The sequence below is a fragment of the Ambystoma mexicanum genome, chromosome 14 (assembly GCF_040938575.1).
Source record: "Ambystoma mexicanum isolate Mex_15411 chromosome 14, UKY_AmexF1_1, whole genome shotgun sequence".
NCBI lineage: Eukaryota > Metazoa > Chordata > Amphibia > Caudata > Ambystomatidae > Ambystoma > Ambystoma mexicanum.
The window spans coordinates 482,028,762-482,172,940 of NC_090940.1; positions in this window are offsets into that span (position 1 = coordinate 482,028,762).

Genomic DNA, 144,179 nt, shown 5'->3' on the forward strand with positions numbered 1-144,179 from the left:
TAGTATGGATACAAATCGTGAGAAAGAACAAAACTCCTGTTCATAAGGCACGAACAAACAAGGAAGACATCAGAGGTCTATTAAAAAATAGTACTTTAAAGACAGTGAAAGCTCAAAATCATGGTCTTCAGTCACATGGGAGGATGAAGTTGGATGAGCAAGATGCTCACACCTACGCATGAGGGCAGAGCGTACCTTCACTCCCCTGAATTCTCCAGAGGACAAGTTCAAAGTCTTAATTTCCAGCAGACCACTGAGGTGATGATGGATTGATATGCTAATTGGTGGGAAGCTCTGTTTTAGACAAGCTCACCAGCACCTGGAGGTCCAATCTGCGTGTTGCTAGACGTAGGTGGAAAAGTACTGACAGAGGTTAGAGTGCTAATCAATAGTAGGGGGCCACGTGATTAAGGGTCCTATAGTTTGTGTAGCCAATAGGACATTGTGTATTTAGTGACGTGCATAGTGACCTGTTTAAGGGTAGGGCTTAGTTGCCTCACCTGATTTTAAGAAACCTATCACTTTCCCTCACTATCCCATACTAGTTTAGAACATATACTTAGATGTTCACTAAGAGCCTATCACATTTGCTATTAGGTTTTGTAGTTTGCCACGTAGGATGACGATGCTAGTGATATAGGTCAACGTCAATGATGAAAAGTTTTGGATATAAAAGCTCTGTTTTTCATGAAACTCGTTGAGTAAGAGGAGCGAGTGAAGTCGTTGATGTTCGTTGTACTCCTGTTTTAGATAATTGACAATAAAACAGTTATCCTTTTACCAACTACCTGAGTTGTTTCGATTATTGATGTTTGAGTAACTTCTGCACCCCCATCCATCTCCAAGGTAATTACTACTCATCTTAAAGGGCTGAGGTTATTCAGTTCACTTGGTAGCAGAGAGGATGGTTTAGAAAATCCATCGACATAAGTAAACTTTGGAGTCCCGGCAACATCGCACGACCTCTGCCATTCGGCTAACAGGACTTGAAGCTCCCCGTAGATAGTGTTTCAGTTTAAATCGCTAAAATCTTGCAAGCATGGTGTGATGGGTCCCTCTGGTTTCAGACAGAATCCCCTCTCACTGTCTACGAGAAGTTGAACGAACAGGAGGTTGGAGAGGCGGTAAAAGAGGCGTACAATCCCGAGAGTCGGAAGACAAACATGCGAATGGTGAATAAAAACTGAGCAAGGTGGCAAAACGGTGTATGGGTTATGAGTGACAAGAAGTAATAAGGGAAAGAAGTGTAACAGAGGGGTGTGGGGTAAACGTAACTTGAGAATAAGAGTGTTAAATATTGAAGAGAAATTGACTTGTATGAGGACAAGCAATTAAGAGGTATTTTGAGGAGAGTGCCACGATAATAGAATACTGCATGTGCATGCATTTTAAAGAACGTAACAGAAGAAATCTTAACCTAAATTCCCATAGCGGAAGCATTAGACGACGAGTTTGGTTAAAGATGTAACCTAAAGAGGTTGATTTAAACGCTGTGGAAGTATTGATTTAGCGGGCAAGACGAGTCTTAGAGAAAAGATTGTAAGAGATAAGAGATATGTGTGACCAGTTGAGTATGTCTGTTTGTCTGTTTGTTTTATGTATTCATGTGTTGGTGATGGCGTAATAGTTAAAAGTGATTGTTGAAAAAAAGGAGTAACACAAGGTTTTGAGAATTTAAGTGATTGTTTGAATTTAAGTTGATGGTGTTTTTAGCAAGATTAAAGTAAAAAACGTGATTTAAAGGGATTGGAGCCTGCAATGATTGGTTCACACATATATTATATTATTTTCCTGAAATGTATTGTTTTTTAAACCTGTGACAAAAGCAAACGAGTATTGATAGTCAAGAGTGACAAGTCAAACATGGAGGATGTTACTCTACTTGTGCACCTCTGGAAGCAATTGCCGAAACATGCACCTAAGCTTACACAATATTGTGCGGAATGGGTTAAGGGACCCGCAGATAAAATGTTTATGCCGTGGCTGCAAGGAGGGTCACTATCGAAGGTAGTCCTGCAGCATATGACGACATATTTGCATGCAGCATATATGGGAAAAAAGCTAAACAAACGACTATCAAGCTTAGAACTTTGGAAAATGTACCAGGCGGAGAGAGAAGAGCCACCTCCTATAGATTGGATCCTTAATATATGCAAAAAGGGGGGTGAGGAGCCTTCTGCTACCCCCACCCCACCAGAAATAGATGTCAAAAACAAGAAAGACGAGGAGTTGTACCCATTGAGGGAGCTTAAGGCAGTAACAGGGTATAGTAACCCGGCATATGAGTTGCCTGCGCAAAGCAGTGATGAGGGCTCGGAGAGAAATACAGAGAAAGATGTAATTCCTAAGGTCCTGAGGGACAAGGAGATACGCGACAAGGAGAGAAGTGATCGAGTAAGCACATCTTTAGATATAGGAAGAGAAATAAAGCTGATGAGTTAGCACTTCTACAGAATGAATGGATGGGTGGGCAGATTTTGCTCAAACTCAATGGTAAAGGCATCGAGGATGTAAGACAAAGAGAAGTTCAAGATGGGCAAGATAAATAGGATAAAGAAAGGGGAGAACGATCGAAGGAAGATGAGGCGAAAAGAAAAGAGACAAAGACGGGAGCAGTTATATCAAGATGAACAATTGAAGAAGCAGGAAAAAGCAGAGGAGCAGAGAAAACGAGATAATAGACAAAGGGCAATCGATGAGCGGGAAAGTTTAGAAATAAAAAAGAATAGAAGAGGAGGAACAAAAGTTAAGGGATAAGAGCATGCAAAGACAAAAGGATGAGGCGATACGGAGGGCAAATGAAAGAAGGGATATGAAGAAAAAAGAAGAAGACAGGGTGAGGGAGGAAGCAAGAAAGCGCAGAGAGCTTGATGATGACATAAAACGAAAAAGAAGGCAGAGAGCACGTGATCTTGATCGCCTGGAGAAGGAAGTAGGAATCCCGATCCAGAAGTAACATGGGAGGACATAGAGTTTGTCCCGGAATACGCATCATTACCAGGCCCATCTAAAGTAAATCTAGAGGATGAGTTTTACTCTAGAAGCTTTGGGGAAGCAATTGATCAAGTTTATCCTGACATGAGAGCCCAGAAAGAATTAAAAGGGAAGGAAAAAAATTATCGACTTGAAAGTACCCAGATGTATGATACAGAGGGAACCTCATGTGGTACGAGGTCCAAGAAGTTGTCTTTAGATAGACTGACTCTACACAGAGATGAGGAGGAGAGAAGTTATACGAGTTGGACACAGGAAATGTCAGACAAAGACAGAGGCACCTTCTGTGGAAAAGAGAGGGGTGACATATGTGGTCCTGAGGGTTGTTGTACAATGGATAAGGAAGTGAGATGGTCAGATTTAGGCACACCTATACCTCAGGTGTCAAAATCATTGTTGCAGTCAGATCAACCTAAAGGACAACCCCATGGTGAGAGGGGGCAGTCACCACCTTATGTGAGCAGATTGAGTTTGCTGCCAGGAAGAAGGCAGTGCCGAAATATTGTCCCTGCCGTGAATAGACAGATGATGGGAGATGAGAGTGAGTTTTGGGTTTCACAGTTTCCCTTGTTAGAGAAAGGGGGAGCTAGACCACAGTATATACCTCGGCCCTAGATGGACAAGGATAATTTAAGGTGTCAACTTATGAGTTTAACTTCTGGCACTGGGAAATGGATACATGAATTAGAAAAGATTACAGGAGAAAATACGTTGGCTATGGGGGACATAAAGGGTCACCTGATTGCCATACTTGGAGAGAGAGCTGATGACGTTTGGTCCAGAGCAGGGTATGCTGGTGTTACTACTGTTAACACTGTTCATGACGATGCACATTCAATAACTGCAGAGCGGCAGTCTGGAAAGTGCATATAGAGTACTGTATCCAGACACGTCCAATATGGGAGCTATAATGATGAAAAAGATGCAGGAAGGGGAAGACCCGCTTGTCTAAATTCAGAATTTCCAAGAGCAGTGGAGCTTGGAGACACGTGAAGCTTGGGGGGAAATCTATACCTGTGTTCTATCATACTAGTGTCATATTGGGCTGAAAAAATTAGCATCACACCTAGAAGTAAAGAGGGTGAAAAAATCATCTTGCCAAACATATATAAAGACGATGGGCTCAGAGATTGCCAAAACATATATCACATTTTATTTTTTAACACATGATAAAAAATGGGCATTGGAAGATGTGCCCATACAGATCAAAAGACATATAAACCGATGTTTTTTGTCCAAGCAGAGACACTTATTCTGTATCTACAGAGTGATGTTAGTAAGTAGTGAGTGAGTTTTTGCTCATTTCTTAACATCAAGTACAAGTCCCCATTCAAAAAGTGTTGACAGTCACAAAATCTGTTTCCAGCCTCAAACAGATAACTACTTGTTCCCCGCACTTCAGGGTTGATAGTAGGTATGTTTTTTTCCCGTTAAGGCTTTCATCAGGGCACTTGTGATCCAAATAGAGCAGTTTTAAGGATGTCGTGTTGATGGTCTTTATTTATTTCTACCCAGCAATTCTAAAAAAACATAAAAACATATTTTCACCGACCATTTATCAAAAATAAAAGAAGTTTATACCCTTTTCTAGATAGGTGACAATCTATATTCTAAACAGCCAACAAATGAAATCTTAATACGCATCAGCCTACTCATTTATGTATAAACAAGTTAAAAAGAGACCTACAATTGGTACATGTGACATCAATCATAAGTCAGCTTATTTCATTAAGTTTCTCAATGGCAAAAGGCATGAAAAGATTGTGCCCATGCCAAGTGGGGGAAAAAGGGAAGGGGAGGGGGAAAGGGGGGGAGAGGGAAAGAAAGAAAGGGACGATTCAGTGAGTTACATCTCTTCTACACTTAACAATTCTGTATGAAAACATTACAGAATAAAACTGTACCTTTACAAGCTGGCTACAGTCATAAATCACAATTCCTTTATTTCAAAAGAAAGGCCATGAATCACGCCACGGCCGTAGAGCATGGATCTTCTATGCGTTTAACTAGGAAAAATAAATAAATAAACCTGGAGTGTGCACTTTAGGTGTTTTAGACCTGCATTAAATGTTCTTGTATTTTCTTCATGACTCTTTTTATATATTGATTTGAGACACCTACCTAAAACACAGGCGGATGGATTGAAGCTTTGTGTCAAATAAGACAGAGCAGCATTATCAAAGCTCGAGTCTTTAATAGTTGAGGCCAAGGATGTGGTGTAGGCACTCCGCGGCAAATCAGAAGCTGTGTCTCTTGCGAGAGCGTTTTACGGTCTCTCAGTTGACCTGGAGGGGCAGGATAAAGATGCGGTTGGTGGATGCGGCCCGTAGATGAAAACCACAAATAGGTTAGGATTTACCATATGTAAGAGAGCACACAGATTGTTAAATTACTTGGGTTCGGGAGGATGGCAGACACAGCCGTTTGTGGTTTACGGTCCGCGTCTTCCTAACGAAGAGTCAGCGTACGTCGGCTGAACGATCACACGTGACCTCATATTTAAATCACAGTCACGTGAGCGCATGCAACGCGGCTTGGGCACGTCGCTTCCTAGCGCGTGTTTATGCAAAAACTATTTTGGGGCACATTGCTGGAGGAGCCCATATATGGGGGCATAGAGTATCCAATGTTATCTCCTTTAGATCACCCAGCAAGACCTGTTTGGAGGCAAAAATACAAAAATGCAGAAATGCCTGAAGGATGATAAGCAAGCCTAATGTCACATGCACATGAAGAGGGATGGATCAATGATGAGGAAAAAAACTCTTTTTGATTAATACACAACCAGTAACACCAGCATTTTATTGCCTCCCAAAGATCCATAAAAATTCTACTACACCTCCAGGACGTCCTATTGTGTCGGCAATAGGGTCATTACTTGAACCCTTATCAATATATGCGGCTGTCTTCCTAAGACCATTTGTCAACAAAATGAAGTCTTTTGTACAAGACTCCACATCTATGATAAAAATCTTAGATACATTGACCATTGATACTCAAGACATTTTTGTCACTCTCGATGTAGTATCTTTGTACACCAACATCCCTCAGACGAAATGCATCAAAGTTATGCTTGAATTGTTGGAGACCAGGGAGCAAAAAAATCCTCCCTCTGCATTTATTGCCAAATGTATCCACCTGGCTCTTACAAAAAACTTTTTCATGTACAATAACATCTACTTTCAGCAAATGTATGGCACAAGTATGGGGGCGACTTTCGCCCCGGACCTAGCCAATTTAAACATGGACTCTTTTGAGAACCATCATGAATACGCTAGTATGAACCCATATCTAGCAAACATCCGAGCCTGGTATAGCTGTATAGACGATATTTTTATGATCTGGCGAGGCACTAATGAAGATCTAAAAGCTTTCAACATGTGGCTAAATAACCAGGAGCCAACCATTAATTTCACTTGTGAGTCACATAAGGAAAATATTGCTTTCTTAGACCTTCTAATCTATCGGATGCCGAACAAATCTATTGGCACCAGCCTTTTCAAAAAACCCACCCAAAAAAATACTCTCCTGCAATATAACAGCTGGCATCCCCAAGCGTTAAGAGAAAATTTGCCCTTTGGGCAGTTCCTACGTATTATGCGCAACTGCACCGATATACAGGACTACAAACTGCACAGCGAGTCACTAAAACAGGACTTGAAAGACAGAGGCTATCCATCACACATTGTAAGAAGAGCTTATAGAAAAGCAAAGAATATACAAAGAGGAGAATGTCTTCAAAAACAGACGAAAATCGCTCGTGACAAAATTACATGTGTCTCGTCTTTCACTCCCATCAATAATGATCTGAGGAAGTCGATTCTAAAAAATTGGAAGATGATTAACACCAAATCTTTCAATATACTTCCCCCCCGTTTTGCTTTCAAAAGATTGCAAAACTTCAGTGACAAATTGGTTCACACATACCCGCAACAACGGGATGTGACGACCACACAATCCACATTATGGGATCTCCCACCGGTCACAGGTCATTTTAGATGTGGCAAATGTCAGATGTGTAAATTCACAAAAAATCTCAAATCAATTGATGTCAAGAGCAAAATTTAGAAGTTAAAATCTTTTACCAGCTGTGCCACTAAATGGGTGATTTACTGCATTATTTGCCCATGCGGCCTCTGGTATATTGGAAAAACAAAAAGAGCCATTCGCATTAGAATAGGAGAACATCGGTCATGCATCAGAAATGGCACAACAGACAAACCTCTGGGGGAACACTATAAAAAAATGAAAGACAGTCATGACAATCTTATCTGGTGTGTTTTACAAACTCTGGGCCCAAACCCTCGTGGAGGTGGCAGAGATTTGAAGCTCCGTAGATTAGAACAAAAATGGATCTACAATCTGGACTATATCAATCAGGGGCTTAATCTATACATTGAATGTAACTTGTTCCTGCGCAAATAATGTCACCTCCTTCATGTATAGTCAAGTGCACGCATACAAACAATGTATCCACTACACTAACATACATTGCTGTGTGGAGAAATTACTCTTTTTCTCTCCTTGTTCACTTATGTCATCCTACAGGCATTTCTACATTTTTGTATTTTTGCCTCCAAACAGGTCTTGCTGGGTGATGTATAGTAGATAACATTGGATACTCTATGACTCCATATATGGGCTCCTCCAGCAATGTGCCCCAAAATTGTGTGTGCACCACTCTGTTTGGCCAATAGGCAGCGGCTCCGCTCTCACGCATTCCGACGGTCATTCAGTACCAAAATAATATGTACCCATATATCTAAAAATGTTTCCTTTTTCTTTCACCTGGACCTATTCTTGGGCTCAGATCCCCCCTACTTTGGGGCCCATTGTGGCTGGTAGATCCCTATCCAGCCGTACCAAATTAATGTGTACCCATATATTCATATTTTTTGCACCTGGACCTATGATTGGGTTCAGGCCTTCCCCATTTTGGGGTTCATAGTGGCTGGTACATTCCAGCAGGATGACTCAGGGGCGCCCCCCCTTTTTCAACTACTGCCATGTTTCCACACGTAAATCACAGCTACACGTAAGCCGCGCTATAGTTTTTGCATAAACACGTGCTAGGAAGCGACGTGCCCAAGCTGCGTCGCATGCGCTCACATGACTGTGATTTAAATATGAGGTCACGTGTGATCGTTCAGCCGACGTACGCTGACTCTTCGTTAGAAAGACGCGGACCGTAAACCACAAACGGCTGTGTCTGCCATCCTCCCGAACCCAAGTAAGTTCACAATCTGTGTGCTCTCTTACATATGGTAAATCATAACCTATTGGTGGTTTTTACGTACGGGCCGTGTCCACCAACCGCATCTTTATCCTGCTCCTCCAGGTCAACTGAGAGACCGTAAAACGCTATCGCAAGAGACACGGCTTCTGATTTGCCGCGGAGTGCCAACACCACATCCTTGGCCTCAACTATTAAAGACTCGAGTTTTGATAATGCTGCTCTGTCTTTTTTGACACACAGCTTCCATCCATCCGCCTGTGTTTTAGGTAGGTGTCTCAAATCAATATATAAAGAGAGTCATGAAGAAAATACAAGAACATTTAATGTAGGTCTAAAACACCTAAAGTGCACACACCAGGTTTACTTATTTATTTTTCCTAGTTAAACGCATAGAAGATCCATGCTCTACGCCGGGGCGTGATACATGGCCTTTCTTTTGAAATAAAGGAATTGTGATTGATGACTGTAGCCAGCTTGTAAAGGTACAGTTTTATTCTGTAATGTTTTCATACAGAATTATTAAGTTTAGAAGAGATGTAACTCACTGAATCGTCCCTTTCTTTCTTTCTCTCTCCCCCCCTTTCCCCTTCCCCTTCCCTTTTTTCCCCCACTTGGCATGGGCACAATCTTTTCATGCCTTTTGCCATTGAGAAACTTAACGAAATAAGCTGACATATGATTGATGTCACATGTACCAATTGTAGTTCTCTTTTTAACTTGTTTATACATAAATGAGTAGGCTGATGCGTATTAAGATTTCATTTGTTGGCTGTTTAGAATATAGATTGTCACCTATCTAGAAAAGGGTATAAACTTCTTTTATTTTTGATAAATGGTCGGTGAAAATATGTTTTTATGTTTTTTTATTTGTATTTGTATTTGTATTTATTTATTTATAACGCGCAAACCAGCAGGCCCGGAGGCATCAGGGCGCAATTTGTAAAAGGTTACAGATATGCAGGTATAACAGAGAATCATAAACATTTACACATGGGATCCGATATGCAGGTATAACAAAGAATCATTATATACATTTACAAGAGGATCTTATATACATATGTACAGTAGTTTCAGTGCCGATAGGTGATAGTAGCGGTCGGCAAGTCAGGGTAGGTCAGGAAGAAACGCGAAGCCGGCCTTAAAGCTGGTTGAAAAGCCAAGATCTAGTATTGGCTTTGAAGGTATTGAAAGAGTCTTCCGCTCTAATTGAAACAGGGAGGGAGTTCCATAACTTGGAAGCTAAGACGGGGAAACTTGAGCCCCCTGCTTTTTGCAATTTAAATCTGGGGATCGCTAGACAGTGGGATTGGGCTGTTCTTAGAGGTCGGGAGGTAGAGTGGCGCGACAGTCGACTACCAAGGTAGATCGGGGCTTTGTTGGCTAGGCATTTGTGCGTAAGGGCGAGTGTTTTGAGTGAAATTCTCTGTTTGACAGGTAGCCAATTTAACTTACTTCTGGTTTCTGTGATGTGGTGGTGTCGGGGAATGTTTAAAGCGGCACAAATGGCGTTGTTTTGTGTCGTTTGAAGTCTGTTCAGGTTCTCTTGGCTGGTGCCAAGATAAAGAGCACTGCAATAATCAATTTTAGCCATAATAAGGGTTCTCGCTAGCGTAACGCTGTTAGACGTAGTGAGGAATGGTCTGCAAGCTGCGATAAGTTTGCATGTGTATGCAGACGCAGATCTGACAGCATTAGTTTGTCGGGTTAATGAGAGTGTGGCATCAAGGAAGAAACCTAACGTTTTGGTATCTTTTGAGACACGAATGATATTACCATCTATGTTGAATGACTGATAGGACGGCTCTAGTCTGCTCAGGCGTTGTGCAGTGCCCAAGATCAGGAGCTCCGTCTTGTCATCATTCAAGCACAACTGATGTTGGGCCATCCAGGCTTGGATGACCAAGTAGACGTCGTTAAGGGCCTTGGTGTCACCTAGATAATCACCAGAGATGGGGATGAGTATCTGGGTGTCGTCCGCATAGTTAGTATAGGAGACACCCAGATAGTCAAGCACATCAAAGAGTGGTTTCGTGAAAATGTTATAGAGTGTAGGTGACACACAAGATCCCTGAGGAACGCCACAGTGAATCGGGGAAGGGTCCGCGGCTGCGGATGGGGCAAAGACTCTCATGGATCTGTTGCTCAGGAAAGATTTGATCCAAGCCGCAGCCGAGGAAGAGAAGTTGGCAGCTGAATGGAGGTGCTCGCACAGGATCTGATGGTTGACCAGATCGAATGCGGCTGAAAGGTCGAGAAGTAGTAGCATTGCTAGTTTGCCTTGATCCTTTAGATCCTCGATTTGAGTTTTAAGGTCTAATAATGCGGTCTCTGTCCCGTGTCTGGGGCGGAAACCAGATTGTCGTAGACCTAGCAAGTTATTAGTTTCCAAGTAATTTTGGATCTGAAAGTATGCGGCACGGTCTAGGATCTTGAGCAGAAATGGTACAGTGGTGATAGGTCGGAAGTTAGTGGGAATGTTAGGGTCTAGGGAAGGTTTTTTAAGCAGTGGGATAACCCAAGCGTCCTTCAGATTGTCCGGGACGATACCTGTTTGAAAGGAAGAGTTGATGAAGGCCGTGATGAATGGGGCCAACTCATGCGCTGAGTCCTTGATAGTAGGGGCTGGGCACGGGTCACCTTGGCAGTTAGTTGGCTTAATTCTAAGAATTATATTTTCTACCTCTGCCACGGTAAGCGGAGAGAATGCGAATGGTGTGATGTTGGTAGAGTCTGGCAAGGGGGCCTTAGTGAGGGAAGGAGCGTGGTTGTCGCGCTTCAGGCTGTCCTGTTTATCTTTGATTTTGTCTTGTAGTGTGGAGATTTTATTTAGTAAGGCTGCTTGGATGTTGGCACACCATTTACTATCTTTCACGCATGTGTCAGGGGGGGCGACTGGAGTTTCAAGCTCTCTTAGGATTTTAAAGAGTTCCTTGGTGTTCGAGTCGGCTTGAATAATGCGGTTGTTGAAAGATTCCTTTTTTGCCGTGATGATGGCATCTTTGTAGGAGAGTGAGGCTAGAAGGAAACTGTCTTTATGCTCGTCTGAGGGGTGGCTTTTCCATCGATTTTCGGCACAGCGTTTAGCTTTGCGGAGCAATCTTAACTGTGGTGTGAACCATGAATTAAGATAAGCTTGAGGTTTAGCCTTTCTAAGTTTGAGAGGTGCTATACAATCAATGGCAGTTCGCATTGTTTGGTTGTAGGTGTGTGCTAGTGAGGTTGGATCAGAGTAAGAGTTGGTGGCTGTGTTAAGGGACGGGAGTAACAATGGGAGGAGTTTCTCCTTGGTTATATCTTTTTTGCTTCTAGCTGGGAGTGCTGGGGCTAATGGTGACGGGATTTGTGGTGTGGCTTCAATGTTGAAAGTTATAATGTGATGGTCGGACCATAGACAGGGGGTATTGTTAAGGACCTTGATATTGCAATTGGAGCCAGCTACCCAATCAAGTGTCCTACCTTTAATATGGGTAGGCTCTTGGATGTATAAGGTAAGGCCGAGGTCAGATAGTGCGATCTCCAGGTCAGAGGCCACAGGGTCTTTTAAGTCACCAAGACCTAAGTTAAGGTCGCCTAGGATGATTGTTTGCGAATTGTTCTTTGTATTGTTGAGGAGGAGAGTGGAGATTTCACTGACAAAGGTAGGTGCGGGTCCTGGAGGTCTATAGATTAGGTGCATGGTGGCTGTTTGGTTAGGTGTGAGTGCTAGTTTGACAGACAGCAATTCGGCTGATGTGAGTTTGGAATCAGGTAACACTCTTGGGTCAAGAGTATTTTTATGGATGAAGGCCACACCGCTGCCTTTGGAAGAGGCGGTGGAGCGGTCACATCGTGTGATGCCGTAGTTCGGCGGTAGGGCTAACGCTAGTAAGGGGCCAGATGCGGCATGAAGCCATGTTTCGGAGATAGCTATGAAGTCAAGGTCAGACGTGGTGATGAGGTCAGCTATGTCAAGTGCGTGTGCAGTGAGGGATCTAGCATTAATAAGGGCACCTTTGAACATGGGCAGTTTAACCTCGGTGGTGGTGGGTTTGCATGTGGTGGCAGTTGACAGAGATCCAGGAGAGAGGGGGGTTTGTTTCCTGGTGATGTGACGGATGTGGCGCAGGCGTAGGCGGAATCTGGTGCCTAGTCTCTTATTTCTAAGAGAGAGGGGGCAGGGTTGGTTAGGTGTAGGTTTCCTAGCAAAGTGATCCAGCCATAAAGCTGGGTCGTTGAGGTATTGGTTGGTATGGCCTACAGCGGGTGCTGCCGGGCTCATTCTAGGTGACACGAGAGGTCGTGGGGTTGCCATGCTGGTAGAAGGCTGGTCCATTTTAACCCAGAGTGTGGAGGTTGCTACCGTAGGAAGCTGGAGAACTTGGGCAAGTCGAAGGGATAGTGTGTAGAGTAATGGAAGGAGTACACTGACGTGCATGATGACAGTCCTGGTCACCTAGGTGAGAGAGGAGAGCTAGGTGGCACAACAACCATGTACATAGACAGGGGCCACCTAAGATCAAATTGGCAGTGAAAGGCAAGGGCCATAAGACTAAAGGCACAACATAAATCAGGGCAAAACACAATCAGTTGTGGTCTATTGGCGACCATAAGGCACAACACAATGTAAGCAAGCAATGTAAGTGGCAGCTTCAGGAGACATCTTCATATTCTAATCCCTAAATTCGTATATATCTACAGTCCATAAATACTAATTTGAGCTGCCATTACCTTCTAATAATGAAGAATCTGGAGCGGAAAGGGCAAAGTTTTAGAATTGCTGGATAGAAATAAATAAAGACCATCAACACGACATCCTTAAAACTGCTCTATTTGGATCACAAGTGCCCTGATGAAAGCCTTAACGGGAAAAAAACATACCTACTATCAACCCTGAATTGCGGGGAACAAGTGGTTACCTGTTTGAGGCTGGAAACAGATTTTGTGACTGTCGACACTTTTTGAATGGGGGCTTGTACTTGATGTTAAGAAATGTGCAAAAACTCACTCACTCACTACTTACTAACATCACTCTGTAGATGCAGAATAAGTGTCTCTGTTTGGACAAAAAACATCGGTTTATATGTCTTTTTATCTGTATGGGCACATCTCCCAATGCCCATTTTTTATCATGTGTTAAAAAATAAAATTAGATATATGTTTTGGCAATCTCCGACCCCATCGTCTTTATATATGTTTGGCAAGACAATTTTTTCAATCTCTTTACTTCTAGGTGTGATGCTAATCTTTTCAGCCCAATACGACACTAGCAGTTAGTTTGTTGTGGACCCTGGTTGTTTATACATGTCACTAAGTCCTCCCCCAACAAGCCCCTAAAAAAAGAGGACACCCTATTGCTCGTTGCACTATTGCACTGTGTTCTATCATATACTATGCCAATGGCTGCCGGACTCGGTACAGAAGCAGCTAGTGGGTATGAAGGCAAAACCAGGGTTAGAAATTCAGCTGACCATCGTACATTATTGCAGACTCTTGCAGGAAAAGAATCGCAAAAAAAGATGATATCAGGAAAGGTGAAGAGGCAAAGTTAGTGCAAAAAAAGTTATCTAAGTACGCCATTAAAGGGGCAATGATAACTAGTGGAGATGGAGCGAATTCACCGCAGGTAACAAACATGCCTCATGTGAATAATCAAAGGCAGTTTGATCAGGGCAATAATGAATTTGCTCCACGAGGAAGGGGAGGATTTCGAGGTAGAAATTTTCCATATAATCAAGGGAATTGGCAGAACAATCCGGGAAACTTTCAGAGTAATCAAGGAAGGTTTTGAAATATGCAGAATGCCAATGAAGATATGCAGGATGGGCAGAATAGGAGATTTCCGCCTCCTATATGTTGGACATGTGGAATGACAGGGCATTTGGCTCGTATGTGTTGGAGTCCAGGGTTTGTGTGGAATGGTCAATTTTCAAGAGGGGGGACTTCAAACCCACCTGCATATTCACAGCAGAGTGGAGATGGGTTTGCTCAGATTCAAACAGTGCAACAGGCACAAGCACTGAGAATGCAGCAAGGTATGCAAACGCAGCAAGCAGCAGTGAATCCGCCGAAAGGGCAGTCGCAGCATTCACCTATGCAGATACAGCAAAGCACAAGCACAGGACAGTTAATGACTCATAGGATAGGGGGTGTCACTGTAGAGGGAGGGAATCCTTTTACAGGTACAGGAATGAGGCTTTATCCACAATAGGACAGCTCACTGGGAGACTTGATGTGTTCAATACTATCCGTGACGCCAAATTCTCACAAGGAACCGATGGTAGACGTCTGTATAGGAGGCAAACATTTTTTGTTTTCAGTAGACACGGTTGCAACACACTTCTGTATAAAAGAGGGAACATTTTCAATGTCTGGCAATGCCATGCATACTCAAGGTTTCACAGGAGCTACAAGCAGAGTTCCTTTTACTGAAGACTTACCAGTCTCTATAGGAGAATGTGACATGTTGGTGCCATTGCTGTACTCAAGGCAGACAGCTGTCAATATATTAGGTCGAGATCTAATGAACAAGTTGAATATGACAATCTCGTTCACTGATGAAGGCATAGTGTGTTCAACACCAGGAATGCATTATTTAAACGTGAGCTAATTTATTATGGCGTTTGCAGGACAAGTGACCATGAGAGCAGTCCCATTAGAAACTGAAGTTTTTCATTATGGGGTACGCATTTTGTTGACATGGCTACCAGACCTAGTAGGCAGAACTGTGAGAATACCTGATGAGTTTCTATTCAGGCCAAAGATACCTATGGATGAAGAGGAAGGGCAAAGCTTTCCTTTAGAATTACAAACAGCCATAGTGCGAGGGGAAATGGCTTTGCTTGATGGGAATTATCATGATGGCAGACGATGGAGCACAGTGATTACCATTGGGGAGGGTTACAGATTGACTGTCACTGATGAGGACATGTTTGGAGATCATCCATCAGATGATGAAGTAATATTTGAGATGAGCATTACTTATTGGGTACGAGCCATCAAACGAGAGGTTCTTCAGAAAATTATGATAGCACAAAAGCGTCCCGATTATTTTGAGGAAGACATGGGAAAAGTACCAGTCTCATTATGGATGACAGGCCCCTATGACGTAGGCCTATTGAAGGGGGTTGGAGAAGTAAAGATTAAATTGAAGCCAGGAGCAATTTTTCCTTGAGCACGGCAGTATCCTATGTCTCAAGAGGCAGATGAAGGTATTTTTAAGACAATTTCCGTCATGATGGATCAAGGCATCTTGGTGACATCAGAGTCACTGTGTAATACATCAGTGTACCTTATCAAGAAATCGAACGGGGGGTCATGGAGGCTAATTCAAGATTTGAGACCGATTAACCAGATTGTAGAGGCCGAGTTCCCTCTAATTCCTAATCCTGCTACAATCGTATGTAACATTACTGTTGAAGCACAATATTTTACCATGATTGATTTGAAAAATGCATTTTTATCAATCTCCTTAAACAAAGACTTGCAGGATCTGACGTCATTTACGTTCAGACAGACGAAGTTAAAAAGCACGAGATTACCTCAAGGGTATTGTGAGTCCCCATCGATTTTCAATAGAGTTCTCCAGATGGATTTAAGCAATATTAATCTGGAAAGTGTTGTGTTGCAATACCTAGATGACATTTTAGTTTGCAGCACTTCAGAGGAAGAGTGCAGACGTGATTCTATTCAGTTGATGATTACGCTTGATGATAAAGGATATCAAGTTGACAAGGAGAAGTTATAGTATTGTCAACAGGAAGTGTTGTACATAGGTGAGTTGATTTCGCATGAAGGAAAAAAGGTTACACCTGAGAGAGCTGAGGCTATCTTGGAAACCTCGAAGCCACACACGATAAAGCACATGCAAAGACTTCTGGGATTATGTAACTATGTTAGAGCATGGGTGTTTGACCACAGTTCATATACAAGGCCTTTATTACAAACTCTAAATGCTTTGGCAGGGGGAGAAATTGTTTTTATTGACGGTTCTTCAAGGATCGATCAAAATGATGGACAGAGATATACAGGTGCCACTGTGGTTAAATACACAGCCAGTGGGGAGGTTCAAACATTGGTAAGTGCAAAACTCCCGTCTCACTATTCAGCATAGGCTGTAGAGTTAGTGGCACTGATAGTCGTGCCCGAGAATCGTGCAGGCCAGGAACAAATGGTGTATAGTGACTCCGCCTATGTGACATTGACAGTACACACGGGGGATAGCACGTTGGAAAAGGAGGGGCTACCTCTGAGCGGCACTCTAGTGCAGCATTCTACTTTATTAGACAGGCTTATCAAGGCACTACAACTCCCAGTAGTCTTTGCGGTCGTTAAATGTGCAGCTCACATTAAAAAGACAGACTTTGGGCCTCATTACACGGAAGGCGGAAAACCATGGTGCTATTAGCACCATGGTTGCTGCCGGTACCATACCAGTACCACCATGGAGTAAAGGGGAATTACCACCCCATTCCAAGGTTGGCGGGGCGGTAATTCCCCCTTTCTCCATGGCCCTTCCCCATTCTCATTTTTGCCCCATAGGGCATAATGGGAATCGGGAAGGAGCTAATTACGGTAACGCAAATTGCGGTACCGTAATTAGCACCAAGGCCCCTTTACGGGTCCCAACTTTAACGGCTGGTCTACACCAGGTTGGGTCCCGCAAAGGGACCTCGTAGTAAGGCGGTAAGGGTTAACAGTCACCGATACCCTTACCGGTGACCATTAACCCATACCGCCTTCCGTGTAATGAGGCCCTATATCTCTAAAGAAAGCACAAGCAACGCAAATGAAAATTGTTTAGACTGAGGAGATGGAAGAAGGGTTTGAGGAAATGAAAAAGGCAAATTGTACAGCTCCAGTTTTAGGGATTCCTAATTATGCTGAGGAATTATTTTTATTCTTGCATACAGATGGTACCGTTATGACGGCAGTCCTCACACAGAGAACTACATTGGGGTACAAGCCCCTTGCGTATTACAGTGGGATTTAAGACCTAGTGATGAGGGGTCATTTTCTGTGCAAGGAAGAAGGACGCAGAAGTTGTTGAGTAAAGACAAAGGCCCTCATTCCGAATTTGGAGGTAAGTTCCGTTCATTACCGGCATGGCGCAAATAGCAAGTCCGAGCTGGCAATAGACCACTAAAAGCGCACTATTACGAGTTCGCAGGCACAAGCTTTGCGCCATGCCGGTAATGGACGTAGCGGCATTCCGCAAAAGGGCCCTAAAAACCCCCGACCGGCATGAACCGCACCGTAGACAACACTACCATCATAGGGCAACGCAGCATTAGCGGTGACTGTAAATAATGGTCACCGTTATTTACGGTCACCGGTAAATTGCGGAACCGGAAATAGCGTCATCGCCCAGGAACGGGAAGGAGCACAGCGGCCATCTTTAAAAGCACAATCCATTGCCATCCTCACCAGGCAGGACCCCTGGCACACTGTTGACCTACCGGAAAGTAAATACCACTACCGAGGAATGCCCAAAGCGCCAAAGAAGGGAGCAGCCTGCCTCCCAAAGGAGCGGTTCAGCCCAGATGAGCTGCAAATGCTTGTGGATACCCTCCACGAGCATGCTGGGACTTTTTTCAGCAGCAACATGCAGAGGGAGGCGGTGGTGAAAAAAAAAAAATATGGGCACTAGTGGCCCAGAAGGTGAGCGCTGTGGGCAACACCCCCCGCACCATAAAGGATTGCCGCAAAAGGTTGGACGACCTGTGGCTGAGGGTGCGGAGAATCCTCTCTGCGAACAGAAACCAGGCCTTGGAGAATGGAGGAGGCCCAAGTTCGCCAATGAAACTCATGCAGTGGAAGGAGATATGTGCGGCCATGATAGGGTCCGAATCCATCAAAGGGGTCAAAGAAATGGAGTGTGGTGCAAAGTCATCCGCTGATGGAGGTGAGTGTCCAAAGTCAATACTGCCAACGCTAATGTCATTAAAGTCACTGCTAAGGTCTGGCCAAGGAGTCACAGCATGGACGGCCACACCCCCCCTGTAAATCATGCTGAAGCAAGTGAGACCCAAGCTAGTGCCAGGTGCAAGGTCGTAACGTATATGACACATACCACACAAAGTTGCCCATTACATGAGGCACACAGGGGAGTTGATGTAAACAGTGTGCATGTTAGACAGCACAGTACCTGGCCAACATGAGTGACACCGACATATGCATGCATTTACCACCCAAGTATTGAATGAAGTGCCATTCCCTGCACAAATGCCGATTACCCACAATTGTTTGAATGTGCTATCGTAGCCATGTATGAATGCTGGCTCTCCAAACATCACTCATGCCGTCCCACTCTTCCACCCCCACAGGCAGTAAGCATTTCCAGGGGCCAAGGCAGGGGCCGCTGTCTCCCAGCGACAAAGCCAACACCTGGACGTACACCACCAGCTCCAGCAAGGCCCGTGGAAGGTGCACCACCCCCAACCCCACCCCCACCCCTCCCTGCACTAGCTGCAGACACCTGCCCAACACCACGCTCCGAGGAGTCCAGTGTGGCTGGGGAGGTGGCAGCCACGGCCTCCCTCGAAATTGAGGACAGCCCCAATGCCATCTGGGGAGCGACTGAGGATGACTCAATGGAAGTCGTGCACACCCCTGAGGCCTATTCAAACCCCAAGGTATCCTTTAGTGACTCGGGTGAGACCGACACACAGGAGCAGTCGGACCAAGGACCAACACAGGGACATGGCAGTCCTGTGTGCAGTTCCCTTGAGGAAGTGCCGGCCAGACATGTCAGCCCGATCCCCAGCAGGGCCACTACTTCATGCGCTGATGCACAGCGGGCTGACCAGCTCACAGCCCTCATAACAGAATTTGTGCAGGACAATCGTCAGGCCAGGGAGGAGTGGCGTGATGAATTGAGGGCACTGGGCCAGTCCATAACAGAAAGCACCAACTGCCTCTGCGAGGTGCTCAGCCGCATAGCCAATGCTCTGGAGGCTGCTCATCCTGGCCAACAGCCTCAGCAGGAGGACACTACTTCAACAAGCAACTCCACCCAGACCAGCCCACTCCGTCGGTCGCTTCACGCGCCGACGGGACATGCCTCCTCCTGGCTCCGGGAGCACAGAGTGACCTTATTGCCAGCCACATGTGGCCTATGTGGACCCTATGGGCCTAGTGTTGGGGAGTTGTGGGGTGAGGGTGTGTGATATGATATGATATGATAAGGCATTTGTAACGCGCCTATACACAAGTGTTTCAAGGCGCGACGAGGCAGGGGGGGAACAAGGGGAGACAGACAATGATCTTACTAGGCCAGGTGTCATTCAGATCGCGCAAGTGCAAGGGTAGAGGGGAAGGGAAAAGTGCATGGGGGAAAGGGAGAGGGGAAAGTGCAGTACAGGGTTAATAGCATACAGCATACAGGATAAATAACAAGGGCCAGCTGGTGGCAAGTGCGAGGTAAGTGCAGACAAGTGCTGGGAAGGGGGGCTGTATGGATACAGACACAGTCCCGTAGTGCAGGGGTTGCCGTGGAGGCAGTGCAGGAGAGAGTGGCTGGGCCGAGAACGGTGAATGGCCCATTTGCAGATTCAGTGCAGTTTCAGTAATATTAGTAGGGGAGAGGGGGAGAGAAAGCGGAGGCAAAGAGGAAGGTTTTGAGGTGCTTCCGGAACCGGAGGTGGTTCTCTTCAAGTTTCAGGGAGGTAGGAAGGCTGTTCCAGAGGGAGGCCCCTGCAGTGGAAAGAGATCTGCCCCCAAATCGTTGTTTGGAGAAGCGGCTGACCCTGAGGGAGTTGGAGGCGGATGAGCGAAGAGCTCGAGAAGGAAGATATTTAGGAAGAGAGAGTTGAAGGTATTTTGGCCCAAGGCCCCAGACGGCCTTGTGGACAATACAGAGGTTTTTGAACTTGATCCTCGCAGTCACTGGGAGCCAGTGTAGTGATTTCAGTCCTGGAAAGATACGGTCCCTGGGCTTGAGGCCAAGGACAAGTCTTGCAGTCCTGTTGTGGATGAGTTGCAAAGGGCGGAGAGTAGAGGCGGGCAGATTAAGATAGAGGCTGTTACAGTAGTCCAGCTTAGAGAGAACCAGGGCTCTAGAGACAGTGAGCTTCTGGGGGAAGGAGAGGAAAGGAAGGATACCTCTGAGGAGGTGTAGCTGGTAGTGTGACTTCTTAGATACGTCGGATATGTGAGGAGAGGAGGAGAGTGTGGAGTCGAAGATGACCCCAAGGTTTTTTGCCTTGCATGTAGGAGCAGGAAGAGGGCCCAGAGAGGCCGGCCAGAGAGCAGCAGGGAAGGAGGGAGTGGGAGTGCCGATGAGTAGTATCTCAGTCTTACTGGCATTAAGGCAGAGGTCGTTGGCGGCACACCATTCCTGGATAGCAGAAAGACAGTCAGAGATGAGGGAAGGAGAAGAGGAGGCCAAGGGTAGCCTGAAAATGAGTTGGGTATCATTCGCATAGCACTGAAAGTAGGGGCAGAGAGCGGCGATGTGGTGGGCGAGAGGTGCCAGATACTGGTTGAACAGCCAGGGAGAGAGGTTAGATCCCTGGGGGACACCACAGGTAGAGAAGAAGATGTCAGAGAGGAAAGACCCCAGTTGGACCTGGGATGGTCGATTTGAGAGGAAAGAGGTCAGCCACGTCAGAGCCTGACCAGTGATACCGAGGTTATCACGGAGACGGTTGAGCAGGATGGTATGGTTGACAGTATCAAAGGCAGAAGAGAGATCAAGCAAAATGAGAACACATGGAATGTTAGAGTCAAGGTTCGAGAGCAGGTCCTCACGGATGTTCAGGAGAGCAGTTTCCGTGCTTCTGGCAGCTCTGAAGCCAGACTGATGGTCATGAAGACAACCAACACATTCAGCATGGAGATTAAGCTGGGAGATGGCCAGTTTCTCCAGGAGCTTGCCCAGGAAGGGAGTGATAGAGATTGGGTGATAGTTAGCTGGGCAGGAAGGGTCGGAAGAGGGTTTCTTAAGAAGGGGGTGCACAAGGGAGTGCTTGAGAGGGGATGGGAAGACTCCAGAGGCGAAGGAGTGATTGCAGAAGTCAGCAAGGGCAGGAGCCAAGGAGTCAATGTGGTCCTTGATAGTTTTGGAGGAACAGGGGTGGACCTGTTTTGACGAGACTTTCATAGATCGGACTTGTCTTGAAACCTCGTCAGCAGAAAAAAGGGGAAAGGAAGAGAAGGAGAGAGGAGGGGTGGCTGCAGAAGAGCCAGTGGAAGGGCAGGGAATAGAGGGGGGGAGGTTATAGGAGGAGAGTGAGGACAGGATATCCTGAGTTTTTGAAATGAAGTGAGAGGCCAGTGCCGTGCAGAGGGCCTGGGAGGGGACAGGAGAGGTAGAGACTGCAGCAGGGTTGGCCAGCTCCTTGCAGATTTTAAAGAGTTTGGCCGAATTGTTAGATGCCGCAGAGATGCGGGCTTGGATAAGGGCTCTCTTCTTGGTGAGAACGGAGAGCCGGTATTGCCTTTGGAGCAGGCGACAGGCCAGTTTGTCAGAGGATGAACATGAAGCACGCCATTTCCTCTCTGCCACCCTGCACTTGCGTTTAAGGGTGACGAGATCCGAGTCATACCAGGAGTTACATTTGGCTTTGGGCTTCAGGCGGATTCTCATGTGGGGGAGCTGTGGGGGAAGGAGGAGGGGGGTGAGGGTGTGTGGGGGAGTTGTGGGTGGAGGGGGAGGGGGGCGAGGGTGGTGGAGGTTTTATTTTTCACTTAGATGTTTTCACTTATAATACACGGGTTATGTTGCAAAAAAAGAAACAGAGTGGACATTCATCATTGAGCATGTGTCATTTAATATTGCACAGTGCATAGTGTACATGTATCCCCACACCCAGTGCCCAATGTCCTCACATCATGACACCCTCTGCTGACATGTGTGTCAGAAATATTGTCCAATCAATGATTGGCGCACGGCACGCCCCTCCTGTGCATCAGCACCGTGATGATGACCTGCCACATCTTCCTCTTCCCCTTCATCATCATCATCAGGTGGTAGCAGTTCCATGTCAGGGGGCAGGAGCACATTCCGACGGATGCACATATTGTGCAGCATTACACATGCCATGTGATCTTGGACACCTTCTCATGGCTGTAGATGAGTGCCTCACCCGACTGGCTGAGGCAACAAAATCGTGCCTTCAACAGGCCAAAGGTCTGCTCAATCACCACACATGTACGGGTATGGGAACGATTGTAGTCCTCCTCGTGCCTGTTCTGTGGGTTTCGGAAAGGGGTCTTGAGCCACGGCTTCAAGGGATAGCCACCATCACCTGCATGAGAGGGGAATGAAGGTAAGTGATTGTACATTAATGGCAGACAACTGTACTAGTCTCACATGGCAGCAGGTCATTTCTGCCCATTACGCACATGTCCCTGGATGCATTGATCCCATTTCTGGCCCCGCTATGTGTCCTGTGCAATGGACTGATGGAGCGGGTTGCATCTTCAAGATGGGTAATGGTGTGCACTCACATCTTGTTGCACGCGCATCGTATATGCATGCAGCAGTGTTGGAGTAAAATCATTGATGTGTTGTCTTCTGTGAGATTTGGTAGTAGGGAGTGTTGGCTGTAGTCAGTACCATATTCGTCATTCTGCACTGATCAGCACCATGGTGACTTGCAGCACTCCTATGGGTGTGCCGTACCAGTGACACACTGTGGTATCCCTGTTAGGCTCATTCCAATGCACTCCCAGGGATGACTGTCCTGTGTGGTGATATACTGGAGACAGCATCATAGTGCATATGCAGTGCATAGTGCTGAATGGCCTTACGGTGTGTGAGGGCCGCCGATGAGTGGTGCATGTGTTGTGGGATGTGGGCTGGTTACCTTTTAGTCATGTAGTGATAGGTGTCGGCCTTACTTCATCACTATGGGATTTGGTAGACATGTGCCATTTCAGTTGCTTTGGGGCACAGTGTTCGGTGATGTGCACATCATGCACTGGCATCAACATTTCAACCCAGGTGGAGTATGCATCCCCCCCCCCTTCCCACCCAGGTGGAGTATGCATCTCCCCCCCTTCCCACCCAGGTGGAGTATGCATCTCCCCCCCCCTTCCCGCCCATGTGGAGTATGCAGCCACCCACCTCACAACCCCGATGCACTGCCATGGCCCAGTCAGGCAACTTACCAAGCAGCCAGGCACGTCGTCCAGCATGTTGCTCCATGTAGTGTGGTAGCGTGGAGTTCCGCAGGACCAAAGAGTCATGAGTTGATCCTGGATATCGGGCACAGCAATGTGTGATGATCTTGCTGGCGTTGCATACCACCTGCACGTTAATGGAGTGGTATTGCTTGCGAGACCACCAACTCCACGTGGGTGCAGTCGAGGGCACCTACACAATTTGGCATTCCTGCCAGTACATGGAAGGCAACTTTTGTATCGAATATCTCCTGGGGAGTCCGTGGAAGGGATATGCAGTCCCTTGTGTGCTTGAGCAAGGCATCCAGCACTTGGTTCAGTATCCAGGAAAATAAGGGTTGTGATATGCCATGCATGTGCCCCACTGTATTCTGGTAGGTGCCTGTGGGAAGGAAGTGGAGCACAGACACTACCTTCAGTAGAGGGGGGATGGCAGTGTGTATTTCTATGAGGCTCACTATGTCGTTGTGTATCAGGTCCACTATGGTGGTGATGGTGTCACGGTCAAGCCGGTACATGGGGTGGATCTGCTCAGGTGTTAGGTTGAAGGGGGTGGCTCTGATGCGAGGGATTGGGGGCTGCTGGCATGGTGGGGCATTCTGGGCCTGTCTCACCCTCCTTCTCCTCCTGTGTCTCCTCTGTGGTGGGGGCTGTTGTTGTTGCTGTTGTTGTTGCCTTGCAAGCAGGGCCTCCAGCTCCAGTAATGCTACTACTATTGGTATCATCTTGGTGTGGGAGGGGGTGTGGTGTGTGGGTGTGCTCCTTTTGTACTGTGCCAGACTCCATCTGTGCTGATTGTGTGCACCTGCGGCTCTTGGAAACACTGCTTAGGGTTTTTAACGCCTGGTCGGCGATGCCGGTATTTACATCAAGCCGGTAAGCACATTTTCGGCCTTCAGGGGGCTGTTATTTGCATGTCCGCATTACTTGTGATCTTCTCCAATTTACGGCATGCCGCTAATGCCGGCATGGTGTGTCGCGTGCGCGCGCCCTGACCGTTATTTATGGTATCGTACTTTACGGTGCCGTAAATAGCCGTCTGGTTGCTCAGAATAGCCTGTAGCGGTAAGCGATGCCGGTAAACCTTTACCGGCATCGTTTTTCCCTTACCTCCAACAATCTCGGAATGACCCCCAAAGAGTTCATTGGACTTTGGCTTATTTTGAACACTCTTTCAAGTCATTTGGGAAAGAGTCAAGGGAAGATATACATTCTTGAGCCACAGGGTGTTGACATTGGATTTAGGCATGCTTACGCCTTGATAAGAAGAAAAGTATGCCAGATATTGGTTTAGTTTTCAAGAACTGAAAGAGGGTACAGTACCCTGATTCATTTCTCACTGAGTTCCTGTTTGGATTTGCTCATGGTGGTACCCAATGGCAACATTTAATGGATCATATTTTTGTGTTGCGCACATATCCTGCAATTGTGGGGAGAACTACTAGCGTTCACGTTTTCCTTCAAGATCCTAAGAATGGTCCGATTGTAAGGAGATTGCTCACAGCAATTATTGAGCAAGTTCTGTAGCTTGCTAAATACAGTGGGGATAGTACAAATGCCCCTATCAGCTGAAAACACGCATGGACTGGTCAGTTTGGTCTTTTACTACCGATTGAAGAGTGTCCAAAGCTTGTTGGGAGACACACAGATGTCTGTACCTTTTTAAGGGACCCGAGAAATAATTCAGCATTGAATGAGATTTTGAGAGACATTATAATGCAAGTAAATGCTTATTCCGAGAGAACTCTAAGATCAGAGTGAGGCTTTTCTTCGAGGGACAGATCGAGAGATTGTTGGCTAAAAATAACTCTTGTTTCATGCTGAAAATAAGTCTCTTCATGTCATCTGGTGAAAGGATGATTCGAGGGGTCAACTGGGAATTTGTGTATCGTCCAGTAAGCAGTCAGAAACACTACATAATGTTGCTATATTAAAGGTTTATTTTTCTCTTCCTCAGGCAAAAAAATGAGCAGCATTAGTAGCAATATCATCATGCCAGATTCAGAGAGAAGTCCACCTTGTGTAAAAATAATCGATGCTGCACGTTCTCATATCTCTGTGTTATTTATGCTTGCATCCTGTTCACAATAGTATTGCTTTCACTCACTGTGCGCACATCCTATTACATAGATGTGCAAGGAGCAAAAACTCATGAGAATCTTCCTAAGCAGAAGGAAGGCATAAACGTGGCAACTACTAGGCAAACAAGACCCTATGTAGTTACCCCTGTTGCCGGAATGATAAGAAATCACTTAAGGCTTAGGTAAATGTTACTGATAGTCAGTCACATACGAAAAGTGTCTTAGAGATTATTTTTGGACACCAGAGACAGACTTTACAGGGGAGACAAAAGAAATGGGTGTTGAAAGATGAACCTACTAAATGAATGCATGCAAACACACCTAGCCCACTGACGAGTGTTCCTGTGATTGGTCCAGTTAGCACGAGTTATGCTGACATGCTGTATGAGATAATCATAGCAGATCATAAGAGAAGAATAAGACCTAAGAGAGACATTACCTGGATAGTACAGCACATTTGGGAAACAACATATGATATCAACATATGAGGGAAGTGGGAAGAAGAACCTCCAAGGAGGAATGCTTTTTATGTGCTCTCCTGCCTTATAGTATGGGGAAGTCCAAGATCTTCATAGCTATTGAACTAGACATCCGGACAGCACATTGTCTTTCCCACATAGCACTTTGCCGTACAAGAGGCCAGTTTATGGGCTGAGATGCCTGTCTCAAATGGGCAACTGAGTGGCCAGATGAAGATGATTATGTCCAAGACATAAAGACAAGAAACAGAGCTCACACCAAGAATCATGTGATCAGATACGAGAAGCCTGCCGTGAAAGGAGCTGGAATCCGGGGGTATCCAGTCATTTATTAGAAAACATAGTTTTGAATGAGAAAAGTTTCGAAAAAAATGCATGGTAAGTGTCCAGGTTGGAGAAAATACCAAATGCCTGCAGATTACCAGATGGGAATTGCTACAGACAATCAACACTACCATCAAGGGATTCAATGCTATCAGGGAAGAGTTGAGAGCCGTAAGACTGATGACTCTCCAGAACAGATATGTCTTAGACATGATCGCAGCTATGGGTGGAGGTGTTTGTGCAGAAATCAGAGAATCATGTTGCACATTCATACCTTCTTATGGTGACGAGAATGGAACCTTGACAGAGGCCATAAGTATGCTGACAAAACTCCACGGCCAAATGATTGATGAAGTAGAAGAGATTACTGATGATAGCTAGTTTGGATCCCTCTTCTTTTGAGTTCCACAATGGATGGCAGAAAGATATTTTTAAGTTCCTTGGAGCACTGATATTAATGATATTGCTTGGATTTTGTGTGATCAAGACAATAATTTCCCAATGCAAGAAAACAGCTAAGAAAGCCAAAGGGATGAAGATTATGACCGATGTTGAACCAGGATGGAGGGCCAAAGACTTGACAGATGAATAAATTAGAGACTTTGTGAAGGCCAGTATCCATGCACCTGAAGGAACAAAGTTCTTGTATCCAAAGAATCATAAGAAGTACGTGGGAAGGTGGATCTACTGTAGTCCAAATGGATAATGAAGCCTCATGACATGGAACAAAGATGAGCATGTGAGATCAGCAGGATGCCTGAAGGGAGTTATAAAGATATGGATTCCACAGTAGTTCTTCCTCAGACCAAGATGTCTGGATGTGAAGAATGATGAGAGAGTGGTCGATAAATTGCCAAGAGGGGGGAGTGTAGAGGAGGAGTCAAGTACCCCCACCTCAACCGCCTCACCCATATTGCCTATATGTTGGGAGCCCAGATGCGAAATCCATGCAGTACCAGTGAAAATACTGATACCTAGGAGAATCCTGGAGGCAAGGTTCCCATTGAAAAAACCGTACCTGCATACAAGAAAATATGATGGCTGTTTGAATGAAATCCCAGAAGAAGCACGATGCCTGCCCCCAGACATCTGGAACAGATCCATCTATCCAGGGAACAGGCATCCACGAAGACCCAGGAATTCCCAAAACCCCATCTAGGGGCTATATGGTTTCAGTCCTGGCGCTGTAGGCGTCAGGCTTATATTGCCATCTTTAAACTTTGCAGGTCATCCTGCAAAGAACTCACGTACAGGCCATCATGAGGCCATGAAGGGACTACTTTCCTTTAGGAACTATTTTACTACTTGGGTGTGGTACTGGAACTCTTTACCTGGGAACTACTTTTTTGATGCTATTTAAACCACGCCCGAAGAGCAGCACACGCTTCGCGTTATTCTGCATCTCAGCGGCGTAACGCTCACCATGTCTGCAGTCCAGTATTCAGTCTACAGCTACACCCATTTGTGTCCGGAGCCGATCCTAGAGAAAAGGAAAGAAGAAGAGAAGGTAAGAACAGGAAGATTCCCATTTGGTCATCATCTTCTCCTGCAGAAGCCGCACCTGTAAGAAAGGGAAAAGACATTTAAAACAACCGCGTCACATTGCCAGCTGCAGTGCCGCGCCATACTCACCTATCATTAGAGCATCTTCACGACCCAGCGCGGTGCCCGTTGAATCGCCGCTCGCAACATCAGCATCTGGAAAAACAAGAACAAACAAAAGGTGAGCGGGGTTCCGCCAAAGGCATTCACTTCCTTACAGCAAGATACTTACTTGGCATATTACCGCTCGAGGCAGCGCTGGTCACCATTCTACGCTCAACATTTTCGCAAAAGCACCGCACCTGCAACAAAGATAAAGAACTATTGGTTAATCACACTTGGATCAATATTACTTGCTAAACAGTGCTTGGTGCACTGACTCTTACCAAGGCACTACCTTCATCCATCGAGGCGATCTCGCTCCTCGGACCACGCTGCATGGGGAAAGGTATGAAAGGAGCATGAGTGAATAGACAGACATTTGAACTCTAAAAGAACTATACATTTGGTTTACACACAACTTACCTCGCAGTCATTATTTGTCTGGAACTCTGCCAAATGCCTTCGGATCAGTGTAGTAACTGAAGTTCTACGTGCCCCTGCACTCCAAATGCAGGATGGAGAGTTCATCCTTCCTAACTATAAGGTGAGACTTTACGAAGGCGAATACTAGAAGTTTTCGGGAAGATAGTGTTAGTGTTAACCCCTCTACCACGGGTGGCTAATTCCCTTACTGCTTCTAGGAAAATCCTCTTGGAAGCCAGGCAGACGAAACTGAGTGGGCAAGTGCAGTCAATCATCACTTTGCTACGAGTCACACTGGTGGAGACCGCAGCAGTCCAGCTTCGTTTGGCGCCCCCGTGGAATCCAGGTGAGCGTGACAGAAGCAGCGCAAATGAATGGTCAAGACGAATGGTGATGTCATCCAGAGTTGAGCTGACGTGCCTAGAAACGATGCAGAGACCAGACAATGCAGAAATTCTATAAGGCATCAACAAAGTATCAAAGATAAGTGACATCTTGGGATCAAAGCGAAGAAGATTATGCCATAAAATGGATGAAGAATTGAAGTCAGTTTACACGTGTACAGATGCAAAAGAAACACAAGCAGACAAAGTATTCTTGAGGCTAGTTTATAGTGAATAGATTGCGGCATGAACCAATATATACCTATATGCATAAGGAGTAAAAGATGGATGTTTCCACTACGTGTCATAGCAGAGTTGGACTAAAAAAGAAAGGCCTCTTCTCAGTGTGTCGCAGTAAGAAAGCACATGAATTAAAAGTGAATCTCGAAAAGGTGAGGCTGGATGAGCCATGAAGCCAAGCCAAGAAGCCATGGTTTTATCAGGCTGAAGTCAACTAGCATTGGATACAAATCGTGAGAATGAACAAAACTCTTGTTCACAAGACACAAACAAACAAGGAAGACGTCAGAGGTCTATTAAAAAATATTATTTTGAAGACAGTGAAAGCTCAAAATCATGGTCTTCTGTCACATGGAAGGATGAAGTTGTACAAGCAAGATGCTCACACCTATGCATGAGGGCAGAGCGTGCCTTCACTCCCCTGAAATCTCCAGAGCTAAGAACACTCCCAAGGACGAGTTCAAAGTCTTAATTGACAGCAGACCACTGAGGTGATGATGGACTGATATGCTTATTGGTGCGAAGCTCTGATTTAGACGAGCTCACCAGCACCTTGAGGTCCAATCTGCATGCTGCTAGACGTAGGTGGAAAAGTACTGACGGAGGTTAGAGTCCCAACCAATTGTGGGGGCCACGTGATTAAGGGTCCTATAGTTGGTGTAGCCAATGGGACGCCGTGTATTTAGTGACGTTCATAGTGACCTGTTTAAGAGGAGGGCTTAGTTGCTTCACCTGATGTTTCACTCACTATCTCATACTAATATAGAACATATGCTTAGATGTTCACTAAGAGCTTATCACAGCTGCTATTAGGTTTTGTAGTTTGACACGTAGGATGACGTTGGTAGTGACGTAGGTCAACGTCAATGATGACAAGTTTTAGATATAAAAGCTCTGTTTTTTATGAAACTCATTGAGTAAGAGGATTGAGCGAAGTCGTTGATGTTCGTTATACTCCCTGTTTTAGATAATTGACAATCAAACAGTTATCCTTTTGCCAACTACCTGAGTTGTTTTGATTAATGATGTTTGAGTAACTTCTGCATACCCATCCATCTCCAGGGTAATTGCTACTCATCTTAAAGGGCTGAGGTTTCAGTTCAAAGCAACATTCAGAAAGGGCAGCCTTTCAAAAATGGTTTTAGAAATGTGAGGATAAATTTTATTGTACAGACCAGAGGCTTGTTTTTCATCCCTCTTTACTTCAGTCTGCAGCGAAGAAATGGAATGATTTACAAACTTTTGAGAACAAGGAAATAAACTCTGTATTACACAGGAAAAAATGTTCATTAGCCCAACCCATAATAAAAGTCCAGTTAATTGCATTGCACCCGCCAATTTGCCACAGTATCATGTTATAAAGTTACAATAAGGTAGTCCTTCATCCTCTCCAGTAGCTGCAAGGACAAACGGGTTAACCACAGTCTCCAAACCCAAAAAATGATCCATCCTATTGAGTAATGCAGGGAAACTATCTGGAAATCATCCTTCAACTCTTTGGATTTCCAATATTACCCACGTTTGCTGAATGACAGTTTCCCAAATTGTTTTGCTGCATTTTCTACCACTTTTTTGCTGCATAATTATAGATGGTAGGCTTGGGTAAGGTATATAAAGGTGTGCATGGAGAGTGAAGAGGGAGGTGCCAGGGGTCTACCACTTCTTTTTGCTGTAGCCAAAAATAATTTTGCGAAATGTCATTCAGCAAAAAAAAATCTGTACACTTTCATAGATCTGGATTTACTCATCGTGTTATCTTTTTCAGATAAACTCTGCAAAAAGGATTGAAAAAACTGGTTGGGAGGAAGGGATAATACCGCCTCTGTGTCTCTTAACAAAATGTAAACCCCCACTCACATTAGTTTGGGGGGCCACTCCTTCTGTATCAAGACTGGGAGCTTCTTATTATGCAAGATCAAAGCCCTTGCAACACCAAATTGGCTACATGTTGAACAGTTCTATGGTAAAAAGTCTTAAATGTTGACTCTTTTGGCCAGTAAGCTGCACAGATTATTTCATTCAACCACCCCCCCTAAAAGTACTTTTTTAAAAAAAATGTTATTATTTGTTTTTGGTAACAAAATATTAGTTTGCACCTTTACAAATTGATGTCACTGTGTACATTACATAGTTTCTTAAAATACATTTGTCAAAGTACAAGACATTTTTCCAAGTTTCAATTTACAATATAAAAAATGTACTGGTTTACAACCTAGGTATTAAATACAATACAATTCAACATGTGGCTCCATCCAAGCCTGAAAGGAAACAGAAAACACCAATGTAAGCACCAATATAGAATTTAAGAAGAATATAAAATGTTCAGACAGTCACTCTAGTACTGCCAGTTATGAGGTAGATCATAAAATAACAACCTTCTGTGAATCGACTAGTGCATCTGTGGTGACTTTCCTCATATACATTGATTTGTTTAAAGGCAGCAGGACTTTCTCAATCTTGTTGACAAGTCTCACTGTTGCAAGTATAATAGCATTTGACTGACCCCACATACAACGTAACCAAACCAGCTGACGCTCGTTGATCGAATGTGAAACCAAATAAGGTCCCAAGCAGCAAGACCTATCGAAGTCGAATTTTGGGCAATACATAAACAGATGTTACAAGGATTCACGTTCTTCACTCTTGGAGCAAAACCGACAGCAATCCCACAGCCCTGATTCCCTGTAACCTGACCAGCTACCAATGTGAGAGCCAGTATGGACAAGGTCCAACCGAAACCTCATATATGTCCTTCTTGCAAGGAGATCGGGAAAACACAGGAGATAGGGCAGGCGGGGCAGAACAGCCTGTCGAAATTTCGCATAAGAGAGAAACGATGAGTAGCCTGCGATTAGATCCGCATTACGTGCCCATGCATTCCCAAGGAAGCGAATTTTAACCTTGCGTGGACAATCAATGAGATCCTGTTGCATCATGTTCAAAGATTTTAAGATTGTCAACATGCGCAATTTGAATTCACGAATAGAGTTTGGATGTTCCTTGATAAGCAATAATCCAAAGTCTTCATACAGAGAGTTGGCAGGAGGAGAGATCATTTTGTAGAAGGAATTTAACAACCGCCAATTATGTTTCTCTGCCAGAGAATAGAGACCCAATTCATGGATGAGAATTGGATTAGGCAGGTAGCCCGGAAGGCCAAGTACCCTTTTCCAAATCCTACCTTGGAGGGAGTTAAGTAGCGGCCCCAGATTCACTAGGCAAATATCCAAGGCATAGAGTACAATGGGCTCTACTTTCATAGTATAGTAGTCAAGAAGAGGGAGAAGCGAAAATCTTCAGTACCTCACAAAAATGATCCTCATTTGAACAGTTAGTTGGTCTAACTTAGAGGTCAACACAAGGCGCCACCTGCTGATAGACATGCCATTTGACATTGAGTACCCCAAATAGGTAATTTCTTCCTTCCTCATAATTTGATGTGAGTTCACGACATACTTGAATGTCATGTTTTTCTTTTTAGGTCCGAAAACTATGATGTGTGATTTAGCTGAGTTGATGGTTAAGTTATTCAGGGTACAGTATTCGTTAAAGATTTTAAGTTTGTTTTGTAACCCAAATGGGACCTTGTCAAATGGTATGACATCGTCAGCAAATTCCAACCAGTGGAGACGTAGCTTGCCTAAATTTACCGCAAAGGTATTTGTTCCCTCCCATATCTGCTCTATGTTGGCGAGATACAGATTAAAAAGTATCGCAGCGAGGTTGCATCCTTGCTTGCCGCCAATTCTTGTCGGAATGCTGTCAGACAGCAAACCCGCTGAGTTGATACGCACCCTATAAGAGGTGTTCTGATGGAGCGCTGCTATAATCACAACCAACTCGTGGGGGATGCCATATGACAGCATCTTCTGCCAGAGTCTATTTCTCAATACACTATCAAATGCCGCTGATAGGTCTAAGGATGCCATATAGATCGTCTCATTGGAGGAAGCGTGTGATGTTGCCAATTTATGGGCAAGAATTGATGCATTTAGCTGTGTACCCATAGCTCTACGAAAACCGACCTGCATTTTGGAGAGGATCTTGGCGGTGTTAACATACGATTCTAATTCACACAAAATGAGCCGTGCAAAGATTTTTGCAGATATGTCAATTAAGGCTATTGGCCTGAAGTTTGCCGGTTCGGATAGGGCTCCCTTTTTGTGAATTGGGATTACAATTGCCGAGAGCCAGGAGGGAGGAATTTTCCCAGATTGGTAAATAGAGTGGTACCAGGGAAGCAAGTAACTGGCCCGAAAGTGCGGATCGTCCTTGTAGACACAGGGCGGAAGCCCGTCAGGACCCACAGCCTTATTAGAAAACTTCAGGGCTGCAATTGCCCATATGATGTCTTTGTTTACCCAAGGGCAAACAGACGGAAGTTCCAAGTGCAGAGACACAGACTCCATCCTTTTGTGTATTTCTGGCAATTTGTATTTCGTGAGGAAGAAGGACTTCCATTCCATACCCGAAATGGATGCCATCATACGATTGCCGACTTTGCCCAAGGGATTTCTTAAAATTGCCCATTGATCCCTTGTGTTTCTTTTGCATAATAGTTCAACCATATGTTGATTTGCCAGGTTGTAAGCAGCAAATCGCAAAAGCTTCATCTTGCGCTTGAAACAGGCAGTAATGACGTTTTTTTCCCTTTGTAGGTTTGCCACGCTCAACAGAGATCCTCTTAAGGACCGCATATCGATGTTTTTTGTCTTTTTAAGTTCGCAACCTCTGTCCAATGTAGACAAACCGATTTTAGAGGCTTGATTGCACTGCCTTCTTTACAAAGGCACAAAAAGTGCATCCGAATCATCTTCAGATTTAAATTGATGATTCTCTCCCTGTACCATGGCGCCAGGGACTTATCACAAGGTACAACCAGGTCGCGATTAACACGAAATGCCATTTTAAGACAGATTGTGGGGTTCCATCTGACCGACAAGGTGTGTCTGTCACAATCGAGCAGGGCTAAAGATTCCAGATTTTCATATGCTTCAGGCCTCAGGTGTAGGTAGGTGGTCAACATCCGATGGTCACTCAATCCCACATTAACAATTCGAATGGGATCGAGTAGACCTGAACATGTGGTTGAGGCAAACACATAGTCAATAAGGGATGACAAAGTGCCACGGTGCCAGGATGTAGTGGGTGACTCAGAGGAAAGTTGGATTGGATAGATGCCCCATGCTTCGAGGAAAGAGGCCCATCGCTCATCTCTGGCCTGGGCTTGGCGAGCATATGAAGAGGCTTGGTTAGCAGATCGATCAATGCCCTCCATTTCCAGGCATGAGTTTAAATCACCCCCAATTATAATTTCATGGTTAGGACTATGGAGGGCCACATAGCCCAAAATTTGATTGAGCTCTTCCAGGGTCGAGTCCAATGAGACTGGACTCGGGTTCCAGTATATCGACATCAAAAGTAGGGTGGAAATTTTGATGCTGTCAAAGGTTAGCTCGACCAGAATATAAGATTCCGATCTTTCCAGAGTGCGTGAGGCCACCTTAAGAGTGTTGCTAATAAGTATGGCAGTACCTCCGGACGGGCGTCCCACACAAGAGCGTCGTGCAGGGGCGTTTAAACAAGTGTACCCATCTAACCCAAAGGCGGCTGACGCCATAGTTTCTTGTAATATTAAAATCTCGGCCCTATAGTTGGGGTCTGCCTGATGGTGCCATGACTTAAGATTAGACACACCACAGCAGTTCCAAGAAGCAATTGCAATCCTCTGGTGTTATAATTCCGTTGGAGGAGCTTTCAGAGATGCTGCCACTTTAATCAGAGGCTCGAGCCATGACAGACCACTCAACGCTTGCGCGAGCGATGCGAGTTGTACTGTCAGTTGTTTCGCATGTGACTCGAAAGTCGCCGCTACTGGACCCTCTGTTCTCACAACTGGGGCTGGAATGACAAAATCCAAAAATGCCCACGCACACTCCATATCCGTAAAGAGGCAAGGAGCGAGGCCCAACAATTCAAAATCGTCGGTGAATTCAAGGATCAGTTTTGTTATAATCTGGGATTGTACTCTGGACAAGTTATGCGAGGGAAGCTTTACCCAATCAAGGTCCTTTGTCGACAGATTTCTTAGTGATGGAATCTGAAAAAAAGATTCATCAAAAAGGACCTATTGATCCTAGCATCACCATTTATGACTGGATTGCTAATCCAGCCCAATATGACCCTCATGTCCTTTGGAGTTTCCAAAAAGGACAAAGGTACAGAAGATGGCTCACCCTGATGGGTCTCTTGTGCTGAATCTGATTTTCCTGGCATGGGTTGGGGCCAGGGCGAGGGAACCTGCCCTTCCTCACAAGGAGGCACGATGTCCACCTCCTCTTGCCACTCCTCTAGAGCCCGATCTGGGGCCACCAATCCAGCGGGCTGCTCTGCCACGTGTGGAATCACAGGCGGCAACGCAGACGCCAAATGTGGATCATTTGCAAGCTTGGTTTTGCCCACTTACCGCGTTACAACTTTCTTCCTTTCAATCGTAGGAAAGAAGCAATGGAGTTGCGCTTGGGACTTAGCAGGTAGGTTCCGCAATGGAATAGAAACGGGCACCTGCACATTGCCACCTTTTATGGCATTAATCTGAAGGTGTTTCTTACACTCCTCGCTTAATTCACGAAGATCTAGGGCCTGATCGTCCTGGCAATTTAAAGGGCAAAGGTCGACAGTAGTGGCTATATCAGATTGCTTGTTCAAAACTTTGGGCCTTTTTTTTGCAAGTTTTTTCTGGGAGGCCTTTGCGATGTTAAGGTGTTTCTGGGCTCTCAGGAATGACTTCTTGGCCTTCCGAGAGGGGAAGTACATTCCTTCCTGTTTGTCCTGTGTTGCTATTGTCTCACCTGATACAGGGAGACCGCCCAGCTCGAGGGTGTTTTGGCTATCGATGATAGCTGTCAGAGCAGAGGGACTGTCAGGAGTGGGCTCTACACTATTAACCGGGACGGGAGCTCCGCCAGAGTGTTGGGAATCATCCATGGGATGGGACTTCGCGACCAGTTGGTACAAGGTATGTTCCATCTGGAGCATCCGGTCGTGTTGTAGTTTCATTACGTCCAATAGATCAACAGCCTCAACTCCAGGCTGGTTTGACCCAACCGAGGAAGCTCCTGTCAGCACTTGGGAGTAGGATCTTTGTGGCGGGACAGTATTCCAATATATGGTGTCTGTCTGTGAGCCTTGTGACCGTACTGGAGGCAAGATGGAAGCAGGCGATATTAATACTGCTGCGCCAGCCAGCATTTTTTCAAATTGTGTGAAGTAAAATGCTTTAGATTGTTCCTCCGCAAGTAAGAACCCTTCCAGTTTGGCCAACTTTTCTTTCATGAAGGCTAAAGAGCCTTGCATTTCCCTCATTGAACAATGTGTAAGCTCGTGGCCCTTGCCCAAGAGGTTAAGTATTTGTGTTATAACCGGGAAGTTAGAGGGGTCATTTGGTGGTGTGGCAGCAGGTACGTTTTCTAGGGATGAAGCGAAACGTGCCTCCTCATTTAATGGAGTGGGGGCAGCCTCGTCATTTCCCAAATTCAGCTTAAAGTCATGGGTCAGCAGATTCCCTGATGAATCCATAACCGCCCCATAACTTTTTGGATTTGGAGGCTGTATCACCGCTAGCCAAATGAGCACCTAGCTAAGAAGTGTCAACCCTACCTTCTTTCATTACTCATCATACCAAGTGAGCTAGGGTAGCAGAGGAAACTGCCCTGTAAGGCTAGCAAAAATAACTAAACTGCTGAGAGGTGGATGGACCCCTCTAGTCATCGGCTCATAACACTGCAAACACTGTACCACACACACTTTCCGATCTTCCTGAAAGAAAGCATAAGAAACCGAGATGGTCATACATTTAGTTCTATGGGAGTTAAATAAAATAACCTCTTCAGGGGAGTATACTCTATTGTACACATCCAATACCTTCACATTGGACGCCCTCTTAGTAGAGATCAGGCATAACAACAATGTTAATTTAGCAAACATCTGTCAGATCATTGTTCTCTGATCATGAATAAAGCAAGCGGATCCCTCCCGCTGTAAATGAGACACTTGCCCTGCACCCCTCATCAAGGAATGCACTGACCTCTTACTACTGCAAATCACAGCCATCATCAATGCTTCCTTCATCTTTTGTTCAGTCCCTCGTAGCTCAAAGAAACCTGGATAGCTCCTCTCCTTAAGAAGCCCTCACTTGACCCAGCCATGCCAACCAATTACTGGCCCATCGCCACAGTCCCCTTCCTACTAAAAATCATCGACCACACCGCTTACCTCCTAATTCAGCAACACCTCGAGCAAAACCATTTTCTGAGCCGCAGCCAATTCGGTTTCTGCCCTATGCATGGTATAGTAATAGCACTACTCGACTACAAGAACCATCTCAATGACACCAGAGACTCTGGAAACCTCTCCCTGCTTATGCTCCTTGATCTATCTGCAGCATACGATCTTGTCGACTACACCAACCTCTGTCACCACCTTGCCACCTACGCCGCCTTCTCGACAGCTGCCACGGACTGGATCGCATCCTTCCTTGCTGACCGCACCTTTGGAGTCTATTCTGACAATCTCTCCTCAATCCCCACAGCCTCTACATGCAGAGTTCCCCAAGGATCTTGTGTCTCACCCACCCTCTACAATGTTTATACCAAGCCTTTCTTCGACCACTTCGACTCACTTGGTATCAATGCACAAACGAAGCGGATGGCACTCAGATCCTCATCACACTCACCGGCAACCACCACCTGGACTACTATAAAATCAATTCCATCTATGAAACCCTCCAAACCTGAATGACCACCCACCTTTTGTGCCTTAAAGATGAGAAAACAGAGCATCTCCTCATAGGCAACCCAGCCCACCTCGCCAACTTGAGCCCAGTCTACCATTCATTCACCTTCGACAACCACACTATCCACATCTCTCCTCTCGTGACAATTCTTGGCTTCTACCTTGATGCCATGCGGAGCACATTGTGCCACGTCGACAATATTGCCTCGTCTTCCGCGCATGCCACTATTTATTTATTTATTTATTTATTTATTTATTTATTTATTTATTCATTGATTCACATTTTTAAAGCGCACATCAGGCCAAGGGCATCGTGGCGTTGTTACATATATAAGACATTGCTGGTTACAAAGGAAAGCTTAGTAATTACATAGACATTTGTATTTACGGTTCATCTTGGAGTTACAGGGTACGAGGGTAGTGTATATTTACATTTAAGGTTCATCATGGGGTTACAGACAGGGGGCCTCATTACGACCTTGGCGGAGGACCATGGCGCTATTAGCACCATGGTCCATGTCGCTAAGTTCCCAACTCCGCCATGGTGGATGGCGGACTTACCGCCCCATTCCGACCTTGGCGGGGCGGTAAGTCCCCAATCCCCATTTACCCTTCCCCATTCCCATTTTTGCCCCATAGGGCATAATGGGAGTGGGGAAGGCATTAATTACGCCACCGTAAACTACGGTGGCGTAATTAACTCCATGGTCCCTTAGCGCCATGGATTTTAACACCTGCTAAAAGCAGGTGTTAAAAGCTCCATGGCGCTAAGGGACCTCGTACTCAGGCGGTAAGGGTCGGCGCTGTTTACGCTGCCGTAAACCCCTTACCGCCTGGGTCGTAATGAGGCCCAGGGTAAATAGGATAGTATATATTTACACTAAGCTCATCACTGCCAGCAGACCCTTCTTATCGACCCATAACAGCCTCAACATCGCTCGCTCGATTATCAGCTCAAATTGGACTATAGTAATATGCTCTTCAGGGGCAACTCTGTAAAAAAACCTAAACAAACTGCAAATGGTACAAAACAATGCCCTCTGAGCTGCCCTCGGCCTCAACAAGCACACCCATGTCTCTGCTGCAAGGCAGAAGTCTCACTGGCTCCCCGTCAGAGAAAGAATTAAGTTCAAAATACTATCACACACCGTTGCCTCTCCGGCACTGCCTCGGCTACCTGGCCCAAAGACTATCCAGGCCCTCCTCCACTAGACCTACATTTGTCGCAAACTGCAATCGCTTGTCCATCCCTAGGTTGAAGTGGTCCAAAGCAGGAGGATTCAGCTTTCCTGCCTCCGCATCCACACTTTATAACTCACTCCTTCCTGCCATCCAAGCAGATACGTCCTACAGCTTGTTCCAGAAACAACTAGAGACCAGCTTATTCAACTAGCACACTACCTCTGTACTTGTTTTGTACCCATGTACAATCAATCCTGCCTGCAACTAGCGTCTAGACGCCTCAGGACTAAGTGTGCTCCTACAAATGTAAAATAAATAAATCAACTTTCCAAAATGCAGAATACTTAGCTTTGGGACCTGGAAAGCATCCACTTGAAGGGCCAGGAAAGACCAGGACTCACGGAAATCTTGCCATTAGAGGAAGGTGGTCCAAAAGCACTAGTTTGTGAACACCTTCCTCTGGGGTACATTAAGAAATGAGGAAATCTGAGAAAATCCACTGCGAGTTTCAGGAAGGCGGGAAAACATTTCTGAGATGTCTAAAACAGGTTGGGCAGGACACATATATCTTTTGCCTACGTGCATGGACCAACACCCTCAATAAAATATTTATATAAGGGGGAAACGCCTGGGAAACACATACCCCTGAAGTTGTGTCCAATCCCGTAGGAATTAGTTCACCACCAGGGTCTCTTGGTGCAGGCGCCTCACTGTTTCCTGCCCAGGTTGTTTGTTAGATCCCTTGCTGAAAAACTGTCCACGTTCTCACTCCTCTGTTGTTAGCTCCCCACTCTCTTATTTCTCTGCTCCCCTCACCATGTTCTTCCTCCTATGATTGAAAAGAGCAGGTAGGTCCGTGCTGAATAAAAACTCCAATAATGTTTAAATGGCACCACATTAGTGAGGGGGTTATTCATTCTTATCTGTAAAATGTAGGTTGAGTGCAGCCTCATTGCTGAGCAAACCCCTCTACCACTCCAATGAGCATTTCTTTAAATTCAGCGTTCAGTTTCGAGCACCACATATTTCCCTTGCTTCTTCATCACTTCATAAAGTGTTAGCTATCCTTTTCTTCTGTTTTCCTTCTGTTGATCTCCTTGTACTCAACGTGTTTCTTTTCGCATTTTGTGATACACGACTATTTGATATTTCTGTGCGTCCTGATTACCCAGTAACGCACATAACTCAATGGAAGTCCTGGCCTTTCTTTATGGCATTTGTAAAGCTGTTCAATTAAGCATTCGCAAATGTATCAAGCTCCCTCTGGGTGCATATAGCTAGTTCTGCACTTGGTTCTTTCTTAAGCTCATCACTTACACGCGGCTTTCCAGTCTCAGGAACCCACTCCAAAACCCCAGTTGGTGTTTGAATCGCAGCGACTTTGCGAAGCCATCGTTTTTTGCCTTTCGAGACACGTTGTCAGATCAAGCAGAAACAATGCTGGCTGGGCTCTAACAACAAACATATTTGATATTTTCTCCCGATTGAGCTGTCCAGTTGACTGGAAAGGGCTGACAGCAGACAGGGTCCTGGCCTGAGCGGTGCAGGTCCCAGGCCAGCTGGTGAGGGAGAGGGAATGAGCCAGGTAATTATTGCCTTGAGCAGAGGTCGAAAGCCTTAGAGAGAATGCAGTACTAATGAAACACAAATGGGACATCTGTGTTCAGGAGTTCAGCTAAGCACGGAAAGCAGAACTTTGCCAAGAGTTTATGCAGCTCTGCAAGCAACCCCCTCCTTCTCAGCGCATGGACTCCCACTGAACAGTAAACAAAGTAAGAGCCTGTCCCAGTAATTTGCATGGTAACTACATTTTAATGCTTCTTGCAATTATTTTAAAATGGTTTTTATTCAAATTATGAATTTAATCCATGAAAGTTTGGCAACTCTCGTCAGCGTCTTGGCATGGCAGTAAAATGTGTCAACCAACTTTTTTTGTTTGCCATAGATTTTGTAATACTTGAACGCATTTCAGTTGTGATTATGTTTACAAAGTAATGTATTTTGAAACACCAGGAAAACATAGCCTTTAACAGACGGTAGCCATAATAAATGTGTTGGATATGCTAGTTGGTGGTGCAGGAATTGTTTTTTCGAGATCTGAAAAATAAGGTTGAGGATTACATGAATTCAATTGTATCCCTTTATCCACAATTTGATTTTGTTGTGTTGACTCTTTACATAGATTGTTGCAGAATTTGACATTTGAGATATGAGGATACAAACTAAGAGGGAAAAATCACACTATCAAATATAAATATATTTATATTCAGTGAAAAAAACGTTGTTAAAGGGATGTTATAGTTAAGTTGCACTAATAAAAATCTATGAAATTAAGTGAAAAACATTAAAGGGACGTTCTGGTTACAAGCAAAACCGAAAAACCCTTGAAATTCGCCAGTTATGTTAAGATAAGCAACCATAACTCACGCCACCACGCAGCACTGCTAAGACTAACACCCACCAAAGATGACATCAGAAATGTCATTCATGATATCACTGATGACATCACATTTGAAATTCATTTTGATGAAAAGTCTCTACAAGGGTTTGTGTTTACAATGTTGCTAGCAAGATGTCAGGAGCGAATGGGAGACCTCTTATGAACTACTTAATGTATTACCACCGTTGAAGGTGTACTAAAGGCTTGGGCTGGCAAGGTGAGATGCATTGAGTGCAACATTGTACTCAGGCGCAAACAACCTGGGTAGTACTCCTATGGGACCAACTCCATGCAGTGTCACACGAGATCCAACCATCTGGGTGCTCTGAGAAAGGCTGTTCCTTTCTCAGGGAGAAGCAGGTTAACGACCCCTAACCCATCTTCCTCAACCACTCCTGACACCTCACAGGCTACTTCTGTGGGGCAGAGGATCCCGTTGGCCGCCTCACAGGCCATACAGGATGCTGTTGATCCTTACCTTTCGAGGGTCACAGTACCCTGTTTGTACTGCTACACACCGATCTGCAGGGAGAGCCAATTTGTAGTGCTTTTGAGGCTGCGGTCAAGGATCATGAGAACAATTTTGACCTAACTTAAACATCTTCTCCTGTCCACCTGCCCCTCCATATCTGTGGTTGGTGCCCCTTCCCTCCCTTCCCTTCCCTCCCCCACCTTACCTTGCCTCTCCTGTAAAAAACATGAAAGCCACAAAAAATACAAAATAAGAAAATTAAAAAGGTTCCTTTAGAAGCCACCTTTCACAGTTAAAAATAGAACTAAGAATACAAACCACAGGACCTTTTGCAGTCTGCATAGTCCACAGACAGTATGAATGTCTGCGGACACATGGAACATTTCAGGCGTGCAATGGGGGAATTTAAACTTTTTCGTTCAAAAATGGTGGCTCTTAATAGAACCTTTTTTAAAAAAAAATGGGGTTTTATATACTGAACTAACAAATGTTCTATTCGACTTAATTGTTTTCTCTAACTTTCACAAAAAGTTCTTCTAATTTTGTTTGTTTTTTGTTTTTCATTTACTACAATTACTAAAAAAATACTTCACAACATATTTCATGACTTCATGATAATTGTTTTAGTGCATTTTGGATATTCAAAAGAAAAATCTGATTTCTGACACCAGTCAAATGCACTCCATCACAGAATGCAAAGACAAATAAACAAGACTTGATAAGCACCTAAAGATTGGAATGGGTCATGTTGGCAAGCAGGAATGTACTGCCAACATATTAAAGTTCCACACACCAATTGCCACTTAAAAATGTTCCACACATCTTTTCCATCTGTTTTTCTTTTCTTTTAGAAAACAGTTACGCAGTGCTGCTTTAAATGCACATATGCATTTTTGAACTTTCATGAAAGTGCTCCAAAAAGAACATTGCATTTCTCAGCATTTTCCATTCCATATAAATGTCACACTTTCCAACCTCTCTCATTGCATCCTGTATAGTGCCAACATTCTCCACCTGCTTGCACATATGTGTATACTGACAAAGTATCTATATACAACACTTCACCTTACATATAAACTACTGTTCTACTCATCCACTCCTATAAGACAACAAACACTGCCGTAACTACAATCCACCATTGCATTACCACTAGGCCACAGTTTCCATATTCTTTAAAAACACTGCAACACATTACAAATACATTGCACCCCAAACACAGCACTTATTAAAATCACCTATGCATCTTTTTTACACACTCATTTTTGCCCTGTTCCTTGTAATGTTAAAAACAGCACTAGCCATACTCTAATTGTTCTAACAACATAGTTAACATACTTCACTACACCACCCATAACACAATTTTATAAACTCTTTTTTCCAACAACTCCTCCTATCTTCACAAATAACAACCTCCTTACTTAAAATATTCCACCATTAGCATATATACCCACTAACTTTCTTTTACAATGACAGAAAAAAAGATGATTGACGAAGACAGTTACTGAACAAAGAACTCTCTTCACATCCTACAAAGTAGGTACATTAATATAGCATGTATATCTCTCTAATTGTAACAATGTACTTTCACTATATATTAGCCTATATTATTATTTTCGAGTGAACAACATTGTATTTTACTCTTACTCATTATATTGCAACATTCCCACTCTTTCTATTCCCATCTAAACATTGCTCTTTATTCAATACACCACCCATTCCTTACTAGCTAACACATCTATCTCTCAGCAACTTCTATCCCACAATTTTACTTCCTAACTATTCCATACCCCTATCCACATGAGGTCCTAATTCCAACCCAACTAATGTCACACTCATTGCATTCTAAATCACTATCACACATTAGCACGCATACACACATTTCGCCACCCATTTTCCATTACAACCACACAACCCTCATACCTGTGCACTAAATCACACCATAATAACAACCACTATTTTCCTCAAAACATTATAATTTCGCTACTTATTCAATCACACCACCACTCCCTTACTCACTAACCCAAGCCCTTTACACCTGTACAGACTCTTACTCTTACAACCTTCCCAACCACACCTATCATCCCACTACAGAATCACACAACACTCTTTTAATCTCTACAAATCATACCCACACACTCATTCATAATACATTCATATACATTACACAACTTTCAGACCCAAACTTTCTTTTCTTCCCAACTGACAGAACAGAATAGCTACTAAAAACAAACTCTGTAGAAAACAAAGAAAACAACAGAGCAGATAAAAATAAAAGCAAGCCATATAGTCATCCACCTCTAAAACAATATATATAAAACATTAAAACAAAACAGCTAGAAACCTCACTCAACAAAACTAAACTAGCCACCCCTAAAAAGAGTTAAGGCCCCTCTTACAAAAACTAAAAGTAAAAAAAGATGTACAAACAAAAGCAGACCTATTAATGAACCTAACACTACATCTACCAATGTTAACGTAGCCACAGTAAAGCATTCCAAAAAATGTATTTGACAAAAAAATGTCCAGGGTACAGTTCATCACAATCTTACACAACAGCTAAAAAGTCACAATCTACCCTTAAAAACTACTGCAGAAGACTAATACTGGAAGCTCTAATTGACGGCTCATTTCTACTAAAGAGGAAGTTGTTTATAATGATTTTAAACAGAATGATACCACTAACTAAATGAATCAATAAATTAAAAAAAGTACTTCCAAACATGCGCAATGTCAATATAGATACTGTTTCAAACTTCTGTGAAGGTAAACAGATTCATACAAGCAGCACAGAACCATATTTCAATGAAGAGGAGTATACACATGAACAAAAAAAAACAATTGCCATAGGACACAATGGCAGAGGGTATGAAATGGTAGGAGACACAATTATGGCAAATTAAACCGTTATAGAAAAATCTTCCCCAACATATTTTCAACTAAATGTTCCCTTCACCCGAACCAACTGTCCAGTGTACAAATGGATATTGCAGCTCAATATGTAATGTAGGCCAACAATCCTTCAAATCTTTACTACAATTCTTCAATCACTATGTGAAACTAAAAGACAAAAGTAGAATTAAAATGTTACAAACCATTGACTCCTGCCCAATGCACAGCCACACTGGAATACGAGAACCTACATTAGCCTGCATTTCAGGAACCGCTTGCAAAAGCAGCTTCCAGCGCATCAAAATGTTACCAATACACCATTCTGCTACTCGAAATCTTGTTCATAGACTGTGCTATTCAAAACGTCCTGATCTAGAACTCCAGAATTGTTTTAACAGCCAAATGATTCCTTTGAGAAATAGAGAACATCCAAAGTAAATATTTTGGAATTGAAGTTGACTTAGAAAATTCAGTCACTTCAGAAAACATTAGCGAAGACCTCACAAACACCAACTTCCTAACAAACAAATACAAAAAAGAAATAGCTAAGTTTCAAAACACATCTGCTGAAATACCAGACCAAGTATGTCTGTCACAGAACATTTATATAAAGAACACAAAAACAGTCGATCTGGTCTACAAAATAGAGGACAATGAGGAATACCAATGGTTCCAATTAGCTTTATATCTAAAAGAAAACAAATACGAAATAACTGACCCTTCAATAGTTTGCACATACTGCAATACAAAGCTTGACAATAACCAAATGCTGTCAGCTGCTTTTACTAATAACTTAGAAATATTCCCACTTCCAAAGGCTCTCCAACAACTTAACTTGTATGAGAGCATCATAATCCAAACAGTACACCCATTTCAAGCTATAATACGCCTTCAAACGAAAACAACCAAATTGCCTCGATCTGAGTTACTAAAAGGCATTTGTGGCAAAGTAGTATATTTGCAATTAGATCTTAAAGAAAATCTTGAACCTCTAGGAGTACAACGGCCGATAGATCAGTCTTCGATTATACCAGTTAATGGAGTACCAACAAAAGACAAAATAAATTGGCAACAACTAGTCAACTTTAACAAAGGTAGAGAAACCATAGAGTATCTCAAAGAGAACAATAAACAATGATATAAATATAATCGAAAACTTAAGAGAAACCTCCCAAATAATTCAAGATTTACCACGAACTGCCCAATTTAAATATGTAGATCCTGTTACTGGAGGCAACATTTTAAACCAGTACACAATTCACCCACTACACTCCATTGATACCATAGAAGATGTATAAGAAAATGCATCAAGCCAAAGGATCCCCAATGAGCATACGGGCGAAAAGTATAGGAGCATGTTCTTTTCCTCTACTCTTTCCGACAGGAAAAGGAGAAGGATATTATGAAATTAACACACAAATTACTGCATCAGAAGATCGCTCTTTACGAATCTATTCTGAAAACCCCAGAGTCAGACAAAATGTATAATACATTTTCCACCTCCTGTTTGAAAGTTACCTAACAATTCTATGCTATGGAGTTGCACATACATTAAAAACAGGCTCTAACGTTTTAAACATGTCCGCTACCCAAATGCTTCAAAAGATAAAAGACAAAGATGAAGTTTTGCAGTCAAGTATCACAAATATCTTTGCAAGTGTTGTCCTTTGGTAATGCGTCTTGCCAGTGTTAAATATGCAGATACTCAATTTGTGCTATTTGGCTAGTCTTCTGAAAAGGCAGGAATCCTTACTTCCTTGTGACATTCGTGAAGGCTGGAGCGTGTGCTGTGGAAATGGAACCAAGGAAACTGGCGTGTTAAACTGATGCTGATGGAGGCATTTAATAATTTACATATGGGCGAGACCTGCACACGCAGTGCAATGTCATGCCGTGTGATTGTTGCGTGTCCAGCAGTATTCTGTAAAATGAATTATTTACTTTTATGGTTGTAGATGTTTCACAAAGCTGAAGCGTCTCGCTGGAAGCTGCTTGCTCTATCTCCTAATGCTGTGGAGTGGTACGACACAGTGCAATGCGCATGTGCTGGAAATTGGTATACATTCCACAGCGCATGCGTGGATCTATTGTCAATGCAGGGGCGCTTGTTGTTATGACAACATGATACACAAGGTGTGTTGATGTGCAAGATGCGCTGTGCAAAGTCAAATAAGTGTCACGTAGTGCACTGGCACAGCTTCTAGATGCGGAATTACTCACTGACAGAGCACAAGGAGTCCCCTAGTAGTAGTCTAGCTCACAGGGAATATAGGGAGAACATGGTACCCTGTGTCTGTGTGAACACTTGAGGACCTGTTCTGCATGTAACTGCAAATGGAGTAGAGTGTGCCCAGAAGGGTGATTTGATTGTGCAAAGGGGTGGTGCTCAGGATTGTGAAGAGTCCTGTTGATGGTGGCCATTATTTCATGGTTGGAGGGGCGTTGTTGTGCTGTCCTGTTGCCGCAGCGTAAAGGGGGGAGAACTGGGTTGGTAATGACTGCCCTCCTGGGAGATTGCTGTGAGTGGCATCTGGTCTGGTGCACTGTTGTAATGGCATATTCAAGTCTAGGCAGTGTCCACATGGCAAGACGTGGAGAAATGCAGTAGGCTGGGCTCCAATGGGCCTAATAGTAAATCAAAAGCATGGTTTCAATTAGGTCTGGGCTTATTGGAATGAAGGGGCCCATTTTCAATTTTGATGGTAAACTGGAGTAGCCTTATTGAATCCTTTTGTAAGAGTTTTTAATTTGAAAATCCACCACACTTCCTTAATGTTAAGGTTGTTGCTGGTGTTAGTGTAATTGGTTACTTTGTCGATCACCCACCATCTTATGTCATCCGGACCATGTTGGTATTTGAGAAAGTGGGAGACCAGTGGGGCAGTCTGCATCCTGCATCAAATTCAAGAGTGGTGTTCACTGATCCTTTTGTTCACCTGCCTCTGGGTTTGCCCCACATATCTTAGTCCACAGGGGCATTCCACCATTTAGATCACACTGCTGTTTTTTCCGTTGGTAAAATGTCTCAAGAGCCAATCTTTACCTTCAATAATGAAGGATTTGGTTTTGCTGGTAAATTTACAGAATGTGCATGTCCTGCATGGGTAGTGGCCCATAAGTTCCCTTAGGTTCCATAGTCCTGTTCTCAGGGCTTTCTTTAGTCTGGCATGGGTAAGGTGCTCTTTTAGGTTCTTAAAGTGCTTAAGCGCCATCCTGGGGCTGGGTTCGTCTGGGAGGCTAATCTGCACCAAGGGTCAGAATTGTTTAATTAAATGCCTGATCCTTGTTGTGTCAGGGCTGAATGTAATCCTATCATTCTCCATTGCCCTAATTTTAGGTGTCAGGAGTGCTTCTCTCGGGGTGCATAGTGCTCTTTTCCATGTGTTCTTTACCAATGTATTGGGGTACCGTCGTGCTTTTAACCTTGTCTCCAACTCAGCTGTGTGTTGTCTATACTGTTGAACTTCTGTGCAGTTCCCTCAAAGTCTCAAGAATTGTGCAAACGGTAGATTATCTTTAAGGTTTTTGGGATGGCTGCTTCTGTAGTGCAACAAAGTATTGAGGTCTGTTTCTTTTTATATAGAGTGCAGACCAGCTTTTCTTCTTGTGCCTTGATGGACAGGTCGAGGAAATTGATTGAATCTGGGCTACTTTCGATGGTAAATTTTATCTCTGGCGTTTGTGCATTGATCCAGGTGTAGAAATCCATCAGCTCAGTCGTGTTCCCTGGCCAGATGAAGATAATGTCATCAATGTACCTACGCCAATTGGCGATCTGATTGGCAAAGTTATTTCTGGTGGCGAGAACGTAGGTGTTTTAATATTCCACCATGTAAATTACTGCCAGGCTGGGCACAAAGGCAGCCCCCCTTGCTGTCCCGCAGGTCTGGAGGTAGAAGGTTTCGTCAAAGGTGAAATAGTTTTTTGTAAGGGCCAGTTCAAGCAATTCTATTATAAAGTTTACCGGAGCTCTCCTTTGCGTCATGTGATGGGTGAGGTGTCCCCTAACACACTCTAAAGCTGCCTCCTGCAGGATACTAGTGTACAAGGCTTTTATGTCCATTGTCACTAGGATTTCATTGGTTTTATTGAATGGAGTATTCTCAAAGGTGGTGATGGTTGACATGGTGTCCCGAAGGTAGGTAGGGGATTGTTGGCTCAGTGATTTTAGGAAAAAGTCAATGAATTTGCAGATGGGCTCAAGAATCGAGCCACAACCTGATACGATTGGTCTACTTCGAGGGTTAGTTGCATCCTTGTGGATCTTTCGGAGGGCATAAAATGCTGGTATCCGGCCCTCACAGGTGTTTAAGCAGGCCACCTCTTTTTCAGAGATCCAGCTGTGTTCATACGCATATCTGGTTGTTTCCTGAATCCTGGTCTTGATCTCGGTGGTTTTATCCTTTTTTGAGTTTCCTGTAGTTCATTCTGTCCTCCAAGAGATTGGTTACCATCTTTCTGTACTGGTTTGTAATCTGAATCACAATCCCCCTCCCTTGTCTGCAGTTTTGATCACTAGGTTTTACTTTTTGCTAGGTGTTTGAGAGCTTGACGTTCCTTATTGGTCAAATTGTGCTGGAGGGTATGTGGTCCACTTTGTAGTTTTCTAATTTCTTGTCTTATGCACTTCTCAAAGGTTATGATTGCAGGCAGAGATTCATTTTCGCTCTGACAAATGATAACTTGGCCATGAGTCCTGTGTCTTCCTCTGGTTGACTGTACTCTGAGTATCTGAAATGCGCTTTCAGGGGTATTGTCCTGAAAATGCTGCAAAGTTCCTTGCCAAGATTAAACCAATTGGTTGGGTTCGTTGGCGCGTAGTATAGGTCTTTTGAGAGGACCGAAACCTCATCTTCTGTGAGTCTAGTGTCTGATAAGTTGAAAATCAGGATTTCTTTGTTGTTATTTATCTCCATTGGTTGCATCTCCTCCCTCGTGGTTGCCTCCAGTTCGGGTAGTGGAAAGTTGGCATCAGAGGTGGGCCCCCACTTCTAAGAAAGAAGACGAAAGTGGTGACGGATGGGGAAAGGGGTATACTCCATAGTTGCTGTTTGGTCATCTGGACCCCAGTCTAAACTGGATGTGTCAGAGCACCTCTGTCCTGAAGCATTTTTTCTTTAACTTGAGGAGTTTGTCTTCAGTGGACGCTATGTGTTTGTTGGCCCCTGCATGTTGAAGAGGGTGTGGCATTTGAGTGATCTCATTAATTTGTACCTCTGTGACACTTAATGTTTGTTCCATCCTGCTTGGTAGACTGGGACAGAGGGGAGGTGTGCAAAGTGGCAGAATATTACAAATACCAAATGAAGTGAAGCGTAGTGTGGATAAAGGGGAAGTAACACATTTTCTGGGGGTCTGAAGGCTGATATGCTGAAGCCAGGCAAGCTGCCATCGGTACCTGGCCTCACACCATGGGTAGTGCTCTTCAATAAAAAAAGCTGATTAGCTAAGGAGCGTCCTTAGTGGCCTAAAGAGTGCTGATCAATTTATCAGTCCCTAATGCAGCTGGAGCTGCAGCTATACACAAGGTAACAGGAGAACAAAAAAATGAAATAACAAAAGTTTACCAACAGCCAATACATTACAGCTGTGTAGAAAGATGCTAAATGTTTTGGGGTATTTTTGCATACTGACAATTCAAATCCAAAATATCTCAGAGTTTGGGTGCCAAAAGCCAAATATTTAATGCTATTAGACCCTCTAGGTAATGTCTGACATCTTATGAATTATGTATTGTAATAACTGTTATGTGGTAGGATACACCCCCCCTGTTGCATATAACTTGAGCCCTTAACCCTCCCACTAAGAGGGCAGTCCCTCACGTTACCCTGTGCTGCACTTCATCTGCAATAAATCTACCGATCCACTCAGAGAAGTGGAACACTTCTTTTGGAGAAAATAATACTAATCCAGTGGAGCACCACACATCCACATGCTTTTATGGATAAAAATGCTCCCAACTTTAGCCATGATAGTGATGCCACTGTTTTACAGTTCATTGAAAAATACATTACCTGCAACATCCCTGCAAACCACACATAGTGACCTATGTACACAAATCTTACACTTCCAAAAACATAAGTGTGGCAAATACTGCCAACCTTTGCTATAAAAACAAAGGTAAATACTATGCAAAATGTTGCTTTGGCTTCCCTGGGCCAGTTTACAAAAAAAAGGACAAGTAAATAGCTTGATGTCTTCTGTTAGACACAGTGTGAAAGCAAAACCCCTAAAAACTCATACAACATTAAAAGGGGCGGAGCATTTAAGTAAATCACTGATTACAATGAAATCATTACCTTCCTGTGGAATGCAAATATAGACATACAATACATTACAGAAAATACCACTTCATTTGCCAAATATGTCACAGCCTACCTCACCAAAGCTGAGAAAACAGAGCTAAAAGACCTCTCTGATGACAGATCTGACAAAACACTGTCACAGAAATTGCACAGCTTCGGTATAAAAATGCTCTCCTATAGAGAGTGCGGGTGCTATGAAGCTACAGACCATTTAACAGATACAGGCCCTCATAACGACCCCGGCGGTAAGTGAAAAACGATGCCGGTAAATGATTACCGGCATCGTTTACCGCTAGGTCCGATCATGACCCATGAAAGTGCTGTTAGCGACATCGTAGTTAACAATGCCGCTAACAGCACCAAGCTTGCGCACACGTGACCTTCCACGCCGTAAGTACCGGCATCGTGCAAAGGTAGGCAAATCACGAACCAAGCGGACATGCTCTTAACGCCATCGCGAAGGCCATAAAGTACCTTATCGCCATGGTGCTAATTCCGCCATCGTGAACCAACCGTAAATGGCCATGTGCAGTGTTCCCAGCTGCCACAGGTGCACAGAATCAGCACAGGTGGAGGCAATACAGACTCATCAAGTACAAAAAGAGCACAGCCCACCCCTTCCCACACCCAGTCACACTCCACAATGATTCGAATATGACTAGCAATGTTGGGGCTGGAGGACCTGATTGCAATGCAAGTGCTACAACTACAACAACAACAACAACAACAACAACAGGCAGCACAGGGGAGACGCAGGAGGAGAAGGAGGGCAAGGCAGGGCCAGCAAGCCCCACCACCACAGCCAGTGCCACCACGCAGGCAGCCCCCAATCCCACGCATCCGAGCCAGTCCATTCAACCTCACTGCTGAGCAGATCCATACCTTGTACCTTGGACCGGGACTCCATCACCACCATCGTTGACATGATACACAATGACATCGTCAGCATGATAGAAACACCCACCGCCATCCCCCCCTACTGAAGGTAGTGTCCGTGCTCCACTTCCTGGACACAGGCACCTACCAGCACACAGTGGGGCACTTGCATGGCATTTCACAACCATTATTCTCACGTACACTGAGCCAAGTGCTCGATGCCCTCCTCAAGCACACAGACAACCACATTTCCTTACCACGGTCTGCCCAGGAGATTGCAAACACCAAAGTGGGTTTCCATGCACTAGCCGGCATACCTGGTTGCATTGGTGCCATCGACTGCACCCATGTGGAATTGGTGGTCCCACATGCCATGGAGGTAGGGTACCGCAACCGTAAACTATTTCACTCAATCAACGTGCAAATGGTTTGTGACTCCAACAGGATCATAACCCATTGTTGTGCCCGATTCCCCAGATCAACCCATGATTCAATGGTCCTGCGTAACTCCGCAATACCACGCTACATGGAGCGACATGCAGGGCCAAGATCCTGGCTACTCGGTGAGTCTCATGTCATGGCCATGGAAATGTGAAGTGGGTAGGTGATTGACGTACCAATGCATACTTTACCTGGCTGAAAGGGGGGGGGAATGATGCATACTTTACCTGGCTGAAAGGGGGGGGAATGATGCATACTTTACCTGGCTGAAAGGGGGGGGGAATGATGCATACTTTACCTGGCTGAAAGGGGGGGAATGATGCATACTTTACCTGGCTGAAAGGGGGGGAATGATGCATACTTTACCTGGCTGCGAGTAGCAGAGGCAATGGAGCCAGCTCATACCCTAAAGCAGCCCAAACGTCAACTGACACCTGTACACATAATGCCCGATGTAAGCAGCCCTACCATGTGAATGAAGGTGTGTCCCAACCATGACACAACCATCTGCAAGTGCATTGTACCGATTCGGACCACATTGACCTCAACGAAATGCACCTACATGCAATGACTTTAGCCAATACACGGCACCAAACACCATCAACTGAAAGGCCAGTCCCCCATAACTGCGCGCAAAGGAGGCACATGACGGACAAACACATCAATACACCACTACACAGACACCGAGGCCCCAAAAATGTGCCTATCAACATTAGTAGTGCTCAGTGGGGTCATCATGAGGCTGACAGCAATGTTGCCATGATGAGAGCGTTGATATCACAGGACACCTGCCAGGCTACCAAAACAAACACCATGAACGGACACAGTGGATGGGCACTCACAAGGCACTTGACCCCCCTGCATACATTGGTTGATGGCATGCAAAACAGTCCATGAGAGGAATACACATATACCGGTCACATAGTGTGAATCCATTTGTGCATGTAAAAGTGGTACACAGTTACAGTTGAATGCATGCCATGGTGGCACGTCATGATTTGAGATATGATGTCATGACTGACACATACATTGTTGCCCACATACAGGTGATGCAGGCTATCCCCCGAAGAGGTGGCTCCTTACACCAGTCCAGAACCCACAGACCAGCACGAGGAGGACTTCAATCGTGCACATAAACAAACCCATGTGGTGATTGAGCAGGCATTTGGCCTATTGAAGGCACGGTTTCGCTGCCTCAGCAGGTCTGGTGGGGCACTCCTGTACCGCCATGAGAAGGTGGCAAAGATCGTCATGGCATGTGTCATGCTGCACAATATGTGCATCAGACGGAATGTTCCCCTGCCCCCTGACGCTGAACTGCAACCACCTGACGATGAGGATGAGGAGGGTTGGGATGGGGCAGCACCTCAGGGAGGCAGCGATGCACAGGAGGGGCGTGACATGCGTCGGACTCTGATCAACCAATGTTTCTAGCACACACGGATGGGGAGTGTCACATGGAGATGGCAATTGGGGCACTGTGTGTGTCTGGGATATGCACACTGTGGACTGTTCACCAATAAATCACACATACGCAATGAGCAATGTCCACACATGTGATTTGTGATCAAGCAAAAATTGTATTGTAAATGTGAATTCAATTAACACACCCACTCCCCCCTCCCCCCTCAACTCCCCAACACACCCACTCCCCCGTCAACTCCCCAACACACCCACTCCCCCCTCCCCCCTCAACTCCCCACAAAAGTGCGTGGATGCCTGTGTTGAAGTGCCTAATGTGGAATTGATCCACTGGGTGGCCTCTATTGGCAGCCCCCTCTGCCGGCCCCCGGGGCACCCCTGCCTGTACTCTGCAGGTTCCTGGCCGACCTGCGGACGGGGCTGCTTGGGGCAGAACTGGCAGCGGAGGAGGTACTCGGCTGCTCACTAGGACGCATGTCCCTCATTGTCTGTACAAGCTCCGAGAGCACGTGCCGCACTGCGGCAAGTTCGGCACAGATGTCCTTGGTGGAGGATTGTATAGCTGCCTTCACAGTCTCGGCACATTTTTGCATTTCAGCACTTGCACCTCCACAATCGGCCACATGCTGAGTGAGGAGTGAGGACAGTTGGTGTTGCCTTGTTAATATTTGGTCCAGCGACTGTTGGTATTTTTGGGCATTGGAAGATGCCATTGGCGCGTTCATTGGGCTACTCTCCTCCTCCACACCTTCCACTGGGCATGGAGTGGCTGGCCATGAGTTATCAGGGGATAGCCCCTGTGTGTTGTCAGCATGCAGGCTACATGGGGACAGGTAGGGGGAATGAAGGTGGGCAGTGGGGGGACATTCTATGACATCCTCATCATTCCCCACATCACTATCAGAGCAAGCTGCAATGGCAGCAGTCTCCCCAATCGTACTGCTTCCTGCAGACACAGTCCCTTCAGTGGCCACCAGTTGTTGAATGTCTGTTGCTGGTGGTACCATGCTGCTTGCCTTGGTGCTTATTGTTGCCCTGGCCTGTGTTGTGGCAGTCAACTTTGGCTGCTGTGGGTTTTTTTTTGGTCCAACAGAGGTGGAGGGTTGGAGTGGTCTTGCCTCGAGCCTGGCCTTCTTGGCAGGTGTGGTGCCAGTCTCGTCCACGCCTAGGTCCGAATGGGAGCCTGTGGTGGAGCAAAGGAGGGAAAGTGTTATTGATGGGTCTGCGGACATTGAGCAGGCATTGTGATGACTGCCATGATTTTGATGACTAGATGGTGCACTTTGGAGGCAGTGACATACAGGTTGTCTCCCTTTTGGGTGGGAGAAGCAAGCAGGAATGTGGGTGCCTACAGTGAGAGTGTGCATACTGCATGTGTACAGGGTCTAGGTCAATGATGCCTGTTGGCAGTCTTCTGCTGATGTGTTGCGTTAACCCTATTAGGCAACATTGTGCTTCCCATGAAACTGGACTTCAGGAAGTTTAGCATGGCTTAATTTGAGGCACCTACCTGATGTCGGGGCACCTCTCTCCATTTCACCGACCCCCTCGATGGTCTCGATGCCAATGGTTGTGGCACATATCTCCTCCCACGGCTCCATTTTAATTGGTGAGTCTGCTCCTCCACCAGTTGCCATGCCCAGGTTTCTGTTGGCAGACAGTATGCTCCTTACACGGTGCCGGAGGTCGTCCCACCTTTTCCGGCACTGTTTTGTGGTGTGGGGTGTTGTTCCTACTGCACTGACCCGCTGTGCGACTAGGTCCCATATGGCCTTCGTCCGTGCTATTGCCGGTCTGGTCATTTCAGTGGAGAATACGATGTCCGCGTTTTCCTGTAGGATTTCCGCCAACATGGTGAGCTCTACCCTACTGAAGCGCTCCTGCTGCAGCAGATCGCAAGATATTTTGACAACTTTCGGCATTATGACGATGGGTGGATGTGGGTGAAGGTTTGTGGCGGGTCTCGGGGTCAGTTGTGCACTGGTTGTGGAGGATTGCAATGGATTGTGTTTTTAAAGATGGCCGCCGTGCTCTTTCCCGTTCCGGTGCGGTGGCGTAACTTCCGGATCCGCTTCTTTACGGTCACCGCTAGTAGCGGTCACCGCTATTTGCGGTGATCGCTAATATCGGTGGGTAGGGTGGCGGTGGTGCAGCTTGCACGGCATACGATGCCAGTAGGTGACGTTAACGGCATGGCGCAGATTACATTACATTACGAGAGGTCGTAATTTACTGCTTTTAACGGTTTCAGGCCAGCACGGACACGTTAGTTGCGCCATGCCGGTAATGTTTATTACTTACCGCCGGGGTCGTAATGAGGGCCTCAGCCTTTTATGGCAAATCTGAACACATTGTCTGGCTAAATCTTGGTCCAGCTTCATCCCGAAAAAGAGTACTAAAATCCCACCAAGAGATGGAAAAGATAGCCACACACGATCCCAAAAGATAGGACATTTTTGTACACCAGCACCGGCAGCGCACCTATGCTCCTCTGTCACGGCTTACAGTTATACTAGTCACCCGGTGTGACACTGCAGTGCCTAGGACCCTCACTCCACGGGCACCCACCATCACGACCTGTGTAGAGTGCAGACAGCCACCGTTTGAGATGACTTTGGGGATTTAGCACCATGATTCCTATTTTTCTGTTCTCCTCTCAGACATGGGACCACTCCTGGCCTATTCCAGTCTTGCGGGACCCTGAGAGACGTCGGCCTTAGGAAACGACAGCCGACCCACCCAGTGCCTTTGTCGCACTGGTAATCCTGCATCTTTTGAGGTTTACCAAACAGCAACCTTCTGCTACCACAGTAGTAGGTAAGCTGTTCTCCAGATACACCACGCGATGTATCACCATGGCACCACTTTGCCAGTATTGAATACTTCTTTACTTAGTCAATCAGTTTCCGAGCTCCTCACAGCTCTGTTTAACCCACAGATTCAACGGACAGCACCGCCACAGGTGCCCCTCCTGACAAAGGCCAGCACAAAGACAGGCTTCAATCAAGCCCCTTTTTTGGCCGAAACACGCCCTGTGCCGATCCCCGTGACACAACTGTACCATCCCCCCTCGTGTATGTTGTATGTAAATATTGTTGTGTGCACCATGTGTAAACCATGCCTTGGACCAGTTTAAGTCTCAGGCGCATATTTCCCTGCATAGTAGGGTTTTCCTACCTCATCCACTTTGGGAAATGTGCATTCTAATGAAGTTTTGACCTCAATAACCCCAGAGGTCGACACTCATCCGTGTTACCACTATCCACAACCAGCCTTGTCCGTTTGTACTTCCTAAACTTTCGTGCTTATCGAAAGGATTGTAAAGTAAATTGTCAAGTCATCCAAAACCTTCTCTGTTAATGCAAAATAACTTTGTTTCTTGTTGGATTTCTCCATCCTGATTATTTTTGTATTATATCCCTACCTAATTGTGAACTACTGCAAAAATACCCTTTTTTGCAATACACTTCAAATATACCATCACAGTTCTTCTTACTGCAATACCTTTGTAAAATCCAATATAATTGCAATACACCAATGTTACCACAAATCTAACAAATGCCTACTTAATATTCCTTCATCCCAAATGTAGTCACTGAAGTATGGTACAATAAACAGTTAGAATCCATCAACTGATATCTAACTACATCTAAAATACGATAATAGTACTTTTAGAAGTATGCCAATGGGTATCTAACTTCATTAAAAACACCCTTTATTGTAATACACTTTAAAAATGCCATCACAGTTATTCTTACTGAAAAACCGCTTGTAAAGTCCATGCAACCACACACATTTATTCTGTAACATGTACATCCTTTAAAACTATATAAATGCCAAAAACAATATTTATTACAATCGTTTGTTTTTATCCACTATGGATTTCTGTCCCAATGATGGAATGATTATTTCATGTCAATACAACAACAGTGTAGCACACACTAATGTTTTACCAAACATAGTACATAGAATGTACTATTTACGAGGGTAAGAAAAGTAAATCTATATGTAAAATTGTATGCAAAGAAAGTTTTAAACTATCTTGCTTAACAAATCATACAATTTATCTTTTCTTCACAGAAAAAGCACCAGGGATTCCAGCTTTATTACCATATGCAACAGAGTAACCATACACAGTATTGTCCTATTTATTATCTTCACAAAGACGCAAATACATATTCCATAAGCACTATCCCCAATTGTACTACAATCACAAATACCATATACACTTCAATTATATCATCCCACCATATTACAAATACTGTATACTTACCCCTACAGTACCAGTACAGTTTCCACATATTATAATCCTTGCGGGTTGCTCGCTATTCTGAATTGTATTTTCCATTTAAACTGTGTTTGGGGCAAAAGGAGATATTTTAGACCATTTTAAACAATTTTTGCAAATATAATATTTGTAACATCACCTACATTTGATTTTTAGCTAAGTGGCATCTGGGGTTGTGTTTTAAATGACTTTTGCGCAACATTTCATACCGTTTACACCTCCAAACAGCCTGTTTTAGTTGTTGTTCGTTGCCTGCACATCAGAACTACATTTCTCTTGAAATTTGTAGTCTGTGTGCATTGTTTGCCTTCGGTCAGACGCTTCAGTGCTGGAATGTCTGGGCCAAGCAAGTTTGCGCAAATCTGCACTTCCGTGCTCTGCTCTTCCGGTCAGTGGGCTCCCACTAATACTCGGTTATGACACTTCTTGAGTCAGGTACGTTCATCTCTTGTCTTTATATTTACCCCAGTAACATAGTAACACATCATGGCCTGGCGTCTCTCTTATGGTGGCCAGAAAAATATCCAGAGAAGCGATTGTAAATAAACATCTAGACATGACCATTAGGGAATCAATGGAAGTTGCTGCAAACATCACCCCAGCTATTGTCGCAAGGAGTAAGGAAACAAATCCATGCTGGAGTCTAGGGATGGAGACAATTAGTCAGATTGCTGCAGCTCTTACCATGAGCAGCATAACTGCTGAACCCATATGCATGCATTGTAATGACCGAAACCAAAACCCTCACCCATAATGATAGGCACACAACTTGTTTCAAGTGTTGGCAATAAAAAGGCCGTAGGATTTTTATTGTACAGATATGAGTTATGACAATAACAATATCACATATCATGATGATATCATACTTTTGGGCACTGGGTCCTGAGGTTACCCCCTCGGACCCGTACCGCCTTCTTGTGTCCCACGACTTGTTGTGGGCACCGTACAGTGCCTTGTACTTCTTTTTTGTTCTTCTCCCCTTCTTTTGTAGGGTGGGTGGGTTCTGTGGTAAAGAAGCAATAAGATTTGGAAGACACTGAGTAAACAGTGAACCTCCTGTTTGCTTGGGTCCCCGTTCAGGGTCCACAAACAGATTGTGTTTACTCTGAGCATGCTGCTCTCATTTATAGGACCCAGGGAGGCCCTGGGTCTTTGTTGTGTATATGATGGGGGCCGCTGTTGTCGCAGCCCCAGGCCAGATAGCCGACTGTCTGACCCCCTGATGGGGCAGGTCTTTGAAATGGGCCCTGCCTGATGGTTGTTTCCTTGTGGCACTTTAGCACCTTGCTGTTTGGGGAAGGGTGCAATGGCTGTTCGCACCTTACCCTTCCGTGGCTTTTGTGCTCCCGAGACTGCGCGTCTCCATAGCTGGGGGGAAGGAGAGGAGCAGGCGCGGGGGTTGGGGCTGCCCCTCTCCCAGCTGCCGATGGTAACAGCAATTACCCTACCTCGCTTGTGGGATGCCCATGCAGCATTGCCCATAACTGCTGAACCCATATGCATGCATTGTAATGACCAAAACCAAAACCCTCACCCATAATGATAGGCACACAACTTGTTTCAAGTGTTGGCAATAAAAAGGCTGTAGGATTTTTATTGTGCGGATATGAGCTATGACAATAACAATATCCAATATCATGATGGTATCATACTTTTGGGCACCGGGTCCTGAGGTTACCCCCTTGGACCCGTGCCGCCAAACACGGGCAGGTTCCCGGCTGACCATGTTCCCCCAAGAGTATGCCCTAGAGACAGCCCCTGTGAGCAAGTGTTGTATTGCTTTCCCGAAAGAAATGCTCCATGACCTGGTTAGACAGATGGGTGCCGTCATGGAGAAAAAGGTCTGGGTTGCCTAGTGTAATGGCTGGGTGTTTTATGAAACCCAGTCCTCTTGTCATACAGAATCTCTCTATCGTCATGTTCAGTTTTCTTCTAGATATGTCTATAGATTTGTAGCAGTTGGCCCCTAGCCATATCTTTCGTGGTAAGATGGCTGAGAAGTATATTTCCATCCCCCTCCAACTGTGTGAAATGCCTGCTAGTGAGAAGCAGATTTCTTCGCATAGGATGCGTCTAGCTGTGTTAACAAGATCATTGCCCCCTAGATGGATGATCAGGAATTCTGGGGGGTCCCTGTATGCCACCAGTTCTGCTAGTGTTTCGTGGACATCAGCCCAGCGTAGGCCTCTGTATCCCCACCATGAAGTAATGGTGTTTCTGAACGGTGGCCCTTCTTTGGTCTCTTCAGCTCATCTGCCTGTCCTGAAAACGAAAGAGTGGCCAATTATCCATGCTGATCGTAGTGAGGTCCTCAGTTCACCTCTTGTTTCTGTGGTGGTGGGAGGAGGGGAAAAGAAAGAAAATTTTAGGGCGGAAAGCTATATCAATTTTGGTCTGATATATCTTTTATAACAGTCTGACTTCCATCCCCCTATGTTTTTTAGTAGTTGCGGTGCTAAACCTCCTTGCCATGCTGCAGTGGCGGCACCTATCCTGAAGGAGTGAGTGCCGAATTGTTTGGGATCCCACCCTGCTCTGCTGATTGCTTTTATCAGCACTCCTTTAAATTGGTAGCAGCTTAGGGCCGACATATCCTTGTGGATTAAAAAGCTCCCTCCTACTTTGGGTCGTTGCGCGTAATAGAGGTTGGTGATACAAACTGGGCAGTTTGTTGCCTCGTCAATGCAACAAATATTGATGGTTCTTTTTGCACCCGTTTTCGACTGTTGCATTTCTATGTTAACACTCTCTTGCCTCACCCTGATTTCCATGACACCCAGGCCGTTTGTGGCCTTGGTGCTGGATGCGATGAGTTCTCCCACCCGGAAATCCCCAAAGTAGGCTAGGAAAAAAGCTGTTTTAAATAACGTTATCTCGTATGGGTGCCAACATATGGCTTCTAAATGGCTTGCTATCTGCACGAGTTTGCTGAAATCAAGGGGTCGGCGGGTGTCCACTTGTGGACCCTCTATTCTGCCCCATCCCATCATTGCGTAAGAGATGAAGGCGTTCTTGGTGGGGCCTGAATCGCCCCGAATTTTTGTAAAGTATGAAATTGCCACTAGGTGTCTTTTTGCCCAATCCCTTTTGAAACCTTGTTCCCGGGCCCATTTTAAAAATACTTCTATATCTTTGATCGTTATAAGTTCTACGTGGTTTACACCTGTGGCCTTAAATACTGTTTGCAAACACTTACTGTACTGCGTTGCAGTGGTGCTTGCCACCGCCCTCTCTGCCATCTCTGTTAGGAAGCCTGTGAGGTTGTTGGCACCCGTTGCTGATGCGCCTGATTCTTGTTGGGCATCCCGGCCTGGGCTCTCTGGCGCAGGCGTTGACGCCAATGTGTTGTTGGCACCCGTTTTAGAGGTGCCTTCTTTGTATTGGTCATCCCGGCCTGCACTCTCTGGTGCTGGCGTTGATGCCAATGTGTTGTTGGCACCCGTTTTAAAGGTGCCTGGTTTTCGCTGGGCATCCCGGCCTGTGCTCTCTGGCACTGGCGTTGATGCCGTTATTCTTGTCTTCCCATTATTGTCCAGCATTCTGCTGGTATGGGCGTCATCTGTTCTTAGGCGTGCAGCGCTAGCTCTCGGGATCTTGTCCACTGGAAACGAGATAAGGCATCAGCAATGTTATTATCTGCCCCTGAAATGTGCTTCGCTTTGAGTACAACGTTTATTTGTAGTGAGACTGTTGTAATGACTCGTAGTACTTTTAGTACTAGAGGGCATTTTGTAGACCTTCTGTTTATGGAGCCCACTATAGCCATGTTATCGCACCAGATCAAAAGTTCTGTATTTGCTAGCCGCCTGCCCCAGATGTGTAAAGTTAGCCAGATGGGGAATATTTCTAGTAGGGTGATGTTTCTTGTCCACCCTGCTGTTTGCCATGAATTGGGCCAGTGCCCTGCCACCCATTCGGAGTCTAGTATGGCTCCAAACCCCTTGCTCCCAGCTGCGTCGGTGTATAGGACCCTGTTTGATCGGGTATTTAGAGGCGTTCGCCAAAGTAAAACCCCGTTGAAATCTCTGAGGAATTTTCCCCATGTTTCCAGGTCTTGTTTCACCTCTCTGCCTAGCCGGATATGCAAGTGTGGTTTGGTGAGTGATTTGATTTTGAACTCCAGGGTTCTGGCAAATATCCTTCCTTGAGGTATTATTTTGGATGCGAAATTGAGGCTGCCTGCCAAGGATTGTATTTCTTTTACGGTCCCTTTTTCTCTCATTATCAGGTTTTGTATTTTTGCCAGGAGTTCTGATATTTTTGTTTTGGGGATTCTACAGAGTCCCTTTGCTGAATCTATTTCGATGCCCAGAAAAATTATGTTTGTATCTGGTTTGGTGTTTTTTTCCCTCGCTAGGGGAACTCCCCACTGTGCGGCCATGTGCTCGAGTTATGCTAAAGCCCGGCCGCATTCCTCAGAGTTTGGTGGCCCTATGACCATGAAATCGTCTAGGTAGTGCACTATTTTTGTCCCTGGTCTCTGTTTTAGGAAAACCCATTGAAAAAAGGAACTGAATTGTTCAAATAGTGCACAGGATACTGCGCACCCCATGGGGAGGCATCTATCTACGTAAAATTTGTTGTTAAAAGTGAAACCTAACCACTGCTGTGACTCTGGATGGACTGGCAAGAGTCTGAAAGCAGATTCGATGTTCAGTTTGGCCATCAGCGCGTTTCTGCCGCATTCTTGTATGAGCCTTACTGCCTCTTGAAAATGCTTGTAAGATAACGCGGATTCTGTGTGTGGGATACCGTCGTTTAAAGACTGGCCTTTAGGTTAAGAGAGGTGATGAATTAGTCTCATTTTTCTGGGTTCTTTTTTGGGGACCAGGCCTAGTGGAGATATTAAATAGTCTTTTAAAGGCATGAAATCCCAGGGACCTGCTACCCTGCCAAGTTGCAGTTCTTGCTTGATTTTGGTTTCTACTATCTGGGGGTTGTCCCTGGCTGACTTTAGGTTCATCGGGATGTGTTGTGACCCAGTGCCCTTAAAAGGGATGAAAAACCCTTTAGTGAAACCTTGCAATATTATCCTGCTGGTTTCCTTGTCAGGGTAGCTGTTTAGGGCGTCCCTAAAATTGCCCGGGTTGATGGGCGTTAGTCCTGGTTCTAAAAATGGGATATCATTCTTTCTTGGCTGGAAGCCTGGTGCAGTTGCTTGCTGCATGATCGCCGTTGCAGTTTGTGCAGGCGTGTTTGTACCAGCATTCTTTGCCCCATGTACACTGGTTTTCCCCAAAATGTCTGCATGGGATGTTGGATTTGGCAGCATGCTGTTTGTTCTGTCTGTGGGTATTATTTTCAGCCTCCCAAGGCTGGTTCCTCCGAAAGGGCTGCTCCCCTTTTTTGGATTTATCATTGTCAGGGGATTTGCTTACTTGGGAATTTTTGCTATTTTTGGAAGCAGACTGCATGGTATCTTCTTCCTGGGGAGGTTCGGTGTTGAGGGTATATAAATCGTTCTGGACTTCATCCCACTCAATGGCCGGCCTTTCTGACATGCTCCTCCTAAATCTAATGTCGTATGCAAGCCATGTCTTCCCCCTCTGGGTTACTTTTACTTCCCTTATTTTATCAACGTATGCCCAGATCTTCCTGCCATCCAAAGGGAATTTTTCTTCGTATATTGTTGCTAAGATGGCAAAAGCCTGTAACCAGTTGTCCCAGTTTTGTTCGACCTGGGCGTTTCTGGCAATAGCTTTTTCTTCTATTTTTTGGGGTCTCTGAAAGCGCCTTTCCCTTTGCGCTGGGCTTCTTTTAGGGAAATGATTTCTATATATTCTTTGGCCCATTTGGCTTCTTTGATTGTGGTATCAATGTTCCATGCCAGGCATCTTTTGCATCTATTTAATATCTCTGTTTGGAAGGATTTCATTTTCTGGTCTAATTGGGCATTACAAATTGTTACAATGTCAGTTGTATTGCTGCCGGGTGTCCCTGTCGCGCCCATGTTGTCTGTGCCTGGGGTTTTCCAAGCTTTTAGGGCACCTACAGGATCAGTTGCTAGAGTTGTGGAGGCTGTTGTAATTATAGCTGTAGGGGCTATTGGCAACTGCTGTGTTTGTTATGGCGGGATTGCTATAGGTGGTGTTACGGGTGGGTTGACAGCCGTTATTGTAGGTTCTATTGCGATGGTGGGGTTTGAGGCCCCAGGTTCCCTTGTGGGCAGTGTCTGCTTCCCCCTTATTTCTACCATTAGATGCTGTAATTCTGCCACATTCTCGCGTAGTTCTGACAATTTTTTGGTACCTTTTCTGGCGCCTTCGGATATTTTTCTCCTTTTTGATGGTGCAGAAAACTCCTCCTGGCTGGGTGGGCTGGTAATTCCTTCCCTGGGTAGGCCGTACATGTTTTCTCTAACCCATGCCCATCCGTAGTGCTCTGCCGCTTCAATGGCTCCTAGCAGTTGTGGAGATTTGGGCTTCTGCGTCGGTGTTGTGGGTGCCCGTGTTTTCCGTTTGGGCCCCATGTTTTTCTATGCCTGCTATAGGAAAAAACAGAGGGGTTTTATCAAGGAGTTAAATAGTTGTTATCAGCAAGTTTTTTGCGCCTGTTCTATTTGTTGCCCGTGCTGGGTAACTGTTGACTGGTGCCTTCTTGCCCGGATTCAGAAAATTGGGCAGCCCCCCGGTTTGATTTAAATTGGTTTCGCTGTGAGGTCACCCTGCAATATTACAGCAATTATTTTAAATCTGTAGTCTTTGGGCCCGCCGCGCTTGGAACTGTGTCCGCTAGCTCTGCGTGGTTGTAAAGCAAAGACGAGGTCCTAAGCTGGCTTTTGACTCTGCCCGAGTTTAAAGCTGCCTTGTGTTATCTTGCCTCGTCTGCCTCATAACGCGGGGGTTCCGGTCCACTGAAACCAAAAATTCGGGACATAATTGTCTATTTATCCTCCCTCATAGCCCCAGCGCGGTGGCTCACCTTAAAAGTGTTGAATCGTAAGCCGTCCGCGCCGTGCTTGTTCGTGTTCAGTTTCTCCCTCGTTCACACTGGTTTTGGGGATGATTCCACAGCACGCGCCTTTGTTTGTTTTGTTGTGGACACGCTCGCCGCTCGCTTTTCATTCTGTGTCGAAAATGTTGAAGTTGACAGCGTCCGCGCTGGCCGTTCGGTTGCCGCTTCTTCCTTCGTTAAAGCTGTATTGCAAATGCTTTGAACAGTACAATGTTCGGGAAGGAAAAAGACACTGCGATGTACAGCGAACTTCAAGAATTGCTAAAGAAGCAAGAAGATTTGGAAGACACTGAGTAAACAGTGAACCTCCTGTTTGCTTGGGTCCCCGTTCAGGGTCCACAAACAGATTGTGTTTACTCTGAGCATGCTGCTCTCATTTATAGGACCCAGGGAGGCCCTGGGTCTTTGTTGTGTATATGATGGGGGCCGCTGTTGTCGCAGCCCCCGGCCGGATAGCCGACTGTCTGACCCCCTGATGGGGGCAGGTCTTTGAAACTGGGCCCTGCCTGATGGTTGTTTCCTTGTGGCGCTTTAGCACCTTGCTGTTTGGGGAAGGGTACGATGGCTGTTCGCACCTTACCCTTCCGTGGCTTTTGTGCTCCCGAGACTGCGCGTCTCCATAGCTGGGGGGAAGAAGAGGAGCAGGCGTGGGGGTTGGGACTGCCCCTCTCCCAGCTGCCGATGGTAACAGTAGTTACCCTGCCTCGCTTGTGGGATGCCCATGCAGCATTGCCCAACACAGATGCAGAGATACACTCAGCGATCAATGATCATTCACTTAGGCATGGGAATTGTACCCCTGGTAGCGGTCCCCATTGCTAGCAGCACTAAGAGAATTGGAAATGTTCTCACTCAGAACATGTATTCAGGAGAACTAAGTAGTAGGGCTTAAACAATACCTGCTCGCTGGGCAACTCTTCCATTAATATTCATGACCATATAGTCGACAGAGAAATTGACATAATGGCCAATACTGAAACATGTCTCAAAGTCTCAAGTGGCCCGGTTATTAATCTAGCCACCTCAAAAAGGATTTTCATTCTTTGGCCAAAATAGAGCATCAGGGAATGGGGGGGGGGTTGCATTTATACTCAGATAGGATTTATGCCTCTCTGAATCCTCTGTAAATTGCAATGACTGTGAGGCACTGCACCTAAAAATAATGTCTCCCCTATACACTGTATTATACTGCTGTTGGTATACCGACCACCTAATGAGACCCCAAGATTTCATGATGAACCTACCAATATTCTAGTAGGGTTCAATAAACCTAACTCCACCCTTTTGATAGGAGATTTTAATAGCTGGGGAGGAAATCAGGATGATAAAGAGGCTCACTTGTTCGAACAAATATTAAACAACATTGAGATTATGGTATATAACAGTGTACTTACTCATATCGAAGGTAATGTTTGTGATTGGGTTGCTTCCAGAAACCTACAGATTGGCTCTATTGCTACAGAATGTTGTCTTTGGTCAGACCACTCTATGATCAATTTTCAGGCTACTCTGCCTGGGAAACAAGCCCTGCAATGTAAACCGCCTAAAAGCATTACTAATCGAAACCGTAAAAAAATAAAACCAGAAGATCTGGATAAATGTTTACAAGACATCATGGCTAATTCCCCAGACCTTGATATTCCTCGCATTTAGCAGCAAGGTACAATCAGCAATTGGTACGTATGCTGCATAGCATCGCACCTATGAGGACGAATTTGGTCAGAGACCAGATAAACCACTGTAAATGGTTTGCTCAAGAGCTAATCAACCTTAAGCAGGAAAAGAGTATGGCAGAATGGATTGGAACAAAATCAAATCTGAAGTAAATAAATCTATCTGGAAATCTATTGAGAAACATTATAGGAAAGAGATATATGAAGCAAAGAAAGAATATTTTAATGGTGAAATCGATAAAACTATGAATATTACTTTAAAAAAGTTTTTATATTATGAGAAGCTTGTAAAGTCTTATTTAAAATATGATGCCCCCTCTTCTATGACAAAGGACTGCATACATATGGAACAAGCCTTTGCCAATAAAATCTCGAAGGCACATGCAAAAATTGCTACAGACACCGTTCCGGAGAAGCTGTCTGTACAGGATTGTGACAATGTGGTTACTTGTTTGCCTAGGATTACAGATGCCTAAGTTATAAATACAGGAAGTCCTGCATGTATGGACTTTCCTCTAATGTTTTTCTGCTTCTGGTTGCCTAGGAAACAGGCGTCGAGATCGAAGAAACGTAGATGAACCGTCACAGCTGGGCTTACTGAGGCGCTGATACGGGAAGCTGAAGAGACCTCGATTCCCGAGGTTTTGGGCCGTTACGTTCATACGGAGGAGTGAAGTTAATATAATAATCCAGGCGATCGTTGTCGCCAAGGGAAGTCTGTGTTTTGTTGCACCGTTGCACATAAGAAAGTGATCGAAGCAGCTATGAGGGGACCGTTGTCTCGGTGTTTATAAAATGTGAGTACCCTGCGGGAAAGGCGAGGATATGTAAATGAGGAAGTGAACGACGCTGCACCGAGTGGCTGAATGAATGTTGACTCACATATGAAGACAGAGTCCTGCCGATAGAATAAAGAGGCAAACGTGTCGCCAGCTGAACTTTATGAAGACAGGCGCCGTTGCGCTCGGAGGGTACGCTGAGTTATGGGAAACCAGTGATCCTTGTCACCAGAAGTGTTTTAGTAATTAGCGCTGTTGCGCTCTGCATGGAAGGTTTAATGAAAGCAAAGTGCTCATCGTCGAGATGTGAAAAGAAGTTTTAGGCGCTGATGCGCTCTACATGAAGAACGTAGTCCAAAGAAAGGCGATCGTCGTCCTCAAATGTGGTGAAAGTGAATGTGCCGCTACACTAATCTATGAACAGCTAGTGATAACGGTCTGCAAGGAAGAAGGGACATTAAGACATCTGTGTGCAAATGAGGTGAAGATAGATAACTGGAAGACCCGTAGGCTTAATTTCAAAAAGAACTCTTGTCAAGGAAGCGTCAAGCTGCTCAGGGCGCAGGCGCTGTATACAATTGTACAAGGATAATAAGAATAAGAAAGGAGAAGAGAAAAGAGTGATAGAAGAAAGTAAAGGAAGAACGGAAAGAACCAAGAAAAGGGGAAAAAACCCTTAGAGACTGTCCTAGATGAAAGAGACAGGAAAAGGGAAGAACATCTGAAAGAAACAGTGGACAGAAAACAATTAAATATAAAGAAAATCCTTACCTGAAAGTTTCTTCAGTTGACATCCCGTTAATATAGACCTGAGAAGACTACGAGAAGCTGTATCCTTTATCACTGAATCTGAAAGAAAAGAGCATCTGTTAATAAAAGAATTGGGTTCTCTTTGAAACTCATACAAACTACGCATTAGCTCAGAGTCTTATTTATGTCTCATTTAAAATATGATGCCCCCCCTTCTATGACAAAGGACTGCATAAATATGGAGCAAGCCTTTGCCAATAAAATCTCGAAGGCGCATGCAAAAATTGCTACAGACACCGTTACGGAGAAGCTGTCTGTACAGGATGTAAAAACGGGAGTGGACAATAATTAACTTTTCTGTTTATCTCCTATTTCGGTCACTGACATAGAGAAACTATTGAGGAAAATGCATCCAACATCATGTCCAGGCGATATTATTGTTTCCAAAATGATTCTTGACATCAATATGTTTGCACCATTCTTTTTTTTGGATAAAACATTTTATTGGTTTGAGACAAACAAACAACATAAGCACACTGTCAATACAGGTCATTGATTGTTTCCCACCGTTATTACAGACAACATTTCAAAATTGAGTTCACTGCCCCTTCACAGGAGCTACATTCGATTTCCCCACTTTATTGGTACCTTGGATGTCGATGGGCGCCACATTCTCTTTTCTTATTTGCTCATACAGAGTCACCTTTCAGTGGGCGTCTTCCTATTTTTGCCATACCTTTTGCGTCTTGGCCGGACATCCTCTGGCCGTGTATACCCTGTGCTCCATTGCAACACAGATGTCCACGTCTGTCGTCCATTGACCATAACTCAGAGTCACCTCCGATCCCCATTTCTGAGCAATGTTTCTTTTGATAAGTGCGGTAGTGGTGAACACAAACAGTTTTTCATATTTTGACAGGTCGACTTCATCGTCTATTCCCAACAGTAGCAGCTTAGGATCTCTGGGGATCTCCTTACCTAGGACTCTAGATAGTTTGTTGCAGCATGCGTCCCAGGACTGCTGAATGTGAGTGCATGTCCAGAGTATATGAAAGAAGGTACCTTCCTCTGTCTTGCATCGCAGGCAGGTTGGGTCAGTTATCCTTCCCCATTTGTAGAGAGCACTCTAGGATAGTATATTCTATGTAGTATCTTTAACTGTATCAGCCTGAGCCTTGACGATATGGCTACCTCCCTAGGAAACAACAGAGCTATGACCCATTTTTCCGGCAGTATTGTACCCACATCAGTCTCCCATTTGGTCTGTAGAGCTCGCAATTCTGCCGTGCCAAAGGAGGTTATGGCACTATACAGGATTGACGTCACTTTCTGAGTGATTTGTTCCGGGAAGAGGTTCCTTACTATTGGGGTGAATTCCGGCAATGCGGTCATATCAGGGAGATTGCCTTGTAGTGCATGTTGCAACTGAGTATAATGATATTGTTCAGTTTGGGGAAGTGTGAGGTTGAGCGCCAGCTCCGAGAATGGAATTACGATGCCCTCTCTCACGACATCACCCATTGTTAGTGTTCCATGTTGGGACCAGAGCGGCCATTTGGGGAGATTGTATACACCCGGGAGATTTCTGTTGTTCCACAATGGTTGGGCTAGCGACAGCTTGTTGCCCCATCCCACGAATTTGTGTGCGTCTGTCCAGATTTGGGTTAGATGTGTCTGCATATTGGAGATGTTTGGACGGGCCCTTTTCCTATAAAGATATTGCATGACAGAGTTTTCAGGGGTGTCAATTTCTAGTGCGCGGTTATGCGGCGCGGATTTGTCCCAGTGCAATTGGTCATTTACGATTGTCAGTTGGCTGGCCCAGTAGTATGTCTGTATCCGGGGAAGCCCTATTCTGCCCTCCCAAATGGATCTTTGGAGTGTGGCAAGTGCTATGCGGGGGGCCATCATTCCACAGCATCTTTCGGATTGATTGATCTATTTTCCCGAATATGTTCGGGGGGACGTGAAGTGGGGCATTTTGTAATATATATAGGAGTCGGGGCAGGGACATCATTTTAAAGAGTGCTGCTCTGCCTAGTAGCGTCAGGGGGAGGGAAGCCCAGTGTTGGGAATCTTCTGTGAGTCTCGTCATCACTGGGTGTAAGTTTCTGGGGACATAGTCATTAAGATTATTTGTGACGAGTATACCCAGGTACTTGAATTGCTCCCTTTCAACCTGGTAGGGGCATTGTGGGGGTATTGCCTGTTCTACCTGCCCCAGCGGGAACAGGATGGACTTAGCCCAGTTGACCTGTAGGCCGCTGAAGGCACCATATTTTTGTAGCACTCCGGTCACTATGGGACAGGATCTTACTGGATCGTACAAATATACAAGCAAGTCATCAGCATAGAGGGACACCCTGTCTTCCCAGCTTTCCGACCAGCGGAAGCCCTTCCATGTCTCATTGCCTCTCAATAGTATCGCGAGTGGCTCGATAGCTATCGCGAATATCATGGCTGACAGAGGGCATCCTTGCCTGGTTCCCTTTCCTATTTCAAAGGGGTTTGATGTATAGCCGTTCACCTTTGTGACTGCTGATGGTGCTTTATACAATAGTTTGACCCAGCTCATGAATTGGGGCTCAAATCCCATTCTTTGCATTATCTCCCAGATCGCTTCCCAGTGTACCGAATCGAACGCCTTTTCAAAATCTACCACCAACAGGGCTAGTGGGCCCTGAATGCTGGGCGCGTTTTCTATCGCTGTATGTAATCAGTGTATGTTCATGTGCGTGGATCTTTGTGGCATGAATCCACATTGATCTGGGTGAATCAAGGAGGATATAATTGGCTGGAGTCGATTAGCTAGTGTTTTTTCGCTAGGATTTTGGTTTCGGTGTTGATGAGAGAAATCGGTCTGTAAGAACTGCATCTATCCGGGGGTTTGTCTGCTTTGGGTATTACCACTATAGCGGCTTGTCTCAGGTCTCGTGGGAGGGATCCCTCGCTGTGGGAAGTTTCATACATTTTTAATAGATGTGGTGTAATTATGTTTGCACCCACTTTTTTCCACACCTCTACTGGGAAGCCGTTGGGCCCCAGGGTTTTCCCGGGTTGGAGGTCCGCTATGGCTGCGGACAATTCGTCCTCCGTGATATTCGTGTCTAGGAGGGCAGTTTGTTCGGGTGTTAGAGAGGGAAGGGTAATTTCCGCTAGGATTGTGGTATCAATGGGGGAGGTCGGTGCTTTGTAGAGCTCCCTATAATAGGAGGCGAACCCCTCCGCGATGTCCCGGTCCGCTGTTAAGAGTGTGTCCCCCTGTGTCCTAATCGCCCTGACATGTCTGAGCCCTTCATCTCACTTCTCCAGCCATGCCAGCATTTTGCCCGCTTTATCTCCAGTTTTGTACACTCTAGTCTGCATTGCTGTGTGCACCTGTTTGGCGTTGTCGAGGGCGATGTTCTGTAGTTGTTTTTGTGCTAGTTGCAATGCCCGGAGAGATTCCGGTTGGCCTTGGGATATATGGTTTGCCTCTGTCCTCTGCACTCGCAATTCCGCTTCCTGGATTGATTTAGCTTGTTTTTTCTTGTGGGCCACAATCCAGGAGATAAGTTCTCCCCTTAATACCGGTTTATATGCTTCCCATACAGTTGTTGGTCTGCCTACAGAGTGTTCGTTTACTTCAAAGTACAATTCTGTAGTTTTTTGTACATGCTCCAACAGTTCTGGGAAACCCAGGTAATAACTGTTCAGCCGCCAGGTAGGTGGGGGGGTCGGTCTATCGGTGTTGATTTCTATTATGAGTGGGGGAGTGGTCTGATATGCCCCTGGGTAGGAATTGCGCTGCACTTACTAGGTGTATTTCAGATGTTGGCAGAAAAAAGTAGTCAAGGCTTGATAATGAGGCATGTGCCCCAGATAGGAACGAGTATTCCCTCGTGTCAGGGTGTAGGTGCCTCCACACATCTTTCAGTCCCATGGCATCCGTAAATGTGGCTAATTTAGTGCGCGTGGAGGGGTTTCTCGCGCGGACATGTGTGCGATCAAGCTCCAGGTTCATTACTTCATTGAAGTCTCCCCCCACTATTACCAGGCTCGAGGGATCTGCGGTGATTACGAGTGTTAAGTCGTCAATTAGGGAGGTAAATAAGGTCGGTGGGGCATAAATGGCTAACATGGATATGGAGCGTCCCCAGAGAGTCCCGGTTATATGTACATATCTGCCTCCCGTGTCCTGTGCAACGGTTAACAGTTTGAAGTGCAATTGCCTGTGTATTAGGATCAGGACTCCCCGGGCCCCCATGGAAAAGCCTGAGTGCAATGCTATGTGGTAATTTGATCGCTTGAAAAGGTTGCAGTTCGTGCCCGCTAGGTGGGTTTCCGTTAGGAAGGCTGCGTCTGGCGCATGTCGGTTTAGTTGTTGTAAAACAAGGCGCCTCGTAATGCTACTGCCCAGTCCGTTCACATTCCAGGCCATAATCTTAATGGACTTGGTGTTATTCCTGTTGTTGGGTTCCATCATATCAGATAGGCATTGGGTGTGGCGGGTTGTGCTGTGTGTGTCGTGTGGTGGTGAACGTTATCTCTTCGGTGGGAGCCAGATATCGACCTATAGTGTGCTGTAACTTCTGTGCCCGAGTTGAGCCACAGGCCATTTTAAAACAAGGAACTAAACAAATAACTTCTGATGCAATTTCGAATTTCACTACCACCTCCCCATACTCCGCCCCAACATGAAGTATCTGTCGCCCGAACATCAGTCCGCACTTGCCAATGGTTTGCTCGGACAACAGTTAACAACCCCTACAACTTCTACAACTGTTCCCACGTAACAAGGGGGGTGCCTGTGTCCGAAACGGCCGCTATATATTTCCTCATCCGTGTCAAATACCTTGTTGCATTGTTTCCATCGGATGCCGATCCTCCGTCGTGGGTCCCACCATTTTGGGTGATCGCTGGTGCCTTGACTCCCGCCTCAGCCCTCCCCCACAAGTGGTGGCATAATGTCATCACGGTTCGGTGGTTGGTCCGGGGGGTGTCTCTGGCCGGAGGATTTCCAGGATGTGCGGGTCTGCTTCTTCGATTCGTTCTCCAGTTGCCATCTATGTGTAGCTCTGCCCACCTCCATGCCTCTTTGGGGTCAGTGAAGTGGACCGTCGTCCCTTTATGGAAAATTTTCAGTTGGGCCGGAAAGATTAGGCCATATTTGACATTTAGAGAGCGCAGCTGTCTTTTGATTTGCTCAAATGATTGCCTCGCCTTTTGCACTTCTCTTGTGTAGTCCAGAAATATGGCAATTCTGGAGCCATTATGGGTGATCGAGCCCCTCGTGCGTGCCATTTGCAACAATGCGTCCCGATCTCTGTAGTTCAGGAACCGTGCCACCACCGTGCGTGGCAGGGATCCAGGCGGGGGACACCCCGTGGGCACTCGATGAGCTCGTTCTATCGAGAGGAATTTGGAGAAGCTCTTTTTGTCGAACAGGTCGATGAGCCATTGTTCCAGGAACAGTTCCATGCAGTCACCTTCGGCCCTCTCAGGCAAGCCTAGGATGTGTACATTGTTCCGTCTCAACCTGCCCTCTCCTTCGTCTACTCTCGCTTCCAGTACCTTCAGGCAGGCCGTGGTTCTGTGGAGTTGCTGCTCCAGGCTCCTTAGTCCATCCTCTGTCCCAGATATACGCTGCTCGGCCTCACCGGTGCGGGACGTCAATTTTTGGAGATCATTGCGTAACAGCGAGACATCCATGCTTATCCCATCGATTTTCTGTTCCATGGAGGCACGGGAATCAGCGATCGCCGCCATTATGTCCTTCAGAGAGATTGCTCCTGTTTCTTCCTCCATTGTTTCACTGCAGTCCTGCTCTGCCGGTGCATTCGCCACGGCAGTGGTGAATTGATCAATTTTGCTTTGAGTACCGGTTTTCCTGGATTTTTCTTTTCCCATGTCAGAGGTCTTTGCACGGGAGTTTCTGCGTAACATGTGCTGCCAGTGAGTCCGATGTCCGATGAACACCTTTCGATTTGGGCAGCTGTGTGCTGGGGGCAGTTAGGGCTTGGCACGGGGACGAGTCTTGGTTTGAGGCGCCTCAGGCTCTTCTTTTGCAGGCTTCTCACTTACACTCATGCGGTGGCGCAGCCGTGATCACTGCCCCTTCAACCGAGCCCGTTCTCGTGTGCGTCCTCCTCAGGCGTAGCACTTTCTCTCTCACGGACAACCTGGCGGACTAGCGGGAAGCTTGTCACCAGAGGGAAAGGGAATCGGGGTGGAGGCAAGGAGCCTTCCTCTCGTGGGCAACCCCCACGTAGCCCCGCTCCGTCCCTCACCATCTGTTACTGTCCACCCGCACCCCCTCCGCGTCGGGGGACGCCCCAGGTCCGCTCTCCGCACCTCTCGTCTCCTTTAGCCTGTGTCCGTTCACAATCTCGTATCTTTGCTGCGTAGGCAGGTTTACATTGGCTCGTAGCCCGGTGCCATCTTGGAATCGCTCCCTCGGGACACTTCGGGGAGATCTCTGTCCTCCGGACGCCTCGCCGTCGCACTTTTCGCTACGATTTTCTCACAAAAATTTGCAGCAGCTGTTCCCCTCGCCGATGGTGTAATTAATAATTGTCGTTCGACACAGTTGGCAGGCGATTTAAGCAGGATGTATGTAGCGGGGCCGGGAGCTCGAAGGCTCACGTCCGCATCGTTCGGTAGCTGGCCACGCCCCCCATGTTTGCACCATTCTTAAAACGCCTCACCAATGCTCCTTTTGTTCCACAGAGCAATCCCAGATCGTATTAAGAAAGTAGCCATTACTCCACTATTAAAAAAAGTCAAATTAGACCCTTAAGATGTCAACAACTTCAGACCCATCACAAATGTCCCATTTCTCCAAAACATAATAGACAAAGTGGCCACCATGCAGTTACAGACTCACCTGGATCTCACTGACATTTTTCACAAAAGACAATCCGGATTTAGAGCAAACCATGGTACAGACAGTGAGTTACTTGATATCCATTCCCAAATGGTGGACATTGTTTTTAAGAGCAAAACAGGTCTGCTGATGCTGCTGGACCTTTCAGCAGCTTTTGACCTTCTGGATCACAAAAGGTCCCTGGGCTCGCTATCATTGGTAGGGCTATGCTCTACTGCAACCATTAAATGGATCAAGGCCTTCTTCTCTAACAGGAGGTCCAGAGTATGCCGGGGACAGGTCTCTTCCACCTTTTTAACATGCAACTGTAGAGTCCCTCAGGGTGTGCGCCTGTCTCCGGCACTTTTGAATATCTACTTATGCCCCTTCTGTAGTATCTTGGACAAGATGGGGGTAATATTCACCAATTACGCTAATGATATGCAATTGTTGCTGGAACAAAGTGGCAACTATGTGAAGGACTCCCGAAAAATCCAGAACATTTACAGGTTAGGAAAAGACTGGATGACAGCCAATTGTCTATGCTTAAATAGTGGAAATACTGAGCTGTTAATATTTTGATCTCCTCAATCCAAATTAAAACTGGTTTCATGCTTTGTTAACTTTTCAATTGATGGCCACTGTATTCCAGTGCAAGAGAAAGTTAAAACCCTGGGTGTAGTTTTAGACTACTCACTAGGGTTCAACGCACAGGAAAATAGTGTTGTCTCAAAGTCCCAGTACCTCTTAAGGCTGCTGAGGCTTGTGAAACCTTATGTTACAAGCAACAATTGTGAAATGCTGGTATGGGCCATTATTATGCCCCAGCTAGACCATTGCAGTTTGCTCCTGAATGGAGCCAATAAAATCAACATCCACAAACTTCAGACACTACAAAAGTATGCTGTGCACATCATTAAGAATGTCGCCAAAAAGGAGCACATCACCCCAGCAAGAAGGGAACTCCATTGGTTACCGGTGGCCTCAAGGATCCTTTTTAAAACCCTTACTCTGACAGACAAAGGCCTGCACGCATTGGCCCCTGTATACCTTAAGGAAAGACTTTCACTACAACAGCTGGGTACATCAGCTAGATTTTGGTAGACTTACTGACTCACATGCCCTAGGTTTAAGAAAGTTAGAGGGAAAGGTCGCTCCTTCTCACATGCTTGGAATGAACTGCAAGTTAGTTTACGCAGAGAGAAATGTCTCTTGACTTTTCCTAAAAGGTTAAAACACTTCTGTTTCATTAACTGACATTAATCTCTGCTATTCCTGGCTCTTGAACTGTTTGTTTGTTGTGATTTTTGTGTGTGGTCTGATGCCTTGGGGTTGCGCCGCGTAATAAACAAATACAAAAATAAATACATAAATTACTATAGTGTGTGAGTGGCCAGATTCTTGAGGGAATGCCTTATGGCCATTCCCCCAAGAATCTGACACTGGCCACAACCACAAAAATATAATTAAAACATATAACAAGTACGTTCAATACACCTTCAATTAACAAGACTCACCCAGAACCACCTGCAATCCAAATGATGTCGGTGGACACTACCATTGACTTGGCAGCACCTGCACACCTTTTTTTTCACTCATAAAAACTGCTCCATGTCAACTTTATTCCACTCCCACACCCTTTCCAGGTGTTCTTTTGGCCACCAAACAATCCAAAATGTGTTCTCCAGACTCTTTTCTCACTGTGCTGTATCGTACAGCAAATTGACTGCCGACGCTGCACCTGCACACCTTTTTTCACCTATATAGATAGTTCCATATCAACTTTATTCCACCCCCCACCCTTTCCAACCCCTCTTTTGGGCACCAAATAACCCAAACCTTTTCCACACCGTGCTGTCCGCGGACAACCGCGGCTGTCCACAGATCCAACATGGCGACTGTTTAAAAAATTATGATGCAGCTCACATTTTCAAACAGCCAATCAGCAGGCACGTACGATGTCTGCGAACATCACACTGCTCTCTGATTGGCTCAGAGGTGTCAGCAGACTCAGAAACAGGAAATGAGTCCACCGTCCGGACCCAGATATCACTAATTCATTTTGACCTACATTTTTGCCATTTAACAAAAAAAAAACTTGGCAACAGCATGCTTTTGGAACCAAGCAGCCACTCATGGAGCAGGTTTGGTGAAAATCTATCCAGCGGTTTGGGCTATGAACGCAAGCAAAAAAAATGTGTCATTGTGAATATGAGGATTTCAAACATTTTGGGACCACCTTATAACTTTGCCACCCGTATATGAAACCACACCAAACTTCACAAAACCATTCTGAGGGGGCAATATGCTTTTTTTTGCAAAGTTTGGTGAGGATTTGTCCAGAGGGTGGCAAAGTTATAAGCCACCCAAAAAGTGATCCTCCTACGAGTTGACCAACTTAAGCAGAACTACAGGGCCACTACCGCAGGCCCTGTAATTAAAAATCTGGAGTTTTTCTCTATCTGTCATTGCTCTGTTCCTGGCCACATGCCATGACATATTTGATTGTTGCATAATGGCTAACCCCCCTCCTTAACATGAGTGGGGGTTTAGATTCTACTAAGAGGCATAGTTGAGTATTGTGCATTAAGGTTTTCTTCATTTCAACCTGCAGCAAAGAACTAAACGCTTTAAAACAAATATGTGACCAAGAAAAAGATTTTTTAATACAGAAAAACATTTCCCAAGCAACCGAATTTGAGATGGGAGTCAAGGTCTTTCACCGTCCACAGCCAATCAGCCCCAGTCTGAGAGTATAAAGCTCCTCTGAGTTAGTCCATCATCTTTTCTAGATGCGCGAAAAGTTCAGATAGCAATAAAAGTCCCCAAGTCTAGAAAGCAATCCATTCCATCAAAGAAAACAACTTAGTTCTAGGTTTTTTATCCATCAGCTCAATGGGACTCAGCAATGCCTCCTTTTCCTCAGACAAACACTACAAAAGGAGAGAAAAGAAAGCCGGGTGGGTGGGAGCAATTGTATTCACCTCTCTGTCATTTCATAGGATCTAAATCCACACTGTCTTTAGTGAAGGGAGGTTAACCATTCTATGCCAAGACAGCAGACTTCTTATTATGCTAGTTCAAACTTCTTGCAAAACTACATTAGCTTTCTGATGAACAAGCTCATGGTCAAATGTTATGAAAGGTGAATCCTTCGACCAATCAGCTGCATGTGCATACCCCGCCACACTTCCTAAAATTATCATTTTAGAGGTCATCGCCCGCTGGCCGAATTTGCTCCAAACATGGAATCTACACAGCCCTCTAGCATTTCTCATCAAAGCCAGCAAGCCGAGTGGCTGAGGGCTGTTGGATATTTTGTGTAGATTTGGGGTCTGGCGGTATTTTCTTACCACCCAAAAAAAATGGTAATTTGGGGATGACTACTTCTTGCATTTAGATTGGGTTTGGCCTTATTTCCTTTCAGTGACCATACCTTATTACATTATATGGGATCATTTAGTAGTATACACTATTGTAGGGAATTTAGTGGTGAGCATGATTTTTCTGTTTTATTTATAGCCCCAACATGCACAAAACTTTCCTTATTCTTATAATGTTCTTGTGATCTATAGAGAGCCTTGGACCTAAATACAGAGACACTACAATTTCACACATAGAGTATTATCAAGAACCTTTGATGTCATCACTGACTTATATACATCAATGAACTATGTTTTCAGAGGCCTCATTACTGGTTCATGGACCCCCAGTAATCTATATTTTGTATTAGATTCCACCCAAACACCATGCACTGGGTGAACACACGCATACAACTATTTATCACTACTAAATCTATCTATTCCATCCGCATGGGAAACATGACACATGTATTACCTAAAAATCTTCCCCATTTCATAATGTATTCTTTTAAATGCACCAAGAAATGACAAAAACAAAAACACTCTACACGATCTGCGTATATATCATTTGTATTATAACAGTTACATTTCAAAGAAAACCTCTTACCATTTGAACATTTGTATTACCGCATTGTCTGTGACAAAAAGAAGAGAAAAATACAGCAACAGAACAACATTCACTTTGCAACATTACAACATGGCAATTAAACACAGGGGATTCCTTTTTGCTACTCTGCCTGCCTGATATTTTTGGAAGGTCATTCGTACAACAGCACACAGTAACCTCAATTCACTTTGGATATTTACCAATTATCTGTAGTTCTCTCCCCCACATGACCTCCCTTCGCTCGCCTCCAAAGAATGGGCCCAGGGTGTCTTTGTAATCTTGAAGGCTTGAAGTGCACAGCGAGAACATGTAATTCTCAAGCTGGTGCTAAGTGAGACTGGGCACGCCTGTCTCACAGCCCAGTCTCAGATCCTCCGTCTCGGCAGCTCAGCAAAAGCGATCTGAACTTTTTTTGTCAGACTTTCCCCCAGCAGAACTCTGCTGCTTATGCATCATATCTGCAGATATACTTCCCTCCAATCATATTAGCAGAAAGTGTATTTGGTGACACCCCTGTGTCACAAAAAATGGGAGCTTCATACTATAATAACTGTTTCTGTTTGATTTCCTGCTGCCTTCCTGTCCTTCGCATTCAGCACAGCCAGAGAAAATCAGAGAGAAAATGCACGTTTAAAAGTGAATTTCAAAAACATGTACTTCCACCTCATTTTCACATAGAGAGTACATTATAATGTTAATGAGTTAGCACTAGTGATTGGTATTTGTTAATTAAGTCAGTCAATTAGATAGCCAATGTAGTTTCCTGTGTATGAGGCATTTCAAGGAAGAGAAAAGGAAAAACATAATTCATGCACATTTATGCTCTATAATGGGCGTTTTGGCTGCAATGTGAATTCCATACCTTGCATGCCTCCAGCCATATATTCATCTGTTCTTTTGGCAACATAAATTGACCATATGTGTGTGCCAAATTATTGCTGGCAATGGAATGCTATCACATTCAGTGAAGCGCTATACTTCAAAGCACTATACTTCAAAGCACTATAAATTATACTACATTATCCCTCCTTTTCTGACAATTTGGCAGTGATCCAAGCCACAATTGGAAGAAACCCAACTTGCGCTCCTCATTTTTTAAAATGTATGTGTATTAGGATATCTTTCATTCCTTATTGTTGCTAATATCATGATCAACATCTTCACTTTTATGGATAAAATGATTAACCATCCTCCCATCATTAGCACCACAACAGCTAAACCCACCATAGTGCGTTCCCACCAGTTTCCCCAATTAAACTTTTCCACTTCTATTATACCTAGGTTACTAACTGTAATATTGCTTTTTTTAAAATTCATTTTCACAGTATGTTTTTCTTTATGATTCGATAAGAACTCCACATCCGGGTCTATTGGGAATGCATCCCTTTGAAAAAACTCAATAGTTTCTATTTGGCTTTCCCATATATCATTTGTAATATGAAACAATGTTAAACCCCCAATCAAAACAATTGTGTCCTTTGAAACCTGTAAGTAAAACACATTGGGCCTCATTACGAGTTCAGCGGTAGCCATGCCGCTATTGGCGGCATGGCTGCCGCTGAAATCGCGTCCGTGTCCGGGTCCTCGGAATGAGGACTTACCGGGCCATTCCGAGTTCGGAAGGCCCGGTAATTCCTCCCTCCAAGGACCCGGACACGGTCCTTCCCCATTCCCATTTCAGCCCCCATAGGGCTGAATGGGAATGGGAGAGGGAGCAAACAACGGGCCATTACGAGATGGCCTGTTGTTTGCTCCCTCTTCCCCTCGCGGGACCCGCTCTGCACGTCTGGTAAAACCAGACGTGCAGAACGGGTCCCGCGAGGGGAACTCGTAATCGGGCAGTACGGGGTTGACGGCACCAGCACCTTTACCGGTGACGTTAACCCCGTACCGCCAGACTCGTAATGAGGGCCATTATATTTGACCTGTTTGACAACAAATGTTCCTTGATTTAAATGTATGATTGTCAGATTTTTCATACAGGTGCTGACCAACCATTTACCTTTTACCATTTTAGCTTGTGCCAACTCTTCACCTCCCATATTACTAATAACTACTTCACATCCTTCTGATATACTTGGGTCAGATTTCAAACCACAAATAGCATCTGTAGCATCAGGAATAAAGGGTTTACCCGGACACATGTAATTTTGTTCTTTAAATTTTACCCAGGTTTCCAAATTTGGGATCAAGTAAACTTTAGGCTCCCATGACTGAAATGCCAATACTTCTGGAGTCTTGATCTTGATAAACTTATCTTCTTGCCAAAATACCACATTATGTACCAACTTAGTTTGATAAATGAGTTCAGGAGCTACGTATGAGATGCACAATAAAAACCCTATTTCCAACCTTTCCAAAGCCACATATAAGGGCATTGCATTGCCCATTTCAAATGCAATTTTCACTTGTACCACATCAATCTCCCTCCTGGTCAACCTTTCTATCATTTGATGAATAATATCTTGTGAAACAAAATACAATGGTATATGTCCTCGAATCAATTGTGAAATTGTATTTTGAACTTGCCTCATGTAATTCGCCAACAATCTATCAATAGGATTCATTACATTCAGGATCTCATTCAATGTCCGGTCATGCTTAACTATTAGATTGGTTGTACGTTAATAATTTCCGCTTGTTTATTCAAAATGATCGCACTTTCATTTATAAAACTCACTTGTTCATCTAATCCACCTCTAATTCCATCTAAAGTCTTTTGTATTATTTCTAAATCCACACTCAGCTGTCGTGCTTTAGTACTCAGTGTTCCTACTGAAATGGCATTGGCTGTTGACATCGTGGTACCTATTATGGTTCCAACTATAGACATTACCAATGAGACCGCAAGCATTACTGCTCCTCTCCTTTTCCTCTCCTTTTCTTTATGTGCGCTGAATTCACAAATGTTTTTTCTAATTGTATCAACATATCTTTTATCGACTGCTTGGCATCCTCTTTTCTTAGTTCTACCCACTCTTTAGTCTGTTCAGCCTTAATTCCAGTATTATTAAAACGTTTTTCCATCAAAGTATCAGAATTCAAGGGTATATGAATGTTCTGGAAAATCATCCCTCTATCGCTCATGATGAATCCTGGTGCTTCTTCTACCGCAATGCCAGATGCTGGTCCAGGCTCAATGACAACTTGTGCTTTCAAAGTTTTGAAATTCCCTCCGCGATTATCATAATGATCAACCATATTGTTGGCGTCATCATCAATGCTACTTCTTTTATAGATTTGTTCTTCACCCCCCCTCGTGGATTCCAGGACTTAATCATCTCCCGTGTCCTCCGGTCCCGTGACCTCCGACCAAAGATTTGTTAGTATTCTAAATTAAATAGAAAAGAAACAAATTAAGTGTATAGCACAATACTAATTTCACCCTTTTACCAAAAATAAAATATCCATGTATATTTCAAAACATATCGCCCTTTTTCTTTCGCTTTCTGAAATTAAGTACATGTTAGAGAGAAAAAAACATACATTAAGCATCATTGATCATTTAACATATTTCAACTTTGTAAAAATAATATCACTAGTTTCAACCCTCTTTTAATGATCATCACATATAGTCTTTTTATTCACATCTATTCTATTACAACAATCACTTCTATTTTTATTTCTCTGTTATTGCCCTATGAATAGACTCATGTGTCTTCTTTCATGTATTTAAGGGACTTTATCTGTTTCTACACGCTCAAGTCTCTTTACCTCGTGTTTGGGGTGCCAGGGTTTAATTTGATTTACATGAACAAATTGTTCTGTTACTGTTTCACCTTCAGTTTTCAAAATTGTGTACACTACTGGAGATATCTTACTTATAATTTGAAATGGCCCCTGCCAGGCTGCCAGAAATTTAGAATTTTTCTGTTTACCTTTTCCAAAATGAAATTTCTACACCTGATCCCCCACACAATACTCTTTCACCAACGTCTTTTTATCATAATATGACTTTGCACTCTCAGCAGGCCTTTCTAGATGCCGCTGCACAAAAGCAAATGCATGTTGTAAATGCTTCCTCAGCTCATCCATGTATTCATGAACTGTAGATGCGCTTACAAGTGTCTGCTCATGTGTTCTGTATAGCAGGTGTTGCAGCAACACCATTTTCTTACCTGTCAATACTTCGTGAGGGCTAATACCTGTTGCTTTGGCAGGAGTTGATCTGATTGCCATCAAAACCAAAGGTAAACGTAAATCCCAGCTGGAACTTGCCTCTGCTACAAACTTCTTTAATATATCCACAACAGACCTAGTACAGCGTGCAGCTTCACCGGAAGAAGCAGGTCTATATGCAATATGTAATTTTCTTTTCACTCCCAGTATTTGCCATACCTTACTTATTAGAGCGCTTGTGAAATGACTTCCTCTGTCTGATCCTATTCTTTGTGGTAACCCAAATCTTGAAAATATATGATTTACCAGTAATGTAGCTGCTGTTTGTGTACTGCAATCTGGTGCAGGAATACACTCTATCCATTTTGGCATTAAACAGACCACACTCAAAATATAAGGGTTCCCCCTGCTTGACATCTTTACAGGCCCTACATAGTCTATTTGCAAATCTGACTATGGAAGAGTTAAGCCTCTTTTCATTAATGGGGCTCTATGCATCGGTGAAGCAGGTTTAAATTGGGCACATACTAGACATCCTCTAGTGTATAGTTCTACATCTTGGGACATATGTGGCCAGTAAGCATAATCTTTCAGTATCTCCAAAGTTTTTTGTGAACCTCTGTGGCCTGCATTTATTGCATCATGTGCATGGTGTAGCATTAGCCCTCTGAATGAAAGGGGTACCACCCACTGTAGTTGTCCTGTTATGGACTCTCTAACCATGAACCCATCCTGTAGTCTAATTCCTTTCTTATTCTTTAATAACACCCTCAATTCTTCTTTTCACCACACAATCATTTTCTGTTAAAGGGTTTTGTTCAGGGTCCATCAAATGATTATAATAGATTCCCAAAATTGGATCATCCTTTTGTGCTTTAATCAGATCTTGATCTGGTGTATCATAACTCCATTGTAATACTGGTTGATCCACCTATTTTGGAGCTTCAGAGCGTGTAACTGCATCAATTTGTATTTCACCAAGTAAATGTTCAATAGGTAGCAACTCTCCCATCCGAGCACCAATTTTAGCTAAATGATCTGCCTTATCATTTCCTTCCTTATCCTCTCCTGGAGTTTTTAAATGTCCACAAATTGTTCTCCAGTATATTGTCAAATCATATCTCCGACACCAATTTGTCTATGGCTTGTATCATTTTTCCATGTTTACGGGGCTTTTTATTGTATGTAATCATGTCTCTCACTTTCCAGCCAGGCAAATATTCCACAAAGCTATTTCGTGCATAATCAGAATCAGTCACCAGGACAATTTTACTAAATTTATTATCAACTACAGTAATAATTGTTTTATAAATGGCTGCCAATTCCGCTACTTGACTGCTCCCAGCCCCAATTCTCATCCCTATACTGGGGATGTCTTCACATTTCAACCAGACATTTCCTATTCCTGACACCAATTGTTTATTACTGTCATTTACAATGTGAAAAGCACAACCGTCAACATATACAGTCAGCAAATCCTTGCATATCTTTTCATCAAAAGCTTTGTGTGGTGATTGCCCACATTCCTGTAAACTAGATTCCACTTCTACTTTGTTTGATACATGTTCAGCTGCACAGTCATGTAGATCTGCCAAACCTTGAGCAACTGGGCTCTTTTTATTTTGGCCATATCTCACTTCTACAGGAAAACCCTGCAATGCCAGCGTCCATGAAGTGATTCTGGACTGTGCTAGGTTACCTGACCTAATTCTTTTACTCTCTAAAAACTGCAAAGGTTGATGATTTGTCTCAATAATCACCTTTTCTCCATGAACAATAGGGCGGAAATGCTGTAGCGCCCACACAGTGGTCAAAAGGGCCTTTTCACATTCATTGAATTTAATCTCAACTTGGGAATACGCCTTACTTGCAGAGGCAATGGTTTTGTGATTCAAATCATGTTTTTGTGATAATACTGCTGACATACAATGTTCAGAGAACCCTATTTCTATAAAGAAATCCCTATCCTTTATGGGGTATGCTAAACATGGTGCCTTTACAAGACATTCCTTTAATTTAGCCACTGCCTCAGACTGCTCTTTTTCCCATTTCCAGGGTGTATTCAGCTTTAGCAGTTTAGTCAATGGTTGAGTAATTTCAGCATCATTTTCAATGAACTTCCTGTTATAACCCGTCATTCCTAATAAACTTTTTAACCCTTTCACACTTTTAGGGTCTTTTAGTTTTTGTATGGACTCTACTTTCTTCTTTTGTGGGTTTAGTCCATGTTCAGTCACTTCATGGCCTAAAAAATTCACTTTTTTCTTGCACCATTGTGCCTTTTGTAAAGCTACTTTGGCGCCTGCTTTTTGCAATTGACCAAGAACATGTCTTATTTCATTAATAAGCTTTCATTTTTTATCAGGACATCATCCACATAAACTATGGTTCCTCTTTTCCGCTGCATCAGGCATGGCCTTTCTCAAAAATATTCCAAATTCACTCCCACTATTGACATACCCAAATGGAACTTTAACCCATGCGTATTGGGTCTTATCAAATGAAAATGAAAATAAATTCTGGATCTCCTCTGCCAATGGCACGCACCAATATCCAGAGGTCAGATCTAACGTAGTAAACACTTTTGAGCCATGCACCTGAGCCAGGCCTTGATCAATGAATGGCAGTGGTCATCTGGATACTGGCACTCTTTTATTTAATTCCCTCAAATCTGCACATAGCCACCATTGACCATTTGGCTTTAACACACTTAAAATAGGTGTGTTGGATGTACTATGAATAGGCCTGATGATTCCCAGAGACTCCAAATTTTTAATTATCTCTGCCAATGACTCTAAACATGCCAGTGGTAATCTATACTGGCACACAAATACTGGGCTTCTACTACACCCCTCCGGTAGCGAGGCCACATGTAAATTAGTTAGGCCGCAATCATAAGCATCTTAAGCAAAGACATCTTTAAACTCCATAAATATTTTTCTCAATTCATTTCTATATTCATCGCTATTGCATGCATCTGCTGATAAAATCTGTTCCTCTACCATCTTTGAAAATTCTAGGAAATCTTCCAGTGGAAGAATCTCTGTGCTTTCTTCTAATTGTGTGGCTGTGTGTCTCTCTGTAAAGCTGCCATTTTAAATATTTTGGTATATCAGCTTCCACTTTAATGGGCTTATTTTCTGTTTCATTTTCATTTAAGTCAAATGTTGTATAATCCTTTTGATGACAGCACACTGTCTTATTTGAATCATAAGGGTACACAGAATGAATTTTAAAGATTCCTATGGGCTAAGAATCCAGGTATTCCGGCAACACCCCCCTGGCATCCACATACCTTTCAGGGATATTTCCAATCAGCATGTTATTTAGATCTGCAATATACTGTGATTTTTGTATGGCCATTCGTAATGAAGAACTTTCCTCTAAATGAATATCTTGCCACCCTTTATTATTCACCATAATTTTTATAGACCCTTCGCCAACATCTATCAATGGTATGTATTCATAATCTAGGCCTTGCTGTTTTATGGATTCATTCAAGCACACAAATGCATCAGAATCCTTCCTCTGCTGTCCATTTTTGCACTTCAGCGTTATTGCAAACTGCTTGGTGAATGCAGGGATAATAGTATCCTTCCTCAGCTGTAATTCAATTGCATATGGAACAAGTTGTGCGCAATGATAAGCCCTTCTTTTGTCTTCAAATTCAGGTGCCGGCCCACCCAGACGTGACCATATTTTTTGATTAAGGAAATCTAATACCATACACATTCTGTGCATGATATCATTGCCCATGTAAAAGTCATTTTGTGTCCCACTCACTATCCAAATATTATGGTGAATTGTTTTTTGTCCAATACTAATCTTCAGTATGCATCTGCCTGCAATTTGATTTTCAAAGTCTGGACTATCCAAAACAGAAACATATTGGTTCTTAATTCTAAATTTCGGGATCTCCTCCCTCTCCATTATTTTTTGCAGCAATTTCTCATTAATAAAGCTTCTTTCCTGTTCAAGCGCTAAAGTGGCTTTTATTATTTTAGAATAGTCATTTATACCAATGTGAACCCATGGTTGCTCATCTTCCATGTGTATTTCAGCAAGAGTGGTGATGTGTTTTTCTGATGTGTTTTTCTGTATCTGTTTTAGGAGCAGTATTCTGTTTTCATGTCTTCTCTTTTAAATAAAAATGTAATGTGTGCTCATCTATTGCAGTTTGCCATTTTTTCCTAGGGTGTAAATATATTTGTTCAGATTGTTTCTCATTTTCACTCTGCATTTTATCTTGACACATCAAGATAACAGTGACGCTAGGGATGCAGCTATTCTGGAGATATACCTCTACTGCATCATTTGTTTTGGCAACGGTGTGACATTCATTTATATTGCTGTTTTGTGATTTTAGTTTCTTAGGTCTCAATGGTTTTTTGGTCAAGGACCACAGTACTCCATTCACCCCATCTATGAGAGGAGACAATCTTTTCAGGCAATCTCTTCCCATCAGAAATGGAATTTCACAAATAGATGTGATCAATACCTCCTGTTTCATTCTGTATTTTCCTATCTTTATGTCAACCTCAGTAACACCTATAATAGGCACCTCCTCCCCATTAAAGTTATGCACGGGACCTTCATTTGCCTCACTGTGATCTGATTCTGTGGAGATCTCCCTTCATTGCTACTCTTTACCAATTCTTTGGACATAATTGTGGCCTGTGCGCCAGTGTCAATTATTACAAATGTATTGCATTTCTCTTCTACAGTGATGGGAGCATAATACCTGTCTTCAACTTCCTCTAACACACATAAGAAGTGCAAATTCTTACTGATTTCAGGACTGACCTTTCTCAGGCCTTTTTACTTTTGGCTAAGCACATTGGTAAATGGAAAGATATATTTCCCTCCTTTTTGTCCATTTCTGTGTGAGAGACTTTATTCATTTCTCCATGTTCAGAGGTTTTTTGGAGTGTGGCCACTGTTCGCCCATCCATCCAGGTATCATTAGAAGTCACATTACAATCCTCTAACTGAACATTTGTAACAACGTCACTTGGTGATTTGTCATTGTCTAACTCTGTGCATTTCTGATCATTTAGTATGGTACCACTTCTTTTAACTTCTTCAAAAGTATGTGGCTCAAAGAACTCTTCAGGTGATTGATCTGTACCCTCCTTTTGAGTATTTCTTTTTTCTGCCTGTGCTTGGTTATTACTCTGATTGCCCAGGGAAGGAGTTATAGCATCCCCACTTACTCCCTGTTCACTGGTATTCCCCATAATGAGCCATTTTCTTAAATCTGCCTCTTTGTTCTTTTGGAATTTTAGGTTTCCCTGTTTCATTTGTACAAATCTCCAATGTTTGATTTAGCTCTAGGTTAAACCGAACCTCTTTCATAAAGGTATTTGCACTTTCTGCCACATGTTCATTTACCGGTATCTTTATTTTTTAATCTTTAGACATCTCAGGGTCATTATGGAAAATCACATCAGAGCAATCTGTTTTCTTGGCACTGCTGGTATCATAAGTTCTTAGTCACTTATCAGAAACCACCCGGTCATTGCTATGGCCTTCTGCCCCCTCCTTTGATGACTGTTTTTGTGCTGTACAGAGCTTTCCTATTTGCTCAGCTAACATTTTCACTTGGGCCTCGAGACACTGGAATCTTTCCATCTCTCTAGAATCCTCTCTCTGTGGCCTAGATCGATATTGGTTGTTTTCCCCCTGCTTGGATATATTCTGATACCTCTCAGGGGAATGATTTCTATTGGGATTGTTCCTGAACTCTTGATTCATATGTGGAGGGGAGCGAGGTGCACCCATCCTTTGGTTGTAGTCCCCTGGTGGTGGTGAATCATTGTATTGACGTGGAGCATAATTCATATTCTGCTTCATGTCTTGTCTCTCATGTTGTGGGTACTGACCCGTATGTTGATTCCCATTATCAGTAAATCGATACACATATCGGGGTCTATCCTGATTACCATATATCATGGTGTTAGGATCAAATCTGCTCTGTGTCCCCAATGTCTGGTAGGGACCATTATTTCTTTGATCCTGATTTTGTCTCTGGTTATTGTTCATACCTGACATATCAGGCCGATAGCCTGCTCAGGGCCTATCTCCTAAGTACCTAGGGCTGATGTAACTCTCCCTATTACTAGGATCATGTGATTGAAACATTGGTACAGGAAGTGATGACCTTTGCTGATTACCCCTCTTGTCTCTTTCTTGAAACATTTTAACCATTTCCTGTTCCGCATTTTGGAGATCACTTTCTTTTTCATAATGTTCTTTTTGTAAAATCTGCATTTCCGAAACAATCTCATCTTTGTCTTGTCTAACATGGTCTACCAACGCTTTTAAATGTACCAATTATTGTTCACTGTCCTCAAACTGTTTCTTGCTTTTGGATCATTGAATATCAAGATCTCTATATTTTAACTGCATGTCTTTTTGATATCCTTCTAATTCTGCTCTTAACATGTCCTCCTTTTTACTTGCCCCATCTAGGTCGGCTTTTAACCTGTTAATCAGCTTAGTATCATTTTCTTGCATTCGCAGGGACCTATTCAAAATAAACCATGTCTTGGCGCATAGCCGTATCAGACAATCTTTCTCTGCATGTTTATCAGTTGCATTTAATAATCTCAGAAGGCAGACCTGAATTATCTGCCTTTTGCAAAAATGCTGTCTAGTGGTTCTTTCTGCACTTCACCATAAATGCGATCATGCCATTCTGTGGCATTATTTGATGACCATGTCCCAGGTGCATATAACTTTGCCTGCAGATATTGCACTAGTTCTGAGAATGTGGCTTCTATTTGAGACAGTCTGAAATTTGTTTTTTTTTTAGCGATACACTGCTATTATGAAATGGGTTCCCTCTAATGTACAGATGGTGGTGTGAGACACACTTGCCACGCCCAGTAGATTTGGGGTCTGGCAGTATTTTCTTACTGCCAAAATAAAATGGTAATTTGGTGATGACTACTCCTTGCATTTAGATTGGGTTTGGCCTTATTTCCTTTCAGTGACCATACCTTATTACATTATATGGGATAATTTAGTAGTATACACTATTGTTGGTAATTTAATGGTGAGCATGATTTTTCTGTTTTATTTATGGCCCCAACATACACAAAACTTTCCTTATTCTTATAATGTTCTTGTGATCTATAGAGAGCCTTGGACCTAAATACAGAGACACCACAATTTCACACATAGTGTATTATCAAGAACCTGTGATGTCATCACTGACTTATATACATCAGTGAACTATGCTTCCATAGGCCTCATTACTGGTTCATGGACCCCCAGTAATCTATATTTTGTATTAGATTCCACCCAAACACCATGCACTGGGTGAACACACGCATACAACTATTTATCGCTGCTAAGTCTATCTATTCCATCCACATGGGAAACATGACACATGTATTACCTAAAAATCTTCCCCATTTCATAATGTATTCTTTTAAATGCACCAAGAAATGACAAAAACAAAAACACTACACGATCTGTGTATATATCATTTGTATTATAACAGTTACATTTCAAAGAAAACCTCTTACCATTTGTACATTTGTATTACTGCATTGTCTGTAACAAAAAGAAGAGAAAAATACAGCGACAGAACAACATTCACTTTGCAACATTACAACATGGCAATTAAACACAGTGGATTCCCTTTTGCTACTCTGCCTGCCTTATATTTTTAGAAGGTCATTCGTACAACAGCAGACAGTAAACTCAATTCACTTTGGATATTTACCAATTATCTGTAGTTCTCTCCCCCACACGACCTCCCTTCGCTCACCTCCGAAGAATGGGCCCAGGGTTGTTTTTGTAATCTTGAAGGCTTGAAGTGCACAGCGAGAACATGGGATTCTCAAGCCGGTGCTGAGTGAGACTGGGCATGCCTGTCTCACAGCCCAGTCTCAGATCCTCCATCTCGGCAGCTCAGCAAAAGCGATCTGAACTTTTTTTGCTAGACTTTCCCACAGCAGAACTCTGCTGCTTACGCAGCATATCTGCAGATATACTTCCCTCCAATCATATTAGCAGAAATGGGAACTTCATACTATAATAACTGTTTCTGTTTGATTTCCTGCTGCCTTCCTGTCCTTCGCATTCAGCACAGCCAGAGAAAATCAGAGAGAAAATGCACGTTTAAAAGTGAATTTCAAAACATGTACTTCCACCTCATTTTCACATAGAGATTACATTATAATGTTAATGAATTAGCACCAGTGATTAGTATTTGTTAATTAAGTCAGTCAATTAGATAGCTAATGTTGTCTCCTGTATATGAGGCATTTCAAGGAAGAGAAAAGAGAAAAGGAAAAAAAAAATTGATGGACATTTACGCTCTATAATGGGCTTTTTGGCTGCAATATGAATTCCATACCTTGCATGCCTCCAGCCATATATTCATCTGTTCTGTTGGCAACATAAATTGACTATGTGTGTGTGCCACATTATTGCTGGCAATGGAATGCTATCACATTCAGTGAAGCGCTATACTTCAAAGCACTATACTTCAAAGCACTATAAATTATACTACAGGGCATAGCCTTGTCTGAGAAACCAAGCTAACAGATCAGTTTATAGTAGTGGCAAACCAGAATCTGCTTTATATGTCTTGCAAGACAAAAGGACAGATACAATCCCCCACCCCCTTTTACAGGAACTGACCATGACAACCTGACCCACCTTCCAGAATTCTTTCCCTTTTATAGGTCACTTGTCAGATGATCAATACCAAACATACCACAACATAGATTTTCACCTGATGTATCGGATGAGACGTTCCTCAGTGCGCTAAGCCAGATTGATTTTGGGCAACCCTGCCTTAAGTGACATCTAGCGAAAATCCTTCAAAAGTTACTTTGTGCATGCAGGTTTAAACCCGCTACATTGGTCACATATTCACGAGTGTCCAATTAAATGCTAGATAGCATTTTTTGAGTCCCAGTCTGCACATGTCAAACAAGACACTTTTGTTTTTATTTTTGCCATTTGTAGAGGGCTCCAAGCCGACAGGCACCCAGGCACTGGTTACATTGATTACAGAAGGCAAAATTCGAACAGTACATATAATAATCATGTTAGAGCAGAGCTTAGTTACATTGAGTAACGTAGTCATAGACATGCAAGCTGATTAGCGCATATTAGTTGCCTTGAGAAAGAGCCAAGTTTTGAGACATTTGTGGAACATCCATAATGAGGGTTCGGTTCTAAGGGAGCGGTAATGCATTCCATTGCTTCGTCTCCCCTACTAGGAAGCTGGAACCACCTGCTCTTTGTAATCTGAATCTTGGTATTGAGAGGAGGTGAGCATGAGTGGACCGTGTCAGTCTAGTGGATTGTGTTCTAGGACATTTTTGGGTGTGATATCTTGGTGCCGTGTTGGTGTCGTGTTTTGGGTTATGGCTAGTGTTTTGAATAGAATATGCTCTCACATTGGCGGCCAGTGTGGATTTCTTCTGGCTGAGAGATGTGGTCTTTCTTTGGGATGCTTAAGGCCGTTATTCGAGCATTATTCTGTATAATCTGAAACTTTTTGATAATATTGATAGTTGTACCTGCGAAGAGCGCTTTGCATTAGTCCAATCTGGAAACTACAAGAGCTCTTGCTATTGTGACACAACTCTCAGTGGAGAGGAGAGGTCTGCTGGCGGTAATCAGTTTCATGGTATATGCTGCTGCAGAGGTGGTAGCATTTACCTGTCTGGATAGGGATAGTGAAGCGTCCAAGTATACACCAAAGCTTTTTACTTCTTTGGGGACTGGGATGGTGTTGCCGTCAATGATGAAGGACTTGTATGCTTTGTCTAGTTTATTCAGAAGTGGTAGAGATCTGACCAAGAGCAGCTCAGTCTTGTCTTCAAATGAAAGACAACAAGCATTGTGAAAGCCATATGTTAAGCAACAGAAAACAAAGCAAAGTCAGCTGAAACTGCTCATTAATACCAAGAGAGAATGCAATATCAACAAGGCATCAATCTTCAGCTGCTAAAGCAGAAAAAACACATTTAACTGAAATAGCATGCTCCTACAATCCAATCCTATCTCTTGTACTAAAATGCAACACAATACTACATTTTCTAATGTAGTGCTCTTTTTCAAATTAAAAGTAAGGGTTCAATGGGAACTGGGTCTTCGTGGACAGACCTTTATTAACCACCTCCAATACAAATAGACTCAAATAGACTCAATGTTTATCAATTTAGCAATTTATTTTTCTATTTCATTTTCATAGATTTGCACATCTTTACCTGTTCTGATGCTGGAGTAAAGTATTGCATTTTCAACAGTACTTGGAGTTCTGGAGGTGAATACCCTAAACACTGCTTCCATGTCTTCTACATATACAGAAACATGCTAGCAAGGTGGCAGCAGTGACAGAATTTTCTTCTACTGTTTCAGTTATCATGTATAGGACATCTGAAGGAGTGCGTGATTTGAAATTCCTGTTTTCTCCATCAAACACATTTCTAGTAAATTCACCTGCCTTTTACAACTTCAATTTTCTGTACCGGTGGGTATATATATCTCTAATAGATTCTCAAACCTATGTGGTATTAATTGCGTACATTTTCCTAACATTTCAAATTTTAGACTTACCACCACTGACCTCTTCATTGGCCAGAATACATTGTGAGTGTTAATGCTTGCTGTAAGCAAGAAGTGCATATCTGCTGAGGGGGTACCTGTCATCCAAATGCAGCTATTGTTAGCTGTAAAGAAAATGTACCTTGTAAGGTGCTGCCTTCTTCCAATCCCTCCCAAGTTATTCTATTTCCTATCAGCAACACCTTAACTCTAATGAACTTGCTAAGGAATTGCAGTTGTGGAGATTGTAGAGGGCATAACAGCCAATCTGTGATTAAAACCTATCCAGAGGTCTGAGGGTCTTCCTGGGTACTTGCCAAGTAACACGCTGGCGATTATGGTTGTTTCACCTCCCAAACTGCTCTGTGTCACCCAGTCCAAATTAAAGTCAGCCCATGGACTAGGTATGATCTGACAGGTGAGAGACCAAACACTGCCAGCAGGACATCTGGATTGAAAGGTGCAAAGAAGTCTTAGGCACCTCCAACATCCACATCTTTCTCCATGGCCAAAGAACTTCAGAAATCTCAAAATGACTGCCAACCTCTCATGGCCAGGATTGATGCTACACATCTTCAATGATGCTCCCGACCTGATCATTGGAAAGTCTTGAACTTCTGCACAGTCAAAGTCCCACTCAAAGGCAGCTCATGGTTTTGTAATTTTCTAGAGGAGGCTAGTCAATGTTTTTGTAGCAGCGATGAGCTCAAAGATGATTCATAGCTCCACAATGTTTTTACACCAGCGTTGGTCAGCTGTGCCTTTTAAATAAGCTGAGTGGCCCACGTAAGCCTATGGACATAGTCTTTAAGAGAGTGGTCCTCATAAATGCTACATGCCCAACCCATATCTTATCCCCCACATCTCTCTTACTTCTCATAGATAATAATACTTGCTGCTGCTGAGCCAGATGGTGCATTGACGCCTTTGTGCAGTTGGGAAGTTGTGAGGGCACCAGAAAGGTAGACAGAGGCAATCAGAATGTTATGGTCCATAAAGATGCATAGACAATTATTTATCAATACCCAGACCTGTCTATCACACTAACTCCTCCATACCATAAGGCTTGTAGAGATACTATAATTGTACTCTTGATCTCGCTCACATTCATAACACAGGGGACAGAGGCCTGCACTACAGACTAGGAATAATATCTTGGATCTGCCTAGTTAAAACAATATAAACATGGCTTGTGCACGCAAATGTTTTCCACTCTATTCCTATTTTCCAAGTTCAAGTGGGTCACCAGATAAAAATAATTGTCATTGTGCCTATTAACTTTACTTCAGACCTCTATTTCTGATCTCTCTCTAATTTGCACATACTGGGAATGAACACCATATCCACTGCTTCTGAGGAAAAGCTCCTTCTTAATTTCATTCTACCAACAAAGTGAGCTGTGACATCCCATACCATTACTTGATCGTTCACCTTCCTGTATCATAAGTTTATCTTTTCCTTGATCGTCACCAGCATCTTTGAAATGCGGAGTAGACACATTAGGGAAACATATTAGATAAGTGAGACAGCTTTGGCCAGTTTAGTTGATTTGGGACAGTTGATATTGAAATAATAGAAACAGTAGCCTCATACTGGTGAGCTGGAGAGCTGATGTTGGGAAATGGTTGCTGCTAGAGGTTCAGTATAGCCCACATCGGCCGTGATGGGGAGTGCATGACATTGGTACACAATCTGTTCTTCTTTGCTCTTGCCTGGTGAGGGGAGAAATCCCAGAAGAAGATCTATTTCACAATCCCATGACCCCCAGGTCACATGTAACAACTTGCCAGGCCATGACGTACCCTCTACGATACCATGGCCAGGACTCCCCATCTGAGATGGTTACTATGTTCATCAAGTTGACCCCTTTTGTTGATCTCAGTATTCTTTTCAACTTTGTTCCCTACTGCCAATGGCAAAAGTCATTCAGTATTCTCAGAAGACAACAAAGTCCAGGCACCATGCCAGTAAGGAGTTCTGCTGTGCATAATGGAGAGGCCGGGAGGCAAGTGCAAAGACTGGCAGGGGTGCCTGTACCTGTGGTGCTCGAAAGATGCACCAGGCGACCAGTCAGCAAAAACTAAACACAGTTTGGGAGCGAAGGAGGAGAGAACCAGGAGAAAAAGGAAAGGAGGTTACCAGGGGAGAGGGAGAGAGAAAGAGGTAGAGAAGTGGAAGGTCTTGAGGAGTTTCTGAAACTTAAGGAGCTCCGGGTCAAGACGGAGAGAGGCAGGGAGGCTGTTCCAGAGGGAGGTGCCTGCAGAGGATACAGATCTACCCCCAAATCTCTGTTTGGATAACCAGTTCACCCGCAAAGAGTTGGAGGAGGACGAGCGGAGGGCTCTAGAGGGAGAGTATTTCAGAAAAGAGCATTGTAGATAGTGTGGGCCCAGGCCCCAGAAAACCTTGTGGGCTATTCAGAGGGTTTTGAACTTGATCCTTGTAGCCATGGGGAGCCAGTGGAGGGATTTCAGCACCAGAGAGAAGCGGTCCTGGGTTTGAGGCCAAGGATAAGTCTTGTGGTTCTGTTCTGGATGAGTTGTAGCGGACAGTGAGTAGAAGTAGGAAGACTGAGAAAGAGGCTGTTACATTAGTCCAGCCTAGAGATAACCAGGGCTCTGGAGACGGTGAGTCTTTGGGGGAAAGTGAGAAAAGTTAGAATACCTCTGAGGAGGTGCAGCTGGTAGTGGGACTTTTTGGAGATGTCTGAGATATGAGAGGAGAAGGAGAGAGTGGAGTCGAAGATGACCCCCAGATTTTTTGCCTTACTGGCAGGTGGGGGTGCATGGCTATGGGAGGCCGGACAGAGTGAAAGTGGGAAAGCAGGAGCAGGGGTTCCCAATGAGGATGATCTCTGTGTTACTGGCATTGAGGCAGAGATCGTTAGCAGCACACAAAGATTAAATTGCGGACAGTCAGGAATGAGTGAGGAGGAGGAAGAGACTGAGGGTAGCCTGAAAGAGAGCTGTGTGTCATCAGCATAACACTGAAAGTTAGAGGTGAATAAAGAGATCATGTGGGGCAGAAGGGCCATGTCGACATTGAAGAACCAGGGGTAAAGGTTAGATCCCTGGGGAACACCACAAGTAGAGATAGTGATAGAGGCGAGAAAGGACCCAAGTTCCACCTGGGACTGACAGTCAGAGAGAAAGGAGGCAAGCCACGCCAGGCCTGATCTGTGATGCCCAGGGTATTATGGAGATGGGATATCAGGATGTTGTGGTTTACCGTATCAAAGGCAGAAGAGAGGTCGAAAAGAATGAGGACAGAAGGAGAGTTAGAGTCAAGATTTGAGAGCAGGTGTTTACCGGTGTTCAGAAGAGCAGTTTCCATGCCTCTGGATGCTCTAAAGCCTGACTAATGGTCATGGAGACAACCAATAGATTCAGTGTGGAGGGTAAGCTGAGAGATAGCCAACTTCTCCAGGATTTGCCCAAGAAAGGAGTGATAGAGATTGGGCGATAGTTTGCTGGAATAGAAGGGTCAGCAGAGAGTTTTTGAGCAGAGGGTGCACAAGAAAATGCTTGAGAGAAGTGGAGAAAACTCCAGTGGTGAAATAGAGGTTGCAGACGTCGGCCAGGGTTGGAGCAAGAGAATCAGTTTTGTCCTTGATGGTTTTAGGAGGACATGGGTCAACGTGTTTGGAAGAGGCTTCCATGGACCGGACTTGTCTAACAACCTGCTCAGGTGTGACAGGGGAGACGTGTGGAGAGAAGAGTTGGAGGTGTAGCTGAGGGGGGCCCAAGAAATGTAGGTGCAGGCAATGGTGCAGGGGAGAGAGACGACAGGATGTTCTGTGTTTTAGCAGTAAAATGTGCAGCCAGGGCAGAGCAAGGGGCCTGGGTGGGTGCAGTAGAGGAAAAGTCTGCAATAGGATTGGCCAGTTCCTTGCAGACTTTGAAGAGTTCAGCTGTGTTGTTAGATGCCGCTGAAATGCGGGCTTGAATATAGAGTCATTTCTTGGAGCGAATGCAGAGTCTATATTGCCTTTGAAGAAGGCAGCAGGCCAGTTTGTCAGATGGTGCACCTGAAGATCCTCATTTCTCATCCACTGCTCTGCATTTTCGTTTAAGGGCAGCCAGCTGAGTGGTGTACCAGGAAATACACTTTTTGGAATACTTCAGATGGACCATGATAACAGGGGCAAGAATGTCAAAAATGTTGGAAATGGAAAGGTGAAAGTTAGAGAGGGCTGTGTCAGGGTGGGAGTCAGCCACAGAGTCTAAGCAGGAGAGCAGGTGGAAGCGAAGGTAGCCACTGTCACTCTTTTCATGGGTCAGATGACCTTGAAAGCGGGAGGCAGTGAAGGGTGTGCCAGTGCTAAAGGAGAAAAGAGCTTCAAGTGAAAAAAGAGAAGAGAATGATCAGTCCAGGAGAGTGAGGTAGTGAGAGGGATAGAGAGTGGGATGTCTGTGGAGATAAGAGCATCCAAGGTGTGGCCAGCAGTGTGCGTCTGGCCAGAAGGTAGAATGGAGAGAAAAAGAGAGTCCCATAGGTTGCGGAAAGGACTTGAAGAGTCAGGAGAATCAAGAGGGATGTTAAGATTCCCCAGCAGGAGGAGTTGGGAGGAGGAGGAAAGGAGAGAAGAGGCCAGATCAGCCCATTCAGAGAGGAAGAGGGTGGGCTGGCCTGGCTGCCAATACAAAGTGGCCAGAGTAAGTGAGGAGACAGGAGAGATAGTGAGCCTGCAGACCAGGCATTCAAAGGAAGAGTATACTGTTAGGGAGAATTCTAAAAAAAAATGCTAATTCCCTCTACCTTAGAGACCCCCAGCAACTTTGCTGGATTTTGACGACTTGATGTGTTTAACCTGGAGAGAGTGAAACCCTTTTTCCCACTCCCTCATATATTTGTGTGTGAATTGTACCTCTGTGTTTCTTTTTGGTTATGCAGTCTAACAAGGTCCATAGGCATCATCTTTTACAGTTGTGTCACATAGCACCTTCAGTGCAGTGGCACAAGAAGTCTTTTAGATTTCCCCAGGTTTAAATACCTTCTCTGGGATAAACTATTGTTTCCTAGAGAAGTAGAGTGAAATTGACTCTACTTAGCATTGTACTTGCTAGACCCAGCACACCCTATCTTACAATAGAGTGCTGGAGGGGTTACCTAGCATCCTAAATACTAATGTAACATCTTATATGTTACACTTTCCTCTCAGAATGGCTGGTGGCAGTGGTTTTGCAATGAACTACCATGATTTACCCTGACCGTGAACTGTTCACAGCTCCGGTAATGTTAAATTACGGGAGCCATGTTTTTCAAAATGGCACTGAGACTCCTTTGTTAAAATGGTCCCTGGTCTTCTTTTTTCACAATTTCTTTGTGAAAGGTCCTTCTTGAGTTTTTCTCTGCGCGCCAAACCTAGTTTGGTCTTTTCGTTCATTCGCCTTTGGCGGGCTTCAGGAGTGAAACCTGCCTCTGGCTGCAGAGTGGCTCCAGAGTGTCTGGGGTAGGCAGGAAGTGAGGGAGGTGCCCGAAACTCCCTGTGCTTAGTCTCCTAGGAGACCCAAATGCACTCTGTGACGATTGGCTAGCTGACTGTCCGGCAAGGACAACCACCCTGCTGGGTGAGTGGCAGCTAGGCTGGAATGAATGGCAGAGAACTGAATAAAAGGCGAGTCTCTTGGCTTGGAAGGCAGAGTCGACCACTGGACGAAGGAACCAAAGAAGAGCTTGAAGAGGATGGCTGCTGCAACTCCTGGACCGTTGGTTTGCCCGGCAAAGCCTTGCTGCAGGTCTGAATCACCAAGTTTGCATCGACATAGAAGCCCTGCAAGGACTTCTTCTCCCTTTAAGTTGGTGGGATCAATCAACTCCCAAGTAAGCCACCTGGACACCCATCTCAGAGCTGGTTGAATTTTCTCAGAGTTGCTGCAGGAAACAGTAGACCAGGGAGAGGGATACCAGATTGTGTGGGTTGCTTGTAAGCTGGCCTAAAGCTTTTGGAAGATCCTTCGGACTCCCACGAAGCAGGACTGACCAAGTCTGATCCCCTTCAGTTGAGTGAGGGACCTCAGATGTGAGGAACGTCTACCTTGACAGCCAGGAACAGTGCTTATTGCTATCGCAAGGAGCTGAAACGCGAAACAGCCACTGAAAGTAAAGTTTGCAGATTGCCAGCTTTGACGGTGCCAGTACAGTGTAGGAGTCCCTGATGTCCTCCCTCTTGTCCCCACGACTGAGCCCAGGAACAGCGAGATCTGCAGAGCTGTACAGCAACAGAAGTCTACAGCTGCATCTTTTTCTTCTTAACTAAGGTACTATAAAAACTACCCTAAGAGAACTTACTTCTTACTGTGGAAGTGCTTGTAACTTCTGCAACTCACAAATCTAATCAGCTAGCTGTGCCCCTAAATTTGGTTCTTCATTTTATCAAAGACTCCTAAGAACTTGAGCAAAGACTTTTCCATTTACTTACCTGAAGTGCTGCATCCGATACAAAGACGTTGGCCTTTTGACTTTGGTTTAGCCTCTTGAATTGAATGACTCTTCTAAGTGCTATCTGAATGTATTTGCCCTTCTTATGAATATTTGTAAATTCTTGTGTTCTAATAACCTTTGACTTTTACTTACTTTTGAAAGAGTATTCTGAATTCCAACAGTAAGGTATTAATGTCCCCAGCCTCCTTGTTACTGAAGTCACCTGTGGTGTAGGTTGTGTCTGTGGGCCATCCCAAAAGGGCCTTGACTGATTCAGAAACTCAAAGTGTACAGTATTGAAGTATATTTGTGTGTTACTATTCTATTGCTCCTTTCTGAAGAAGGCTTTATAACTGACTGATAAATAAATTATTAAGTGTTTATGCAAGGAAGCGTGAGTGTAAGAGTTTATTTGAATACCTGTAACTATGAATCTTTGTGTAACTCCACTGCAGCTCACATTTCCCGTCTTGAGATAAGCCTGGCTGCTCAACATGCTACCAAAACTGTGTAGTACAAGCTTATACCAAAGGGTGGGTTGCCTATACCTGTAGTAATAGTTGTTTGTAGTGTTCCCAGAGGGCACTGCATACAAACCCTGCCTAACATAGACCTGAGTGGGAATGATGGAAACAGAGATCCACTCAGGAAAGATCAGGGCTACTCCCCCTCTTGGCCTGTTTTGCATGGGCTCAGATAGGATCTTGTAGCCTTCAGGCAGAAGTGTGTCAAAACTAGAGCTAGGACATCGAGATCCAACAGTTCAAGGAGGTGGCAGATGTCAGAGGAATGCTTGACAGCAGAGCGAGAGATAAGTGTGGCAATGTGGAGCAGATCGCTGTTTTTGAAAGACTTACGAGGGGGGTACAGGGGATAGAGGTCCCCCTAGTAGATGCCAAGAGTGCCTGGGAGATACAGGTAGGTGAAGGCAGAGGAATCAAGGATGACAAGGTTGTCATTGAAGGCAGTGTGGGCAGGGGAGCCAGGCCAGTGGTAGATGGCAAGGGAGCCAGTGTAGGAGGGGACACAGGGGGTAAGGGAGCCCCAGGTGTGGTGACAGTAGGTAGCAAGGTAACCAGAATAGTGGAGGATGACAAGGTTGACAGTGCAGTGCGTGGTTCAGGTTCCTTTGATAGGGCCTCTTGCACTTGTGTGTGAACACATTGAATATAATAGAAGAAATCTGTCTCTTACAACAGTTCCTCCCATAATATATTAGGTGAATCTTGCTTTAGGTACTGTTTGCTGGTGGTGATGAAGGAAGGTGCCCAGGGCATCCAAAGAAGTCCTCACAGGATTGTGGCACAATGTATGATTGGTGGTGCTGCACATGCAGAAGAATGTAAATAGTAGGGCATCACCATCTTGAGGCCATTTACTTTGCAGAGCTTAGCAAGGAGGTTCTTTATTATCCCATTATAGTTTCCATGTACCCTGCTGCCTTTGGATGGTGTTGGTAGTGAAGCTTGTGCTGGATGCTGACAGTAGTACACAACTCTTTTATTAATTGTCCTGTGACGTGTGTGCCTATCTCACTGTTTATGCTCTCTGAAGAAAGACTTATGATAGATTTTATCTTTGTATCTCGTAATCTTATAGCTTACATGGCCCCATTAGTAATAGATCCTATATTGATTGGCGATCATGCACAACTTATAACATCATTGAAATTGAAATGTCAATCGCTAGGGGCAAATAGTTCACTAACAGCAGTAGAAATTGATCATCCTCAGTACTCAATCAGGTGGAACAATGGCTTGTGCGATCAGATTGTTAAACACATATCTCGAGAAACACTGCGAGTTGACCAATTTCGTGCCAATTTAAGAATAAAACTATCTGATAGGGATTACTCCAAAATAGTTGACACCGTTTTGCTCAAATTTTGTAAAAACCGCAGTAGTGCGAAACATGCTCATACCTACGATCAGAAATGCAAACTGTTGAAAAGGGAAAAAAACAAAGCCCTAAGACAATTGAAATATAATGTTTTAGGCACTGAAAGACTCAGAGAAAGGCGGAATCAAATCACCTCTCAGTACAAACAAAACTTAAGATTCGCCCGGATCTCAAGACATAATGAGGAGAATTGTACTCTAATCCGTGCCATCACGTCACACGACACTCGAGTTATATGGCGTACTCTAAAAGCTGACCCAAAAAATGCCGTGTTATCTATGCCGAATTGTATTTCTGATCAGACATGGCAGACGTATATAACTGGCAAATATCAACTACCTTATAAATTCCAATTTCTTCCTGGTATATTGCTAGACTCTACCAGGATCCCTCAGTTCAATTGGAGCATTAGTGACATAATTTGGGCAATCTCGAGGCTGTCGTATTCTAAGGCTGCAGGACCAGACGGGCTTCCCCCTTGTCTCTATAAAGCGGACCCTGCCATGTGGGCAGAAATTATTAATACCAAATTCGAAACCATCTTCAACTCTGGGGAAATTCCACCTTCTTGGTTAACTGCAAACATAGTCCCCATATTTAAGAGGGGTGATCCTTCTCGCCCTGAAAATTATTGCCCGATTTCTCTAATCGATACCGAGGCTAAAATCTTTGCGATTCTACTTCTTCACGATTTGGAGAAAATTATTGAGTCCAAGGGTCTTTATTCTAAATTTCAAACGGGTTTCAGAAAGAATATGAGTACCACTCTAAATGCAACTATCCTTGCGCACGTTATTGCTGGAGCAAAAAATAAGAACTCTAATCCGGTATATATAGCAATGATTGATATGAGTGCGGCCTTTGATAATGTTGTCCGCAACTTATTGTGGATGAAAATGTTAGCTTTCGGAATTCCAAAAGATTTAATGTATTGGATTATGAAATTGCACACCAATACATCTTATAGAATAAAAATATCACAGGATGGGGGCACCACTGCTCCAATAGGAACAGCACTGGGATTAAAACAGGGCTGCAACCTTGCAGCAACCCTGTTTAATCTATACATGGCGGATCTGGATAAAAACTGGGAAAAATTGAACCTGTTTTCTGTGAAGGTTGGGAGTATATCTTTGCAATGGATCGCCTTTGCAGATGATATTATCTTGTTTGACCCTACTCCTGTAGGTTTACAAACGAAATTAACACTTTTTGAAGAATTTGCAAAGGACCATAATTTGACCCCCAACCCGGCAAAGACTGCCATTATGAAATTTGGAGTGAAGCAGAAAAAGGGCAATTTTAGATGGCATATTATGGATACGCAGATATCTTGTATTAATAACGCTATTTATTTGGGGTATCATCTCTCTGATCAGAATTCCATCAAGGTATGGACAGATATTATTAAATGCAAAACCAGGACACTCCTTTCGCAAATGAAAAGGATCTATACCCGGTTCTGCAAATTTTCATTAACTCCGTTAATTGAATTCATGTCCTTGAAGACTGAGAGTATCATTCTTTATGCATTAGATATTTGTTTGTGTGATATGTCTAATATGTTGGATTGTTTACAAGGTTCACTTTTAAAAGCAGCAATGTTTTTGCCTATGTCCATTCCAAATGCCATCATACGTCATGAATTGGGGTTGGTGGCTCTATTGTCTAGATGGAAATGGAGACAGTTGTCTCATTTTGCAAAAATGAATTACCCACCGACTAATTCACTATATGCGGATTTGAACAAGATGTTGGGTACCCACTGTCTTCCTTCCTTTTATAATTATCAACTGAAAATGCAACAACTTTTAAGTGAAGTGAATATTACAGTGAATGATGTCCATCTTCGCCCGTGCTATGCAAAAAAAAAACTCTTTGATTTAGACTGGTGTGTAACTATTGATCGGATTATGACATACAAATCTTATGAAGAATATGGTGCCTTTGTTAAACAGCGCATTCCTCGCTATGCACACATCACTTTATTCCCCTGTGAAACTACCAGGAAAGCATATATTCGATTTAGATTTAATCTTTACTATACCAGAGATAGAACAAAGAACTGGCGAACAAATGCCACTACATTTGCTGTGGGATGTCGATTTGATGAGTGCAATGAACCACACGAAACATTGAAGCATCTCATACTTTATTGTCCCCATTTTAACAAAATACGTACAGCAAGATTTATGAAATTTGTTGATATAGGGTTTGAGGATTGCCTCGAGTTTTTATGGTCTCGTATGATGCAAGGAGCTCACAACCGCTTAATTTATGAATTAGTAAGTTTTTGTAAGCATATAGAAAAAGAACTTATTTTGAGTGGAGAATGAAATGCCTAGTTGGTAAATTGATTGGTATATTTTCTCTTGCACCTGTATTTTAAATTGTATTTTAAAGTATTGTGTGCTAATGTAAAATAATTTAATTTCAAATGTTTAAATTTTTCTTTTTTTCTTACATGGATTTTAACTTCTTCTTTTGCAAAGGTTCTACTCGAAATTTTTCTTGTAAATGAACTAAATGCAAATAAAAAAAAAAAAAAAGACTTAGCAAGTAATTGTGTATGTCCTTTTAAAGGGAAGGCATCCACTCAGCTTAACAATATGTCCACTAAAATGAGGACATATTAGAAATGGTTGCACTTAGGAAGCTATACAAAGTCGACTTGTAAGTCTGCTGATATGCCCTTGGCCATAGGGCTCAATGGGAATGGGGAAGGAGCAAATAACGGTACCGCAAATTGCGGTACCGTTATTGGCTCTAAAGTCCCTTAACTGGTCCCGTCCACAACGCCTGGTCAGACCAGGCGTTAAAGGAGGGACCGCTAAGGTACCTCGGAATTGGGCGCAAATGGTTTGCCGGCACCGGTGTCCTTATCGGTGCCAGTAATCCCTTTGCGCCCAACTCGGAATGAGGCCCATATGAGTTTTTTTCTATTTCTGGGGCTGCATCTTGAATGCATGCTAAGCCTGCTAATGTGCCCGAAGGAGGGGCTTGGGCTGCACTTTTTGATCTTAATGCATACTGAACATGAGAACCAGAGATAGCCAACTATTGTACTGTTGTGTCTGATAATGCATTTTTGCATGAGACTTCACCATTCGGGGGTTGGTGTGCTGAACACCTTAGTATGGTTATCTGTTTAGGGAAGAGGTTGCTATATATATGCACTTTTTAATTGGTGAGCTGGATGACGCCAGAAAGCCACTTTGCTTCTGCAACTGACCAACATCCTGTGCCATCCCAGAGGGTATCTGTAAATATGTATAATAATAATAATAATAATAATAATAATAATAATAATGATGATGACAATAATAATTTACTATCTTGTGTTTGGATAATTTACATTCGGCAACGTCCCACTCTCTATAACGTTCCCTGATAAACAAATTGCATACCTTCATACCCTGCTACTAATCAGCCATGCCTATCCCTGTAAGAAGAACCGTCCACAAAGTATAATAATTCTACACAGTCGTGTGGTTTGCAGTCACGGAGTTCTCTGTCCGCCACAGTGGGCAGCAGGGAAGTGGATTCAGTACTGGCCTTTTATTTAGGGTGACATTTGATGAGTTATAACATTCGTACTTTGTGGATCGTGACAATGGCCCTCATTAGGACCTTGGCGGAGGACCATGGCGCTATTAGCACCATGGTCCATGGCGCTAAGTTGCCAACTCCGCCATGGTGGTTGGCGGACTTACTGCCCCATTCCGACCTTGGCGGGGCGGTAAGTCCCCAATCCCCATTTACCCTTCCCCATTCCCATTTTTGCCCCATAGGGCATAATGGGAGTGGGGAAGGCGTTAATTACGCCACCGTAAATTACGGTGGCGTAATTAACAACAAGGTCCCTTAGCGCCATGGATTTTAACACCTGCTAAAAGCAGGTGTTAAATACGCCATGGCGCTAAGGGAACTCGTACTCAGGCGGTAAGGGTCGGCGATGTTTACGCCGGCGTAAACCCCTTACCGCCTGGGTCGTAATGAGGGCCAATGACATGTATTGTGTTTTTTGTGTTGGAAGTAGACTTGGGATACTGTATAGGATGAGAATTAAGCTGCACATTTTCTGGTTGAAAGTCTGGAATAGGGATCCTCTGAAAGTCTTTGGAGATTAAATACATAAATTCCTCAAACTACCAGGGATTTACCTTGGTTTAAATAGGTAAAAAGTATGTCATGCAAGTTGAATCTAAGAGAGTTGTTGCTTGATCCTCGCTGATGAGATCCACCAGGAAAAAGCAATATTGAAGGGAATTCTTGAGTTATGAAAGAAGTGATAGGTACCAGTGACGGTGATTGTTTATCAATTACTACTTGCTGAATGTTAATGGGCCTCATTACACGGAAGGCGGTGAGCCATGACGCAATTAGCGCCATGGCTCATGCCGGTAAAATACCGGCACCGCCTTGGCGGAAAGGGGATTTACCGCCCCATTCCAAGGTTGGTGGGGCGGTAAATCCCCCTTCCGCCATTGCCCTTCCTCATTTCCATTTCTGCCCCATAGGGCTCTATGGGAATGGGGAAGGCGCTAATTACGGCACCGCAATTTTGCGGTGCCGTAATTAGCTCCGAGGTCCCTTAGCGGGTTGGTTTTTAACGCCTGCAAAAAGCAGGCGTTAAAGCACCAACCCGCTAAGGGACCTCGTAGTAAGGCGGTAATGGTTAACGGTCACCGTTACCATTAACGGTGGCCGTTAACCATTACCGCCTTCCGTGTAATGAGGCTTGAGACATGTCACAGTACACATGGGGTGGCTGGTCACACACCTTTGCTGAAAATACGACTGGGAATATTGCCACTTAATACATTGACCTATAAATGGGAAACTTAGTGATCAGCCAAATGTTGTCATTGTACTTTACAAGACGAAACACTAACGCACTCACTTTTTTTCTGCTCTTTGTAAGGTGTCCGTAATTTATTGGAGACACATGCTTTTGCAGATCTCTAAATGATCCTGACGCTGAAAAACCTGTGACTCAATGTATGATTGCTGCTTGGAAGAAAAGACTAAGATTTATGCCGGTGGCAAAGTAATTTGTTCCGGTTTGAACAGTTGCGATGCACTGACATTGTTTACCACCAGGGTAAGTTCCTTTTTATGCAAAGTCACTTACTTGGTTCTAACTTTAGTGTATGCACATGCTAGTATAGGTCACAGTATAATTGCTTTTTCAGTTCACCAATAGCCTTTATCAGGCACAATTTTATTTCTGGATGAATCTTTAGTTCTGGGCCACATAATTGCCCAAAGCATTGTTACAGAAGAGAGAGGGAATGGGTGTTCTGCATTGAGAATATATGTTAGTTAGGGTAATGGGTTATGCCATGAAACTGCGAAATCACTCAAATCTCTTTCCAAACTCCTCCATCGTTCTACCCAATGAGAAGTTCCCTAAAATTGGTTGCTCAAATTAGCAGCTTTGCTGGGTTTTCCATTTTGCAGCTGCACAGTGAGTGCATATTGGGCTATTTGGGGCTTTTTCTCTGCTGCCATTTCAGCTATTTTTGGGCTATGTTGACGGCAGATCTGTTCCTACCCCACTCTCACTCTGCATGCCCCCACCCTCCCACCACAACCGCATTACATGCACTGTTTTGTTTGGGATAATTTGGACTACTTTTAACAAGTCCTCCCGAGGCTGCTTTGTTCTTCATTATTTTGCCCCCAACCAACTACCATCACCCAACCACACCATATGCACTCTCTATAATACCACCCACACAATCTCCCCTACCCACCCTACCCCGACCCTCCCATCCTACCCCCTCCCTTTCTACCACCACCCACCAAATCCTCACCCTCTCCACCCTCACCCATCCAATCCCTACTCTCTCTACCCCCTCCCACCCTAACGCCACCCTGTGTACATGTACCCTTCTCTAACCCATCCCATCTACCCCACCCCTGCTCTCTCTACCCACACACTCTAAAGCCCCACCCACCCTAACCCCATTCTCTTTGCCCCACCTGCGCTATCCCCACTCTCTCTACTCCAACACCCTACCTCCACATGCGCTTACCCCTGCCATGCAATGGCCACCCTCTCTACACTCATGAACCCAATGCCCACTCCACTCTCTTGCACTCACCCACCTTACACCCACACTCTCTACCAACACCCATCCACCCTGACACCACCCTCTCTACCCCCATCATAACCCTGCTCTTTCTTCACCCACACAAACTACCCCCACAATCTCTACCACAATACATCCACACTACTCCCACTCTCTCTACCCCACCCACCAACTCAACCACGACCCTCCCTCCCACCTGACCCTCTGTAACCCCACCCACCCAATCGCAACTCTCTCTATGCCCACTCACCCACCTTACCCCTTCTCTACCCCACTCATTCAGCCTACCCCCATGCTCTCTACTCCCACCCACCCAACCCCCACTCTTTCTAGCCAAACTCACCATACCCACCACTCTCTCTACCCCACCCAGTCATCCTCAACTCTCTATACCTCCTTCCACCCTACCACCACTCTCTCTACAACTACCCATACGCCCCTACGCCCCACCCTAGCTCCACCCTCTCTACCCCCACCAACCCTACACACTACCCCCACTTTCACTACCCCACCCATCCTACCCCACTCTCTCTACTCCACCCACCCTACCCCTACTCTCTAACCTGACCCAGTTTATCCCCACTCACCCAACTGCCAACCACCATCCTACCCTACCCCCAGCCACACTAATCCCGCTCTCTTTACACCACCCACCCACCCAGCTGCCATCCTCCCTCATACCTGACCCTCTCTACCCCCACTCTCTCTACCCCACCCACCCAATCTCAACCCTCTCTCCCCCCACTCACCCACCCTACCCCCTCTCTCTCTACCCCACTCATTGACCCTACCCCCACACTCTCTACTCCCACCCACCCAACACCTACTCTCGCTACCCCCACTCACCATATCCACCACTCTCTCTACCCCATCCAGTCACCCTACACTCTCTATACCTCCTCCCACCCTACCACCACTCTCTCTACACCTACCCCTACCCTATCCTACATCCACTCTCTCCACCCCCACCCACCCACCCTACCTCCATTCTCTTCACTCCCACAACCCAACCCACCGTTCCTCCACTCTCTCTACCCCCAGTCACCAACCCACCTTAACTGCACACACACTACCCCCAATCTCTCTAGCCCACACACCCACCATAACCCCACTCTCTCTACCACACCCACCCTACCCCCACTCTCACTACCCCTAGCCCCACTCTCTCTATCCCCACCCCCACCCTACCCCACACTCTCCACAACCCCACCCACCCTCCACTCTCTATACCTCCTACCATATATCCACTCTCTACCCCCACCCACCACCCTACTCTCACCCACACTATCCCCACTGTCTACCCCCATCCACCCAACCTATGCTCTCTCTACCCACACCCAGACCCCCTACCCCCACTCTCTCTAACCCCACCCAACCTACCTCTACTTTCTCTACAACCCCCCACTCTCTAGCCTACCAACCCTACCCCCTCTCTCTACATCACCCACCCACCCTACCCCCACTCACGCTACCCCCACTAACCTACCCTACCTCCACTCTTTCTACCCCCCACCCACCCTAGCCCATTCTCACTTTCCCACCCACCATAACCCCACTCTCTCTACCCCAATGCACCCACACTACTCCCACTCTCTCTACCCCACTAACCTTACCTCCACCCACCCTATCCCACTCTATCCCACCCACCCTACCCCCACCTCACTACCCCCACTCACCTAGCCTACCTCCACTCTTTCTAAACCCCACCCACCCTAGCCCACTCTCTCTAACCCACCCATGCTAACCCCACTCTCTCTACCCCAATCACCAACCCTACCCCCACCTACCCCCACAATTCCTACCCCAATGCACCCACACTACTCCCACTCTCTCTACCCCCACCAACCTCACCCACCCCCACCCACCCTATCTCATTCTCTCTATTCCACCCACCCTACCCCACTCTCTCTAACCTGACCCACTTTACACTCACTCACACAACTGCCAAACAACATCCCAACCTACCCCCAGCCACCCTAACCCCATTCCCTCTACCACACCCACCCACTCAACCACCTCCCTCCCTCCCACCCTACCCCCAGGCACCCTTACCCCACTCACTACCCTCACCCACCCAACTGCCAACCACCATCCCACCCAACTCCCAGCCACCCTAACCCCACTCTCCCTACCCCCACCCAATCTCCAATCTCTCGACCCCCAGGCACCCACCATACCCCCTCTTTCTACCCCACCCATTTACCCTACCCCCATGCTCTCTACCCCCACCCACCCAATCTGCACTCTCTCTACCCCATCCACCATACCCACCACACTCGCTACCTCTGCCCAGTCACCCTCAACTTTCTACCTTCACCCACCCTACCTCCACTCTCTTTATACCCGTCCCCCACACACCCAACCTTGAGTTGCTCCACCCTCACCCACCCACCATACATCCACTCTCTCGCCCTCACCCACCCACCATATCTCCTCACTCCCCACCCACCCTACCTCCACTCTCTCCACAGCTCCCACCCACCAACCCTCCACTCTCTCCACCCACCCACCCTACCTCCACTCTCTCCACCAACCCACCTACCTCCAGACTCTCCATCCCCTCCAACCCCAACTCTCCACTCTCTTTACCCCCAGTTTTACCAACCTACCCTAACCTACCCCCACAATCTCTACCTCAAAGCACCCACCCTACTTCCACTATCTCTACCCCCACCAACCCTTTAGCCCACTCTCTCTACTCCACTCACCCTACCCACACTCTATCTACCCCCAGTCACCTACCGTACCTCCACTCTTTCTACCCCCACCCACTCTCACTACCCCACACACCCTACCTCCACTCTCTCTACACACTCCCACCCACCCTACCCCCACTCTCTACCCACACCCACCCACCCACCCTATCCCCACTCTCTTACCCAACCAACTCAGCCGCCACTCTCTCTACCCCACCAACCCAGCCTCCACTCTCTCGACTGTGGGATGTGTTTACCCATGCACCCAAGTCCTACCATAAAACTGTACAGTACTGGCATGGAAAACATCATGATGGCCAGAACTCCCCAGAGAGTGCACAGGGAAAACATGAAGAATAGGCTGCCACCCATTTTTGCCTATGTTGTGAGCACAGGAGGGCACTGCCTAAAACCACCATTGGGCTACACACACAGTAGCCTGAAACCATTGGGAATGGCAATGCTGATTGCCAAAAAGCAACTCAGAACTGTGGGGAATACATTTTCTTTATCCCAAAAATGGTTGCAATACCGGTACTCACCACTATCAGAAAGCCGGCGTTTTAAAACCACCAGACTTTTGTGTAAAACTGAACAAATGAAACAAAACCAGGCCAAGGAAAGACTTGCTAAGAGGTGGAAGAATGTAAAACTATATTCTGAAATGACTTGAAGGAAGTAATTATTTAATGTATATGTAAAAATTGTAAGTTTGATTCAAACTGGGAACTAAAGTGACATTTAGCTGAATTCTGCCTGACAACTACCCCCGACAGGAGAAACCTGCTCAGCCACTCTTCCCAGGCCTAGCTGCATCCTGCTTCCCCACCAAAAGGAGTTGACACCTCTCTGATTAGATTAGGGGTGGAGCAACTGGGAACTGGAAGGGACAGAACAATGCAACTTCCTTGACTCAGGCAAATGTTATATTGGGGGCGTCGTAAAGTGGCTTCCTCTTAGGGGAAACTGGGAGGGGCAGTGCCTCTTCTAGCCAGCTGAGCTTGGGGGAAGTGGATAAACCAGTTATTCCACCATGTGATGTGGGAAGCCACACCCCTTTTTGACCAGGGCATACTTTTAAAAAGATGGATAATTCATAGTACGGACCTGTCAAAAATATATAAATAATATCATTATTCTTGTGATTTTTCTGTGCACATTTTAAAAGGTGTTAGGACCCTGTGGTATGTTCCTGGGGATAGTAGCGGAAAAAAGGTTGTTACTCCAAATGTATGCATGTTAAAAATCTGACACTTTATCATCTGTAACCAATATCCCTGGTGCACATTTGTGTAAAATCTGGAAAGGTTTAGAGGTCGTTATCTGGATGAAAAGGGGAGAATTCTGTCATCAGTGGACAAAACATCGTACAAAGACAGGGATCGGATGGTTTGGTGCTACAGAAAATATGTAAACTGGACCTATACTATTGGAAAAATGGTACATAGATAAATATGTATTTGGGTCAGAAATAGATTTGTGTGCAAATTGACCAGGGGAGGATCCTCTGACCCATAAACAGACCTCATCATGATGACAATCCATTTCCTTCCCCCAATCATGGGAGAGGGGAGAATTGGGCCAATGACAAGTAGAGAGGGGCAGGCTTAGCTAGGCCGAGGCACACACCCATTTTCAAAACACATAAAAAGAGACTGCTGGGACAGGTAGAGACATTCAATTCCATTTGCTGCGGAGCATGCTGACCGACGACTTCACATCCAGAGATCCAGACTTCAAATCCATCAATCTCCAGAACCTGTAGCAGAAATTAACTCCAGAATTTGTAGCAGAGAGCCCTGAATCCACCAGCTGAATCCTCTTCAGCAGACCTAAAAACCAACCAAACTATTCAACAGCCGGGCGAGCTGTTTGAATTTTTGCCAAGAATTTTTGCAAGAACCTGTAGCAGTATCCAGAAAGCATTGCTGTATCCGGAACCCGAGAAAACCACAAACCAGACCGTTGTGAGCAGATCCGGTGCTTGACAGACCCAGAGAGCAGAGCTGACCCAGATAGCCGGGACTTCAGAACCACCCGCCGGAAGTCCCGTCCAACCTGACCAGACTGTGACGAGGCCTATTTCAAATTGATATTGTGAGTACCTAGCAGAACTGTGCAGAACCAATATCTTAGTTAAAATAATCTAATCCAAACTATTTTAACCTAAGTAGAACAGCCTCCTAGAAATCGTGTCATCTGTCATTTTTAAAGCTGCACAACTGTCACCTGTCAATTCTGCAGCTGCAAGCTGTCACCTGTCATTTTGAGTTTACTTTAAATCCGAAAATCTACCTTTATTAAATTGTCCGTATCTCCGGAACCGTTTCTGCTAGGAACAGAATCATCTGAAAGCTTAGAATCTAGGCTTTCCAACGAACCTAGATCCGACTTCCTACTCCTTATACTTTTTCCGCAATCACGATTTACGCACTCGCAAAATTTACTGCGATTTGCGATTTTGGCTCAATTTCTCCACTTGTCAAAATAGCGGCTCCATTCTTTCTTTTGTTAAAATCCATTTGCAACTTGGTAATAACTCATAGAGCATTGCTAAAGTGAGCCTGAACTAATACCAACACGAATCTCGCACTCACCCTGAATCTCTAGAGGGAATTAAAATCAGTTGGCACATGTTCCCATCCATTGCCATCACATTTAAAAAGCATTTTGGGCCTGTGTTTCAAACTCCTGCCTGTTTCCTCTAAGCTTGCTGGGGGGGAACTGAATTTCGTATTGTATTTGATTGCATTCCTGAGAACTGTGTGCTCCTCTTTCCATCTCCTTCCATTTCTTACATTGCATAGGGGAGGGGGGTGAATTGCCAGAGAAAAAGTGATTATCTTATCTTTTGCTAAAATCATATCAAGTATTTCTGTACTGCATTTTATTCCTCATTGCTTTTCTCTTGAAACCATAAAAGTATTTTTGCTACGTTATCCATCCTATGCTAACTCCTCATTGATTGTAAAGAAGTGTGCTAGTGCCAGATTACCCATTGTTGATCAACATCATATGTCTAAGTGTACTATCAGATATTAATTTATTATAAAGTGTGATATATATATCGTTTAAATTTTCAAATAAACCTTTTAATTTGCAAAACAAACCTACTTCTTGGCTCAGTGGGGTCAGGGGGATTCTAAGAGGGGGGTGTGATACAAGGGTTGTCATCAAGAGTACTGAAATGGACATAAAAATACATCAAGAAGGGTTTTCCTCAGCATCCCAGACTAGGCATTGACTTAGCTGTAGTGTTGCTTGAATATTGCTTATATAAGTGGGGGCTCGTCCGGGATATTCTGGGTTAGATTTACCACTTGTGCAGATTAATACAGTGTGCCAACTGACCAGATACACATATCCGGTTAGATCACCACGCTGTTTTACACTGTGAAAGCATCCCTCAAAGGAACGCTCTAAGGAAACGGTCTGTTTTGCAAAATAAAATACAAACTTCTGTAAGTCAGGAAGGAACTCAAATTCCAGAATGACGACCTTGGTAGATATGAAAATAGCCAGAGAACACCTCTTACATAAGCTATTTGTGAGAGGTGAGTGGACTCATCAGGACCAAATGGTCTGGTTGCAGGCAATCGCGCAACAGGTCACTGAAACAGGGTCAGATACATGGAGAGATCAGGGTCCATTACATGTGGCCCTGAGTGAATTATACATGGCTCCTAAAGTTAAAGATGAACACGACAAGATGGTTAGGATAGCGGCATATTTGTATCTATATATGGGAGCCATGCAGGACAAATGTGCTGAAGGCCAAGATCTGGCAAATAGGCAACATATGGCGTTAGAAAAGGCCCAATCTGACCTGGTCTCTTCTGAGTAGAGGCTGCAGAGGAGCCAGGAGTCCGAAAATGATAGTAGGCAGTATATCATTAAAATAAAAGAGGACATGGATATACTGCAACAGGAAAAGACAGACCAGGATACAAGAATTCTGGCTTTGCAGAAGGAGCACCAAGACAGTTTGGACTCCTTACTGCAGAGCCAGAAAAAGCTGGAGCAACAGATCAATTTCAACAGGGCATGCACAGAGCAGGTAGCCTAGACAGAGAGAAAGAGGAAAGCAATACATTGATTTTGAAAGACCTGGATACCCAGGCAGAGTTTGATGAAGAACGCCAGAAAGCTGGTGCCTTTCAAAGGCAGAGGGACGACCTGGCGTCACAAATACAGGCTCTTGGTCAGGAAAGGGATACCTTAGGCCAGGAAATCTGCCATTTAAAAAGAAAAATTGAAGAAAATCACTTGGCCCTCCAGGGGCTGGGTGACCTCCAAAAAGAGCATCAGGGCTTGCTAGATCACACCAGGAGGGTGGAGGAGGCTCTGGCAAGAAAGGAGCAGGCCAGTAGGTATGGGACTGAGGAGGTAACCCTCCTGCAGCAGAGACTGGCCCAGTATTCCAGGACCAATCAGGAGGCACAGAGAGAAAATGAGGCTCTCTGTCAGCACAATGATAGGCTCCAGCAACAGGTAGCCATGCATGAGAGACTGATCGAGTCTAGTAAGACCTTAACTGAGGAACTGAAAGCGCAGGCTCTTGCATTGCAACAGGAAGCAGGGGTGTATAGAGATGAGGTTCGCTGGGAAAGAGAAACTCCTGAGCATAACCTCAGGAGCCCTAGTACCAGAGGCCTTCATCTCTCCCAGTCCCTGGACTCTGCCACCCCCATGTCCCCTCGCGCACATGAGCCCAGGGCCACGCGTATGGCAGATTACTATCCAGCTAGAAGTATGGGGCTCATAGGCCAGTACCTCCCAGGAATGTATGGGCGGGCATCCGGGTATGGGCACCCAAGCACAGTACAATATAGTGGGGAATGCCAGGAGAGTAGGCCCACTAAGGGCATCCTGAAAACCTCTGCCCAGTTAGGTCAGTGGGGGGGATACCCAGCAAATCCTGGTAGCAAGGAGGGATCTGAAGACTCCTCTGAGCGTCACAGGACACAGGAGACCAGGTCCCCACATTCTGCCAGCCATTCCCAGGCTCGCAGAATCCGGGAAAACCTGGAAGATCAGACGGGCACCTCTGGGAGCAGCGCTTCTGAGTCGGAGGATGAATGGACCAGGGTTACCCGAACCAAAAAGGCCAATAAGGCAAAAAGGGCTTTGCTTAAGGACCCATTGAAACAAATAAAGGCAATAAGGAGTGTCATCACGCCTTATCATAAGAACGCCAAGTATTCCGTTTGGGAACAGTTGGAGCTCTATAAGCAAATGATGGAGACTTTCCATTTGAAGGACGGCCAAAGCTGTATTTAATATGTAAAGTGGACCTTCTCACCAGAATACTCCAGTTTCTTTGCGGGGCTGGAGGATCAAAACCATTCAAGGTGGTCCACATACAGGGCGGCCATCTTGAAACATTTTTCTGTGCACAGAAATCCTCAAGAGGCTCGCAAGGCAGCCTACAATTTGCAATGTGGGGAGGATCAGGCCCCACAAGAGTTTGTGCAAGAATGAAAGCGTGCTTTTGCGCAGACCACCAGAAGGGTGCGCACGGATAGCAGAGAATTTATCAATAAGTTTTTCCATGCCTTACCCAAATACATAATGACCCAGCTCGTGAGAGATTTTCATGAGAAAAGATCTTTAGACTGGGTCATTGAACAGGCTACCCGGATCTATGAGGTGCAGAAGCCCATCAAAAATAAAAATAATGCGCAGAAAACCCCCAAAACCAACAGCACCCCTGCTGCTGCCAAGGTGGCAGAGGTAAAGGTTGCCCCGTTTTAGTTTTTGAGATGGGGGGCCTAAAAACCTGCCTGCACCAAATAATTCACAGCCCAGAAGGCCCTCGGGCCAGTCACAGACAGGGAGTCGAGGAGGTAGTCCCACAAATGGGGTCCCCCGCTCCCCTGACTATGTAAGACCCCGCTACAAGGGAAACCGACCCATCCTGGGTTATGTGTGGACTCCTCCAGCCCAAGGGGGGGATCCAGCCAAGCGCCTAACCCGGGGAACTTCCCTCCTAACTTCCCCCAGGAGGGCAGAAATTCACCAAATCCTGGGCAGAACTTTTTTCCCAGGTATCCACCCAATTTCCAACCCCAAAACCATCCATCCTTCTTTCCCCAATTCCCTGAGCCCAGACAACCTAATCCGGGAGAGGGGAGGCCAAGGGTGGAGGGGTACCCAAATCATCCCAATCCGGGGTATTACCAGAGAAGGGATAGCTACCCTTCCTGGGATCAGCCCAGGGGAGAAAATAGAGCCCTGTATCAGCCTGAGCGGGTTTCACAACTTGAGCGCCAGGTCCAAAATATGGCACGGGATCTGGGTCACATACTGAGGGCTCAACAGAACCCTCAGATGAGCATGCCACCGCAGAATGCCCCAAACTCTGGACCTGGTGCTCCAGAACAATGACGGGGGCAGCACCCCGATAACCCACCGGTTCCCAGGGAGGAGGCACAAGGGGAAGGGGGGTGTAAAGCCTTGGAGGAAGCTTCCTTCCCAACTTCTAATCAGCCCCTGGAAAACCAGGAACCGGAAACAAAATCTCCTGCCCCTGAAAGCCTGCCTCCCAAGGAGCAGAGGGGGGGTAGGAGAAACAAAGGACCCAAACAGACCCACTTTGTGGAGGAGGTACAGGTCTTCCAATTTGAGGGAGAGGGATCCTCAGTAGATCCTGGGAAAAGGATCTTCTCCTTCAGAGATGGGGGAACTCCTCCCAAGGAAAAATGGGTCCCCAGGGATGCCAATTCAGACTGGGGAGATGTGGAGACTGAGCTACCACCGCCCATCATCTCATCCCAGAACCGACAATACCAAAATCCCAATGGTCAAACCCATCCTGATGACTGCCTCCAAAAAGGGGGGGGAAGCCCAGAACCCGAAACCATTTCCAGTTGCCAACTTTTTCTTTCAGATTCCCCAGGCTCTCCACAGAAATTTTGCCCAAATCTCTTCGCTAGCAATGTCCAAAACCAGAAAGTTAGCCCACCAGTTGTCCAAAAATGTGCATTATCTGTGCCCCCTTGAGGAGAAGGAGGGAAGATACTATGCCCCGGTACAAGTACAGGGGCAGGGTACAATTTTGGCACTGGTGGACACTGGATCCCAAGCTACCCTTCTGTCCAAAAGGGCCTTTGAGGAACTAAATGCAGGAAGGGGGGAGAATTACTGTATTCCTCTCACCTCTCTTCCTGGACAACTGCAGAACTTTGACGGGAAGGAAATTCCTGTCGAGGGGAATGCAGATTTGGACATCAAAATTGGGCGACACAAGGTGAAACACCCGGTCATAGTAGTGACTCCAGAGGGCACCCCTTGTTTACTAGGGAATGACCTCCTGAGAAGGTTGTCACCCCTAATAGATTGCGTAAACAAGGTCCTCTGGACCCAGACTAGTCGACCAATAAAATTAAAACAGAGTGTCAACCATGTTAGTTTAAATGGCACCTGCCACATGGTTAACCAAAAATCTGACCAAGTAGAATTTCACTTCCAGAACAACCAAATTCCAGACGTGACAGTAATAGCAGTAGGACAACAGACTGGTGATGGGGGGTCCTCTCTATTTCTGAAAATCAACCTTCCTTCCAGTTTAATGTGGTATTCCACACTGGAAGGAAACACCCTGAAATTCTTTACTAATCCACAATCAGAAACTCCCACTCCTATAGTCCAGAAAGATGTGAAATCAGCTCAGAGCCTGGCTGATATTCAGCAAATTGGAGAGCAGTTGTTCATCCCTGTTCAGTTAAATGATGGGAAGGACTCTGTTCTCGCTCGAGTGTGTGTGAACAACGGTAAGAGCTTCATCATCGAAGCCATGTTCCGCCAACTCCCAAAAGATCCAGCCATTCCCACATTTAAACTGATAGACAAATGGGAAATGGACCTGGAAGCACCTAATTCCAAACATCTCCTGCCAAGCAAGTGTATGCTCAAAATCTCCATTGGCAACAAGAGCATAGTCCATAATTGTTGGGTCGTGCGAGACGTCACTGCCGCCTTTTACTTAGGCAGTGACATTCTCAATCGCTTTGCCATTAGTTTGGACCTAATAAACTTCAAAGCTTGGTCCCGATTAGCGGATAATCCCATGGGCTTTGATGATTCAGAAAAAGCATTTAGGTCTGCTCAATTGCTACCTTATGCAGTTGAAATTCAGATTAAAGAGGAAGTCACCATCCCAGAAAGGACCCGACAATTCTCCCTGGATGTGAAAGTTAAAAGAGGACAAAAATTGAAAAACCCTGATGCTTATATTCATCTAAATGCTTCTCTCCAACAGCAAGGGTTAGGGGTAAACCCAACACCATTAGTCAACATAGAACATGACACCATTCCAATAGAGGTGGATAACAGCGACTTAAAGAGTATTACTCTAGCCGCAGGCACCATTATTGGAATGGCGGTTGATGACCGACATTTCTCCATTGATTTAGGAAATGAACTGTTAAGACCGATCCCCAAGGACTGTTTTGACAGTGACAGTGAGGACAATACAACACCAGACAGGATTTTCACCCGGCATGGGGGGAACTTCCTGGTGTACACTTCTTGCTCTTATGGTAAGGAAGATGTGACTTGTGACTTCAGGAGGGATGAGGTGATTTTCCAGGTCCATGAGGGCTGCCTTTCCTACCTGAAGCCTCCAGTCCAAATCAGCACTCTGACCAGGGACTTCTCCACCCAGCTGGAGGAGGCCGCTGAGGTAGCCAAACCAGAAGTCTTTCCAGGCTTCAGGCAGATGGTGGAAGAGAGGGTCAACCTAGCTGATGCCTGCGTGACTCTGGGACAGAAGCAAAAGTTGAAACAAGTTTTCTTGGATTTCCAAGATCTCTTTGCGGTAGACTCATATGACTGTGGTCGCACCGACATCCACACCACAACAATTCCCACGGACCCTGGAATGACTCCAGTGTTTGTGAAGCAAAATCGTTTGCCTCTCGCATCCATGGAGTCCCTTACTGAAATAATTAAGAACCTTGAGTCCCGGGGAATAATCCGTCCAGTACACAGCACCTTCAATAATCAGGTGCTGGGAATATTGAAGCCAAACGGCCAGTGGAGACTCTGCGCCGACCTTAGGGAGCTCAACAAACAGGTCCATACTTCCCGATGGCCTCTTCCCTACATTGACCAAGGGCTGGCCCAGATCCAGGGGCCACAGGTATTCACTGCAATAGACCTGACCAATGGGTACTGGACCGTGCCTGTCAGTAGGGAGGACCAATACAAACTGGCTTTTACCTTTGGGGGCCAGCAGTACACATGGACCCGGACTCCCTTCGGATACCTCAACTCCGGCAATTAATTCAACATTTTCCTACATTAGGCCGTGCAAGGGGTAACCTGGCTTATGTAGATGATGTCCTCATCAAAAGTTCATCTGTGGAGGAACACATAGCGGAGATCCGTTATGTTCTGACACAGTTGAGGGCCGCCGGAGCAAAACTTTCCTTTCAGAAAGCACAGTGGTGTAGAACCCGTGTTAATTTCTTGGGGCATGAGATTACTCCTCAGGGTCTCTGTCCCCAAGAAAAGAAAGTGGAAGCACTTCAGAAACTGAAGGATCCCACAACTCTGCAGGAACTAAGGAGCCTTCTTGGACTGACTAATTACAGCAGAAAGTTCATTGAGGGCTACGCAGAGATCACTAGACCCCTGATTCATCTCCTGAAGGGGGGGTCAAGTGGGAATGGGGTCCAGAACAATCCGAGGCAGTAAGACAACTCAAAAGAAGCCTCTCACAAGTGCCTTGCCTAGCTTACCCTGTCAGAAACAAGGAGTTCTTCCTGGAGACAGGGTTCTCTAATACGTGCTTGACGGCAGTATTATTCCAAAAGCATGACAAGGTCAATAAAGTAATCTCCTATGTGAGCAAAACTTTATCCTCTGTGGAGGAAAAATTCAACGATTGTGAGAAGGCACTCCTGGCAGCGGTGTGGGCATTGAAGAATTACCGCCCGTTTATCGAGGGAGAACATATCATAGTGGAGACTCCACACCAGCCTCTGCAATATCTCCAAAATGACAGAATTCGGGCCGGAAATGTGAGTAATTCCCGGATTACTTCCTGGATTCTGTCAATGCAAGGCTTTCCTGTGGAGGTAAGATATGGCCAAAACAAGAAGAGTCCCCTCGCGCAAGGTCTGGCTGACTTGCATGATTGTGCCAGAGAAAACTGTCTCGAGGACGAAAGTCTAAAAATCAAGGACAACATGGAGGCATACCTTAATTCCCCACACAAAGTCTTTGAAGAAGACAAGTGTGAGGGAATGCCCACTGTCTATGTGGATGGATGCTCGTACCATGTTGACGACAACGGGGAGAAAGAACTGGTGGCCGGTGTAGGGAATGCATGGGTGAATGAGTCACCAGAACCCGCCGCTGGATACAAAATTGTTCCCCGAAGTAGTCAGGTGGCAGAATTGATGGCTGTGCATCAGGCCATCCTCACTGCTGTCCAACATCAACTCCACGAACTGGTCATAATCACAGATTCGGATTATGTACGGAACGGGTTCGTGGAGCACCTGGTTAATTGGAAAACCAGAGGCATGTTATGTGCTAATAACAAACCCTTGAAACATGGGAAGTTAATCCAAAACATTGATGATCTGGTCACATCGAATGGGATGACCATCTACTGGAAAAAGATCAAGGGTCATTCCAAAGTAGAGGGACCAGACAAAACTGGAAATGACTTAGCTGATCAGAAGGCCAAAACCGGGGCCATCCAAGGGGATCTAATAGAAATAGAGTCCCTGTTGGGGGAAATCCAGGTCACTGCCATCACTAGGTCCCAGACAAATGCTCACAATGATCTTTCAACTGCACAATGGAGTAAGGAGACCCCTGATGCTGATTTAATTACAGTTTAGAAGGGGGATCCAAATATTGGTAAGTTTTACCAACACCTTGATGACCCTGAGAACTTCCCCCTGACGGATACCGATTACATTGGGAAGGAGGACCTTAGAGTGTTGATGAAATGTCCAAAGATGTTCCGAATCCAAGACGGTTTGTAATCCAAGACGGTTTGTTGGTAAGGAAACCCCAAGCTGGCCATGATCAGTGGGTGGTTCCTACCTCATTCCGAAGCCTGATGTTAAGTCACGCCCATGATGCGGCCACCGCCGGTCATAGGGGGTTTCACACAACACTGGAAATCTTAAGAGAGGTTGCATACTGGCCACACATGGGGCAGGACCTCGACCAATACTTGAAGGGGTGTCTTGTGTGTGCACAATTTCAGCCATCATCCCTCACACACTGTGCGCCTCTCCAAAAGAGGGGGATGACACTGCCATGGTCAGATTTGCAAATCGACTTTGTAGGCCCTGTAATCCGCTCGTCTAGAGGAAACAAGTACATGTTGACCGTTACATGCTTGTTTACCAAGTGGGTGGAATGTCTCCCAGCCCCAAACTGCAAGGCAGAAACAGCAGCTGCCCTGATGATTAACCACATCTTTTCCCGTTTTGGTCTACCTCAAAGGATTGAGTCAGACAGAGGTAGCCACTTCACCAGTGAAGTAATGACAAAGATGTGGGAGATACTGGGGGTTAAAAGGAAGCTACACATTGCTTACAGGCCAGCTTCTTCTGGAGCAGTAGAGAGATATAACCGAACCATTGTAAAAAAGTTTGTGGCAGATTCTGGGCCAAGTTGGGATATCCGATTACCTCTGGTCCTAATGGCCATCAGATCTACCCCTTCATCTGCAACCAAAATGTCACCATTTGAGTTGATGACCGGACGCAAGATGGTGCTTCCCCAGCATTTGCTCTACAGGACTCAAGAGCAGACACTGATAAATGCCTCCACAACTCATGAGTATGTGGAGAATTTAAGGAAACACCTTCAGCATGCTTTTGCCTATGCTCAGCGGAATCTAGAAAGATCAGCTGATAGCATGAAAACCCACTACGACCTGAAGACCACCAGGAAGGAATATACTGTGGGGGACCGGGTCTATCTATACAATTTCCAAAGGAACCAGGCCAAACACCGAAAATTCTTGCCTACATGGAAGGGACCGTTTGAAATTATAGACAAGGTCTCCCCTGTTGCATTCAAGATCCGCATCCCCAAAGGCGGTTTGGCAGAGGGGGAAGACAAGTGGGTCCATATAAATCAGCTAAAGTGTTGCCATCCCAGACACACTCTGCAACAACTGGAGGAGTCCTCTGCAATACCAGAGGGGACCGCTCCAGAGTAATTCAATTCCAACCCTAAAATATCCCACATATAGTCTCTAAAATATTATGATTTGCAAAAAAAAATGTCTTATAATTGTATCTTGTTTTGGTTAAAATAAGAACGCAAATGTTTTGACTATAAAATGTATATGCCACCCCACTATATCAATGGTGGGGAAGAAATGTCTACGAATAGGTATTGCCGCTTTCCTTTGTCGTCCTAGGAGAAAGAAAACCTGGAGACTGGCCAAGGAGGATGATCCGGGGACCGGGAGCAGAGACCCGAGGGGCCCGGGGTACCGCCCAATATTCCGATCAGGACCAGCAAGGAGAACTGATTGATCGACTGGAGGGAGGAAAAGATGCTGAACTGTGCCATCTATGGAATTGGAAGAAGAGGAGATCCCAGATCTTGCGAGTTCCATCATTGAAAGGACAGAATGGCCATCGCAAGAGGGGGCGCTTGTGGGATGTTTTTACCCATGTACCCAAGCCCTACCATAAAACTGTGCAGTACTGGCATGGAAAACATCATGATGGCCAGAACTCCCCAGAGAGTGCACAGGGAAAACATGAAGAATAGGCTGCCACCCATTTTTGCCTATGTTGTGAGCACAGGAGGGCACTGCCTAAAACCACCATTGGGCTACATACACAGTAGCCTGAAACCATTGGGAATGGCAATGCTGATTGCCAAAAAGCAACTCAGAACTGTGGGGAATTCATTTTCTTTATCCCAAAAATGGTTGCAATACCGGTACTCACCACTATCAGAAAGCCGGCGTTTTAAAACCACCAGACTTTTGTGTAAAACTGAACAAATGAAACAAAACCAGGCCAAGGAAAGACTTGCTAAGAGGTGGAAGAATGTAAAACTATATTCTGAAATGACTTGAAGGAAGTAATTATTTAATGTATATGTAAAAATTGTAAGTTTGATTCAAACTGGGAACTAAAGTGACATTTAGCTGAATTCTGCCTGACAACTACCCCCGACAGGAGAAACCTGCTCAGCCACTCTTCCCAGGCCTAGCTGCATCCTGCTTCCCCACCAAAAGGAGTTGACACCTCTCTGATTAGATTAGGGGTGGAGCAACTGGGAACTGGAAGGGACAGAACAATGCAACTTCCTTGACTCAGGCAAATGTTATATTGGGGGCGTCGTAAAGTGGCTTCCTCTTAGGGGAAACTGGGAGGGGCAGTGCCTCTTCTAGCCAGCTGAGCTTGGGGGAAGTGGATAAACCAGTTATTCCACCATGTGATGTGGGAAGCCACACCCCTTTTTGACCAGGGCATACTTTTAAAAAGATGGATAATTCATAGTACGGACCTGTCAAAAATATATAAATAATATCATTATTCTTGTGATTTTTCTGTGCACATTTTAAAAGGGTTAGGACCCTGTGGTATGTTCCTGGGGATAGTAGCGGAAAAAAGGTTGTTACTCCAAATGTATGCATGTTAAAAATCTGACACTTTATCATCTGTAACCAATATCCCTGGTGCACATTTGTGTAAAATCTGTAAAGGTTTAGAGGTCGTTATCTGGATGAAAAGGGGAGAATTCTGTCATCAGTGGACACGACATCGTACAAAGACAGGGATCGGATGGTTTGGTGCTACAGAAAATATGTTAACTGGACCTATAATATTAGAAAAATGGCACATAGATAAATATGTATTTGGGTCAGAAATAGATTTGTGTGCAAATTGACCAGGGGAGGATCCTCTGACCCATAAACAGACCTCATCATGATGACAATCCATTTCCTTCACCCAATCATGGGAGAGGGGAGAATTGGGCCAATGACAAGTAAAGAGGGCAGGCTTAGCTACGCCCAGGCACACACCCATTTTCAAAACACATAAAAAGAGACTGCTGGGACAGGTAGAGACAATCAATTCCATTTGCTGCGGAGCATGCTGACCGACGACTTCACATCCAGAGATCCAGACTTCAAATCCATCAATCTCCAGAACCTGTAGCAGAAATTAACTCCAGAATTTGTAGCAGAGAGGCCTGAATCCACCAGCTGAATCCTCTTCAGCAGGCCTAAAAACCAACCAAACTATTCAACAGCCGGGCGAGCTGTTTGAATTTTTGCCAAGAATTTTTGCAAGAACCTGTAGCAGTATCCAGAAAGCAGTGCTGTATCCGGAACCCGAGAGAACCACAAACCAGACCGTTGTGAGCAGATCCGGTGCTTGACAGACCCAGAGAGCAGAGCTGACCCAGATAGCCGGGACTTCAGAACCACCCGCCGGAAGTCCCGTCCAACCTGACCAGACCGTGACGAGGCCTATTTCAAATTGATATTGTGAGTACCTAGCAGAACTGTGCAGAACCAATCTCTTAGTTAAAATAATCTAATCCAAACTATTTTAACCTAAGTAGAACAGCCTCCTAGAAATCGTGTCATCTGTCATTTTTAAAGCTGCAGAACTGACACCTGTCAATTCTGCAGCTGTCACCTGTCATTTTGAGTTTACTTTAAATCCGAAAATCTACCTTTATTAAATTCCTTTATCTCCGGAACCATTTGTGCTAGGAACCGACTTCCTACTCCTTATACTTTTTCCGCAATCACGATTTACGCACGAAATTTACCGCGATTTGCGATTTTGGCTCAATTTCTCCAGTTGTCAAAATAGGGGCTCCATTCTTTCTTTTGTTAAAATCCGTTTGCAACTTGGTAATAACTCATAGAGCATTGCTAAAGTGAGCCTGAACTAATACCAACACGCATCTCACACTCACCCTGAATCTCTAGAGGGAATTAAAATCAGTTGGCACATTTTCCCATCCATTGCCATCACATTTAAAAAGCATTTTGGGCCTGTGTTTCAAACTCCTACCTGTTTCCTCTAAGATTGCTGGGGGGGAACTGAATTTCGTATTGTATTTGATTGCATTCCTGAGAACTGTGTGCTCCTCTTTCCATCTCCTTCCATTTCTTACATTGCATAGGGGAGGGGGGTGAATTGCCAGAGAAAAAGTGATTATCTTATCTTTTGCTAAAATCATATCAAGTATTTCTGTACTGCATTTTATTCCTCATTGCTTTTCCCTTGAAACCATAAAAGTATTTTTGCTACTTTATCCATCCTATACTAACTCCTCATTTATTGTATAGAAGTGTGCTAGTGCCAGATTACCCATTGTTGATCAACATTATATGTCTAAGTGTACTATCAGATATTAATTTATTATAAAGTGTGATATATATATATATATATCGTTTAAATTTTCAAATAAACCTTTTAATTTGCAAAACAAACCTACTTCTTGGCTCAGTGGGGTCAGCGGGATTCTAAGAGGGGGGTGTGATACAAGGGTTGTCATCCAGAGTACTGAACTTGACATAAAAATACATCAATAAGGGTTTTCCTCAGCATCCCAGACTAGGCATTGACTTAGCTGTAGTGTTGATTGAATATTGCTTACACGACCTACACCCACACACCATACCTCCACTCTCTCTACACACTCCCATCCACCCTACACCCACTCTCTACCCACAGCCACCCGCCCATCCTACCGCCACTATATCTACCGCCACCCACCCTACCTCCACTCTCTCTACCCCCACCAACACATCCTACCTCCACTCTCTTGTAGGTCTGGACCTTTAATCACCATAACCCAAATTACGCCCCCACTTAAGAAGCGAGTACAAGGTTGTACATAAAGCAAGTTTATTGTCCAAAAGCTCCAGGGAGTGGTATGATGGTGTTGCAGGACCAAACTAACCCAGGTCCCAACACCACAACATCACTTGGCAGTTTATATAGTTTTTTCAACAATTTAAAGCACTCCCAGATACTTGTATTAGCCTCAACACTCCAAATATGATTGGACAAAACATCTTCAGAGAAATCCCATCTTTCCCCAGTTATTTCATTTTCACTAGTAAGGCTTATCTTCATTATTACCTTCAGATCGTATTCAAAACATACCTCTTCTTGGGATTCATTATAGTAGGTTCTGACATTTGTGCATGGTTTAAACATTAGTATTGAAAACAATTCATTGTTAGCAATAACTGGCATAAGACCTTTAACTTTATGTATGATTGCACATGGTCTCGCTGATATTTTTAAGAAATAGAGGAAGGTCTGCTTAAACATGATTTTCCTTGAACTATAGATAGCCATCTCTATTCCCCAGACTTCTGGCACCTCAATCTAATTAATGTGGCCACTATAAACCTCTGATGACCTGGAAAAATACCTAACCATCAGACCCTGTCCTCAGGCCTTGTTTATTACCACCAAACAAATGACTAATCCCCTTTAACTATTTTAATACAAAGGGCCAATAACATCTGTTCCCTTGCAGACATTGTGAACCTCGCCCTGTTTGTACAACCTTATTACTAGGTAACCAATTCCCATTCCTGTCAAGAATGTTCCTGCTGCCTTTAGAACGCCTGTGTAACAAATAATTGTGGAAGAAAAAAACACCCCATTATATGGATTTGTGGTTGTGTTGCATTCACAGCTTTAATATTGTGTGTTTCTACGTACGTGAAGATGTGATATGGATAGTCTCTAAATGATTGATTTGATCCACAATTGACTCCTCTTGAGTCATACAGAATTGCAACATAAACCTAAATGTGCTGTCACCCCCCTCCAGCCATCAATATGGTGTGTGAAACACAAATAAAAGGGACCCTCCTTGACCACCCTGACACCCACTAACCCCACCCACCCTACCTATACTCTTTCTATCCCACAAACACTAACCAACTCTCTACCCCACCCACCCACACTTAGCATACTTTCTTTACCCCCACAAAAACCCAATATCCATGCATTAAACGGGACCCTCCTTGACCACCCTGACATTTCCCCCTTTACTTGATAGTGTAACTAACAAATAATCATCCTCTTGGGTAAAATCTCTACAACCATGTCGTACTCGGAACTCAATATGGACATAGTCCTCTGCTGAATCAACCCAACTATTCCCCCACCATTTCTACATTCTACCCGCTGCTCCACACAAGCATGCCAATTTGGTGGGGGCAACAAAACAGCTTCAGTTTGAGTACTCATATGGAATAAAAAAGTGCTGGCCCTAGCTTTGGACACGGTTATGATCATCATGGCTGCACTTTTTGGGACCTGGGCATATCAATAACACAAAATGATTTGGCAGGAGCAGGCAAGAATAAGTAAAAAGACCAAAGTCGTCATAAGAATCTTCACACCAAGACTTAGCCAAGCAGGTACACTTGAAAACAAAGAGTTTATCCATGAGTCATTAGTGATCCCAGCCTCAGTTTCCATGGTCTCTTTCAGTTTATGCAGAGCAGCAATAGTTCTGGTGAGCGTGCCATTCTCATTGTCATTTCGAGGCACTCCATATTTTCCTGCATACTCCGCCCTCCATTGCTGTCAAGAGGTCGAGTATGTACTGGTTTTGCAGTCGGAACCTCAGCTCCCGCAATTCTTCCTTAATGGCACTAAACAGACTCAGAAGGGTTCACAAAATGCAAGAGGTCAAACCGGGTCACCTGGAGCCATTCACGCCAGGTGCCAGGAGGGTGGAAAAAAAGGTTTCCGTGAGGCTAAACAGCTGATATAGATCCAAAATGTCTGCTTAGGCCTGTGATGATGCTGCTGAGAGGTAGTTGGACATTTTCCTTCATAATAATTGTCTGGGATTTTTGCCATCAAACACAGTCTACGATTTGTCTTTATATGGTGATGAAGGGGACGCAAGGGGCCCAGTGGACAAAGGGGGCACAGCTGTAATTTCAGGCATTGAATGGGCCAAAATCAAGAGCCCTTCAGGGATTACAAGGATGGATAAATGAAGGGTAGAGAGACTGCACACACCTCACCAGGTTGGAGGCAACTGCCTTTGTGCAAGCTGTCCACAAATCCAGAAGTTGTTGAGAAGGGCAGCCGTACCTCTAGCCAAATCCGCAATGCGTTTCATGTTACTGCAGTATCCATTTGTGCCAACAAGCGTCATGTCATCGCCCTTAAAACAGAGAAAAATTGGTAAGTGCCTGTATCTTAACAGGTTTGTCTGGTTCTTTGAGCCACGTCAGATACTGAAAATGATGTTCCCATACTGTCCCAAACTATTTGTTTATTTGTGCCACTCTTTCTTCGGAGGATCCCCTCATTCCTCCAGCTCTGCAACTCTTCACTCCTTGTTCCCATCGATTTTTAGAAGAAACAACTCTTAGCAAAATCAGTTGAACTCTTTGAGTACACCTAATATGTGTGTGCAGTGCCATTAAACGGTCCTCATCACTGGGTATAACTGATGCTGTAATTGACTGCCCTTTAAACTGCCCGCGTACTCTGCACAGGGCTAAGTGTACTAAACAAAGCGCATCTGCTAACTCTTTCTCATTTGGAATAAATACCCTAACAATGCCAGAAGCTTGGGGAATGAGAGAGCAGAGGTAGCAATATTCTATGGACCTCTCTCTCCCCACCTTCCTCATATGGCCATACCATACGTAATCAGCTGCGAAACCATGTGCATCCATTATGGGATTTAACTTATCATTCTCATTATTGAAAAAATCATTATCAACATTTATTTTTCCTTTTAACATTTTCTCCTCATACTTGGTAAGATTAGACGATTCTAATTGGTTTTCATTTGTCATCTTCCAATATGATGACCCAAGGACTAAAAAACACACAAAACATTAATTGTTACACAATTTCCAATCATAAACATTCCTTTTCTTATACCAACATTATTTAAACTCCTGATCTTCATCCGCACCCCCCTCACACTGAAACAAATGGTGAATCCCTAGGGTGTACTTAACTTCTATGCCTGCTCCTGCTCCCATGCAGGTGGAGGGCTGTCGGTATTCCTCCAAGTGTATTTTAGGTGGATCCAACTCTTATTACCCTCCACCTTCAAGGCAGTCAGAGTCACATAGACTACTGTATGTGGACCATGGAAAAGCTGTTTGTTCTAGTGACGCATGGCGGTGCGGATGCAGACTCTGTCCCTGGGTAGAAGCAGTATCTTTTGCTGATTGTTGGTAGACTTACCGCTTTCTCCTGTTGTCTGCTGGTGAGAAGACAAAACTTGTGTTGCTATAATCTTAACACTTTTCAATAATGCTGTAAGATACTCCTTGAACTCCTCCCCTAAGACTGCTGCGGCCTTGATGTCATACATGTAGGTGAGAGGGGTGTATGTAGCCTATGTCCAGTAACAATTTCATGAGGGTTTAAATGGTGGTACTTCCCTGGCTGATTTTGTATGTAAAACAAAGCTAATGGGAGGCAGATAAGCCATGATTTACCTAACTCTGCACACAATTTGACTAACTGGGCCTTAATGACCCCATTGAGCCTCTCCATAAATCTGTTGGCCTGTCGATGGTACACCAAGCACAACTAATTTTTTATTCCTAGCAGTTAAGTGATTTCAGGAACAAGGCATTGAAGAAATGGGCTCCATTGTTGGATTTGAGAAATTCACAAATTCCCCACCACGGAAATACTGCTCTCACCAGAAATCTTGCTGCTGATTTAGCATTGGGTCTACGCAGGTACCAACCTCAAACCACTGGGAAAATGGACAAGCCACCACAATAAGATATCTGTAATTACTGTACCTCTTTATCATATCCACCAAATCGATATGGAGCTCCTTGAATGGGCCTGAGGGCTTGGGCAAGACCCCCCTCAGTGACCTCATGGTATTTCCAAGAATTGAACTCCTTGCACACTACAGAATTCCCTTCTAATCTACTTACCTATTCTTGTAAATTAGGGATAAACCAATCCTTCTGAATCCCTGTTGTGATTTGCCATTGAGAAGTATGTGATGGGTAATGTAGGGCCAAAAGAAGTAGCTCTACAGGCATTACTACCTTCCCTGTCACGTCCCATTTCCAAAGCAAATCTGTGGGTGAGAGAACACACCTTTTTTAAGAGCTCCTGTTGTTCTCTAGGGGCTTTCCCTTGTATTTCTATTATTTGGAGCACCAGGGCTGCGCTGTATGGGGCTGGCAACTGTAGTTGATGGGACATGGTTTCCCTTTTCTGGGAATCTGTGAAAGGAAAATACGCTGCTTCCTTCACCACCTTGTCTGCTGCATTATTTCCAAATGCTAGTCAATTAGTGTGGTTAGTGTGGGCATTGCACTTCACTAGACCTATCTCTGCTGGTAAGGTTAATGCTTCAATTTGCCAGGATAGCAGAACAGCATGCTGGACAAGGGGACCCATCAGACCTCCTAAATTCTCTTCTCTGCCATCCTGATAACCCAGAATGGATGGTGGAGGTGACATACGCGGAGTCAGAATAAACAGTGACCACCTTCCCCTTACACATTTCTGGTGCCTCTATAAGTGCCACCAATTTCTCCACGTATGCATAGTAATGAGAAGGAAATTGTTTCTTAAATCTGACCCAGTACTCCCCATCCACAACACCCGTGACAGCTGCGCCCGTATGACTCTCTCCCGTCTCTTAGTTGATGGTCGAAGACCCATCAGTAAAAATCACCTCACCTCCTCGAGGGCATCCTCTTTCACATTTACCTTCTCTTCCTCTTCTCCCTCATATGTGGTGCAATCATGAACAATATCCTTACGCTGCACCAGCTGTGCTACAAATGTCACAGGATTTACTATGTGACATTGCATGGGATGAATGTATGAATTGGATAAGATGACCTCATACCCTGACACTCTGAGTTGGCAATGTGGATTTAGATTTTTCTAGAATCGCAAAGACTGCATGCTCTATGTACAATGTCACTGGGCAGCCCATCGTAATGGTTGAATACATTTGTATTGCAAAAGCCATTGCCGCTAGAGCTGGTTCACAAGGGAACTGTCCATGTATAACTGGTTCTAGGAGTCCGCTATACTATGCTAAAGATTTGTGGACTAGCGATGAGTGCTGGGTCAGGACCGCTGTTATCATCTGCCAGTTTGAATAGGAAAATAGAAAGAATGGCTTCTTGTAATTTGGGGTTGCCAGGACTGGCATATTGCTGATCGCAGCCTTGTGTTCCCGAAAGCATGTCCCTATTCTCTTGGACCACTCTTTGAGGTTTTTCCCCTTCTGTGCTTCCTTTGGACCTTGCAATAAGGGACTTGCCTAACTAGAGTAATCAAAAATTCATGATCTACAATAGGTACAAAGCCCCCAAAAATGCTGCCTTTGTTTAACTGTGACTGGGTGAGGCATATTTTCAACTCCGGTGGCTCTGTCTGGCATCCTTCCTTCCTGTGGACGATATTACTTGGCCCAAGTAAATTACCTCTGTCTGACAGTATTGAAATTTCTCTTTGTCCACTTTATAAGCCTTCTCCACGAGCAGGGTGAGGAGCGTTATTGAGTCCCCTCGACACTGCTCCTCTGAAGGGCTGCAGACTAATAAATCATCGACGTACTGAATTATAGTACTGGACACATGGAAAATTCCCCAAATCCATCTGAAACACCCTGTTAAAAATACTATGAGATTTGCAGTATCCCTCGGTCAACTTTGTGTGTTTGAATATCTGACCACGACACGTGAACTCTGTAAGATCATGAGAATCGGGGTGTAAGGAAACAGAGAAAAAGGCATTCTTTTAATCAAATACTGTGAAGTGGGTCGACTCAGTAGGGATGTTCCAGAAAATAGTAGTAGGATTCGGTAACACCGGAAATTCCGCCTCAACAATATTATTGAGAGGGGCACAAATCTTGGACCATCCTCAAACTGGACCCCTTTGCCTTCTCCTCAGGATAGATAGCCATATTGCCTGGGGACACTGAGGGTTGCATTATGCCTTGCTTTAACAATGCCATAATGGTCTCATAAATCCCTATTTCTACCTCCTTGGACATAGGGTATTGTTTAACCCGTGGTAATATTACACCAGATTTCATTTTATCCTCACTGCTCCAACACTTTTTAGCAGCTCCACATCATGAGAATTGCTAGTCCACAAATGGTTCAGCACTTTTCCCAAATCCTCCTTCAAAAAGACGATGGGCCTCATTACGAGTCCGGCGGTAACCGAGGCGGTAAAACCACCTGGTTACCGCCAGACTCGTATTACCATTCCGCCTCTGTGACTCCCATAAATACCAGGGCATTACGACCCTGGTGTCTCAGGAATTCCGGAGGCGGAATTCGGTAAGTCCCCATTCCCATTGAGTCCTAGAGGACTCAATGGGAATGGGGAAGTGGAAACACCGGCACCATCTCGTGATGGTGCTGGTGTTTCCACGTCCGCCTGCAGGCAGGACGTGTTCAACCCTACAGGTCAGACCTGGCAGGAACATCATTTCCCGCCTGCAGGACTCAGGATCGGGCGGTCTGGAATTAACAGTAAACCCGCCGCCACTGTCATTTCCGGACCGCCCGACCTGTAATGAGGCCCGATGTATCTTTAACGATGACCATGGTCCGTTATACTTCCTTTTGCTCTCTCGCTATCTGGCAAGGCACCCCAATTTCAAAGACGAGCTCTCCTGTGTCTTCGAACAATTGCTCATCAGACACGTCCCTTAGTGATAAGGTTGGATTGATGCACAGAACTGTGCGCCACTCTCCGCCTTCCTCATCTGTCCCTGAGGGAACCACTGTGTTCTTCTTAATCACTAGAGCCTCTAAGAGAATTGTAAAATAAAAATTCAAATGGTACTCACCGGGCCTGATTTCTGATCCCTGGGACCCAACTCAGCAAAACTGTAACCCTATAGAGAAACAATGTTGTATGCACGGAAACCCCCTGAATCACACTGTTGCTACAATAGATCTGAAAACGCACTGCTTCCCTTACCAGATACAACACTCGGGTTGAACATACAATACCTTCAACCCCGAAGGCAACCGACATCTGCAACTTGCTCAGGATGTCCCTTCCTAAGAGATTTTCTGGGGAATCTGTACAATGCAACAGAGGGGCTGATGCATTTTGATCACTCACCTTGAGACAAAGATTTTCAGTAAAAGGAACTGACAGGACAGCCCCAGAGAATCCCTGCGTGTCCATTGTTTTTGCCTGACATGGGGAACTCACCTTCCTTAATACAAGACTTGGAAGCTCCTGTGTCAACCATAAATAAAAAGGTTTGATCACCTACCTTCATACCTATCCGGGTTTCCTCTTCTGGATCATTGGTAATGGACAGGACAGGAAACATCAGAGTTCTCAGTGGGCTCTCCTACTTCTGGTACATATTAGCACCTGGGAGAGTGTTAGGGAGAATTCTCAACCAAGTGCTAAATTCCCTCTACCATAGAGCCCTCCAGCTCTTTTGCTATATTTTGGGACTTTGAACTTTTCAATTTCAGTGTTTTTTACTTTTGCGTTCTTTGGATATGGAGTTTTAAAACAACTCCATAGGCAACATATTTTTCTGTGTTTTACACAGCACCCTTGTTAGACAGAAACCTGTGCAGTTCCCTTAGGGACCACTGCAAAAGGCTTAGGACTACAGGTGTTGGCAGTAAACCCAGTTGGTAGCAGTCTGTACCACCCAGATTTACCTGGTAGCTGTGGCTGAGCAGACAGACTTCTCTCAAGAAGAGGTAGACAGTATATAGAGTATACAAAATAGGTACAAAGAGATACAGTAGTACAAGCAAACACTGACCAGAGATTTGGTATAAAAGTATATAATTATTTATTTAAAAACACACTTGTAAAATACACTAACACTAATATGGCAAGCAAGTTCAAACACAGTCAATATTAATATATATACATCCCTGATTACTTATTGAACAAGTCTTAGTTAAAACACCACTTATTTGCAGACAGAGGTGAGCGCTTAAACTAAGATGGCACTCAAATAAGTTAGTTAAAAAGGGAGGGAAAAGCCAGAATTAGGAAAGCACATAATACCAACACTTTTAAAAGAACCACAGCAAGTCAGGAAAGGCATAGTCTACTGTAGAGCAAGAAAGTTCATAGGCCAGGCCCACTATGGGAGAGAGCAAGGCGGAATGTGTCCAAGATCACACAGTTGAATTGTACTTTAAAAGTCTTTGCAGATAGTTCAAAAAGAGTTGGATCAGTTCAGAAAAAGTTAGTTAACAGGTCCCAGGTCACCGCAGGATAGAGAGTCAAGGATTTACGGGACACCTTGAACAGTCTGTTGCAAGGGAGAGCAGGCGGTACACAGTACCTGAAATGGTGAGGAAGCTCCAGCGGGGGCAGTTGTTCCTGGCAGCGGGTACAAGTCGGTGCTTCATCCCGGGGAAGAGAAGATCTCGACGTGGAAGAAAGCTGGAGGTTGTTGCACTGCCAGGGAAGAAACCAGCCGCTGAGTTTCTCGGTACAAAGGTACTACCCTTTTATTCGCTGTAGTGGTGAAGTGTGGCTATCCGGCCGCCGGGGTACTTGGCACGGGCGATTCGACCATGAGACGATCCAGGAAGGCGAAAAGAGGGCGAACTGGTAATCCCCACTAGTTCAGAGGAAGAAGACTCTCCGGGATGAAGATCTTCTCTGTCGTCGGGAAGTGGTGAGGCGGTTCAGCAGGGCTCCACCGGTGGTGTCGTCATTGCAGGTCGGCTCAGTTTCTCCCTCTTCGGATTCTTTGGTCCTGTGGCGACTTCTGAACTTCCAGTCCCCAAAGCCCTGCTTTTATGCAGAAAACCCCAATTCATCAGTCCTAGCTGTCACTCAAACATGCTAATTGGTGAGCTGGACGGCTCACCACTGGGCCAATCACACAAGAGTGCGACTTGAGTTGCCGAGGCAACTCAGTCCAGGGTGCCTAAGCCCCCCCTCGCACACATCCTGTAGACCCAGACAGAGTGGCACCACTTTTGGTGGCTTCTGTGCAGAAGCCCGCCAAAAGTGGAACAAAGGGCTCGACTTGGGTTGGAGTTACAGAGGCGAACACAAACGCCATTTTAAAACCGAGTCCTGGCAAAAAGACCCAACCGGGGAATAAATATTAAATAACCCGGCGGTATCTTTAACATTGCACCAAAAAAGTAGTGCGTTTAAAATGAATGGGAAAATCCCATAGGAAATATTCTGGAGGAATATTTCGCGTGGTAACCACTGCTACCAGCCAGAAACTCGATGAGGGGGGACTGCACAGTGCCCCCTTGAAAAACAGACCCAGGGGCAATCTAATTACCCCTACCAGTACTTTCACAATATGATGGTTTGTAATGGTTCTGTTCACAATTTAAGACTAGTAAAGTCAATGGTGACTTTACATGCCCTGGGAGACAGTAGTCAGTCCCAGGGTATGGAGTCTATGTTTGGGGGTCACTATGACACCCCTGTGTTACTGCACTGAGGGTGCTGTGTAACGCACTTACCAAAAACACATGAAACCCTATGGAGTAAAAGACCCCATAGCCCATTAAACACATTACAAAGTCAAAGGATATCTCAAATCATGTCTAAGAGTGGGAGAAAAGGAGTCTCACTCTTAGCAGGTGAAAAAAATAAACCCCAAAAATCCAGTAAAGCTGCTGGGGGACTCACTAGGTTTGGGAAATTAGCCTATACAGAGAATTCTCCCTAACACTCCCCCCACCACCCCCAGACTAAGGGACAGGAGGATTTAATCCACTCCTGGATGAATCTCATACCTCTAGTCGATGACATACATCTAGAGAGACCATCAGCATTTTGGTGGTGACACCCTGACCTGTGTTCTATGGTCAAGCCAAAGGTTTTCCTTTGTAAGCAATATGACCTACAAACCCTTTGAGGAACATCAGTCTTTTTGAAACTATAGGGGATCTGGTTGACCAGTCCCTCAGAAGTTGGTACAACTTCTGAACCTGTGATAGGCTTTTTCAAGGGGTCCTTATAAAGGATTCCCTTAGATCTAGAGGGGCCTCGGGAGGTCCTCACCACTTCCCTGTTGGGAGAAGGTTGGGTCTTAGGCCTCTTGGTTGGAGGGGATGGAGATAAGCAAGGTACATGCTTCTCCTTCCTCTTAGATCTAACCTTACCTACTTTAGGAGTTTCACTCCCAAGATTAGGATTTAAGTTGGAGTCCTCAGTAGAAGGTCCAACAGTCTGAAGGTTTTTGGCATTAGACTTTTCTTTTCTAGTTTTCCACCAGCACTGAGAATTACCAGTTCTCTTAGGCCTAGTTAGGGGTCCAGTTGGTCTATCCACCTTTTCCTCAGAAGCAGGGGGAGTCACAGACTCTAAAACTGGGGAAATAATGATGGAGCTTGGTTCGGGCTCCCATTTCCCTAACATTTTAGCCTGAAATTTGCCTGGGTCAGTGGTCAACTTACCAACACCAGGGCTTGGCGTGGGGTTCTCAGTAGAGGTTCCCACAGGCTTAGAGTGGTCTCTTAAGGCGGCCTCTCTAGCCAATTTGGTTTGGTTCTGGGTCTCCATACTGGGAGGCCTGGGGTACAGGATACTACTCCTAGAGTTCTTAGATCATTCCCCAACATGACTCTCCCAGGCACCTCAGTCTGAACACTGACAGGAATCCTCACTGTCATGTTATTACACTGAATGAGGGCTGGTAGAATTGGAACCATTTGGACATGGCCTCCAGACATCTTAGTGGGACCTTTGGGTGCCTTAGCAACATCCTTAGGCCTGAAAAAGCTTTCATCCACTACTGTTCTGCTGGCACCTGAGTCTTGCCTGGCAGGGGTATCCTGGCCATTGACAAGAACACTGTCCACATAATAAACTTTAGAGTTTTCTGGTATGGAGTTGTACACACTCCTATTCTGCTCACTAACCAGCTCCATGGACTCTACTGTTACACTTGCTTGAAGACCCAAAGGTTCTGCAGCAAAGACTTCAAAGTGAGCACTAGCCATTTGGACTTCCTCCTCAGGAGTGAAGGCTAAGGAGACTGTGCTGATCCCTGTAGGTTTACCCTTACATCTGGGATCTCCTTTGATGTGGTCAGTTGCCCCACAGAGATAGCATGTTCCAAATGCTCTCTGAAAGGGTGGCTTGGTCTGACCTCCTTCTGTAAAAACTGATATAATATTGTTTCGTCCTCATTGTATATGTTGGCCTATGCCCAGTCGCTTTGCGAGGAAATCCGTATTGCTAGGTCGTGACCTTAAGTGAATCAAGCCTCCATTTTAGGTTAAAGCCGCCATTTTAGTTTATCGTGCAAAGTCACCCTGTGGCCTAAAATGGCGACCTGTGTTCTCTTGTTCTTGCTTTAACCTCTTCAACCTCTGTAGGAGAGTTAATGTCCAACCTGCCTGCAGGCTACATGTTAGGGTCATGTAGACCTTGTCCTATGTTGACCTCGGGATCAGGGGATTACTTGAATCGGCGATGTTAACCTACAAGTATACAAGAACAATAACGCAATCTAAACACGACATGCGAAACATCTGTTTGACCCGTATTAAAGCAATGTGTAAAGAGTGTAAAGTTAAACCCAGACAATAAAAGTGCTTGTTAGTAAATGTATTAAAAAGTAAACCGCATGCACGAGATATGTAAATTAGGAAAGAACCTGGCGCGACCCTAGCCCAGTACATGATTAACTTGCAGGAGGCTGGACATTGTTATGAAGAAATTGTATAAATACGCTGATTTCCAGCTAGTAATTCCTGTTCACTGCTCACATTGAACCTTCTGGTGGTCTCTGTGATGTACTGACGGCCAAATAGCTATTTGTGCACTTTGTTTTGTAAACTGTACAGAATTGCAATAAAGATTCTGGGAATCTTTACAAGCCCGTGTTGGTGTATTTCTCTTTGCATGGTGTAAAAGCCTTAATATTGTATTTTTCTGATTCCACAGATGGCGCCCGAATAGGGACCCTCAAGATTGACTTCGTCTCGTTGAAGGTTGGCTCGGCTATCGGACCGGGATCGGACGGTGCGAACAAAACGGCCCCTCTGGACGAGAAGTGAATTCCTCGGTGGAACAGCACGATCCGATCCCTGAACGGTGAGCTGTAGCCCGAGACGACGTCTTGACGAGGGTCCATATATCGAGGTGGGTACATTTGCCGAAATCACCAGACACGTGGGTCCTTAGAACTGTTCTTAGTAACCCGATCGGGCCTCCCAGTCCTTTGGTCAGGTGAATCGTGACCCGATTCTTAATTTAACTCTGACAATTTGAATTTGGCGCATTGTACTTGCGAGCACAATTATTTGACCAGGTAACACCAGAACTATGCTATGCCTGGGAAATTTTCTGCCTGCTTCAGGGCATTATTCCGCAGCGACAGACAATCTTTGGAAGATAGCCGTCCCGCACCACAGGAGGGGTCGCCGGCATGTACTATGTACTGTAAGAAAGGCTTTGGTAGTATAGCATTTAATGGCATTTGGCACAGACAGACCAGACATAATTCTAATCTTCGGTGGCCAACAATGGTAGCTTTGAAATCCCTCGTATAGAATATTTAGAGTCTGTATTGGTAAAGAAAAAGGCTAGACCTGCAGCATTTGACGCATTGCACAGTTGGAAAACAGAAGCTTTGCAGCAACAAAAGAGTAGAGAGAAGCATATGCGTCGACATATCACAAGTGTCCAAAAGGCACGGTTATATGATCAAAATAAGCAATTGGAATCAGTTAGGAACACGGACAGAGCGTTTCAATTAGGCATTCAGAAAATCTACCCTTCCAAAGATTTTCATACGTCCGATGAATTGATTAACAAACTTTTGCATGAACGAAGGCCCGATGCTTCTGCACCACCCCCGTACGTCCCTCCTCCTGGTGCTTTGCCCCTTCCTGTTGTTATTTCTCCTCCTTTAGTTCCTCCGGTCCTCCCTTCTGTTCTTCCTGTTGTTCCTCCAGCTGCCGCTCCTTTGCCTGCCCCCTTGCCTACACCGGTTGACATTCATAATGTGCCTACTCTTCCTCTTCCAAGTGATTCCGTATCGCTTGTAGTAGACCAGGGAGCGGGATGAAGGGTTGTGACTCGTAATACTGTGTCCCAAGATAAAAAGAATGAATTGATTGCTTGGGCTAAACATTGTATGGAGAAGGGTGAACAAGCAGATGTTTTTTCCACACTCGAAAATTAAAAAGTATTCCTGAGAAAAAAAAATGTATTGAAGGGTTAGGAATTCAATTGAGCATAATGTGGAATAGATGAAACGATGTAGATCTCCCACAAGGGTTACATGATTTGAAGGCCTTAGTGTTGTCTAGAGATACTGCGGAGAAAGTATATGAGCATGTCAAGAGGATTTTTGTGTATAGGAAGGAGTTGGAAGAGTTACAGAATGAAGAAGTAGATGATGAAAGTTTAGGTACTATGTTCTTACAGAAACTGTTTTCTCCTCGCCGTGAATTGATAGGTGAGGAAGCACGAATTTGTACAAAGGATGCGATAAGATGGATTTCGGGTATGCCGATAACTCCAGATGAAGTATATGACACGTATGGTCAGTATACGATAGAATTGCAAAAGAAAGTGATTCAGGTTATGGTAGAATACCTGCAGAATGAGTGTGTAAAAAGAAAGATTTGTTGTCCCGCAGAATTGTTGAGTGTTTATAAGAGAGCTTTTTCGATGAGTACCTCTTTGACTGCCTTAGCGCTTGATTTGGCCCTTCGGAGTGTTCAGAGCTGCCTACTTCTCAGTTGCCTATGAGAGAGGTCCCTCCGACATTTGTCCCAAAAGTTGAGATTGCGGCCGATGCTGCACGAGGTATACTCGCTGGGGAAATTCCTGCACATTATGTATCGCAGTTTGTTCACGTCCCGTTCTCAAGATAGGAAGTGAACACCATAAAACAATCTATTCCTGATATAAGAAAGAATCCGACGGGGTTCTATAAAGAAATAGAGTCGGTCTTACAATCATCGGTATTCACCTTAAGTGATATCGATTTATTATTTCCCGTACTCCTGCCAGTTGATTTATGGAAACAGATTAGGACTGTAGATGATGTACCTGGGTTAGGCGATACATGGGACAACATGGTTAGGCCCGACAGAGAAAGACCAGCTGGCGAGCGACCGCCTCAAGTGATATTAACTTTGCCCGATAGGATTATTGTAAAATTAAAAACTATAGTTTTCCCAAATCTAGCTATTAAAGGTAGCTTCACGCATTCATAATCCTTTCTATCCTCCTCCCTCAACTCCATTACCACATCAGTTGCAACAGGGGGGAGCCTAGAGAACAACCAGGAAAGTAACTAATTTCCTGTGATGTTCTGGAGCCCATGATTATACTCAAACAGACTCAACCAATCCAACACATCCAACTTAGGCTCATACATACCCACAAGCTCTTTAGGCATCCGGGGTCTTTTGAGACTGGAACTCCTAGAGGATCCGGAGAGAGAAGCATTTTCAACAGACAATTTCTTCATCTCTAGCTCATGCTTGAGCTCCATTTCTCTGAGCCTTAGTTCTTGATTCAGTTCTTGGTGTCTTTGTTCTGCTTGAGTATTAAGTCTCTTAAACTCCAATTCAAGTTTCATTTTCTCTAGTTCCAGATATTGAGGACTAAATGTGGGACCTGGCAAAGGTCCAGTAGGTACAGCTGGCAGAGCAGGCAGAGGCCTAAGGGGGACAACTTCATCATCCTCACCCTCCTCTTCTGGTTCTGACCCAAGATTATCAATACTTGGATCAATATCAATATCATTACTGTTATCTACATTTGCTGGAGTGATAGGTTCCTCTGAACCACCATCCAGACTTTGGTTTGCTAACAACCTTTCTATTAGCTCCATTTTCTTGCCTTTAGTCAGGAGATTCTTATGCTTACAGAGAACTCTTAAACAATCAGCAGTTTTTGTAGCAAGGGACTCTTGACTATAACTTTCCATAGTTGACAGGTTAGAAAATAAACTTTTTAGTGCTAAGCTTTGTGGTTAGTTGCACTAAAATGTATACTCAATACAAATCCCACCACTGTACACCAGTGTTAGGCAGAAACCTGTGCAGTTCCGTTAGGGACCACTGCAAAAGGCTTAGGACTACAGGTGTTGGCAGTAAACCCAATTGGTAGCATTCTGTACCACCCAGATTTTCCTGGTAGCTGTGGCTGAGCAGCCAGAGTTCTCTCAAGAAGAGTTAGAAAGTATATAGACTATACAAAATAGGTACAAAGATACAGTAGTACAAGCAAACACTGACCAGAGTTTTGGTATAAAAGTATATAATTATTTATTTAAAAACACACTTGTAAAATACACTAACACTAATATGGCAAGCAAGTTCAAACACAGTCAATAATAATAAATATACATCCCTGATTACTTATTGAACAAGTCTTAGTTAAAACACCACTTATTTGCAGACAGAGGTGAGCGCTTAACCTAAGATGGCACTCCAATAAGTTAGTTAAAAAGGGAGGGGAAAGGCAGAATTAGGAAAGCACATAATACCAACACTTTTAAAAGAACCACAGCAAGTCAGAAAAGGCAGAGTCTAATGTAGAGCAAGAAAGTTCATTGGCGAGGCCCACTCTGGGAGAGAGCAAGGCGGAATGTGTCCAAGATCACACAGTTGAATTGTACTTTAAAAGTCTTTTCAGATAGTTCAAAAAGAGTTGGATCAGTTCAGAAAAAGTTAGTTAACAGGTCCCAGGTCACCCCAGGATAGAGAGTCAAGGATTTACGGGACACCTTGAACAGTCTGTTGCAAGGGAGACCAGGCGGGACACAGTACCTGAAATTGTGAGGAAGCTCCAGCGGGGGCAGTTGTTCATGGCAGCGGGTGCAAGTCAGTGCTTCGTGCAGGGGAAGAGAAGATCTCGATGTGGAGGAAAGCTGGAGGTCGTTGCACTGCCAGGGAAGAAACCAGCCACGGAGTTTCTCGGTGAAAAGGTACTACACTTTTATTCGCAATAGTGGTGAAGCGTGGCTATCCGGCCTCCGGGGTGCTTGGCACGGGCGATTCGACCATGAGATAATCCAGGAAGGCGAAAAGAGGGCGAACTGGTTATCCCCACCAGTTCAGAGGAAGAAGACTCTCCTGGATGAAGATCTTCTCTGTCGTCGGGAAGTGGTGAGGCGGTTCAGCAGGGCTCCACCGGTGGTGTTGTCGGTGCAGGTCGGCTCAGCTTCTCCCTCTTTGGATTCTTTGGGCCTGTGGCGACTTCTGAAGTTCCAGTCCCCAAAGCCCTGCTTTTATGCAGAAAACCCCCATTCATCAGTCCTATCTGTCACTCAAACATGCTAAGTGGTGAGCCGGGCGGCTCACCACTGGGCAAATCACACAAGAGTGTGACTTGAGTTGCCGAGGCAACTCAGTCCAGGGTGCCTAAACCCCCCACCCACACATCCTGTAGACCCAGACAGAGTGGCACCACTTTTGGTAGCTTCTGTGCAGAAGCCCGCCAAAAGTGGAACAAAGGGCTCGACTTGGGTTGGAGTTACAGAGGCGAACACAAACGCCATTTTAAAACCGAGTCCTGGCAAAAAGACCCAACCGGGGAATAAATATTAAATAAATAACCCAGCGGTATCTTTAACATTGCACCAAAAAAGTGGTGCGTTTAAAATGAATGGGAAAATCCCATAGGAAATATTCCGGTGGAATATTTTGCGTGGTAACCACTGCCACCAGCCAGAAACTCGACGAGGGGGGACTGCACAGTGCCCCCTCGAAAAACAGACCCAGGGGCAATCTAATTACCCCTACCAGTACTTCCACAATATGATGGTTTGTAATGGTTCTGTTCACAATTTAAGACTAGTAAAGTCAATGGTGACTTTACATGCCCTGGGAGACAGTAGTCAGTCCCAGGGTATGGAGTCTATGTTTGGGGGTCACTATGACACCCCTGTGTTACTGCACTGAGGGTGCTGTGTAAAACACTTACCAAAAACACATGAAACCCTATGGAGTAAAAGACCCCATAGCCCATCAAACACATTACAAAGTAGTCAAAGGATATCTCAAATCATATCTAAGAGTGGGAGAAAAAGAGTCTCACTCTTAGCAGGAGAAAAAAATAAACCCCAAAAATCCAGCAAAGCTGCTGGGGGACTCACTAGGTTTGGGAAATTAGCCTATACAGAGAATTCTCCCTAACAACCCTCAGTGCAGTGGCACAGAGGTGTCTTTTAGACTCCCCATGGTTTAAATACCTTCTCTGGGACTGACTACTGTCTCCCAAAGCATGTAAAGTTAAATTGACTTTACTAGTCTTTTTAAATGTACAGACCCAGCACACACTATCTTCCTATAGAGAGCTGGAGGGGTCGCCTAGCTTCACCTGAGTCTAAACACTCATGTAACAGTCAAGTGTTACCCTTTCCCATTTGAAATGGCTGGCGGCAGTGGTTTTAAACAAACTACCATG